At 66.5% G+C, this 137,103-nt stretch overlaps 4 protein-coding genes across 9 annotated transcripts in view; 1 reads left to right on the top strand and 3 right to left on the bottom strand.

The window, feature by feature from the left end:
• The window catches only part of SKI (SKI proto-oncogene), a 51,211-nt gene extending 22,688 nt beyond the window's left edge, over nucleotides 1–28,523 (bottom strand). The window contains exon 1 of the mRNA XM_008151711.3: nucleotides 27,294–28,523. Coding sequence (XP_008149933.1) covers nucleotides 27,294–28,262 — 969 coding nt within the window. The 5' untranslated portion in view covers nucleotides 28,263–28,523. The remainder of the gene's footprint in view (nucleotides 1–27,293) is intronic.
• An 18,976-nt stretch (nucleotides 28,524–47,499) lies between these two features.
• Nucleotides 47,500–50,624, top strand: FAAP20 (FA core complex associated protein 20). 2 transcript variants are annotated; one of them, XM_054720729.1, is made up of 4 exons: nucleotides 47,500–47,591; nucleotides 47,858–47,942; nucleotides 48,085–48,374; nucleotides 50,266–50,624. In XM_054720729.1, exons 1-4 carry the CDS (start codon nucleotides 47,530–47,532, stop codon nucleotides 50,336–50,338), a joined length of 510 nt encoding a protein of 169 aa, XP_054576704.1. In that variant the 5' UTR covers nucleotides 47,500–47,529; the 3' UTR covers nucleotides 50,339–50,624. The 2 variants fall into 2 exon arrangements, with proteins under 2 accessions (XP_054576704.1, XP_054576703.1); XM_054720728.1 differs by having other exon boundaries at nucleotides 47,858–48,002.
• A 1,438-nt stretch (nucleotides 50,625–52,062) lies between these two features.
• PRKCZ (protein kinase C zeta) lies at nucleotides 52,063–113,418 on the bottom strand. 5 transcript variants are annotated; one of them, XM_054720979.1, is made up of 18 exons: nucleotides 113,158–113,418; nucleotides 109,050–109,171; nucleotides 108,067–108,156; nucleotides 106,090–106,140; nucleotides 77,075–77,160; nucleotides 74,311–74,442; nucleotides 72,511–72,592; nucleotides 71,198–71,250; nucleotides 67,117–67,305; nucleotides 62,932–63,029; nucleotides 57,937–58,023; nucleotides 55,716–55,851; nucleotides 55,452–55,539; nucleotides 54,210–54,329; nucleotides 53,674–53,753; nucleotides 53,354–53,443; nucleotides 52,677–52,792; nucleotides 52,063–52,438 (listed from the first exon to the last, which is right to left on the bottom strand). In XM_054720979.1, exons 1-18 carry the CDS (start codon nucleotides 113,226–113,228, stop codon nucleotides 52,351–52,353), a joined length of 1,779 nt encoding a protein of 592 aa, XP_054576954.1. In that variant the 5' UTR covers nucleotides 113,229–113,418; the 3' UTR covers nucleotides 52,063–52,350. The 5 variants fall into 5 exon arrangements, with proteins under 5 accessions (XP_054576954.1, XP_054576955.1, XP_054576956.1 ...); XM_054720980.1 differs by lacking the exons at nucleotides 106,090–106,140; nucleotides 108,067–108,156; nucleotides 109,050–109,171; nucleotides 113,158–113,418 and adding an exon at nucleotides 102,995–103,053; XM_054720981.1 differs by lacking the exons at nucleotides 74,311–74,442; nucleotides 77,075–77,160; nucleotides 106,090–106,140; ... (1 more) ...; nucleotides 109,050–109,171; nucleotides 113,158–113,418 and adding an exon at nucleotides 73,175–73,323.
• Nucleotides 113,419–123,467: 10,049 nt separating this feature from the next.
• On the bottom strand, nucleotides 123,468–134,334 carry GABRD (gamma-aminobutyric acid type A receptor subunit delta). The gene is made up of 9 exons (XM_054721082.1): nucleotides 134,267–134,334; nucleotides 128,754–128,866; nucleotides 128,379–128,446; nucleotides 128,072–128,292; nucleotides 126,113–126,195; nucleotides 125,606–125,743; nucleotides 124,809–124,964; nucleotides 124,448–124,659; nucleotides 123,468–124,151 (listed from the first exon to the last, which is right to left on the bottom strand). The coding sequence occupies exons 1-9, from the start codon at nucleotides 134,332–134,334 to the stop codon at nucleotides 123,876–123,878; spliced, it is 1,335 nt and encodes a 444-aa protein (XP_054577057.1). The 3' UTR covers nucleotides 123,468–123,875.
• Between the last annotated feature and the right edge of the window lie 2,769 nt (nucleotides 134,335–137,103).

Below are 137,103 nucleotides of genomic sequence, written 5' to 3'. Positions count from 1 at the left end.
AGCAAGGGACCGTCCAGAGACCCTCACGCTCTCGTCAGCCACGGCGTCACCGGACCCACGCGGCCCCGGCTGGGGGGCAGGCGGGAGGGGCTCCTGTGAACTTGTCTGTCCGTCCGAGGCCCGTCCCCAGGCCGGCCCGCTCTGTCCGCCCGAAGATTCCCAACAATGGGCCAGCCCTGCTCAGCCACCGGGCGTCTAGGGACCCCGAGGAAAGAAAGCGGCTCGGCCCCACCCCCGCTCCCTTTGGAGATGGGCAGGCTGAACTTTTCACCCCCCGCACAGACACCGGGGAGAAGGGCCACAAAGGTGTCTGCGGGGGGGGGGGGGGGGCGCCACCATCTGCACTCCGCTCCCCCCATCCCCCTCGCGATGTGGATTGCCCGTTTTACAATCGCCAGATGGCGGCCAGGGCCTGCAGGCCTCATCACCCACTGTGACCGCCTGACCCCTCGTAAACGGGACAGAGCCCCGGACCTGTGGCCGCACCCCTGCGCCCGGGAGGGGCTGTGCCGGTCACCAGGCAGCGGCCAGCGGCCCCCAGATCTGCCCGAGTGGGAACTAAAAGGAACCAGAACCCGCTGGACGGGCACCGGGGGCAAAAGAGACGCCAGCCCAGCAAGTGCCACCCTGCCGGCGGCCCCGCCAGGCTCCGCAGCGAGAGCACGCCTGGCGCGGCGGCCACAGGCCCAGGCGCGGCCTCCGCGGGAGGGGGGGGGGGGACGCAGGTGGGCCTGTGCACGGGCACTGAGCACACCGATTCCCACCCCGCCCCGAGGTCGCTGTTCCGCCAGCCAGCGAGGAGGACGGCCCCCAGGCTGCCCCCCACCCGCTGGTTCCCCTCGGCAGAGTGACCCCCGCCCCCGCCAGCCTCCCTGCAGGGTGAGGGACAAGCTGCCAGGCTGCACAGCCGGGTCTCGGCCTTCCTGGTGCCGGGGCCGCCGGCCGCCTGGAGAACCACGGGCCGGGGCCAGGCATGTTCAGAAGCAGAGGCTGTGCCCCCACCTGGTGCCGGACGCCCAGGCCTCTCGTGTCCCCGAAACATGCCCAGGAGGGGGGCAGAGCCGTGGAGAGCCGCCGGGCACGCCCTTCTGCCCGGCACCCGCTTCTCGTGCCCGCGCCGAGCAGGCGAGACGGAGCACAGCGCTGACCTGGGCTGAAAGCCGACCCAGGTGTCTCCGGAGCACACAGCCCTGCCCGTGGGCCTGGCCACACCCCCCGCGGGGACCAGCCTCGCCTACCTCAGCCCACAGGGGCCGCGACGCAACGGGGCGTCGATGTGACCGCACCAGGGGAGGCGGCGGCCGGCCATGCCTGTAGCTCGGCTGTCCGGCAGGGTCCCCAGCGAGCCGCGCCGCGCCTCTCCCTGGAGGGAGTCCCGCAGACGGAAACAGCCGGTCGGGCCCGGCCAATTCTCGGGGGCACTGCGACCCCCGCCCCCGCCCCCACCGCGGCCGCAGCTGTCTGCACTGTCCACACCTGCGGGCGCCCCCAAGAGCACGCGGACGCCACGCCGAGCTCCCTGCAGCTGTCAGTCTGAATAGTCAAAATCACGGCACTTTGTTCACCATCAGTTCTCATTGAAACGGAAAAGGCGGTAATGAAGATGTGAACAAAGCGCATCTAACGCAGCCAAAATCACCGCAGAAAGGAAACCGTATCCGCTCACACGGACACACCAGTCAGCACAATTCAGCAGCTTCCGGAACCTTCCACCTCGGAGCTGGATTCGCTCACCTTCCTCCCCAAGTCACGCTCACCACGAGGACCTGCCACTCAAAGGCGGTTATTTCTGCGAGCGGTGGCGCTGGGTCCCCGAGCCGCTCGGCGCTGCGCTCGCCGGCCGCCTCCAGCTGTCTGTGTCGCGAGCTGACAGCGGGTCTCTTCTTTCTCTCTCGTATGAAGGGGGCGCCGATTAGAGAAGCTCAGAGTCAACTCTGCGGGGCAGCAGCCACACTGCGCCGGGCCGCCCGCAGCCAGGACGGTGTCACGGGGCCACGTGCGCCCCGGGGACGCCTCACGGCACCGACACGCGGCCACTGGACACGCGGCCACTGTGGACGATGATCCCAAGAGACAGGCCACCACGGGGCCTCCGACCACCCTGCCCGCTGCCCTGAGTGCCGTGCCTCAGCCCAGGGAGGGGCCCCGGGGAAGAGGGTGCGGCTGGGTCCGCGGGACGCGTGGCGGAGGGGGCGCCAGGCCTGAGCACAGGTCTGCGGCAGCGCCAGGAAACTGGTCGAGGCAGGAAGCCCCTCAGGAGGAGGGGAGGAACGGCCTGGGGCTCGCACCCAGCGGCGTGGCCCGTTCCCCTCCATCCCGCTCCCACCGGCAATCCGGAAACCTCCGACTCACGGGTGCCGGCCCCGCAGGAGGCTTCGCCAGTAAAAGCGCACCACTGGCCCAGGAGGAGCCTGCGCGGGGGCCCCCAAAAGCACAAAACCTGAGAGGACTGGCCGTCTCCATGGGCTCCCTGCGCCCTGGGACAGAGTGTGGGGAGGCCACGGGGCCACGGAGACACCGGCACCTGCGCAGGCAACCCTCAGCGTCCGCGGCCGCAGAAGCAGGAAGTGTGACGCGACGAGGAGACCCATCGGTCCTCGGGGGCACCAGGGACGGGTGGACAGGTGAGTCCCCGGAGGACACACGCCGTCAGCAGAGCTGTGCTCCACGCGCTCACAAAGTTAGACACACGGACGACACGCAGCGTCCCGTCAGACCGGGATGAAGCCGCTCTGGGCGGGCGGCAGGCGGGCGGAGGCGGGACGCGGGGCGCGAGCACAGACGCGGAGGCCAGCTGATGGAGCAGCGAGAAAGGAGTCCCGGGTGAGACCAGCACCCGGGCCGGGCTGCTCAGCACGGCCTGTAGACGGGCAGCTGAAGGGACCAGAGCAGGTGTGGGAGCAGGAGGAGTGGAAACACAGTGGCCAAAAGACTTGCAAAAAAAAATTTAAGAAAACCTATAGCCCTGGCCGGTCTGGCTGTGCACCGAAGGTTGCGGGTTCAATTCCTGGCCTTGGTTGGGGCGTGTGTGGGAGGCAATCGATCGATGTTTCTCTCTCACTTTCCTTCCCTCCCTCCCTCCCTCGCTCCCTCCCACTCTCTCTAAACAAAAACAAAAATTAAAAAAATAACGTTTCCTGTCCTCCCTTCTCTGGAAAGGTGTTTGCTGTGGGGGAGGGGCCCAGGCCGCCGTGTGCTCTCTGGAAGGCCGGCCTTTCTGCGCTCAGGCCGCGGGGGGGGCGGGGGGGGGGGGGGGTCGTGGCTCTGTGACAGTTGTTGGGCCCCACGGCGAGGCACTTTGCCGTCGTGTTTAGGTGACATGTGTTTGTGGTTTATAGCTTTTCCTTTTTTTTTTATTTTGTTAATCCTCACCCTAGGATATTTTTTCCGTTGATTTTTTTGAGAGAGAGAGTGAAAGGGAGGGGGAGAGACAGAGAGCAAGAGAAACATCCATGTGAGAAAGTCACATGGATCAGTTGCCTCCTGCACATGCCCCAACCAGGGCCGGGGTTCGAACCTGCAACCAAGGTCCGTGCCCTTGACCAGAATGGGACCCAGAACTCTTCAATCCGCAGGCGGACACTCTAACCGCTGAGCCACACCGGCCAAGCAATAAAGACACTTTAGACACACAAAAGCCGTCCCCAGCAGACCCCTGCGCTCAAGAAACCGGGGCAGAAGGAACCCCATAAAGAAGGCTGTCTGTCTGTCTGTCTGTCTACAGGAAAGAAGCAGGGCCAGAAATGGTAGCTACAACGTAACCACGTCAAGTCTGTTCTCGTTATCTAAGCGCCTTGGAGAAGCAAGCGTTTAGGCGTAAACAACAAGGCTGTATCTGTGGCTCATGACCCTGACCCTGACCCTGACCCGTGACGGTCTCTGACGGTCCAGTGGGAGCAGGGGGCGAGCAGCGGGAGGAAGGCCTTTTCACAGCCGATCGCTGAAGGTGGACGGTGGGAAGTGAAAAGGTGGACACCCAGAGCCCAGAGGAACCCTAATAACGACAAGAATGAGCACAGCCAACCCGAAGATATAACCCTATCTAATAAAAGAATAATATGCAAATTAACCACCACCACTATACCCACAAGCCACACCCACCAGCCAATCAGGAGCGAGTATACAAATTAACCCAACCAAGATGGCTGTGGCCACGGAGCGAACAAGAGGCTTGGGTTTCCCCGGCGATGGAGGAAGCCAAACTTCCTGGCCAGCCCAGACCTCCGCTCAAGGCTACAAAGTTTCAATTATAGGAGATAAATAAATCCCAACAAAAATGGTGGCAGCCATGGAGCTGGAGAGAGCAGGAGGCTTGAGTTGCCCCCGGCGATGGAGGAAGCCAAGCTTCCTCCACTCAAGGTTACAAAGTTTCAATTGTAGAAAATAAATAAATCCCAGATACCAGGGCCTCTGCTTGGGTCACCAGGGGGCGTGGCCAGCCTGCAAACCACCACAGGCCCCGGGCCCAGGCCACCCCACGCCCCAAGGGAACCCCCACCCTGATCCGGGACACCCTGCAGGGCAAACCAGCTGGCCCCCACCCGTGCACCAAGCCTCTATCCTATCTAATAAAAGAGTAATATGCAGATTGACCATCACTCCAGCACACAAGATGGCTGAGCCATTCCTTGGACTGTAGACACCTTATCTCCTTATCTCCTCTAAGACTGTCCCCTTCTTTGAACAAGAAATTTTCTCCTTTCTCAGGCTCACGGGTACTCTCGCCTCCGGGTTTACAACTTTAGTCTTCTTGCAAAGCTCCTCTATGACACGACATGGAGAAGGGACCCATCACTGTGCCTTTAGATCCCAAGTCCAACAGAGGATGCCTGCGCCCTCTCGCAATCCGGGACCCCTCGGGGGATGTCAAAGACCCTGCCCCCACGTGGACACAAGATGGCGCCACAAGATGGCCAGCAGGGGAGGGCAGCTGGGAGGGACCAGGCCTGCAAGGGAGGGCAGTTGTGGGCAATCAGGCCAGCAGGGGAGGGATCAGGCCAATTGGGGGGGATCCAGGCCAGCAAGGGAGGGCAGTTGGGGGCGATCAAGTCTGCAGGGGAGGGCAGTTAGGGGTGACCAGGCCTGCAGCGGAGGGAAGTTGGGGGCGATCAAGTCTGCAGGGGAGGGCAGTTGGGGGTGACCAGGCCTGCAGCGGAGGGCAGTTGGGGGCGATCAAGTCTGCAGGGGAGGGCAGTTAGGGGTGACCAGGCCAGCAGAGGAAGGAAGTTGGGGGTGACCAGGCCTGCAGGGGAGGGCAGTTGGGGGCGATCAAGTCTGCAGGGGAGGGCAGTTGGGGGTGACCAGGCCAGCAGAGGAGGGAAGTTGGGGGCAATCAGGCTGGCAGGGGAGCAGTTAGGCATCAATCAGGCTGGCAGCGGAGTGGTTAGGGGGTGATCAGGCTGGCAGACAGAAGCGGTTAGGGGCAATCAGGGAGGCAGGCAGGCGAGCAGTTGGGAGCCAGCAGTCCTGGATTGTGAAAGGGATGTCCGACTGCCCATTTAGGCCCGATAGGATCAGTCGGACATCCCTCGAGGGGTCCCAGATTGGAGAGGGTGCAGGCTGGGCTGAGGGACACACACCCCTCATGCATGAATTTCGTGCCCTGGGCCTCTAGTCCTATATAATAAAAGCCTAACATGCTAAGTGTCTGGTCATTCAGTCAGTTGTTTAACCAATCAAAACGTAATATGCTAAGGCCGCTCAACTGCATGCTATGACATGCACTGACCACCAGGGGGTAGACACTCTGACCGGTAGGTTACCTTGCTGCTGGGGTCCAGCCAATCGGGACTGAGTGAGATGGGCTGGACACGCCCTCGAGCCCTCCCGCGGTCCCAATCGTGGTCCCAATCGTGCACAGGGGGGTCCCTTGGCCTGGCCTGCGCCCTCTCGCAATCCGGGACCCCTCAGGGGATGTCGGAGAGCCGGTTTCAGCCCGACGGCGGAACGACTGGTCGCTATGATGTGCACTGACCACCAGGGGGCAAACGCTCAATGCAGGAGCTGCCTCCTGGTGGTCAGTGCACTCCCACTGAGCGGGGGAGCGCCGCTCAGCCAGAAGCCGGGCTCACGGCTGGTGGGCTCAGCGGCTGTGGCGGGAGCTTCTCCCACCTCGGTGGCAGCGCTAAGGATGTCTGACTGACGGCTTAGGCTCCCTCCCCACAGGGAGCAGGCCTAAGCCATCAGTCAGACATCCCCCAAGGGCTCCCGGACTGCGAGAGGGCGCAGGCTGGGCTGAGGGATCCCCCCCGCCCCCCGAGTGCACGAATTTCGTGCACTGGGCCTCTAGTGGAATCATAAAAGGCACCTGGTTACCCCGAGGAAAGCAGAAAAGCACTAAACAGGAAACAAACAAACAAAAAAAAACCAGCAAAAACCCCTGCAAGATGAAAGATTCAAACCAAATCTCAACAGTCACATTAAACGCTCATGGTGGCAACACCAATGAAAGGGCAGAGGTGACCAGACGGCAGGGAGCCGCAGCCCATGTGACTGAGCAAGGACGCGGACGGCGAGGGAGAGAGACGGCAGCTGTCAGCTAGGCGCGTAAGGCCGTGCGTTTCAGAGCAAAGAGCATGAATCGGGGACGAGGGAGACTTCAGAATCAATAAAAAGGTCAAGGAATAAACACACACACACAAACACCCCCAAAAACACAAACACTGACGCCCCAATGACAAAGCTGCGACACACGTGGAGCAGGACAGAAACAGCACCCCTCGGACCCACACCTGCAACAAAGCCCCGCGCCGTAGAGCAGGAAACGGAGAGCCGGGGAGACCCGGCTCTGAGCAACGCCATCGCCGGCCTGACGTGACCACCGCCAACACAGGTGCCCCCAGGACAGGCCTCCCCAGGAGGACGGCCGTGTGGGCGGAAACACGCCTCCGCACGTTCAAAAGGCGACGGGAAGGCACGGCTGACCCCCGAGCAGTGTCGGGGTCAGGGGCGCGACCCCAGGCGCAGCGAAAATCCGTGTATAACTTCTGACTCCCCCAAAACTGCTGGCCACCTCCTGTGGACCGGAAGCCTTACCGACGACACGGTCAGTGCACACCGGCACGTGTGTGCGTTACAGTCTGTGTTCTGACAATAAGTCAGCCGGGAAAAGACCACGTTAGCCATTCGGGAAACCAGGAGAGAAAACACACCTGCCGTGTTTACTGAAGACACCGCAGACGCGGACCCGTGCCCGCAAACCTCTGCTGTCCAGGGGAGGTGCATCGCCCTCGCAGGTTCGGCTCAGTGGTTAGAGCGTCCGCCCAACGGCTGAAGGGTCCAGGTTTGGTTCCAGTTAAGGGCAGGTACCTCGGCTGCAGGCACGTGCAGGAGGCAGCCAATCAACGTGTCTCTCTCACATCGATGTTCTTCTCTCTCCCTCCCCTCCCTTTCACTCGCTTAAAAAAAAAAAATCGATGAAAAATAAATATCCTTGGATGAGGATTAACAAAAATAAGCAAGTAAATAAAAGGATCTGCTGAGTTCTGAACTGAATGAAAATAGAAACAACCGATCAGAATTTGTGGGGTGTCCCTAAAGAACAGTCTCAAATACGTGGCAAAGTCAACAGTAAGCCACGTCAAGGAGGATATAATGACCGAAACACACGTCTACGAAACAGGAAACAGAAAAGTAACGGGAAAGAAAAGTCAATGAAACCCAAACTGGTTCCCCGAGAAGATGAGGAACACTGATGAACCTCCGCCCAGGCGGATCGCGGAAGGAGGGTGCCCGGCATCGGGTGTGAGCTGGTTCCCGCGGTCCTGCGGGGATCGCGAGGGGACACGGTGAACACACTCGAGGACACGGATGAACCAGGAATCACTTGTGAAAACGCTCCATCGAGAGCAGAAACCAACCCTGGGCTGCCCGTGGAGTTCGGAACAATCCCCCGTGAAGCCCCCAGACCCAATGGGCTTCGCGCTCCCACGTCTTTCCAAAGGAACAGTGAGAGGAGGGGGACACTTCCCAAACAGTCTATGACTCCAACGTGACGCCGATGCCGAAACCAGACAAAGACATCACAAGAGCAAAAGACAGAACGGAAAAAACCACAGACCAAGATCCCTCACGAGTATCAACGCAAAACGACACATTTCAGCCAGTCCAACTCAGCACCGTTCCGACAGGTAACCAACGCCCGATGCCAGGAACGGAAGGCGAGTCAGCCGATGCAACGCCACGTTAACCAGCTAAAGAAGGAGCGACACTCACATAACCGCAGACGCAGCATCTGACAAAACCCAACACGGCTGGTTCCTGGTCAGAGCCACGGGGGACGGGGCGGCGGGGCGCCCTCTCTGACTGCCGCGCCTCCCCCACCAGGGCCCGCAGCTCCTGTCAGTAGGGCCCTGCCCTGCCCTCAGCTCCTGTCAATACGGCCCGGCCCTCAGCAAGCGGACACAAGGCGTCCAGCCTGGACCGGGAGAAGCACGCTGTCCCCGTTCGCAGATGACATCACCTCCCGCGCAGAAGAGCGGGGCACGTCTACAAAAAGCCACCGGAACTGGTAAGTGAGCGGCAAGATTTCAGATGCAAGATCAATCCACAGAAATCAGTCGTACCGGCGACTTTTAATCAGGGACTTAAAATTTAAAAACAAAAACTGCGCTACTGATAATGACACCAAAAAAGAAAAAGAAGAACCTTTTTCTTTAAGAGAACGGACAGGCCGTCTGGTGTTGCTCAGTGGGTAGAGTGTCGGCCCACGAGACAAAGGGTCGGGGTGGATTCCTGGGCTGCAGATTCAATACCCGGCCCCCATCGGGGTGTGTGCAGGGGGCCTCTCTCACATCAATGTCCTCCGGTGCGGACAACACAGCAGTGACCCGCGCTCACTCTGTGGTGCCGGTTGCATCAGTTACGCTTCTGAAAACAACAGCAACTCCACTTGGACCCCGTGTTCCCGGACTCGTTTTTTCTGTGGCTTTAAACCACGTCCACAGCTCAACAACACGGGTCAACCAGCAGCCTGAGGCCAGACCTCCCAGGTCATCCCACACACTCCTTCCCTCCCAAACACACACGCAGTGGCCGCTCCCCCGCCAAGGGCCGCGCACAGCCTCCCTGGCTCTGTGGGCCCCGGGCTCTCGCGCCTCAAGCCGGCCACTGTCTCCACTGTCTCGCTGAAGCAGCCACAGGCCATGTGAACAAACGGAGGGCCGGGAGCCAATAAAACTTTATTTACACAAACAGGTGGGGGCTGGCTGTGGCCGGGGGCTGCAGGTGAGAGTGGCATCTGCTCCCATCAGCAGCAGCAGCACCTGGGAAGTTATTCGAAACGCAAACTCTCAGGACCCACCTCAGGCCCAGGGATCCGCAACTCTGGGGACAGGACCCCGAAGCCAGCCGTCCAGGACTTCTCAGCTCAAGTTTAAGAACCACTGGTCTCGAGAAGCCGGCCAGAGGGACGGGCTGACCCAGAGCCGAGGATGAGCAGAGCTGAGCAAGCGTTTCTCAGGCAGCGCTGGGCCTCGGCGGCCGTGGGGAAGCACACGTGTGCTGGCTGGGAACACGCACGGGAAACGCAGGAGGCGGAGGAAGGAAGGGGGACGCCGCGGACACCCTCGCGGGGAAGGGCCGCCGCTGGCCCATTCCACTCCCCGCGGCAGCTCCCAGCCCATCTGAGACGCAGCCTGCCGCCGCGCCCGCTGCTCCGTGACCGCACTCCGCGGCGGAACGAGGACCTGAGTCACGCTTCGGGGTGAGTCAGCCTGAGAGCGCGGGGCCTGAGTCAGGCGGGCGTTGGCCGAGACCACATTCTGCCGTGGGCACCGCAGGTGAGACCTTCGAGGACGGCGAGTCCCGTGTGCACACGCATGTGCACACACGTTGGCGTGGATGAACCCTGCTCACCCGAGGACTCTCTGGCTAAGGTCACCCATAGCCGCACGGCCGTGCTTTCTTTTTTAACCTGTTTTAACGCTCCCCTGAGGGCTCGCTCGGTGATTTTAGAGCGAGGGGAGAGAGAGAAACATCGATCGGTGGACTTCCATACACGCCCTGACCGGGAATCACCGCCACCTTTCGGCACAGGGACGCCGACCCGACCCACAGAGCCGCGCGGCCAGGGCCCTGGTTTCTCCTAAAGCCGCGCCGCGTGCCCTTCCTTCTTCAACGTGAAAACGTGACGAGTCCAGACGCAGCGGGAGAGGTAACGGCGTCGAGGGGAGAGCAGGACCGCTCCAACCCCGTCCTCCTCTCCGATATCACCACACCCTGCTCTGCAGCGACCAAGGGGCCTGCGCACCCGAGGGCGGGAGGCGGCCGGCCCGCAGCGGAGAGGACGCCCAGGGGTGACGCACAAAAGCCCGGGCGCCGGCCACCAGCCCCCCAGGAGGCGGGGACGTGTCCAGGGAGCACGCCTGCGGAGGGACAGAGCTGTGCCCACCTGCCCTGCTGTCCACGCAGCCCACGCTGTCCACGCTGCCGCAGCCTCGACGGGACCAGACAGTCCAGTCACCAGCTCGGGAAGCTGCCCCACAAAAGCCACGTCCTAACAGACCCAAGAGCTTGGGGAACCAAAAGAAGCCGCCGCCAAAGCAGCACCGTTAACACCGAGGACGGACGGTGAGGAGACGGTGGAGGGGACAGAGCAGGCGTGCACGTTCACAAAAGAAACCAGGGCAACAGGGCGCGTGACGTAAAGATAACACCACAGCCCGGCCGGAGGCTCAGTGGTTAGAGCCCTGATCCGCGCACCAAAGGGAGGCAGCCATCCCATCGGTTTCTCTCTCCCCCCCCTCCCTCTCTATATCAATACACACATCCTCAGGCAAGGATTTAAAAACAACAACACTGGGGGGGCAGTGAGGGGGGCAAGCAGGAAGTGAGGTCAGAACTGCAGGGCCCCAGGGGAACAGGCAGGAAGTGAGGTCAGAACTGCAGGGCCCAGGGGAACAGGCAGGAAGTGAGGTCAGAACCCCTATGCCAATCAGGTGAACACAGCCCCTCGGTCACAATCATCGGCCGAAGGACGCTTTGTCAAAGCCTGAGGCCGGACGTGAGCGCCTGGACAGGCGGCAGGCACGGCCCACAGGAAGCGGCGGCTCAGGGGACACCACCCTGGGCCCTGCAGGCGGTCGGTGGGTGTGCCCACGGCAGCCGCCGGAAGCACCGTCCGTCCCGTCTCCTCCTGACCCTGCGTCTCTCGCCCTGGGCAGCGGCGCGCGGCCGGTCAGGGTGAACGGTCACGTGCGGGGGCGGGCCTTGTGCAGGGGCTGGGAGAATGCGGGTTCGCTGTCTGCAGAGCGGGCCTCTCCCTCCCAGGGGGCCGGCCGGGCCAGTGAACGAAGGGCCGGTCACACCAAGTACAAACGCCGCTACGGGGACCAGGCCCTGGGGCTGGGGCGCCCCTGGCCCGTGACACCCACTCGTGTGAAGACAGAGGCTGGGGTTGGAGATGGTCCCAGGAGGCCCCCGGACGTGCCCTAGGCCCAGAGCACGTGGCCACGGCGTGCGGCTCCGCGGCCCTCTGCAGCCAGCCCGCTGAGGGCTCGTCTTCGGCTTCCTGTGCGGGGCCCTCTATGGTCAGCAGCTCCCGCGCACAGAGCCATCAGCAGCACAAAGCATCACGCCCCAGGGGCCCCGCATAGAGTGGGGGGTGAGGGGGGACCCAGGGCCAGGCTGCTCCCTGGAGGCCCAGCACAGGCCCGGGAACCGGGGCGGCCGCCCACGGCCACAGGGCACCTGTCGGGAGCCTGCTCACCCGCAGGCCCAGAGGCCCTTCAGCCGGTCGGGCACGCCCCCGCCCTCGCCCTGAACAGCAGCCGCCCTCCGGAACACGCTCCTGGCACCTGCGCGCAGACAGGCTCCGGGCAGAGGCCACGGACAGCGCGCGTGGGAGGCCTCCGGAGCCTGGAGCCCGAGGAGGACGGCTCGGCTCCTATGAACGACCCGTGACAAGGAACACGGAGCCGAGTTCACCGGCAGAAAACACCGCCATCAGCGGCCGCGCCTGCCGTGCCCCTCCCCCAATCCGAGAGAGAAGGTCGCCACGTCGAGGGCTGGGGGTCAACCAGCCGGGTGACCTTGTTCCCTGACAGGGACAGCTCAGAACGGTGGGCCTCACGCTGCCATGAGGTAAGGGCGGGGGGGGGGGGGGGGTCTCGGGGAAAAGATATCAGAGACCGAGCCCCAGCAGGCGGCCAAAAGGGCAATTTCGGCATCAAAATGACGAGCGGAACGGCCGGCCTGGGTCAGAGCCACGTGAACACGGGCAGACGGACACGAGCCCCGAGGCCTCTAAATGGGTCAGCAGGATCTCGAGGGACACCGAACCCCTGGGAGAAAGTTCACGGGGGACAGGATGCCAACAGGGTCCAAAGTCCCCCCACGGGTTACTTATTAACCAGGGAGGGAAAGGCAGACCCGCCCAGGGTCACCCACCTCGGGGGAGGGGCGGCTCTGAGCCTCCCGCCCGGAGCGCCGGGGAGAAGGGGTGGTGGCGCCGCTGGGCCCCCCACATGCACCCCTGCATCCCACCAGGGGACGCGCCAGGCACCCCAACCGGAGGCACAATCCACAGGACAGCCCCGCACTGGGAACGCACTAGCGCCACAAGGCGGTGAGGGACCGGGAGAAGGCGCGTCCCGCTGGGTCCTGGCAGAAAGACGGCCGCGAAGGGTCCGGTGGGGCAGCGGGCAAGTGGGCCCGGGCTCGGGGGCCCCAGGCGTCACCCTGACGTGGCCTCGCAGCTTCACCAGAGGGGGAGACGGTTCTGAATAAAAGGCTGAGCCCAGCCCGGCCGGTGTGGCTCAGCAGCTGAGCATCGACCTGTGAACCAGGAGGTCGTGGCTCGATTCCCGTTCAGGGCACATGCCCAGGTTTCAGGCTCGATCCCTAGTGGGGGGCGTGCAGGAGGCAGCCAATCAATGATTCTCTCTCATCCTTGATGTTTCTTTTATTAAAAAAACACATTTTTGTGGATTTCAGAGAGGAAGCGAGAGGGAGAGAGAGAGAAACATCAATGATGAGAGAGAATCACTGATAGGCTCCCTCCTGCATGCCTCCCACTAGGGATCGAGCCCGCAACCTAGGCATGTGCCCTGGACTGGAATTGAACCCGGGACCCTTCAGTCCGCAGGCCAACGCTCTAGCCACGGAGCCAAACCGGCCAGGGCTCATCACCGACGTTTCTCTCTCTCTCTGCTTCTCTCCCTTCCTCTCTGAAGTCAGTAAAAATATATTAAAAACAAAACAAAACAAAAAAACCCGCTGAGCAAGGAGGAGAGGTGGCAGGTTTATGACACGGTGTCTGCCCTCCAGCGGGGGCGGCCGTCCCCCCACACCGTGGACACCTGGGAGCATGAGCTCCCCCGATCTGAGCCACGTGGAGACCCTCTGGACCGCAGGCCGCCCGAGGCCCCTGGCGTGAAACAGCGAGTCACCGGCCCCTCAATGCCACACGCCTGGGCTGTGACAAACCCTGGGACCAGCCAGAGCCGAGGCCACTGCGACGAGCAGGAGCCATGGCCCGAGGTCCTGACCACCAGGGGCAGGAGGAGCGGGTCCAGCCTTGGTCTGGCCGGGGCCCGTGCCGGTCGGGGGTCGGGTCCACGAGCCGTGCCCTGGCCCTCCTTGCCCCAAACCTCCGCTAGCGCCCACCAACGGCGGGACAGGAAACCGAGCCTCGACACTGGTTTTCTAAGCGCGGCCTTTTCCCCGTTTTCTGTAAAGCCTCACCTTCCCCCGATAAGAACTGCCCTGGACTCAGCCTCCCCGTCAGGTCAGGCCGGGGCCGAGGAGCCCACTGCTGCTGGCTCCTTTACAGAAACCTCTGCCTGAAGAACGGCTGAGCGCCGACGGCCTCGCTCCGAAACCGACGCCAGCTCCCTCGCCACAGCATCGCCTGAAGGCCGCACTCGCAGAGAAGGGCTCCCTCAGCACCGGCTCACGGCCACCGCTGTCTGCACCCCGTGGGCGAGGCGGGGGCTGTGGGGGCCCGCCCACAACCAGACCGCACGCGGAGGCTCCGGTCAGATGCACCCCCAAACGCCCCACTGCGGACGCCGTGCGGGGAAGCTGGCCAGGACCCTGGGGTGTTCCCGATCGGGGGTGGCCCGTGTGGGCACGCCGGCAGTGGGCAGCACGGGCCTCAGTCTACGAACGCGCCCGCTGCCCGCGCATCCTTGTGCTCCACTCACAGCACCTGCTGGCGTCCATCCGCCGGCCCGGCGGGCTGTGGGGGGCGCCGTGCCAGCCCCGTATGCCCACACGGCCCCGGCGGGCTCCTGTCCGAGGACCGGCTTCGCTGAGAGAGAGGACTGCGCAGCTGGGAGCCTCGACGCTGCCGCATCCTCACCCTCGTCAGTCCTCGCCATCCACGTGCAGGGTGGGCACCCCAACCCCCCTCCTCACAGACGGGGAAACCAAGGCGGGGACGTGACGTAACCCAACACCCGAGAGAGGAAGTGGCGGAGCCCGGATCCGGGCCCTGGGAGTCCACGCCCTAACCACTAGACAGTGCTGCCTCTCAAACTTCTAGAAACTTCTCCTTGGCTCGAAACACCAAACATTACACCACCTACTGCTTGCACAGAGGAGATGGGGAAGGAAGCAGCGGCAGGCAGAGCTGGAGAAAGTGATTTCTGCTCGGGGCAGGGGAAGCGGGCGGCCTGAGGGCACTGCCTCTCAGCCTGGCCTCCCTTCAGCCTCCAGCAGTGGCCTCACCCCCACCCAGCAGGTGGGGCCCCACCAGTTTTGCAAAACAAAAATCCAGGCTCCTCCTTCCAGGAGCCACTGGGGAGGGGGTGCCGCCCTCACACCCCCCCCCGCCCCGCCCCTCGTCGGCAGCGAAGACAAAGCGGGACAGAGAGCCAGGAGGCCGCCCGCCGGCTGAGGTCCAGGCTTGCTCAGACTCAGGCGGCCAAGATGGGGCGTTTGGAAACCAAGGAACGGAAATGGCTGCCACGGCTGAGTCATCAGTTCCATCAGAGCCGCCCGGGGAGGGGGCCACAGGCAGTTGTGGGCACCGCCCGTCCTGGCCAAGGCGGCTGTCCAGGCCCCAGTGCCGAGAGGCAGTGGCCATGCCCTTCGGGGCTCGGGGGAAGGGGCTGGCTTTCTCCTGAGCTTCACGGCCCAGCCACGTGCCCAGGCTCGCCTCCCCGCGAGGCGCCGGAGCGCACAGCCTCAGCCAGGCCACCTGTCACCACGGCCCGACTCGAGCAAACGGAGGCCGAGGACAGGCCTGGCCCTGAGCCCCGCGAGGCCGTGCGCCGTGGCGTCCGGAGGCAGGAGAGCTGGAAAAGCGGCCGGTGGTCCCCCGCGCTCCCCAAGCTCCCGTCGTTCCCAGAGCCACACCGGACACGGGCTGCGGCCCACCGTGCACGCCCCCGCCGCCCGCGTCCTGCCGCCAGGAGCAGCCTGGCCTCTCTCCTCCCCGGGACGCTCAGGGTCAGGCTGTCCGGGGCAGCGGTGGCCGTCGCCGGCTCTGGGTCTGACGCGCTTGGTTCGCGATTAAAAAGGAAGGAGCACAGCCTCTGGGGTGAGAAGCACCCGTCCCAGGGCGCCCACCCTCCTCTCGCTCTTTTTAAAGAACTTCTCCCCCGGCCGGCGCGGCTCCGTGGTTGAGCGTCGACCTGGGAACCAGGAGGTCACGGTCTGCTTCTCGGTCAGAGCACATGACCAGGTTGCGGGCTCGACCCCCAGTGTGGGGCGTGCAGGAGGCAGCCGGTCCATGATTCTCTCTCGTCATTGATGTTTCTCTCTTTTCCTCTCTGACATCAGCGAAGATATATTTCTTTAAGTTAGATAAATTAAAAAATAACTTCCTCCAGAAACGGGCAGGACAGAGACGTAAGAGGGGAAAGGAAGGTGCGTGAGGGCTCCCAGGACCTCCTCCGGAGCCTCGGGCCCTCCTGCTGCCCGGCCCCCATCCCTGGGCCACGGCACACGTGGACACACGTGCGCGCGCACGCACACACACAAGCATGCACACACTGGGCTCTCACACAGGCCTCCCGGATCAGAGGCGTCATCAGCCCCACGAGTCCCATGGTCCCTGCCAATCCTCTCTGGCGGCCAGCCGCCGGGCACACAGTAGGGCTCCACCACGGAAGGCGGCCAGCGGCCGGGCACACAGTAGGGCTCCACCACGGAAGGCGGCCAGCGGCTGGGCACACAGTAGGGCTCCACCACGGAAGGCGGCCAGCGGCTGGGCACACAGTAGGGCTCCACCACGGAAGGCGGCCAGCGGCCGGGCACACAGTAGGGCTCCACCACGGAGGGCGGCCAGCGGCCGGGCACACAGTAGGGCTCCATCACGGAGGACTTCTGCACTCGGGCCGGCCTGCTGCCACACTCCCACCGGGAGGCCCCAGGCCCCAGCAGCCCGGGCAGCAGGTCACTGCACCTCTAACAGCAGGGCCTGCGCACATGGGTTCCCTCCTAAAAAGGCGGGTACCCAGCTCAGAGCTGCTCTTGCCTCCAACGCCCCACAGCCTGGCTTCGCGACAGACGACGGCTAAGCCATGACACGCGCAGCACACGGAACATCAGCCAGCCACACGCGACGGGACTCACACCCACCATGCAGAGAGCACACACAGCCCAACGCAAAACAGAGCCGAGAGCTCAAGCAGGCATCGCTCCAAAGGCCGCACGCGGTCGGTGAGCGCACGGCAGGACGCGCACCATCGCGGACCACAGGCAGGCGCAGCTCAAGCCGCAGCGAGGCCCTGGCGGGGGCTCAGGTGCTTAGAGCGTTGTCCCAATGGGCCAAGGGTTCGATCCCGGCTCAGGGCACAGACAAGAAGCAACCAACGAAGATCAATAAGCGGAACAAGCCCATTTATCTCTCTCCCCTTTTCTCTTTCTCTCCTTCTCTCTCTCTCTCTAAACCAATAAATAAAAATTTTAAAACAACAACAACAGTGAGACACCAGCTCACAGCCACTAGGATGCCCACCATCAAAAACACACAAAACAGCAGGCGCTAGGGAGACACGGAGAACGCAGAGCCTGTGGCCGGCTGTGCAGGCGTGACGAAGAACGGCGTGGCGGCTCCTCAAAAACTGAACACAGAATCCCCACCGAACCCGCCACTCCACGCCTGCACCCAACGCTCACAGCAGCGCTGCTCACAAGAGTCGAACATGGAAACAGCCGTGTCCACCGATGGACGAACGGACACACGGACACACACACACACACACACACACACACACACACACGAACACCAGGAGACTCTGGCGTTACCACGCGGCTGGGCCTCGGGCACACCGTGCTCCGTGACGTAAGCCTGACTCAGAAGGACAGAGGCCGTGTGATCCCGCTCCCAGGAGGCCCTGGAGGAGTCAGGTCCAGGGACAGAGCGTAGACGGAGGTGCAGGGGCCGGGGGAGGTGGGGTGAGTGTGACGGGGACAGAGGTCCCTGGGGGGCAATGGAGACGGTGGAGGCTTCGGCGCAGGACACGCGGTGCTTTCTGGTGGCAGGAGCGAAGGTGGTGAGGGCAGGGAAACGGGCCGCTTCCCGGCAACCCTCTCGGCCTGTAGACTGGGCCGCGTTTAGAGAAAAAGCCGGTAACACGTAAAATCAAGAGCCGTCCGAAGGCCCCGAGAGAATGAGGGCAATGAGTGCACACAGCGGCGTGCGATGGTCCCAGGACTGAGCACCTGAGACTCACGGGTCCTTGACCAGCGTCACCCACCACAGTGACAGAGAGAGAAACCCGCAGGCACCCACGTGATGCCAGAGGAACACTCACACCTGCACGTCTGTGTAAGGCGAGGTCACGCCCACCCCGTCTTCCCCGGGGAGTGCCCCCACCCCGTGTACCCGCGTGGGGGAGACGTCCTGTAGCAACACCTGAGCCACAGGGGGACGCCAGCCGGGGCCCCCAATTCAGAACCAGCCAGGGGACCCGCCATCTTTCTCCCCTGCCCCAGACACCAGTGCTCACACGTGCCTCCACGGGAGACAGGACGGGCCGCTGTGTGAGGCCGGCACACTGGAGCCAGAGCCCCCGGAGAGCCGGGCACCGGCGCACACGGCAGACCAGGCCTCGGGTCCACCCTGGGGCACGGCCCAGACACGGGGACCAGGAGGGTCCCCAGGGAGCGACGGGCGAGGACGGGCCCAGCGCGCTGACCGTCTGCGCCGTCACGTGCCGCCGGCTGGGGCGTCTGCAGGCAACCCTACAGGGACAAAGCCAGCACCCTCCGTGCTCAGCGAGGCCGACCACGCTGCGGGGCACGTGCCCACACAGACGTGCCCACCCAAGTGCACACGCAGCCCCCACGCGCCGTTTCTGAGATGCCGGATCCAAACACGGCCCGGGCACTACAGAGCCCGCCGGCTCTGCTGGGCACGCCAACGGCCCCGCAGTCCTGGTCCCCACAATCCCGCGTGTGAAACAGACACTGAGACGTTCCAACGTGAAGTAACGTGATGTCTGGGGTTGGCGTTAGACAACATCCGTCTCCTCACAAAAGAGGGAAGCGTTAGACGCCGTCACCACTGAGCTGGGCGCGGGCCATCAACCAGGCTCTGCCCGGTGCGGCATGGAGTGACCTCCACGGCACGACAGGACACGACACTGTGTGTCCACGGGCACGTCACGAGGCCACTGCAGGGCGCCCCTCGCTGGTCCCGCCAGGGTGGGTGCAGGGCACGCAGGCCGCGAGCGGCGGAGTGACACCGGGACCGGGGTCGGCGAGGCCCTGCCCGCCGGCCCACAGCTCCCTGCGCCACCATTTCCTTGGAGGCTGAGCAGCCCGGCAGAGGCCCAGGCCCGTGGGCCCACCGCCAGCGCCCGCCACCCCTTCCCCAGCCCCCAGGGTCCCCTGCCTCCCTCCCACCTGCTGACACCAGCAGGACCCCAGACGCTGGGACCCCGGGGACGGCAGCCGTGGGGGCTCCCTGCGGCCCGGCTCGCCCTCAGCCTCCAGGGCTCACAGAGGGAAGTGAGAGGCCTGGTCACGAGAGCCCAACCCGGCACAGGACACAACTCGGACGCCAACGTGTCCGAGGAAACACCACAGCTGGCAGCTCGAGGGGCATCCAGCTCCGACGGGCAACGAGGTCGGCACGAACGACCCGAGGGGCCCCCAACACCAGTCGGCCGACAGCGGCCGCGGGGAAATCAGAGCGGCTCCCCGCCGCCCTCCTGAGCCCACGCCCCGCACACGCGCTCCGGCTGCGGGAGCATCAAGGTCCGGAAGTCGCCGGGCCGGCAGCAGCCGGGACCAGGCGGGCACTCAGGGGCCCAGGAGCCAGGCCCACAGGTCAGGGCCCTCGCTGCGCAGCTCCCGGCGCTGGGCTCGGGGCCACTGCTCCTCGATGGTCCCACCGGTCAAGCCCCTTCGGGCCTCCGTGGCGGGCCTCCTGGCTCACCTCCCAGCCGGCTCTCCCTCCTCCTCCAGCGCCTCGCCCGCCGCCTCGGGTAAGCGGCCGCCCCCTCGTGGAGCCGGGCACGCGGAGGCAGCCGCGGCTCACCTCGTTATCACAGTTTACGGACCTTCGGAAACTGAGACAAAACCGAGGAGGGTCAGGCAGGCTGGGCGACACTTCCTGGGCACGAGGATGTTAAAAAAAATCACAGTTTTGATAGTTCTGCAAAAAACTTAGCAAATTTACAACAAAACTGTCAAGTAATTAAGGCAAGGCACTTCACACATGAACTTAAACTGCTAATTAAAATCCCCTCGCTTAATTGACTACATTTGCATATCATTCAACTTGGGAGCATAATTTTTTTAATGGTTTGGGCAAATCAGTTGTAACCTCAGGGAGTGGGCAGCAGCAGGGAGGGCCAGGTGAGTCTGGGGCGTCAGGGGCGTGACCCCAGGCAGGGGGTCCCCCACCCGGTGGGCCGGAGACCCCACTGTGGTGCAGTGTGATGACGGTACCTCCCTGCCACCCAGCACGCCTGCCTCCACCCGCCAGCGGGTCCCAGAACCAGCTGGGACAGGCACCCTCCTCCTCCAGGGAGCGGGTCCCCCGCCTCCCCGGGCGCGGCCTGCTGCCCGCCTGCCATGGCTGCTCTGCGTGCAGGCCGAGCGCCAGCCCTGCCGCTGGAGAGACCCACTCACCCTCCAGTGGCGACGGGTCACAGTGCAGGTGGCCACGCTGGCCTTCCACCAACAAGCCCTAGCCCAGCCCGGCAGAGCCCGGCTCGCTCCTCAGGAAGGGCCCCGCCAGCACTCAGGCCCAGGAGCCCCGGCTGCTCGGACCCGGCCCGCCCGTGCCAACGTTCCAGGCGGGGCTTCCACTGGTTCTCAGCACAGCACCCACCGCGCTGCCACCCACGGCCCAGGGGACTGGCATTTCCCCACGGAGAGCCACACGCGCCCCAGCTCCGCACAGACCGAGACGGGAAAGCAAGGACCCACGGGTGGGGGAGGAGGCGGCCTGGCACCAGCCCCCCGTCACCCGCAGGCCCGGGCTGGGATGGGGACAGCGCCACGGCGACGGCAGACAGGCTGGGCCCAGCAGGAGGAGCTGGCACGCTCCCCGGGGAGATGGTGGCGCCAGCCCCCGACTAGAGGTTCACCCAGGCACCGTGGTCGTGTGGGGGGGTCCCTGGTGCCTGTCAGAGCCCGGGGGGGGGGGGCCGCACCCATCCCCAGGACATGGGCGGTACGAGACTGGGGCCGTTCCTGACCCAGGGTCACTGCACGTGAGGCGAGACCGGGCCTCAGCCTCCGGAAATGCGCTCCTTCCCCCAGCGAGCGGCTCTCAGAACGCGTGGCAGGGAGAGGCCTGGGGGAGCCCCCGCCCAGCTGGGAAAAGTGGGGGACCAGAGACCATCGCTCCCCGGACACCACGTCACACCCAGCGGCCGACAGCTCCTGCTGGGCAGAAGAGCGATGAGGGCACGCGGACGACCCGCACCCAGTGAGGGTCCCCAACATGCGTGTCCCCCCCACTTGACTGCTTCTGGCACATCAGCCCGGTTCCTTGGTGCCTCCCACACACGGGGTCTCACCCTGGGGCTGGGGGTGCACAGCTCAGCTGCCATCGGTGACTCACCCCCTCACACGTGGGTTCAGACCAGCTGCACCTCGCCCACCCTCGGGGCAGAATGAGCCCACCAGGTGCCCGCTGCGCCGCCCCTGCCTGTGCCCCGAGCGACCTCCCTCCGCTGCTGCCCTGCCCGCCACCCCATTTCTCTGCAGCAAGCAGGAAGCCTACTTCCAACAGAAAATGTTCCTTCCCAAAGACCCAGCCAGCGTCCCGGGGGAAGCCGAGCCAGCGCGGGCACCTCGCAGGCTGGCCGGGCAGGGCCACGGCGGGGGCGCCGTGCCTCAGCGGGCAGCGGGCAGCAGGCGGGTGTCAGGTGCCCCGTCGGCGGGGCCCCGGGCTCCTCCAGGTGCCCCACACAGACAGACCTGAGCGAGCCACCTTCTCCAAAACTCAAACAGGGCAGGACAAGCCACCTGCCAAACCCCCACTGCACCCCGAGAAAGGCTCTCCGCCCCACCCCTCCCCTCTCCAGCCGTCGAGAGCAGAGCTGCTAACAGACCCCAACGACTTCATGCCTCCGTGAGCCCCTCGATGGGTGTTTATCCGGGGCCCGGAACTAGGGGCCCGGCTGTGACCGAGCCCCCACAACAGCCACGGCGCACCATCAGAGAACCAGTCACACCGCGACTGCCTGCACGCCTATCGACGACTCCAAACTCGAGCAGTGACGGGTTCGTGAATCTTCACGTCACACAGTAACACAGGGAAGACGCAAATGGCCCGCGCCGAGTCTGGGTCTCTCCCGGCTCGGGCCAAGATGACCCCTCCCCTCAAAACGCCCACTCACGGGCCCTGGATGCCCAGCAAGGGGGCTCCCTCCGCCCAGCAGGGGCCCCATCCCTCCGGTTCCCGCCACTTCCTGTAACATTCGTGCCAGAGTCTGGGCCCCTCATTTTGGTTTTTCTGTTGTTAATCCTCGCTGAGGGCGTTTTCCCACTGGTTTTTACAGAGAGTGGGAGACGGAGGGAGAGACAGGAACGTCGCCGTGAGAGACACGGGCTGGCTGCCTCACGCCAGAGCTGCCACGGAGGTCCGCGCCTCTGACCGGAATCAAACCCGGGACCCTTCCGTGCTCACACGGACGCTCTATCCACCGAGCCAAACCGGCCAGGGCTGGGCCCTTCATTCCAGCCAGTAAGCAGACACATGTGGGGGTGACGCCCAGCGCTGGGGGACCCCAGAACCTCACTTGGCCCCTCCTCGCCGGGGTCCCCGCAACGCCGCCTGAGAGACAGCCAGCCTGGCGCTCCTGGAGAGCCCCATCTTCCTGGAGAGCCCCGTCCTCCTTCCTCAGCGGCCCCACTCCCCGCCCACCCGGGCCGCCAGGTGCTTCCTGAGCAGACGTCACCTGAACGAGCCCCGCCGGGTCTACCTGGGGCCCCGCCCCCCAAGTTCAGGCGGGAGGCTGGGGGGGCCGGGGCCACCCCGTTCCCACGAACAGCCGGCCAGACACACACCCCCACACGCTCCCGAGCAACGACTTCCTGTTCCCTCGTTGAGTCTGGCCCGCCCCCCGCGTCTGAGCCGGTTCATAAGCACAAGGCGTGCCCATCCACCATCTCACTGCCCGGCCGCCATCCCAACGTGCCGCCCGCCGCGGGCCTGGTGGCTGCCAGCAGGAGGGGACGGCCTCAGGAAGGAGGGACCGGTCTCCTCCTCCAGCTCTCACTGATCTTAAGGAAATAATCCGGCCTCTGTATTTCGACTCAAAACAAAGAAACTTTTAAAAAACGTTTCAGTTGAGACTTGCATAATTCCTCCAGCGAGAAGCCCTCCCTCGCTTTCGCAATCCTTAGAAAGAGCCACATTATTGCTGCTTGTGTAACAGTCTCCGGGCCGCAGTCGCCGCCGCCGCCGCTGGCACAGACGCCTCCCGCGGACGCCCTGGTGCGGCCCGGAAGCGCCTGGTGGCTGGTGTAGGGCTGGGGTCACGCTTCCTCCCCGCCCGTCCCGTCTGCCTCAGCCGACACCCAGCACCGACGGCCCAGCCCACGCCCGGCGAGGCAGCGACCCTCCTCTCAACACCCCGCTCATGGGGGCCCGAGGGCGGCAGGGACAGAGGCGAGGGCCACTCCGTGACCTGCTGCCCCCGAGCGAGATGCCCACATCAGGGAAACCCCAGAAGGCAAGGGGCCCGGCCCAGCTGCAAAGGAGGTGCTGGACCCGGGAGATGGGCCGTTCCTGGAGAACCACCGGGACGGGGCTGCTCGGGGCAGACAGACGGCCAATGACAGGGTGCGGGGCAGACCAGCCGCTGTTCCCTGTTGGAGAAGACACCCCGCAACCTTTACCCTCATGTCCAGACTGACGCACAGACCCATCCTTCTGCATGGGGGTTGGGGGGGCGCCAGGAGCCTCCCCTCAAAGCATCACACGCGATGGCACCCCCTCCTTCTCAGCCAACGGTCTGGAACCAGGAAATCACAGAACCCCACAAAAACAGCAAACCAAGGGAACACGGACAGCGGACCGCGAGATCCCTGCCAGTCCCGGCGGCCGGGGGGTTCCGGGAGGGGGCGCTGGCCGGAGCGGCTCCACCTGATGGGACCCCCTTCCCGTGGGAATTCCAGCTCAGAGGCCCCCAGGCCCCAGCGCACCCCCTGCTCCACCTCAGAGCCGCAGTCACCTCCCAACAGGGATCCCGAGACGCCAGGCTGCTCAAGGCCGCCGGCCGCCAGGTCTCTGCCTGAGGGAGCGCCAGGGAAACGCGGTCACGGCGCAGGGAGAACAGCGTCCACTCGAACAGACCGTCCAGCCGCGGGCGCTCCCGCCACAACCCGTGGGCCAGTGGGCCGGCCGGCCGAACACGCGTCAGCCACACGCCAGGGCCACCCCGCAGGGAAGAGCCCTCCTGGAACCCGGTGTCGGGCAGAGGGGCAGCGCTTCCGAGGAGCCCTGCTGGGGCCCCAGGGACGCACGCAGCGCACCGCCCTGGCGTCCCCCGAAGGGGCAGCACCTGGTCCCCGGCAGGAGGGGCAGCGGCTCCCCACACCCAAGCGCCAGCGTCTCCTCTACGACGGCACCTGTGCCGCTAAGACCGGCCCGACGTGGCCCCGACGCCACTGGACAAGCCCGGGGAGGCAGAGCCCCTGGGCCGAGCGGGGGGCCGAGCGGGGGGCCGAGCGGCGGGCCCTCAGCTCTGTGCCGTGTTCCCAGCAGCAAAACGACCCGTCTCCGCCCCGGGGACACCGACACCTCCACACCGTGTGACACGTGAGGAAACTGAGGCTACACAACGCGCTCAAGGTCACACGGCCAGCGAGGGCCCGTGCGGTTCCCACCCAGCTACGCGCTGTGGACGCCCCGGACAGCAGGCGGGGGCGACGGCCCAGGGCCCTCTCTCTGGGACCCGTTACAGCAGAGGCGTCACCCAGGAAGCCGCCAGCCTGCCCGCGGTGCCGCCCTCGCAGGGTTTCCAGGTCCGGAGCTGGCACCCGCCCCACGCCCGGTGCCACCCGGGCAACCACAGGAACCACCAGCCCCCACGGCTGGGCCGCAGGCGACGGGCGAGCGCAGGCGACGGGGCCTGGGAACCCAGGAAGGTCCCCAGCCCCTCCCACCGCCCATGGGTGTCCGTCTGGCAGACCCGGCGACACCTCGCCGCCAACACCCGGGACACACTTGCTCCTCGCAGAACCCCCCGCCCCAGGGGAGCCCCGTCCCCCCCAGAGAGCCCCGTCTTTGTTGCCTCCTGTCCTCATCCTCGGCACGTCAGAAACATACAACGAGCTACAAAGGAAGCGAAGGAATCAAAACGCGGCCTGTGCACGCCGGTCCAGCGGCGAGGGGGAGGAGCGAGCGGAGCCGGGAGGGTCCGCCCAGGCGGCTGCTTCCAGAGCAAACAGTCTGGGCAGCTGTGGGTCCCCACCCTGAGGCCGAGACCCTCCCCTCACGTGGTGCCTCTGGCATGTGGACACGGCTGTGCTGGGAAGACTTAAAGGGGCCCACACACCCCAGGACTCCAGCGGTGCCATCAGGGCCAAGGCAGCAGGGCACGGGGGCAAGGGGGCAGGAGGAGCCCAGAGGCGGGTGAGGGGTGGTTGTGGGGGGCAGCAGGAGGGCAGGCAGGAGCCCCTGGAGGTGCAGCCGGCAGAGACGGGGGACAGACGGCCAGACCTCGGGCCCAGGCCACTGAGGACAGGGCTGGGCTGCCACGGAGGCCTGGAGGCCGACCGCGTGGGAAGTTCTTAGATCCGTCCACGCGGTTTCTGAGCGGCTGTGGGGGGGCCACTGAGGCAGAAGGGGCAGCGCTGACCATCTGCCGAGATGGCCAGAGTGGAAGTGTGCTCCGACCACTGGTCTGTGGCTCCTCTCCCGCAGCCGCGCCTTCCCTGAGCCTAAGGCCGCGGGCACCAGGCCGGCCGCGGCTGTGACAGAGGCAACCCCAGGACGGCGGGAGACCGCAAACACACACATGACCCAGATTCGGACACAAACACAGATGCAGACACGCCCGGCCAGACAACACCCTCTGCTGTCCACTCTGAAGGTGAGGGACCTGCCGTGGCCTCGCCCGCCCGCCCCAGGCGGCCAGAACCCACCCGTCCTGCACACGGGCCCCTCAGGCCACGCTGGCTGTCCAGGGTGCAGCCACCCCAAACTGGAAAGGCTCCCAGTTCCAGGGAGGGCCCACATGCCTCCCAGAGCCAAGTCCGTCTCAAACGAAGGGCCCTGCGGCAGCCGTCCCACCAGCACCCCCAGCGCACGCCCGCTGCCCCGTGGCGAACCCGCAGTCTGCAAACAGCTGCCACCTGGGCACTGGTCTACAAGGGCAGAAACGCCGCTGCACGCGCACGCGCACACACACACACACACACACACACACACACAGGCGAGCACACGCACGCACACACACACACACAGGCGAGCACACACACGGGCGAGCACACACACGCACACACACAGGCGAGCACACACACGCACACACACGCACACACACAGGCGAGCACACACACGCACACACACACGCACACACACAGGCGAGCACACGCACGCGCGCGCACACACACAGGCGAGCACACACACGCACAGGCGAGCACACACACACACACACACAGGCGAGCACACACACGCACAGGCAAGCACATGCGCACACAGGCAAGCACACGCACACACAGGCTAGCACACACACATGCGAGCACACGCGCACGCACACACACACGCGGCGGCCCCCTCTAAGCACAGGCGACAGGCCCTCATTTTCCCCAGCCCCTCCTCCGCTCCCCAAGACTGACACTCCGCTGGAGGGGCGCCCAGAGAAAATCGGGCGGGAGCCTCTATTCACAGATTCAGAAAAAGAAGTTTGATGCAATAGCTGAATTAATTAGGCCTCCAAGAATAGCTGCGCCAGGGCAGCATTCTGTGCGCGGTTTAATAAGCCTGGAAATGTAAAAGCAAAGTTGCAGATTCGTGGGGAGGGGGCCGAGGCCGAGAGAAGTCGGTGAGGACCTCGGTGACGGCGTTCCGTGCCCAGCGGTCCCGGGAGGGGCCAGACCACCTATGTCCCCGGCCAGGCACACAACAGCGCCGGCCTGGCCTCCCTGCCCTCGGTGCCCTCCAGCGTTGGAGGCAGAGGGAGAGGGACGTGGGCGCCTCCCAAACAAACTGCAAGCCACAGGCCACTCGAGCTCCCGGCCCTGGGTGCCCGCTGCTGAGCCCGCACCCTCACACGGACTCAGGGTTCCCTCCCTGGAAGGCCCAGGGAGACAGAGCTGGAGTCCCCAAGTCTCGGCCCCCTGCCAGGGCGCCAGGACACGGGCTCTGTCTTTTAGTGTTTCCCGGGACTTCCAGGCACGCACAGAAAGGCTCTGCCGGGCCAAGTCCCGTCTGCGGGGACTGCGGGCAGGCACCCCTCCGACTGCGAGCCTGGGAGCTACGTGGTGATGGCAGTGCCCTTTGCCCCCACCTGGTCTGGACACTTCCTGAGGTACCCAGAGGAAGGCAGGCCTTGGCTACGGCTCCAGCCTGGGCCCAGCCCAGGTCTAACTTCCCAGGACTCTGGGCAGGAGCGTCCCGAGGCCCGAGGCCTGCCCTTCCCGGCCCTTCTGGGCAACTGCCGGGCCAGAGGGCTTCTCCACCCACCCGGCCGGGCCCTCCATGCCAGGCCGCTGGCTAGTCCTAGGGGGCCGGCCTCCCCGGCCACAGGACCCTCCCGGGGACTCCAAAGCTAACCTGACTCTCCTTCAAACAAAGCAAAACCCTGAGCCGTGGGGGAGGCAGCGCACAGGTCTCAGCCTGCAGAGACAGGGCCCCTGCCCGACGAGGCCCCCACCCTCTCCCCAGCCCCGCCCCTCCCGCTCCCTCCCCCGAGGCCGGCGGGGACACTCACCAGGGGCACCCTCCGCTTGTACTTGTTGCCGTAGTCGAACTTCTCCTTCACGTCGTCCAGGCAGCGGCCCAGGCGGGCCTGCTCCTCCTTGCCCGTGTAGTCCTGGCTCAGCAAGATGTAGGCCCGCCAGTTGGCGGAGTCGAAGCCCCAGTGGCAGGTCCGGTTCTCCAGGGCCTTGTGCGAGTGCACCACGAACTTGTGCGGCGGGTACATGAGGCGGCAGTCGAGGCACTGGATGCAGGCGGCGCTCGGGCTGCTGTAGAGCTCGGGCACCAGCAGCCCCTTGCACTTGCCGAAGCACTCGTGGTACACGCGCACGCTGCGCTCGCGCAGCTCCAGGCCCAGCGCCAGGCTGGCGGCCAGCTCCTTCTTGCAGGGCGGCGGGTAGGCGCCTCCGTAGAGCAGCGCGTTGCACAGGCGCTCCGCGTCCGTCTTGGTGATGAGCCCGCACGAGGGCGCCGAGAAGGGCAGGATGCCCATGACTTTGAGGATCTCCAGCTGGTCGGCCGTGCAGCGCGAGCAGTAGATGTGCAGCTCGTCGCACACCGAGTTGATCTGCTGCAGCGAGAAGTCACGCAGCACCGAGTTGAGGATCTGCGGCAGGCACAGGCGCTTCTCGCCGCCCACCACGAAGCACGAGATGGTCTCGCCCTCCAGGACGGTCTCGCAGCGCTCGGTGGAGCGGTCGGACGGCATGAAGAAGGGCCCGGGCAGCACGGGCGGCGGCGGCTGGATGGCGGGCAGGTGCAGCACGGGCGGCGGCTCGGCGGCGGCGGGGACCGGCGCGGCCACCGCGGCCGCGCCCGCTTCCTTGGCGCTCTCCTTCTTGTAGGCCTCCTGCGCCCAGCGCGCCGAGAAGGCTGCCGGGCCGCCCAGCGAGCTCATGGAGCTCAGGTGGAACTGCTCCAGCGTCTTCTGCAGCCCCGGGTGCGGCTGGAAGCCGCCGCGGCCGCCCGCCGCCGCCTCCATGGTGCGCTCCGGCTCCACGGGCCGCTCCCGATCCCGGGCGCCGGGGCCCCCGCGGCCCCCGCCGCCGCCCCGCGCGCCCCGGCGGCGGCCCCGGCCCCGGCCCCGGCCACCCCCCGCCGCCGGCTCCCGGACGATCACGGCCGCGGCCTCGGCCTCGCCCGGGGGCGCGAAGGGGAAGGCGGGCGGGGCGAAGGGGTCCCGCCGCTGGAGCCCGCCGCCGCCCGGGCCCGGCGCCACATCCACGCGCCCCGCGCCGCGCCCGCCGCCTGGGCCCCCCGCGCGCCCCCCGCGCGCCCCCCGGGCCCTAGGCGCGGGGCATGCCCCTGCGCGCGCCGCCAACGCCAACGCCAACGCTCGCGGGCCCGGGGCACGCGGGGGGCGCGCGGGCAGGTGCCGGCGCCGCGAGGCGCGAATCGCCGCGGTGGCCGAGGCCGAGGGGCCCGGGAGGAGCGGGGGCGCGGGCGCGGGGCCCGCCGGGCCGTCCTCGCGCGGCGCGCCGCCGCCGCCGCCCCGCTCCTCCCACCGCGCGGCGCCCGCCCGGCTCGTCCCGGCGGCGCTGGCCGGCCGCGTCGCGCCCGCCGCCGGCCGCCCCGGCCCGGCCCTGCCCGCGCCCACCCCGCCGCCCGCGCCGGCTCCGCGGCCCGCCCGTCCGCCCCCCGCGAGCGCGGCTTCCGGGGCGGCGGAGCGCCTGTGAGGCGGCCCTCAAAGCACGGCGGCGGCGGCGGCGGCGGCGGCGCGGGGATCGGCGTACATCCTCCCGGCGGCTCGCTCCGGCTCGGACTGAGCGCCCGGCGTTGAGCTCACGCCGCCGCCCCGCCCCGCGCCCCGCCCCGCGCCGCGCCGCCGCCCCGCCCCGCGCGCCGTCTGGGCCGCGCGTCCGCCTCAGCCGAGCGCCGGCCAGGAATGCGACCGCCCCACGGCCGGCTCTTCCAGGAACGCGCGCTCCCCCGCCCGCGCCGGGGCCGCTCGGCCGCGCTCGGGCCTGTCCGCCCGACACTCGGCCCCGTCCGCCCGGGACTCGGCCCTGCTCGGCCCCGCCCACCTGGGACTCGGCCCCGCTCGGCTCCTGTAGGCCCCGCCCACCTGGGACTCGGCCCCGCTCGGCTCCTGTAGGCCCCGCCCACCTGGGACTCGGCCCCGCTTGGCCCCGCCCTCCGGAAGGCCGCTCGGCGGGGGCGGCGGCGGCGCCGGGGGCCCCCTTTCCGGCCGAGGCCGCTTCCTGCGCGGCTGGGAGGGCTCCGGTCCCGCCGCCGACGCCGGGGCCCAGAAACCCACATGCGGCCCCGCCACAACCGCAAACCAGCGGGGAAGCGGGCGGGACGGGACCGCGCCGCGACCCCTTCCATGACGGGGTTGCAACACCGCACAACCCAGCTCCCCACTCACGACGGGGACGCCGCGAACACGGCCCGGGGTCCCCCACACGACGGGACCCCACGCAGTGGGACCCAAGGTCCGACCTAGGACAAGGACGCCACGGAACAATAAGGGTCACTAACACGTTAGGGTAGAAACACCCCGAGACCCCAGGCAGGAGACGCATCATTCAACACGTCCCAGGACCCCCCTCTGGCCAGTGCCGCATACACCCCCACCCCCGGGGATGTGCCCGAGCAGCACCCACCACCTCATGACCCTGCACCCTGGTCGCCCCCACGGCCAGCAGGACCGCCAGCCAGCAGCTTGGGCTCCCAGCTGTCCCCGCGCAGGACAGCGGGCTCAGGGGCAGGGGCTGTGCCTGGGATGGATGGCCCTGCACCCAGGGGGCTGTGCCCTGTGCTGGCCAGGCTGCGGCCAGGGCCAGGCCTAGGGTGGGTCCTCGGGAATGGGGACCCTGTGGGCCCCTTACCCTGCAGCCTCCCAGGCCAGAGAGCCACATCTGCAGTCCCCCCCGATGTGGCCCGTCCCCCACACTGGCTGTGTCCTGGGGCAGACAAAGCACCTGATGGCAGAGGACTAGGGAGCGGAACTTGGACAGGCGGGCGGGGTGGCCCCCAGAGGAGGCCTGGGGGTGGGGACTTGAAGTCGGGAGCAGTCCTGTCTGTTTTCAACCTGAGGGAGGATGGTAGCACCTTTTTCTCCACACCAGTGAGGGCACCCACACCAGCCTGGGCGTTGAGGGGCCTGGGACCACACCCACTTCAGCTTGGGTGGCCTTCAGCGTGTCACCTGCTGCTCCTACCTCCCCAGTGGAGGCTGGCACTGACCTCAAACCAGTGCTGCTGGGGGCAGCGCCGGCCCAGGGCGCTGGCCGGGCATCTCTGCAGACCTTGAGGTGCAGGCAGGTTTCTGGAGAGGCAGGTAGCTCGGGTGGGCGGGCAGGTGACCACACACCTTCCTGGCTGCAGACCCAGGCAGGCGCCCGGGGAGGAGCTGGGGTCTGAGGTTCAGGGTTTAGGGCTCCATGTTTGAAAACCAGACTGCTCCCCACCGTGGACGTGAGCCCCTCCCCACCCCCACCCCCACCCCCAGAAAAACCTGTGCCCTGGGGATGACCCATCCTGTCCTCACTCCCTTGACTTCTCTGGGTGCAAATATGAGATTAGGAAAGGAGCATTTAAAACCCAAGAGGCCCGGCCGTCGGGGCTCAGCGGTTGAGCATCGACCTACAAACCAGGAGGTCACGGGTTCGATTCCCGGTCAGGGCACATGCCCGGGTTGCGGGCTCCATCCCCAGCGGGGGGCGTGCAGGAGGCAGCCGATCCATGATTCTCTCTCATCATCGATGTTTCTCCCTCTCCCTCTCCCTTCCTCTCTGACATCAATAAAGACGTATTTTTTAAAAAGACATTGTCTTAAAACTTTGAATCTGAATAAATGTTCTCGGGTAACATGATCTTAACAGCTTAGAAAAGACCTTTGTCTTTGGTTCTACCACAGGCAACCTCAGCGCGAAGACGGTGCCGAGGGTTGACTTGTGAGGCCATCCCAGCAGAGCAGCCGGGGCGGGGCCGGGGGGGGGGGGGCAGGCCCGGCACGTGTGTGTGCAGCCTGGCAGCCTCCTGCCCGGGGAGCTGGGTCCTGGGCACAGCGGGGGGCACAGCCCCCGGAGCAGGGAGAGAGCAGCAGGGGGCACAGCTCCGGTGAGGAGCGTCGGTGCCTCGCGGCCGAGGTGGGCGTTCGCACCCGGGGACCCTGTGGGACCCTGTGGTTCGGGCTGGAATTCGCCATGAACGCGCCTCAGTGTTTGTGAGCAAGTGGAGCAGCGGCAGGTGAGGACGTGCGTGCAGACCTCCGCTTCGTCGGTAGCTGAGTCCAGAGAGGGGCCCGAGCGGCGGCTCCCCGCACCCCGCGGTCAGCCCACCGAGAACCGCGTCTCGGTTTCTACGTTCCATCCTCCGCTGGAAGGAACCAGGCTCGGCTGGTTGGGGCCTCGTCCCGCACACCGAGAGGTTTCGGGTTCGATTCCCAGTCAGGGCACATACGTAGGCTGTGGGACCCCCGGTTGGGGCAGGTGCAGGAGGCAACCGATCGATGCTTTTCTCTCTCTCTCCCTTCCTCTCTCTCTTTCAAATCAGTTTTTTTAAAAAAAAAACAACATACCCTCGGGTGAGGATTAAAAAGTAAATAAAAAAAGAGAGGAACCAGAGTGCTTTAGAGAATGGCGGGCCCCGGGGCCAGGAGGGACCGAGGGCTCACAGCAGGGCCGGCAGGTCAGAGGACACGGAGCCCCCCGCCCCGCCCCCGGGCCCCAGGGGAAATCAAAGAACATTGAACATAACCAGAGAATAAAACAGGAAACCACAAGCCCATGCATAGGTGAATATTTATTAAAATAAGTGTATTCAGCCCCAGCCGGTGTGGCTCAGTGGACAGAGCGTCGGCCTGAGGACTGAAGGGTCCCGGGTTCGATTCCGGCCAAGGGCACATGCCCAGGTTGCGGGCTCGATCCCCAGTAGGGGGCGTGCAGGAGGCAGCCGATCCACGATTCTCTCTCATCATTGATCTTTCTCTCTCTCCCTCTCCCTTCCTCTCGGAGATCAATAAAGAAATATAAACATAAAGTGAAGTGGATGTGTTCCCACGCTGAGGGTTTGGTGCGGGATGGGCTCTTGCAGAGTTCAAAGGTGCTCCCGCAAGGCTCCCGTTCGTCGCAGGGGAGGAAGCGCGGGCACCCAGGGGAGACACAGGCCGGGCCACCGTCACGGGGCCATCGGGTGGGTGCCCCCGGCCTCCGGGTCAACCTCGGTCCCGCCCCCCACGTCATGGCCACCACACTCCTGCCAGGGAGGACACCTCAGACGCCCACACGGGAAGGGGGGGGCTTTGTCCGGGACGGGCCGGAACCTGTGTCAGGCCGGCAGTCAGGGAAAGGCCGCGGAATGTTCTGGACCCGTGGGGACTGAACAGGCGGGAAGGCCCGGCACCAGGTGCGGCCCCGGGATCGCCTCACTCCCGAGGGCGTTAACGGGACCCCCAGGAAGCCTCGGTGTGGTCGGGGACCCAGCCCGGGACGGGGTGCGCGGCGCCCTCGTCTGGGGTGCAGGACCCCGTGCCGCCGCCACCCGTCAGGCGCTGTTCCTGCGGCTTTTCTGGAAGCTGGAAACTGGGAAGGTAGGAAACACGCCTTTTTAAAAATACATTTTTATTGATTTGAGAGAGGAAGGGAGAGGAAGAGAGAGAGAAGCATCAGTGGTGAGAGAGACCATTGGCTGGCTGCCTCCTGCACGCCCTGACTGGGGATCGAACCCAGGACCCTCAGTCCGCAGGCCGGCGCTCTCTCCACTGAGCCACCCCAGCCAGGGCAGACCCCAGCTCTCAGGCCGGTGTGGGGGTGTGGGCGGCCTCACTGAGCAGCCCAGCAGGGGCTCCAGCAGTCCTACCCTCGGGCCCTCGGGCGAGGCCTGAGCGGAGCGGACGGACACAGGGACACGTGGAGCCGCGCCCCCCCCCACCCCCCTCCCGTGACTCCAACTCCAACGCCCTCGGGAGGATCTGCCCTGCCCAGCCATCGCCAGGCGCCCAGAGCACACGGCCCTCTGCACCCCTCTGCACCCCTCTGCATCCCTCTGCACCCCCTCTGCACCCCTCTGCACCCCCTCTGCACCCCTCTGCACCCCCTCTGCACCGCCAGGGAAGACACGCGCAAGGGAGCTCCGAGGTGCGGGAGGCAGGAGGGCACTGGAGCCCCAGGTGAGCGGGGGAGGGAGCAGCAGCCACTGGGTGGGACTGGGCGGTGCAGGGCTTCCAGCTTCCGTCACAACAACCCGAGCTGGGAAGGGGCTGTGGGTCTAGGAAGGGGTCGGAGGGGACATGGAGACAGCGCTCGGCCTGGAGGTGGAGCTGGGGAGCAGCCAGCCAGGCCAGGGCAGAGGTCAGGGTGACCGGAAGACAGGATGCCGATGCCTTCACCAGGTCAAAGCGTCAGGGGAGCCTGAGAGACGGGGAGGGACAGCCACAGGCACAGGGAGAAGCCGCGGCCAGAAACTGCAGCCAGCAAACAACTCCAGGGAACTAAAGTGCACCGTGCTGACGCAGCTGGAGCCGGGCACGCCCCGAGGATGCAGTGCCTCCCCTGGAGAGGGGGCGGAGAGAGCAGGGTGGGGGTGGGGGTGCTGGGGAGAGCCCAGGCAGCTCGCCGTGTCAGGAACTGTCCTCCCGGGGAAAGCAGCGAGAACACACCTGGAAATGGGAGGAGAATCAGACAGGAAGCAGCAGACAGCCCGGCCGAGGGGCTCAGTGGTTGAGCATCGACCTATGAACCACGAGGTCAGGGTTCAATTCCCGGTCAGGGCACAGGCCCGGGTTAAGGGCTTGATCCCCAGTGTGGGGCGTGCAGGAGGCAGCCAATCCATGATTCTCTCGCATCATTGATGTTTCTATCTCTCCCTCTCCCTTCCTCTCTGAAATCAATAAAAGATAGATATAGATGATATAGATATAGATATAGATATAGATATAGATATAGATATGGATATAGATATAGATATAGATATGGATATGGATATGGATATGGATGTGGATATAGGTATGGAGATGGAGATGGAGATGGAGGTGGAGGTGGAGGTGGAGATGGAGAAGGAGATGGAGATGGAGATGGAGAAGGAGAAGGAGATGGAGATGGAGATGGAGGAGGAGATGGAGATGGAGATGAGATGGAGATGGAGATGGTGATGGAGGAGGAGATGGAGATGGAGATGGAGGTGGAGATGGTGATGGAGGAGGAGATGGAGATGGAGATGGTGATGGAGATGGAGATGGTGATGGAGGAGGAGATGGAGATGGAGGAAGAGATGGAGATGGAGATGGAGATGGAGATGGAGGAGGAGATGGAGATGGAGATGGAGATGGAGGAGGAGATGGAGATGGAGATGGAGATGGAGGAGGAGATGAGATGGGTCAAAGCAGCAGCTGAAAGAATCGAGGGCTGCTGCCAGGGCGCCGGGCCAGCACCAGGAGGGCGTGGGGACCTCTGCAGACTTGGCACGAGGATGCCGCCCTCTGGGTTCTCTCCGGGATTCTTTTCTTCCTAATCTGTGTATCTTTCTTGGGTAAGAATTCAAACAAACAAACCAGTGCTCTAAACTAAAAATAAATAACAAGCGAAAACAAACTGACATTCCCACCGCCAAGCGCCCAAATCCGGGACGTTCCGGAACACTCTGCACCAGTCGTCGGCGGAGGAAGGGGTCAGAGTGGGACCCACAGCGTTTAAAGCGACGATGACAGGACACTGGCGACCGGCCGCCGCCGCCGCCGCCGCGGCACTTAGGTTTCCCGGTTTCTCCAGCCTGGAGGTCCCGTGTCGGGAAACACGGAAGCAGGGTCTGCCCGCCGAGTGAGGGAGCTACAGAGGTTTTTGTTGTTAATCTCCCCCGAGGAGATTTTTCCATTGACTTTTAGAGAGTGGAAGGGAGTGAGGGAGAGAGAGAGACATCGGTAAGAGAGACACGGCGATTGGCTGGCCCCCGCACTGGGATCCAGCCTGCCACGGGGTGCGTGCCCTTGACAGGAAATGAACCGGGACCCTCCGGTCCACGGGCCGACGCTCTATCCACGACGCTCGCTCTAACCGGCGCGAGCAGAGACTTGCACTTCTTTGCGCTGACCTGCGCTCTCCAGTCCCAGAAAAGCTGCTCTCAGCTTTGTTGATCTTCACTGTTGTTTCTTCTGGACCCTTCCGGCCGGGAGGGACCCTCCCTCCCTCCCTCCCTCCTGGAACCGTCTGTGGGGTCAGCCGCCTGGACCCTACGAGGGCTAATGTCCCACAGGCGGAGGGTGTGAGTGGGCCTCCCCTGGAGGGGGTCGGGGGCTGGGGCCTGAGCGGGGTCACACGTGGGTCCCAGCATCCAGCACGAAGCCCAGACCTGTGTCGTGGGGTCGAGAAAGGCGATGCCGGGAGTCCCGCTAGTCTCACCCTGGAGAGCGGGAGCCGGCCTCGCAGTGGGGTGCCTGCCTGGGCTGTGCCTTTAGGTCCCTCCCTCTCCCACTGCGGACAGCACCCCACAGCCCGCCCCTGCCCGCCGCTGCCCTTGGCTTCCGGGAGGTGGGAGGAGGAGAAGCGGGCCCGGTTCCGTGCCAGCCCCGGGCTCCGTGGCACTGCCAACCTGACGGCCCGGCCTCGGCTGCGGACGCCGCCGGACGGGGCAACGCCAGGGCCGGGCAGCCTCTCGGGCCCGGGCAGGCACTGGGCTGCCCTGGGGGGATGGCTTGGCCACACCCGGGATGGAGGGGCCTGGCCCAGGCCCCAGGCCAGGGGCTGGGGGGCGGGCGGCTCTGGTGCCCCTTCCCCGGGGAGAGCCCTGCGGCGGCAGCAGGAACCGGGAGGCGCACGGAGGCCTCGCCTGCCTGGGGCTCCGGCCCGGGGGCTGCTGGCCTGGCTCTGGGGACGTGTCCTCGGCCGGGGGTCACTGCAGCCAGGCCTGGCCTGGAGGAGCCTGAGAGCCTGCCCCGGCCCCGGCCCCGCCTCCACCCGCAGGCCCCTGGCCCCTGGAGCGTCCCGTGCCGCTCGGAATGTGCACCTCGCTGGCCGTGCTGCCCGGGGCCCCGGCCACACCTGGCCGATCAAAGGCTGGCCGCCCCCGCCTGTGCCCTGTGGCCCTGGGCCAGAGCCCCTCCTCGGGGAACGCGGGGTCCGAGGGGGAGGGGGCCGTCCCCTGGCCCCACAGTCACTGCTGAGTGCCGCCAGGGGCACGGGGCACGACGGGGCAGGAGGGCGGGTCCTCGCGCAGTGTTGCACCCGCACCTTCCCGCCTTGGCCCCGGCCCGAGCGCCGCCGTGACCAGTCGCCCGGGCCAGGTCAGATGGGAGCAGGCCCACAGGCTCTGAGCCCTCAGGCGTCTGCCCTCCAGGCACCAGGGGTGGCACCATCCCAGACTCACAGCCGGGCCTGCCAGGCTCGGGGCGGCCCGTTCACACGTGCAAGGGCACGGGAACCAGGTGAGGCAGCCATGCGGGGGGAGGGGGGGGAGGCGCCACAGGAGGGCTCTGGGGGTGGGCGGGGACCAGGAGGTGCTCTGAGAACCCACCCCAGGGACCCCAGAGCCCCTCCACCCACCTTACCCCCCAGCAGCCAGTGAGGCCGGAGGTCCGCCTCCAGTTCTATGCAGGACTCGCCCCTCCCGCCCCAGCCCCGCCCTGGCTGCCCACTCCCCCAGGAGGCCCCCTCCCCACGGCACTGCCCACCGTCTGGGAGCAGGGCTGCCCCTCGCTGCACGCCCAGCACCATCTGGGGCGCCTATGCCCTGGCCCAGGCCCCCGCACCGTTGTCCCTCTGCACTCACTGCCCTTCCCTGTCCGGGGCCCTGGAGTGAGGGGGCGGGGCCTGACAAGGGTCTGAGGAGAGGAGGCTGGGGCCCCAGGCCATCCTCCAACAGGAGGCAGGTACTCCACGCTGCGGGGCTGGGGGCAGGCGCCCGTGCGGCCGAGGGGCTCTGCTCTCAGCCCCTCAGCCCCAGGAGCTGCCTGCAGCCCCACTGCGTCCCCCCTGCAGCCCCTTCCCCTCCTGGGACAGGGCGGCTGGGCTGGCCTCGGGGTCGGGGCCTGTCACAGGGGAGGTGGGGGACCCCACAGCCCAGAGGGAGGAGGCTTGCATGGCTGGGGGCGGCATCTGGCAGGAGGGGAGGAAGGAGAGGCCACCCCAGAGCAGCAGAGCACCCCCCCCCTCCGCTGAGGCGGGAGCAGCGAGCAGAGGGCAGCTGACCCCTCCCCCCGAGGCTCCGAGCTGCTCCCAGAGGGTCCCGGGGGCGTCGCAGGGCCGGGGTTCTGACACCGAGGTCCTGCCAGCATCTGGCTGGCCCAGGGGGCGGGACGACAAGGGGGTTCTGGCCACGCCCTGCACCCAGCAGCCCCTCCGCCCCACAGGCCCCGGCCCCTCTCAGTTCCCCGGCAGGCCCCTCCGCCCTCCTGCCGTCATTCCTGGCAGGCGCGGCAGTGAGCTCACTCGTTACATAAGGCGTGTGAGCTGTTCCCCGCACGCGGCTCCATTTCCCCTCTCCCCATCCGAGCACCAGCCACCGAAACCCAGGGGGCGCCCCCAGCCCCACCCAGGCCCCTCCTCCAGCACCCCGAGGACCAGGGCTTCTGCAGGAGACGAGACGCGGTTCCTTCCAGGCACCCTAGGAAGTGGGCACCCCGGGGCCAGCACCCCAGGCCCCGTGGGCGGGTGTTGCTGACACACTGTCCGGGGTGAGGTGCTCTGGTCTTGGGGTGGGGGGCTCCCCCGGTGGCAGCCCCACCTGGTGCCCTTGGCGGGGACGGGCGCTCTCGGGCGGGGCAGCACCCAGATTTCAGTTTGGTCAGAACAGAGGACCCAGCGAAGTGCCACCTGGGGGCGCAGCCCTCCTCGAAGCTGCAGGGGGACCCCAGGACTGGGCATCAGGGGAGAGGGGTCCAGGGACCTCCTGTGGCCTGGAGCCAAGGGTGACCCGGAGGGCACGGTGGACACGAGGGTCGTACAGGCCGAGGGCCGGGCACCCGAAGGGCCTGAGAGGAGCCGCAGGCGCCTCCTCGCCCGGAGGGACCGTCCCTGGGGGCCACGGGGCTGGAGCCGGGAACAGCGTGGCACCGAGCGGAGGCTGGAGGCCTGTCCACGGCCTGGCGGGGCTGGTGGCCCCGCTTCCTCTTTCCACGGAGAATTGGGGGGAAGGGGGGGCCTGCACGGACCTCTCCCAGCCCCGCCCATCGGAAGCCCTTGTGCTCTGGACTTGCAGTCGGCCCCTGTCCCTGCGGGAGCCGGCCGCACCGCCACACCCTGCTGCTCGGGGACAAAGCTCCGGCAGGGACGGGACCTCGCGCCCGCCAGCGTGCGCCCGCAGAGCCAGCACCCCAGGCCCCGCCAGGAGCAGGCCCAGCTTTCCTTTCTTTACAGACTCCAGTTCTTGGAACTTACACCCTCTTGGGTTTGCTATTTTTACCCACCCTGAGCCTTCCGGTCTCCATGGCGACGCCTCCAAACAGCAGATTCCAGGCAGCAGTGACGTCACCTTTCCCTTTCCTGCCGCTCAGGCCTGGAGGCACCGCTGAGCCGCGCGAGGGCTGCAGGCCGCCCGGGCTCTGCTCACACCCCCGCCCCAGCTCCCCAAGTCAGACCCCGGGTCTGCGGGCCCCGCTGGCCTCTCTCCTGCTGGCCCGGCGCTGGGCCTCGGGCGGCGTCCCTCTCTGTGCCCCCGAGAGGCTGTGCTGGGGCCCCGGGCAGAGGGCACGGGCCCAGGAGCTGCCTCCCCTCCATCCCCATCCCGCCATCGGCCGCCCTGTGGGAGCTGCCGCAGGCCCTGGGGCGGGAGGGGGGGGCGGGGGCGGGGGAGAGCCGGGAGGCCGGGCAGGGGCCTTGCTGGCCCGGGAAGCCCCTGTGGCATCCATCGGAGCCGGGGCGGCCCCAGCAGCTGGCAGAGGTGGCGAGTGCACCAGGAGGCCTGTGGCCTGGTCTGCCCCGCGCCCGCCAGAGTGCCCGTGGCAGCTGGCCCCTTGTGGAGGCTGCTGGACGCCCGGGCCAGGGCTGCTGCCCTCCTGCTGGCTGGTGGCCACGTCCAGGCTGCTGCAGGCCGCCCCCCCCATCCCTCCGTCCCCCTCAGCAGCTGGAGGAGGGGCCCGGCTCTTGGTCATCGGGCTGAGTCTCTGGCTGGGCCGCCCTCTACACTGCTGCCCGGCAGCACCGCCCTGAGCTCTGCCTGCAGCCTACGCCAGGGACGGGACCCTCAGGGCTGGGGGCCCCCTCTGACCCGAAGGGGGTGCGGGCGGGGGCTGCCTGCACCCTGGTCCCCCCTCCTGGAGAAGCACCCCACCCCGGGTGCCTGCTTGGCTGTGGCCTGGGACGGGAGCAGGAATGGCGGGGAAGCCCTGCAGAGCCTCGCCGAGGGCACTTGGGGAGCTGCACCCCCTCCCCAGCGCCCCCCCCCCCCAGAAGCGCCCTCCCTCGTGGCCCTGAGTCCCCAGCTTGTGCAGGCCTGCACCTGCCTGTGGGGGGCTGGGGTCCGTCCCTGAGCAGGGCCTGCTCCTCCCGTCACCCCACACGACTAAATAACCTCCAGCCCCCCCGCCCCTTGGCCTGGACACAGGCGTGGTGGGGTAGGAATGAGGGGAACAGGGGGGCTGCGGGCTTTGTGGGGGGCTGGAGCCCCCGGCACAGGCCGCACGAGGGCAGGGCCGCCCTCCGTTCGATGGCGTCCGGCTGCAGCCTCGGCTCGAGAGGCGGTTTCGAGGCCGCATTCCTGCCTTCCCGCTGGGTCTCGGGTACGAAGTCCCAACTCGCCTCCCTGGACGGGGCAGGCGCACCGCAGGTCCGGGCACGAGGCAGGCAGGTGGGCGGCCCGGCCCGAACCCCACACAGACGCGCGCGCACGGGAAGGCGCACGGGAGCACGGCGCTGGGGAGGTGGGCCTTTCCGCCCGCCCCGCGGAGCCGCCCTGTCCCTGGCTGAGTGCCGGCCGGTGCCAGGAGGGGCCCTGGGAGAGGCCCCGGCCCGGTGGGCGAAGACCCTGCTGCTGGCCCAGGTGCCCGCCATGGGGGCTCTAAGGGCGGTGGGCACGGCCTGTTCAGTTAAGCACCTACTTCAGCCCGGCCCGTGTGGCTCAGAGGTTGAGTGTCGACCTATGAACCAGGAGGTCACAGTTCAATTCCCGGTCAGGGCACGTGCCCAGGTTGCGGGCTCGGTCCCCATTGTGGGGCGTGCAGGAGGCAGCTGGTCAATGATTCACTCTCATCATTGATGTTTCTATCTCTCCCTCTCCCTTCCTCTCTGAAGTCAATAAAAATGTATTCTGTGTATAAAAAAGCACCTACTTCAACAGGCTCCATCTGGGCAGAAGGCAGGAGGGCAGACAAGGGCTCTGGGGTCTATGGGACAGGGGTCAGGGGCTGTGGGACAGGGAGGGGCGGCAGGGAGGACAGGGGGCCTGGCCCCTCACCGTTACCCACAGGCAGCCCCGCCCGCTCTCTGTGGCCTCTGTCCCCGCCCTCCTCACTGGGGGGACATGGGGGGGCGTGTCAGGCCCAGGCTCCTGCCCCTGCCCTTCCTCCAGACACTTAGGCCCCCACAGGAGGCCCTGGTCTGAGCTCAGGCCGTGGCGTGCCCTGCCCAGGCGGGGCCTGGCCTGCAGGGCTGTGCGGGGGGGTGGGGGGGCCCAGGCCAGGCGGAGGAGTTGATCGAGCGGCAGGCGCCCCGTCCCTCAGGGCTCGCGGGGACCTGCTCTCAGGAAGAACAGGCGGGTGCGGCAGGCGGGGAGCCGGGTCCAGGGGCTCCTGGGAGGAGAGGGGGAGAGGTGGGCGTCCTGGCAGCAGGGCCCCCACAGAGGGGGAGGGCAGGGTCACGAGAGGCGGGTAGCAGGAGGGGAGCAGGGACAGGAACCCCTGTTCACCCCCAGGGGTCAGGGGCTGAGGTCGCTGCTCTGACCCCGGAGGCCCCCCAGCCACGGGCCATGCTGGCTGCTAGGTGGCCGCTGCCCGGGCCGTGGGCAGTGCCCGAGGGTGGAGGGAGGTGCGACCCGCAGCCGGGCCCCCACTTTCCTGCTGGGAAAACTGAGGCCAAAGGAGGACGCGATTGGAACCAGATGAGGCTGTTTTGCTGGACACTTTGTTCCCGGCCCCGCCCCAGCCTGGCTCAGGGCGAGAGGGACCCCGAGGGGAGGCCCTCGCCCAGCTCCAGCCCCTCTCTGTCCCAGCAGCCCCTCCCTGCTGCCCAGGGTCCTGCCCACTCGGGCCGCAGTGCAGGGGTTAAGTAAATAGGCCACTTCGAAGGCGGGACCCGGGGCTGGCGGGACCTGGGCGCAGGCCGAGGGCTGCCGCCGACCACCCGGCCCGTACCCAGCGCCCCACAGACCCACGGGGAGGGTGGACGGTCTGTGGAGGGCGCTGGGTGGAGGCCAAGGCCAGCGCCCTCCGCAGACCGTCCACCTCAGGCCGCGCTCCCGCGGGCTCTGGCCCCGAGAGTAATGTTGAACTTGGACGGGCTGGCAGACAACTGCAGGGCTGGAGCGAACAACAGGTTTGGATTGCAGTCTGCCTGCCAGGAAGGGGAGAGGGGAGGGGAGGGAGAGAGGGCAGAGTGGGGGGAAGAGAGAGCAGGCGGGAGGCGGGAGGCGGCGGGGACCAGCCACTCCAGGGGCCACTGGGCCTGGACCCCTCACAGGCCTCAGGACCGCCCCCAGCAGGCGCTTGGCGGCCGAATGGCTGAGGTGCACCTGGGGATGTGGCTGAGCCCTACAGCCTCAGTTTCCCCTTTGGGAGAGCGCTGGGCTCCTGCTCTGGGGCAGGGACACAGGACATGTACACATGCACACACAGTTCACATGAACACACCCATGTGCACATACACCACACACACAATACATGAGCATGTATGTACACACACCACACGTTCACACACCACATGTATGCACACAATACATGAGCACACACAAACACACATCACATGCACACACATCACATGTACACACCCATGTGCACACACATCGCATGTACATGTGCACACACACAGAGAACATAGAACGCACAGTGTGAGCAGAATGGCCGCCGGGAGCTCTGAGGCTTCGACCCCGGGCTGGAAACGCCGGAAGCGGGAGCAGAGCGGAGGCTCCTGTGTGGGTCGGGGTAGGGCGGGCAGGACTGCCCCCAGGCTGCCCCCAGTGCGCCCTCCTCGGAGGGTCTGCACCCCACGCCCCCAGGGCATCGTCTGCCCGTCAGCCCAGGTCCATCCCCGTTTCCAAAGGCCTTGGAGTTCCCCCTGCGGGCACCCTGCCTGCACCCACACGCCCTGGGCACCTGGGGGTGAGTGGGCCCCAGGCTGTGGTCCTCAGAGAGGCGCCGTGACCCCGGGGCCGCGGGGCCGCAGGGCCGGCCTGGGGTCTGCACACTTGGCGGGGCCCTTCCCTGCGCCCTGCGGCCGGACGCCTCCTCGCGCATCGCGGGGAAGACGAGCTGCTATTTGGGAGCCCTGACCACCCGGCTCCACTGGGCGGCGGAAGTTTGGGCTGCTGGTCAGTGCGGCTCCTCTGGGGTCCCCCACGGCCACGGGTGCACAGGCCAGTGATGCTGGCAGGACGGGCACCAGACCCGGACCCGGCTGCGGGCCTGGGCGGCTGGCCATGCGGGCCCATCGGGCTGGGACAGGGCTGTCCATCGGTCCCGGGAGCAGCCGGGGGCAGCTGGGCACCGGGGAGGGAAGAGCAGGCCTCACCCTCTGCCCAGACTCGGGCTGGGTCTCCCAGGCGCTCTGTGTGCCCAGCACGTCCCTCACTCCCTGACCCTGACCCTGACCCTGACCCTGACCCCCACACAAGGTCACTTGGGCACAGAGTCAGCAAGGTCGTGGCTCAGGCCGCTCAGCCCAGGGACCCGGTTCAAGCCCCAGCCCGGTGCTCGCTGTCACATGGCCTACGGCACAGGGACAATGGGGGGCCCAGCCTCAGGGCCCATCTGTCCGTGGGGGGAGGAGGGAGGAGCACCCCCTATCACGGGGCTGGTGCAGGCTGGTGCCTGGGGAGTGAGTGCAGAGGGCCAGTCCCCCCCCCCCCCCCCCCAGGCACCTGGGTGCCTCCGGGGCAGGATGGGGGAACAGAGGGGCCCAGCAGCTCACTCGCTCTGGCCCTGATGCAACCTCATGTCTGCATCCCAGTTTGGTTCTGACAAATGGGGGACCTGCACACCTGGCCCCCACCCCCCCGCCTCCACCCCTGGCAGAGCCTGGGGGCACCATCAGCCTGAGCCGGGCGTGAAGGGCTGCTCAGGCCTCAGCCACCTGCTGTCGCTCCCTGGAGGGCGGGCAGCCAGGCCAGGCTTCCCCGGAGGGAAGGAGGTGCTGGGCCGACCCCACGCAGGACCGCCCAGGCCGTGGCCGCCTGCCCAGCTCTGTGGGAGGGGCTTCGGCCACAGAGAAGCCGGGGTCCTGCGGGGGAAGGAGATGGTGGGAGAGGGGCGGCGGGCTGTTCCAGGGCCTGGCCGGCCGCTGGTGGGCCCTCCCAGCTCCAACGGGGCCCAATGCCATGGGGGGGCGGGAAGCACTGTCCTGGGGTGGCAGCCGGGGAGGTGCCCATGGCCGTGCTGGGCTGTGCTCCAGCGAAGGACCCACAACAGCCCAGGGCCCCCCCTCCCCTCCCCGCTCCACCCCCTCCCTCACCTCCGGGGTTCTCCCACTTCCTGTTACCCTCCCGGGCCTGCCTCTCGGAGGGGCCAGGTGGCCCAAAGGTGGAAGGTGCCACAGGGCTTTGAGGGGAGAGGCCAGCCCTGCCCCGGGCTGTGACCCCGCCAGCCGCCCCCCCTTCTGCCTGCATCCAATGAGGCCTGCGGGGCAGCTGAGGGGCTGGGGGGCGGGCAGAGGAGCCGGTTGGGGGTGGGAGAAGTGGGGACCTCCCGGGAGTGACCAGGTCACTGTGAATGCCGGGAGGGTCACCATCCAGGAGGCAGGGGGTGGCAGGACAGGGGCTTGGAAATGAGGTCCCTGTCTCTCTCACCCCCCAAGCTGCCCCTTGCCTCTGGGGCTCCTGGGGCGGGGGCTGGAGGCTGTGCCAGGCCTCGGCTTTGGCCTGCGGACCTTGGCAGTCCCGGCCGTCGACGCCCGCCCTCTGTCGGGTGAGGAGCCCTGGTGCCCGGGTTCCTCCCTGGTGGGTGGTCCCTGCGTACCAGCTGTGCCCTCCGAGCCGCCATGTTTCCCAGGCAACTGGTTCGATCCAGCTTGTCTGCCTGGTGCTCACACAGCCACGAGTGCCACCTCCTGGCTCCGGGGGGGGGGGGGGCCGCCTGCTTGGCACACACAGGCGGGCAGGTGTGGCTGAGCAGCAGGAGGCCGGGCTCGGGAGGAGGCCGCCCAGCCCGCGGGCACAGACCGGCGCCCGGGGTGGCTGCTGCGCCGTCCCGACAGCTCTGAGCCGAGAGCACGTGCCCGCTGGCCGCCAGTTTCACTGGGAAATTGAAAGGAATGGAACCGTGACCTCCTGGTTCAGAGGTCGACGCTCAGCCCCTGAGCCACGCCGGCCAGGCTGAAGTGGGGCTTGGACAAGCCCAGCTGACTCTGGCCGGGCCCTGGGGGCATCAGAGGCAGGCCTGCCCTCCCCTCCCCCACGCCCCCCCAGGGGGAGCCAGGGGACCACCCCCAGCCCTGGTCCTGGGCAGTGGAGGAGCCGGGGAGGGAGAGGGCCCTGACCACTGGCTGCTGACATCACCCTGACTCTGGACCGGTCCCTCGGAGGGGAGGGGGTCTGGCTCACCAGCCACCAGGTCTCCACGTGGGCGAGGCCAGAGCACACGGTGAGGGCCCAGCGCCGGGCGCTCCGGGTCCGCAAGGCCCGGCCCGACACCCCTGGCCCCTGGACCACTTCCTGCTCAAAGGGGAGGTGCCTCCGGCAAACAGAAATGTTCTCTGTAAACGTGAGTTCGGCTCCGGAAAACTTGTGCCGGCCAGTCCCCTGGCTCGGCCTGTCACCGTGACGGGTGGCTCAGAACACAGGAGCCTTTTAATCAAATTCAACTTTTAAACTTTCTCCAGCCCGGCCACGGCCACGGCATCTCCCGGGGACACGGGGATCCGAGGATAGGACGAGGGGGGCTGTCAGGGGGCACATGCTCCTGTCCCACCTCCTGAAGGTCCCTGTGGGGCCTGGGGGTTGGGGGGGGGGGGTGGCAGCTGTCGGAAAGCAGAGCGAGGGGACGGGGGCTTCCTGACGGCCGCACCTGCTGTGCCGGCTCCGGGTGGACCAGCTCCCGGCGGAAGTGCCCCCGGCCCCGGGCTGCGGGTCTCCGTGGGGAAGGGGGGAGCTAATCCTCAGCAGCCGGATGAAACCAGAGAGGAGAAGCCCAGGCTGACGTTCACGCGCGCCAGGCCCTCGGGCCTCTGTGCCGCCAGCGCAGGCCTGGCCTGGGGTCTGGGCCCCTCCTCTGGCATCCAGGGAGGACCGGGTGCCGCTTCTGTGTGAAAGGCTGGAGCGAGGCCCTGACGGCCCCTGGGGCCTGCACTGCCTGGGCACCCGCCCGCCTCCCGGCCCAGCGCCCTGGAACCAGCTGAGGCCGCTCCCTGCTCCTGTCCCACTCGGTCCCTCGGGGGACAGGCCTGTGAGGTCCGTAGGGGAAGGGGCCAGAGTGGCCGGGACGCGGAGGACCTGGCTCCTCACCGGGTGTCCCCGCAGCCTCCCAGCCCGGGCGCCGGGCACACACTGGTCACCACACTGGCCGCCCCCGGGCGGCTGGCAGGGCCGTGCTCTGCCTCAGGGAGGCCTGGCGCCGCCTCCTGGACGTCCCCGCGCTGGCGTGCGGCGTGTGGTGACACTTCCAGGACCGGCTCTGAAGCCAGGGCAGCTGGGACCTGGGCAGGGAACCCCGGGCACAGCTGTCGGGGAGTCCTCCGTTGGCTGGCACCTGCCATGGCCGGAGCGGGGAGCCCCCTCGCCGTCCAGGGGCCTGAGCCAGAGCTCCTGCCACAGCCGACCCACTCACTGAGGGGCTGTCCGCCCGCCGCTGGGAGGCTCTGGGGGTGAGGACCCCGCCTGTGTTCCCGGGGTCCAGACCCGTCCCTGGCGCAGGCAGGTGCTCAGAGCTGCGCGGAGGCCGACCTGTCAGAGGAGGAGGACCGTGCACTTGAGTGGCCTGCACTTTGGGCCTGGGCCTGGGCCGGGGGAGGCCAGACCTGGGGCTTGGAGGGGTTGGTGCCGTGGAGAGGGGCTGAGGTGGCTGGGACAGCGCCCTGGGAGCCCCTGCAGAAGTCGGTGCAGAGCAGAGCCCCATGGCTGGGGAGACAGACACGGCTGAGTCCCAGCCCCCGAGTGACAGCTGCTGTGTCCACATAGAGCAGCCGCCCGCCCCCCCCCCCCTCCCCCTGCACACCCTCCGGGTCATCCAGGGCGGCCTCAGGCCCACAGGCAGGGCTCTGGGCTCTGCAAGCTCGGGAGTGGCAGAGGCTGCCTGGGCCTCTGCTGCCACCAAGTGGCCATCCAGCGGTGGCTGGCGATGGGCCCGCCAGGAATGAGGGGAGCCCCTCCCAGGCCCTCCCCCAGGCCCCCCAGGCCCTCCCCCAGGACCCCCGACCAGGCCCAGGCCCTGGGCTGTGTCACCTCACCCCGGTGACGGTCCTGGGAAGGCCAGCGGGGTCTACAGAGCTGGGAACTGAGGCTTGGTTGTGGGGGGCGGGGGGGCGGGGTTGACTGGAGGGGATGGGGTGCAGACCCAGCGTGACCGCCTGCCCACTTCCTCCTCCTCCCAGGCCTCGCTGACCCCAGCTCCCGCCCGCACCCCTTCCTCGGCGGAATAACGGTTCCTGGGGGCGAGTTCGCCTCCCCCTGAGCCCGCTCTCCGGCCTCAGTCTCCCTAAAGGTTGGAGTCGGGACCCCTCTGCTCTGACAGGGTCACGGAGGCCAGGGCGCCTCATGGCCAGAGGGCAGGCCGAGGGGTCCCCCAGGAGACGCGATCCAGCGCGCAGGCGGGGAAGGTCGGGTCAGGCTGGGGCGGGAGTTGGGGTCCCCTGCGCTCGTCCTGCAGGGGTCCGAGCGGAGCTCCATAGCCAGGTCCAGCCCGGCCCGACAGGGATGCCCGGCGGGGGCGGGGCCAGTGTCAGGGCCAGGGGCGGGGCCAGGACGGAGGCGGGACCAGGACCGGGGGCGGGGCCAGTGTCCGGGGTGGGACTAACACGGGGCGGGGCTAACGTTGGGGGCGGGGCCAGTGTCCAGGACGGAGGCGGGACCAGGGCCGGGGTGGGACTAACACGGGGCGGGGCCAGCGTCCGGGGCGGGGCTAACGTTGGGGGCGGGGCCAGTGTCCAGGACGGAGGCGGGACCAGGGCCGAGGGCGGGGCCAGTGTCCGGGGCGGGGTCCACCGGCATTTCCGCCGGACGCGCGAGCTCTGGGGACGATGGAGGCGCCGCGGAGGCCTCGGCTTCGGCTGAGCCGCCGGAGGCTGCCCTCCGGGGGCGGGTGAGGCCGGGGCCTGGGCCTCAGGGGGGACAGGTGGGCAGTGGGGAGCAGCCGGGTGGGCGGCCCATGTCCCCCTGGCCGAGCCGTGGCCAGTGTCACTCCCCCACGTGCTTCCCGGGGCCCGCCCCTCCCCGCGCCCCTCTCCGCGCCCCCTCCGCGCCCCGGCCGGCGCCTCCTGCTGCCCCCCAACCCTGCGCCCCGCGCTGACCGCCCCCCGCTGGGTCCCCCCTCAGCTGACACTCGACCCCCCACCCGGTGCGGCCCAGGCCCCCGAGGCCCCGCCCCCGGTCCCCCCAGGACAGCGACGGCGCCGGCGAGCGCGCGCGGCTGTGGGCCGAGCTGCTGCGCACGGTGAGCGCGGACCTGGGTGTGGACGGCGAGCTGCCGCCGCTGCCCGCCTTTCCCGCCGAGGTGCGAGCGCCGGACCCACGGGGTGACGGAGGCGGGAGGGGGGGGCTCCGGGAGGAACGCCGCTGACGACCCCGGTCCGCAGGAGCCCAGGCTGGACCCCGCGCGCGCCGCGCCCCCCGAGGTGTTCACCGTGGGATCCGAGACCTTCTCCTGGACGCCCTTCCCGCCGGCCCCGCGGGGGGCAGAGGGCCCCGGCTGCTCCTACCGGGTGCTCCGCGGGGCCGGCGGGCGCCCGGGGTCCCCCGCCCCGTCCCTGCCAGGATGCCCCCCGCCGGAGCCCCGCGAGGCGCCCCCGGTCCCGGAGCGGCCGGCGGGGGGTGGGGCGCAGACTCTGCAGAGCTGCCCCATGTGCCAGGCCGACTTCGCACCCGGGTGAGTGCCCCGGCCCTGGCCTCTCCTCCGCCCACCGGGGACCCCAGCCATGCTTAGGCCAAGAGGTGCCCGAGCTGGGCTTTAGACTTTCAAAGTAACTTATTTTGTAAAAGAAATGTATTTTCATTGATTTCAGAAAGGAAGAGGGGGGGGGGGAGAGAAACATCAATGATGAGAGAATCAAGGGTCGGCTGCCTCCTGCAGGCCCCACACTGGGGATCGAGCCCACAACCCGGGCACCTGCCCTTGACCGGAATCGAACCTGGGACCCTTCAGTCCACAGGCGAATGCTTTATCCACGGAACCAAACGGGGGTCCGGCTGTTTTGTTCCATTTTAAAAATCCAACATATATTGTTACTCCGTATTCTAAGAGGGAGGTGGAATCCAGCTTTGCTAAGTTACACCGCCCGGCTTGGGGGCCGGGTGCCACACAGCAGGGGACACAGCGGTGGGTGTCATGGGTCCTGATGGGAGAGGACCCTGGGGAGGGTCCCGGTCGGGTGCAGGGCGTGGACGGCGGGTTCTGAACTGGACCTGCTCCCGACGGTGTGGCCTCGTCCCTGCACGTCCAGAAGCTGAAGAAGCGAAGGGAGTGGGTTCCAGACTCAGCAGCTGGGGCCCAGGCAGGACCCCCAGCCAGCGATCCCCACACAGGACAGACCTGCACAGGACGCTCTTCAGACACGATTTTTCTTTCCTTTTCTACGCTGAAGGTTTTTTTAAAATTGATTTTTAGAGAGAGAGAGAGAGAGAGGGAGAGGGAGGAGAAACATCCACGTGAAAGTGAAACAGATCAGCTGCCTGCTGCGCTCTCCCTACTGGGGACCTTGGGGGTCGAGCCTGGAGCCCGGGCTTGTGCCCTGACCGGGAATTAAACCAGCAAAACCCTGGATGATGCCCAACCAGCCGAGCCACCCTGGCCAGGGCGGACACGGTTTCTCACTCAGAGATGAAGCCCCGGCAAAGTCAGAATCGAGGCTCCTCTCGCCGGACATTTTACTGGAACCAAATCTTTGAGAGCCTGGTGTTGGGGGGAGCCGAGATGGCACCCCTTCAGCCTCCCCTGCCCAGGTCCAGGCAGCACCCAGACAGCGTGGAGTAGGAGACGAGAGGACTGGTGTGGGCGAGGCGGCGGCTGTCCTGGGCGGGGGGTGGGGGATGTGCCGTCCTTCCTGTGGGGCTGTGTCCCTGCCCCTCGTGTTACGGCAAAAGGCCGTCCTCGGCAGCTGCTGCAACTCTGGCTCAGCGATGGCCCGTCCTGGCCGGGAACGTGCCAGTTGACGGTTGTGGTCCTGGCAGTGCCTTGGCCAGGAGGCCCCTGCGGGCAGGGAGAGGGCGTCTGGGCGGGCAGCAGACCTCCTCCCTGGCGTGGCCACGGGTGTCCTCGGGCCTGCAAGGCTCCCGTGTCTCTCCGGTGTCTCCTCGCCCCTCAGTGGGCCCGAGGTGGGCTCTGCCGCTGCTGGAGACCCAGCCGGACGGGGGAGCTGTCGGCCTCCTTCCTGCGTTACCTTCGCGGGCAGATCGGCTCTCGGCTCGGCTTCCGGCAGCTGAGCAGGTGCCAGTTCCCCAGAGGCTTAGGGGGCCCCAGTCTCGGACGCAGGAGCCTGAGAATGCATGTGCCACTGGGTCTCCCGATGTCGCCTGTCCAGGGCGCACTCAGAGCCTCTGACCCGAGAACAGGACGTGGAGAGGACTTTCCTGGTCTGAACGACCCTCCCCCCAGACCTCCGCTCGCTTCTGACCAGCCAGGGAGGACCCCCCCCCCCCACCCCCCGTTTCTCCGTCGGCGTGAAGAGCGGGCGGGTTTGCGCAGTGGCGGCCCGGGACAGACGCCTCCCGTGCCGCAGCGCCTCCCCTCCCGTGAGTGACCGCCCGCCTTCTCCTTACAGGCTGGCCCAGCTGGACATCGACAGCCACCTCGCCCAGTGCCTGGCGGACAGCACAGAGGACGTGGAGTGGTGAGTGCCCGCATGTCGCCTGCCAGGACCACTGCCCTGCACAGCCCGAGAGAAAACCGAAGCTACACATCAAAACATGCCACTGTGGCCTGGCCGGCGTGGCTCAGTGGTTGAGCATCGACCTGTGAACCAGGAGGTCACGGTTCGATTCCCAGGTCAGGGCACAGGCCCAGGTTGTGGGCTCCATCCCCAGTGTGGGGCGTGCAGGAGGCAGCTGATCAGTGATTCTCATCATTGATGTGTCTACCTCTTCCTTCCTCTCTGAAATCAATTAAAATATATTTTTAAAAAACACACAAAAACCTCTGCTTCCTGGAAACACTTACTTTTAGAGAGAAGAACAACAGTAAGCGCTTTCATGAAGGTCTTTAATGATGTGTAGGGACAGCGGCCATGGCTGTGGTGGGTGAGTGTCCGCCACAGGACAGCGGGGGCCCCGGCCCCTCTAGCTGCACAAAACCACAGGACGTGGCGAGGAGCCACTGGCCGACGTCAGGACGCGACTCCAAACCTCAGGCCAGCGCGCCCTCCACCTGCTTTACTTTATGAAGCAACGGCTGCGTGTACCCTCCACGGAGCGCAGCGCTGCCCACACGCTCTGTGCACGGCCGCCAACCCGGCCGCCGGAGCGAACCAACCCTGAGGCGGTGCCTCACGCGGACACATCCGGGCCCGGTGCCGCCGTCACTGTGCCCAGCGCAGCGCGGAGGAGAGGGGCTCCCCTCCCAGGCCACCGGCCCTCGCCAGTCCCGACTGGCCGCTCAGCTCCGATCCAGCTCTGCCGCTGGACACCCGCCAGGACGCCCGTGAGGCCGAGCCGGTCTAGCGCTCTGCCCGTGCTCCCGGTCTTGGTCCTGGTCGGGTTTCCTGGTGACACTGGGTCTGGCGGACACAGTCTCCACGATGCGTGACGGCTGCGGGGCGGGCCCGAGACCCCGGGGTGGGGACGGGCGGGGAGCCTCGCGTTCCTGCCCCGGTTGCCCCGAGCGTGAGTGCCGGGCGTGGGCTGCGCGAGTGCAGCTGAGCTGACCGGCTCCAGGGCAGCTGCTTGGTCATCTCCTGCCCCAATCGCCGGCCCCGCCCCACGGAGGCGCAGAGGGGCCTGGGGTGCGGCCGTGCTCACACTGGGGGACGCGGTGCCCAGCTAACGTGCTAGGACTTAAAAACCCACAAGGTGCACCCGTTTCTAGAAAACCTTCGGTTTGGCCTTCCCGAGGCCCCTTTCCCCGAGGAGGAGGGTGGCTGGGAGCCGGCCCTGCTGGTGCGCAGGGAGCCTGCGGGTTCCGGGTTCTATGCCTCGGCCCGTCACACACGCATCTTAAACGTCCTGATTCTGAGCATCACCGGAACCGACAAAAACGTTCCCCCAACCCAACACGTGACACAGACATCAGGGAGGCACTGCGCAGTGTTTGCAGAAATATATTTTGAGCAGATTTAGTTTTCAGTTTCCTTGTCTATTTTGGTCTATTGCTGCTCCGGTGAGCAACCGTTAGCATCTCTACCGGCCCGGCTGGCGGGACCGCGGCGCCGGCGGGGGAGGGGTGACGTCAGCGCCAGACCCCACGGCCACTCACCTGCTCGGTAGGAAAATACTTGTTAAATATTAACAACAGGAACTTACCGGGACTTAGAAAACCTTCCGCACAAAGTTCTCCGCCGCGGGCGCCTGGACTCCCGTCCCGCCCACGCGCAGGCGCTCCGGCCGGAAAGAAGGCAGCCGGGGCGTCTGACCATCGCACGTTTATTCCTCGGGACATGACAGGTGGGTCCCCGGCGGCGGCCGGGCGGTGTCTGGAAAGTGTGCACCTTCGGAATCGAGGGCCCGTGTCTCCCTCGGACGCGGTCCCCGCGGGCCTCCGCGCCGCGGGCACAAGAAGCAAGTTCCCCGGCGCGGGCCGGGCTGCGGCCTGTTCCGCCCGAGGCGCCGGGTGCGGTCCGGCGGCGTCCTCCCGGCACGCATGCGCGGCGGCCAGGGCGCGGGTCATTCACAGGCGTGTCCACGGCCCGGACGCCTCACACGGACTCCTCGGTGGAGAGCAGCAGCGGGTTGATGTACTCGAACCCCTCGAACTCGGACTGGTCGATCCTCTTGATGACGTCCCTGCGGGCACGGGCGGAGGCGCGGCTGCCGGGGTGCCCTCCGCCCCGCCCCCACGCAGGACAGAGGTCCCCGCAGCCCCACCCCACACCCCACGCAGGACAGAGGTCCCCGCGGCCCCGCCCCACGCCCCACGCAGGACAGAGGTCCCCGCGGCCCCACCCCACGCAGGACAGAGGTCCCCGCGGCCCCGCCCCACGCCCCACGCAGGACAGAGGTCCCCGCGCCCGCCCGGGCTCACTCGTCGTCGGGCGTCAGCTGCACGGGCTCGCTGGTGAACTGCGTGTCGAAGTTGTCCAGGCCGTAGTCGTCCGTGATCTGCGGCTGGAAGGGCGGCAGCGCCTGCTTCTTCTCCAGCTGGGGACACCGAGGTCACGTCAGGGTCCCCGTCCTCGGCGGCTCCACAGCGTTCCCACGTGCCCGAGACCCGAGGGCCCGGAGCGCAGCGAGAACGCGGAGCCAGCAGACGCCCACCCGCTGGCACCTCGGGAGGGAAGCGGCCCAGACCCCTCACGCGGGGCTCTCTTCACACCCAGTTCGAGCTGGAGTTCGACATCCGCCTCATTGATTTATTTTCCTCCCAAACGTCACTTTAAAGGCCCTATTTCAGCAACTCTGCAACCGCGGGTGTCTTTTCCCACAAATCGGGTTCCTTTCTCCTTTAACACCAGGAACCACGGCTGAACTCAGGCGGCTTGAGTTCCTTTAGGAAACACCTTCCCCTGGGCCGCCCGGACCCGGGGCCCCGCAGACTCACCAAGGGGGTGGTCGCAGGCCAGACCCCCCAGGGGCCTATCGGGTCCCCCCTCTCCCTGTCTGTCACATGTGGGCTCCAGGTCACCCCAGCCCGGCCCAGGGCAGCACCCACCACGCTCAGGCCCACAGAGGGGAGGGGACCCCAATGCTGTGGCGCATTACCAGGTCCCAGTCGATGCTGCGGAAGAAGGCGTGAGACTTGATGTCGGAAAATCCAGTCTGTGGCCGGCAGCCGAGCCTCTCTTTGGGGTCCTAAGGGTCAGAGTTCAAATGAGGACCGGTCAGCACCCGCTCTTGGCCAGCGGCGCGGCCCGCCTTCAGCAAACTGCCAGCGCCGCCGGCCTCCTCGCTGGGTCTCCGGTGTGATCCCCGCGGTCTGTCTTGTGGGTGTGGTCAGAGTCGCCGGCTCCCTCCCACCCGGCGAGGCCCCAGAGCCCGGGAGTGACCGGGCGGTGGTGGAGCCTCGGCCCCGAAGGGCGTACCTTGTTCAAGAAGCCCTTCAGGACGTGGGAGGCCTTGACGGAGAGGAACCGGGGGATGCGGATGGGCTTCTCCAGGATCACTGCGAAGGGGTCAGGGTGAGCGGCCGCGTCCCCGCCAGCCCCCCGTCTGCTGTGCGCAGTGAGGGAGCCCCGGGCAGGGCCCCGGGACCTTCCCACAGCCCAGCGGGGTCTGCCACCCGGTGGGTCCCCGTGGCGGAAGGTGCTCATCCCGGATGAACCACGGTGCCCCAGGCCCTTCCGCACTCGGCCGCCAGAGGGCGCCACAGGGCCCAGGGTCGGGGCCCAGGGGCAGGGGCCCTGGATGGCAGGGAGCCCTAGGGTGGCTGGAGGGGCATGGCCTGGCTGAGCACCCCCTCCCCCAGCCCAGGCCTCCAGGGAGCGTGTGGCCAGGCAGGAGGGAGCCTGTGCCAAGTCAGGTGACAGGAGGGCCGTGGGCCCCGCCCCCCGCGGGTCTGAGAACAGGCACGCACGGTTCCAGGTGGGGACCAGCCTGGGGCCCCCCAGCCCCGCCTCACCCTGGAACAGGTAGTCCTCGGTGTTCATGTCGGGGTTGTCGGTGATGATGTCGAAGGGGGAGCGCCCGGCCATCATCTCGAACATCAGGACGCCCAGCGCCCACCAGTCCACGCTGAACCCTGCGGCAGCACAGGCCCGTCAGCGTCGGGGGCGGCGTCCCCGACCTCCCCGTCCGCGTCCTGGGGCCGGTCTCTCGTGCTCGCAGGGCTGCTCACCTCGAGGCAGGGACCCCGACCTGGCTCTGCCCTGAGTCTGGGCTGCCACCCGCCTTGCAATCCGCGTTGCACCTCCAACTGCGTGCACGTGCACACACACACACACACACTCACTCATGCCACATACCCCACTCCCCCACCCCCACGCCACACACACCTCCCCTCACACCACACACTCATACCACACCACACCCCTCCGCCTCCACACACATACACACCACATGCCACACACACCTCCCCCCACACACACACACACAAACACACACCCACACACACACACCAAGCTGAGCCGATGGTGGGACGGCCGTGCTTTCTGTTCCTGCTCTTGTTTGCGCGGCCCCTTCTCTGACACCTGCCCACAGGTTCCCACGCTCCCTGTTTGGGCTCATGGCCGAGCACAGCTGACCTGCGGGAACGCCTGGGGGCAGGGAGCCCACTGCAGGGGTGGGGGTCTCTCTGGAGCCAGCGACCTGCCCTCCTCTGGCTGTGAGTCAGGGTCTTGGTCCCCAGGGCCGCCCACCCTGCCTACCCCCTTCCAACAACCAAGAAACGGCTTAGAAACACGTGCGTCTGGGAGACACTTCGTGGAAAATGCGGCCCAGGCCCCGCCATCTCCCGTCTGCTCCCCGAGGGGCACGGGGGGAGCGGGCCGTGTGCTCAGGCAGGGCTCTGAGCCGAGCCGAGGTGAGGGCAGGTACCCGCTGTCTCGGGGTGTGGTCTGTCCTGGCTCTGCGCCCTCTCCCTCCTCCCGGCCCTCAGGCTCCTCGTGTTAAGAGGCCTCCTGCCCAGGGCCCTCCTCCGGGGACACTGGGGCGAACACCTGAGACCACCGATGGGGCCGAGGGGCTCACACAGGCAGAGGCCAGAGGGCGGCCGGGGGGAGGGCGTGGATTTCAGGTGTGACCTGTCAGTGAGCCTCTTCTCGCCACTGGGCCAAGCCCCTCCCTCCCTCCTCTCTGCCCGTGACCATGTCCCCAAGACAGGAGCTCCTGGAGACCCCCCCCCCCACCCCGCAGCTGCGCTCACCGTACTCCTCTCCGCGCAGGATCTCCGGGGCGATGTAGTTGGGGGTCCCGCAGAACGTGCTCGTCGTGTCTCCGGGGCCCAGGCCTTCCTGTGGGGACAGCGGTGTCACCAGGAGGGAGGACGGCCTCCGACGGGCCCTGCCGGGCCGTGAGCGTGAGCCGTTGAGAGAACCCTCGGGACCAGGCGGGCGGGGCGGGGGCAGGACGGCGCGGGGCGGGACCAGGCGGGCGGGGCGGGACCAGGCGGGCGGGGCGGGGCGCTCGCCTTGCACATGCCGTAGTCCGTCAGCTTGATGTGGCCGTCGGCGTCCAGGAGGACGTTGTCCAGCTTCAGGTCCCGGTAGATGATGCCCCGCTCGTGCAGGAAGTTGAGGGCGATGCAGATCTCCGCGGCGTAGAACCTGGCGGGGACACGCCGGGTCAGCAGGAGCCCGCAGGGGCCGGGGCGAGGCCCGGGCACACGGCACGAGCGGGGTGGGGGAGCCGCTCTCGCATCGGCTGACAGTGCTCAGGGCCCCCAGGACTGGAAAAGATGCTCAACATCCTAGTTGCCAGGGAAACGCACATCAAAACAATTCCTCCCGCACCCCCACCCCCACCCTCGCCAGGGGGTGGGCACCGCAGACAAACTAGCACCAAAAGCAAAACCAGTGTCGCCCAGGACGGGGAGCGGTGGGTCTGGGCTCTGGGGGTGGGTCCGGGCTGGGGAGGGGGGATGGGGACGTGGAGGGGCAGCTGCAGGGAAGGCAGCGTGGAGGGGCCGGAGGAACTGAAAACAGAACGCCCACACACTCCAGCACCCACGTCTGGGGTGCAGGCAAAGAGCTGAAGAGGGCCTCGAACAGATCCCCGCCCCTCGTCCCTCCACTCGCCAAGAGGGGGCGACAGCCAGGTCCAGATGGACAGACGGGCAGACAACACGTGGCCCACCCCCCACAGGGAGATTGCCTTCAACAGGAGGAGCTGCCGGCCAGCGAGGCTCAGGGGCTGAGCATCCACCTGTGAACCAGGAGGTCACGCACAGGCCCCGGCTGCAGGCGCGACCCCCAGGAGGGGGCGTGCAGGAGGCAGCCAATAGCCTATCCATGACCGCTCTCATGATTGATGTATTTCTCTCTCTCTCTCTCTCTCTCTCTCTCTCTCTCTCTCTCTCCCCTCCTTCCTCTCTGAAGTTAATAAACCTATTTTTTTTTTAAAAAGCCCGACTCAGAAGGACAGAGGCTGTGACTCCGCTCCCAGGGGCCTGGAGGAGTCAGGTCCAGGGACAGAGTAGACGGTGGTGCAGGGGAGGGGGAAGGGGTAGGAGTGAGTGTTTAATGGGGACAGAGAGTTAGTGGGAAGATGGAAAGTTCCAGAAAGGATGGAGGTGCCGGCTGCAGAGCAGCGTGAAAGGCTTGATGTCCCTGAGCTGTGCACGCGGAAATGGTGAACCAGGGAATCTTCACGTCCTTTGTATTTCACAGAATTGGGGAAGGGGAGTGTGGGGAGTGTGCGATTTTTGATTTATTAACTGCCTCTCCCCAAAGGCTCTCAGTGACTCAGAACGGCGTGGAGCGTCGTCCAGTGAGGAAACGAGGGACGGGAAAGCGGTGAAAACAGGAAAGCGAGGGTGTGGACCAGAGGCCGCGCCGCGGGGAAGTGGGCCTCGCGGAGAGGAAGGGGTGAGCGTCCTGCCCTTCCCGCTGGTTAGAGAGAACAGTGACCCCTGTCTGAGCCCCGACCCCTGTCTGTGCCCCCATCCCATCTGTCTGTGCCCCCATCCCTGTCTGTGCCCCCATCCCTGTCTGTGCCCCTATTCCTGTCTGTGCCCCGATCCTCTGTCTGTGCCCCCATCCCTCTGTCTGTGCCCCGATCCTCTGTGCCCCAATCCCTGTCTGAGCCCCGACCCCTGTCTGTGCCCCATCCCTCTGTCTGTGCCCGATCCCTCTGTCTGTGCCCCGATCCTCTGTCTGTGCCCCGCAAACCCGGCTGTGCGTGCTGTGAACAGCCGGGAAGCCGGCCCCGGCCCGGGAGCTCAGGCAGAACCTGCCCCGCTTGGGGAACGAAGCCCGCAGCACATGCCCGGAACCCGCTTCCCTGCAGGCTCGGGCACCTGCCACACGCGGGGGAGCAGGCACACGCCCCTGCCCCCTGCCCCACCCACCTGGCAGCCCTGGCCCCGCCCACCTGCCCCTGGCTCCTCCCACCTGACAGCCTCGGCCCCGCCCACCTGACAGCCCTGGCCCCACCCACCTGGCCCCCTGGGCCCTCCCACCTGGCAGCCCCTGGCCCCTCCCACCTGGCAGCCCTGGCCCCGCCCACCTGACAGCCCCCGGCCCCACCCACCTGGCAGCCCTGGTCCCTCCCACCTGACAGCCTCGGCCCCGCCCACCTGACAGCCCTGGCCCCACCCACCTGGCCCCCTGGGCCCTCCCACCTGGCAGCCCTGGCCCCGCCCACCTGACAGCTCTGGCCCCGCCCACCTGACAGCCCCCGGCCCCGCCCACCTGGCGTGCTCCTCCGGAAGCTTGCGCTGCCTCTGCATGTGGAACATGAGGTCCCCGCCGTTGACGTACTCGATGACCAGGAACAGCCTGCAGGAGGGAGGGCGCCGGCTGAGACCACCCGCCGGGTGCCCTCGGGGGTGGTTCCAGGCCGCGGTGGCCGGTCCCTGAGCTGCTCCTGGGTCGGGGGGGGGGGGGGGGAAGCAGCCCCAACCGGAGAGGCCACGGGGCCGCCAGGGGCCCTGCTGTCGCCCATTCTAACCCCCCTTCTCACCCTCACTCGTGGGCTTTAGAACCCGGGCGGGGGACACCCTGTCAGGAGAGGACCCCACGGGAGCCTGGCCGAGGCCCGAGCACACACAGCACGAACTGGGGGGCTGCTCTCGCACCGCACGTCCCCGTGTCCCCCCCGCCCCCCCTCCCCGCTGACAGCGCACGGGCCACAGGACCCGGAAAGACCTCAGCATCCCCGTTGTCAGGGAAACGCAGATCTGGGTCACCGAAAAGGGTCGTGAGCTGCTGCCCGCGGGCCGCTCAGGCTGGTGCTGACAGCAGCTCTCGCTCTCCCAGTGGAGCGAGGTCTGCCTCAGGGGAAAAGGTAAAAATAAGATGGGGCCGCGGCCAGAGCCCGCAGGGGAGCGAGGCCTGGACACACGGGTCCAGCTCCCCGCGTCGGAGGAAAGGCCACGAGAGGATGGCCGCGAGCACGGGCAGGGGAGGGGCGACGAGGCCGCGAAGGCCCGTCTGAGTGCGACGGGCTCTGGCGAGGGGACGGTGGGCGGCGGCGGGGCGAGGGCGGCGCCGTCCGGAGAGGGTGGAGGCCCGAAGGGGAGGCTGCAGGCGCAGGATCAAGGGGAGGAAGGAGCGGGTGGGCCTTGGGCGGAGCCCGGTCCCTGTGCCCAGGCTGAGCCCAGTGCAAGGACCGGAGCAGCAGGCCTGGGGTCGGGGGTCAGTGGGCCGCGGTGACTCTGGGGAGCGGTCGAGGGGCCGCTGGGGTCAGGCCCAAGCTGCGGGGTCCTGGGCGTCACAGAACCGAGACCGGATCGTGTCGTCAGATGCGCTCGTGTCTCCAGCCATTTTTTTCCGGGTGAGCTAAGCTCTTTATCAAACGGAATCAGGTCCCATTTTAACAATTAAATTCCCACACGATTTTCCAGAAACACCCTGCTGGGGGCAGCTCTCGGATTTGTAGGTCGCGGCTCCGGGGGGCGTCAGGGAGGGAGAGGCCCTTGTGGGGTCACAGGGCACTTTGGTGTTTCTTCCGTCCCCGCCTCCGGAGGGCGGGCTCCGAACGAGAGGCAGCTAACTGCTCAGGCCGGGAAGTGGGAACTGCAGGGAGGATGCCAGGTGGGAGGGGGCGTGGGGGGGCTGCCGCCACAGGGACCCCGTGTCCCGGGACCTGCAAACCCGCACATCCCCATCAGCATGCCCGATTCCCCTCCGTTCCGGCGAGACAGGTTGGTTCCAAAGCCCATGAGGGGAAATAAACGCAAACACACAAGCAAAACCGAAGCAGCACACGGGCCGCGGCGCGGCTACACGGGGAACCGGGGAGCGCACACGGAGGTCTCCTCTGGGCACGGGGCTGCGTGTTAGAGCGTGTAGGTGTCCTGTGGTGTTTTTCACGCTGTTATTTCATGTGGTTCCTGACGTTCTTTAAAGCAGTTTCAGGTCGGTCCTGACAAAGGAGCCCCGGGCGTCGTCCGGGCCCAGGCCTGGCCCGAGGGAGGCGCTGTCCGGGGAGGGACCGGCCCGGCAGGGGTCCGGCTGGACGAGGAGGCGGCACCGTGGCCTCAGCGCCACGTGTCGTCCAGGTCGGGCCGGGGACGTGAGGCACCACGTCACCACCGCCTTGCGGGGCTCGCCACCCCCACCCCCCCCCCCGCCCGGCTCCTCCGCCCCCGGTGACAGGCCCCCAACGCGTCCGTCCCCAAGCCGCCTCCGGTCCAGGCACAAAGAACCAATCAGTCCCCTCGTGGTGTGTGTGGGTGGGTGGGGTCCCCCAGCAACAGGACTCGGTCCCAGGCTCCAGGCACAGAGGCCGCGCCCCGAGGGCCCCTCCCTGTCCAGGGCACTGGGGTGATGCCCAGGGGCCGCCAGTCTGCACTCGACACAGAAATGAACCCCAGAACATCTCCAGTGCCCGGCCGAGCCGCAGTCACCCCAAGAAGGCGGGTGTCTCCCGCCAGCCTGAGGGGTCCGGGTCCGGACGCCGGGCTGTTTCCCCTCGTCCGGCCCAGATGACAGCGAGCACCCCGGCCTCGGAGCCGTCACCAGGTGTCAGAGAACAGGCTGAGGAGCCGGTGCCGCCCGCCCGCCACCTGTCACTCACGCTGCTCTGTTCTGGGTTAAACTGACAGTAACGGGCGCACCGCGTCGGCAGGGGCGGTGACTCACGCGCCCACGGAGGACGCACCGGCTGTCAGTCACGGGCGACTGCGCCCAGGTCACGGCCTTTCGCCGTCCCTGCTCGCAGCCCCCGCCCCCGCCAGCGCCTCCTCCTATCACCACACCTGCTGACGGCCGGCCGGCCTGCTCTGGCACAGCAGCTCCCTGCTGCTACCCGTCCCCCACCCCGCCCCGCAGGTGGCTGACCTCTCCCCCGAGCCTCCCCCCCACATCTCCCCCCCACCCCCGCCAACTCCCCGGGCGGGCACTCAGGCACCAGGTCCCTCGTGTCCAGCGAAGGGAAGCCTCGGTGCCGTTTACAGAGACCGAGCAGCGCGGGGCCCAGTGTCCCCGACACGGAGTGAGGGGCGCCCTCGTTTGTCAGGAGCAAAACCCATCCCGACTCCGAGGTTAAACAGCAGAAGCTGCAGCAACCGGGTCTCCGTGGTGCCCTGTGCCCTGTGGTCTGTGCCCTGAACCCTGTGCCCTGTGCCCTGTGCCCTGAGCCCTGTGCCCTGTGCCCTGAGCCCTGGGGCCTGTGCCCTGAGCCCTGTGCCCTGAGGCCTGAGCCCTGAGCCCTGGGGCCTGTGCCCTGAGCCCTGGGGCCTGTGCCCTGAGCCCTGTGCCCTGGGGCCTGTGCCCTGAGCCCTGTGCCCTGGGGCCTGTGCCCTGAGCCCTGTGGCCTGTGCCCTGGGGCCTGTGCCCTGAGCCCTGGGGCCTGTGCCCTGAGCCCTGGGGCCTGTGCCCTGTGCCCTGTGCCCTGGGGCCTGTGCCCTGAGCCCTGGGGCCTGTGCCCTGAACCCTGTGCCCTGGGGCCTGTGCCCTGAGCCCTGGGCCCTGTGCCCTGTGCCCTGTGGCCTGGGGCCTGGGCAGGTGCGGAACCGCAGTCCAATGCGCAGGGGGTGGGGTTGCTAAAAACGTGACTTTAGCCACAGCCTTTGGGTCGTTTCCGGAAACAGCTGAGCCGGAGGCAGTTTCCCTCTGGGCCGCTGGTCCTGACCACCTGCTGCTGTCCGGGGGCGTGGCTGACGGTGCCGGTGTGGGGTGTGCTTCCCGGAGCGCCGAGTTCACTTGGCACTGAAACCCCCTGTGCCCGGAGCCATCGGTACCCGCGGTGACACCCGGCAGGTGACCTTACCCACGGCCGGAGGCAGGCATCCCTGCTGTCCCTGTTCCCAGAGGAAGCTGGGCCGAGGGAGGGGACCAGGGCGAGGCGGCACGGGCGGGGAGGAGGGGCGGGAAGTGGAGCCGGTGCCGCCCCAGAGCCTCTGCTGGGCTGATGGTGTCTGCAGGGGACGGAGGCGCTGCCCGCACAGCCGGGGGATGTGGTTCCCGGAAAACCCTTCCCGGCCGTTTCTAGGCGCTTTTCCCCGTGTGCAGCCACGTCCCAGCCCAAAGCCAGGCCGGCCGGTAGACACGCCGGTGCAGCCTGTCGGGCGGAGGGACCCGCTCCCCCTCCCAGCAAACCCGCCAGCCCAGACGCGAGCAGGACTGAGCTCTGCTTGGAGCTGTGACGTCGCCCTCGCCCCTCCTAACAGGTGAGTCACAAATCCGACAGGTGCTCACCTCACCTCTGTGCCAGGAACTGACTGCACCTTGGACACCACGGCCTCTGGCACGAGACCTGCCTCTGCGGGCGCACATCGCACAGCCTGGTCCCCGTGACACAGCCCGGAGACGCCACGTCCCGGAGACACCGTGTCCCGGAGAGGCCGCGCGTGCACACAGCTACCCCTGGGCGGGCCGCTGTGGCTGCCGAGCGCTGTGAGGACCAGCTCGGAAGAGAAGGGGAGTGGCCCCGTCTTCCTGGGGCCACAGGAACACCCGACGGAGGAAGCCGCCAAAGCTCTGCCCGCCCTGCCCGCCGCACGGGGACGCCCCTGGCGCCGGCTCCCGGGCCTGAGCGCGAGGCTCTGTGCTCAGCGGTGAGGGAAGCGAGGCTGGGACATTCGCCCCTCGGACCTCCACGCCTACAAGTTCACGGAGTGCAATTCACCCAACACCAAGCCGGTGCTTTTCTGGACTCCAGTGAGGGGGGGCGCTCCCTCCCTGGGCCCATCCCTAACCCAGGAGGCTGCGGTCGGCGCTGAATGGAGGCCGGGAGACAGTGCGTGTGCCACTGAGAAGGCCCGCCTGTCACTTCCCGGCGAGCCCAGGACGAGAGGAGGCGAGCGAAGGACGGGCTACCGGTCAGGCAGCCGCCGAGTCGGACAGAGCAGGCGCCGGGCGGTCACAGCGACGGGTCCGCACGCCCAGACAGAGCAGAAGCCGTTCAGAACGTAACGGGAGCCCGGAGCCCGGAGCCCGTGGCGGGTTCGGGCAGGAGAGGGGGAAGCGGAGACATTCAGGAGGTGGAACCTGCGATCCGATCCGGGGAGCGGCAGCCAGGGGCTCTGTGCTCACGGGAACGGAGTACTTGGGTCCGGATGATGACATTCACTCACCGTGACAGCAGCCAATGAGAACAAAGCTCGCAGGCAAACCCAACCCCCGCACTCAGCCCCGGGAGAAGCCTGCGGCTCACACGGGCTCACACGGCTCACACGGGCTCACACGGGCTCACACGGCTCACACGGGCTCACACGAAGCAGCGGGCCCAGCCCGCCCTACCTGCTGGTCGTCTGGAAGCAGGAGTGCAGGCCGACCAGGAAGGGGTTGCTGGACGCCTGCTCGAACACGTGCTTCTCCGTCTGCACCCAGTCGATGTCCTGGAACAGAAGCCAGGGGTCAGGGGGCTCCTGTCCGCCCGCAGGCAGCCCGGGGGACGGATGCCGTGTCTCCCCTCGTGGGAGACAACGCAGAGAAAGAGAGAAAGAAACACCCATTTAGAGAGAGATCAGCACCATCACCATCTCCAGCCCCATCCCCACCCTCCCCACATCATCACTTCACCATCATCACCGTCACCGTCACCCATTACTGCCATCGCCACCTCTACCACCATCACCATCATCACCACCATCACCATCACCGTCACCTATTACTACCATCGCCACCTCTACCACCATCACCATCTCCAGCCCCATTCCCACCCTCCCCACATCATCACTTCACCATCATCACCGTCACCGTCACCCATTACCGCCATCGCCACCTCTACCACCATCACCATCTCCAGTCCCATCACCGCCTTCCCCACATCATCACTTCACCATCATCACCGTCACCCATTACCGCCAACGCCACCTCTACCACCATCACCATCACCATCACCATCATCACCACCACCATCACCGTCACTGTCACCCATCACCACCTCTACCACCATCACCATCTCCAGTCCCATCAGCACCTTCCCCACATCATCACTTCACCATCATCACCGTCACCCATTACCGCCAACCCCACCTCTACCACCATCACCGTCACCATCATCACCATCACCATCATCATCACCATCTCCACTGTCATCACTACCATCACCATCATCACCATCACCTCATCTCCATTCATCACCGCCTCCACCAGGGGCAGCATCATTCTCCATCATCTATCACAACTGTCATTTATCACCGTTCCTACCACTGTCCCAGCTGTGTGTGGCCTTGGCCACAGGCTCTCTGTGCTCCCGTGGCAGCCTTGGGAGGCGGGTATCACCGCCCGCTTAGGGCACAAGGAAACGGGTGGAGGGTTACGCAGATTTCCAGAGTCCCACGCCCATCCCCCAGCACTGCCCTGCCCCCAGGGCCGCCGCTCCCGGTCCCTGCTGGAACCTGGGGGAAGCCCCTCTTCCCTCCACCAGCAGGAGACCCCTGGGTGGAATGGCTCCAACCCCATCCGTCCGTGCAGAGGTCCCTGCTCCTCCTGTCCTGAGCTCCAGACTTGCTCATCAGTGGCTGCTGGGCAACTCTACACGGCCTCCCCGCTGCAAGCCAGGCCTCCACAGAGCACGGGACCAGCCCCGCCATCTGCTCGCCAAAGGCAGCCGGTCACCCAGGCGCTCAGGCAGAGCATCCTGCTGGTCGCCGAGCCGCCTCCTCCCTCCCAGGTGGAGATCAGCCCAGGTTCTTCCGCCCGACTGCCCGGCCTCCCTCCTGCCAGCACGCCTCCCTCCTGCCCACTGGCCTCCCTCCTGCCCGCTGGCCTCCCTCCTGCCCGCACGCCTCCCTCCTGCCCGCACGCCTCCCTCCTGCCCGCTGGCCTCCCTCCTGCCCGCACACCTCCCTCCTGCCCGCACGCCTCCCTCCTGCCCGCTGGCCTCCCTCCTGCCCGCACGCCTCCCTCCTGCCCGCACGCCTCCCTCCTGCCCGCACGCCTCCCTCCTGCCCGCTGGCCTCCCTCCTGCCCGCTGGCCTCCCTCCTGCCCGCTGGCCTCCCTCCTGCCCACACGCCTCCCTCCTGCCCGCTGGCCTCCCTCCTGCCCGCATGCCTCCCTCCTGCCCGCTGGCCTCCCTCCTGCCCGCTGGCCTCCCTCCTGCCTACACGCCTCCCTACTGCCCGCTGGCCTCCCTCCTGCCCGCACGCCTCCCTCCTGCCCACTGGCCTCCCTCCTGCCCGCACGCCTCCCTCCTGCCCGCTGGCCTCCCTCCTGCCCGCACACCTCCCTCCTGCCCGCTGGCCTCCCTCCTGCCTGCACGCCTCCCTCCTGCCCACTGGCCTCCCTCCTGCCTGCACGCCTCCCTCCTGCCCGCTGGCCTCCCTCCTGCCCGCACGCCTCCCTCCTGCCCGCACGCCTCCCTCCTGCCCGCTGGCCTGTATTCAGTCCCAGGGATTAGCGTGGGAACATCTCTTTGGGGGCCATTAACCAGCCCGCTGCTCTCGGGGCCCCTCTAGCCTTCTGTCCAGGCCCAGGCTCATGGCCACCGGACACCACCGTCTCACACACACACACACACACACACACACACACACACACACACGGGAACACACTCACTCCCACACGCCAACTCCGGAGTCCCTCCCACTCTTCTCGAGGGACCCCCTGAGGGCCCCCTCCGCCTCTGGGCCCACAGCGGGCGACGCAGAGGCTGAGCCCGGACACCGAGGCGCCTCGTCCCTACAAACCGCCTCGCGGTTCCGTCCATTCCCGCGGGCCGCTGGGCCGGGAGGCCTGCAACACCCGGCGCTCAGGGCGGACACGCCCTCACGTGTGAGCTCAGCGCTGGGGCGGACACGCCCTCACGTGTGAGCGCAGCGCTGGGGCGGACACACCCTCACGTGTGAGCACAGCGCTTGGTACAGACACGCCCTCACGTGTGAGCGCAGCGCTCGGGGGCGGACACGCCCTCACGTGTGAGCGCAGCGCTGGGGCGGACACGCCCTCACGTGTGGGCGCAGCGCTGGGGGCGGACACGCCCTCACGTGTGGGCGCAGCGCTGGGGCGGACACGCCCTCACGTGTGAGCGCAGCGCTCGGGGCGGACACGCCCTCACGTGTGGGCGCAGCGCTCGGTGCAGACACGCCCTCACGTGTGAGCGCAGGGCTGGGCGGACACGCTCTCACGTGTGAGCGCAGGGCTGGGGCGGACACGCCCTCACGTGTGAGCGCAGGGCTGGGCGGACACGCCCTCACGTGTGAGCGCAGGGCTGGGGCGGACACGCCCTCACGTGTGAGCGCAGCGCTGGGGCGGAGGGCAGCTGGGCAGCCTGTGCCCGGCCCAGATGCACCCTGCGGGGCGGGGGGGACGGGTGTGAGCACTCAGGCCCGGCCCCAGCTCTGCCCTCACGCGTGAGCCGGGCGGGGGCTGTGTCCCGGCCGCAGCAACAGGTCACGGCCCCGGACATGGGTCTTTTCTCTGCGTTTAGACACAGAACCTGCATCGGGTGCAGGAGAAAAACACCCCAAGAGCATGAAGCCAACCAGCCCAGCAACGAGGCTCAGTGTCTCTAGTCACTATGGCAACGCAGCCACGACCACCGTAAGAGGCCACGTCACACCCACCAGGACAGAGCCAACCAACCCAGAACCAGGTCCTGGGAGGGGCTGGGAGCGGGCCCTGCAGGCGGCCGCGGGAGCGTGAGGGAGCAGCGGCGGGAGGACGGGCCGCGGCTCCTCAGACAGGTAAGCGCGGACTCTCCTGCGACCCAGCAATCCCACTCCCGGCAAAGACCCCGAGGACTGAGAGCCGAGGCCCTAACAGATCGCTCTGCGCGTGCGTCCACGCAGCTCTCCTCACGGCAGCCGGGGGGCGTCAACCAGGGCCCAGGCACAGCGGACTGGACAACCCGGAGCCACCCCCACGCCGGAACGTTCCTCGGCCGGGAAAAGGGGGGAGCTCAGGCACAGGCACCCGGGAGGAGCCTGGAGCAGGAGAGAGGCCAGACACAACGGCCCCGCGTGTGACCTGTGTACACGCAGCGCCTCGAACAGCGAACCAGACGGAGCAGATGGGCCGGGGCCGGGCGGGGGCCGCGAGGGAGGCTAACGGGCGGGGTCTCCTTGTCGGAGGAAATGTCCTGGCTCCGGGGAGAGGTGATGGGGGCGCCACATTACAACACTGGGGGTGGGGAGTGCACTTCAGGGTGGTTACATGGCAGTTACATGTGTGTTTCACTTCGATTAGAAGAATAAAGCCCAGAAGCCAGAACTGACGTTCACACAATAAACGGTGCCGTGCACTCCTCTGGCGCCCCCGTGGCTCTCCCACATGTGGTGCCCCCGTGGCTCTCCCTCCTCTGGCGCCCCCGTGGCTCTCCCTCCTGTGGTGCCCCGTGGCACTCCCTCCTGTGGTGCCCCATGGCTCTCCCTCCTGTGGCTCTCCCTCCCAGGATGCCACCTCCCATGAGACTCCATGGCTCTCTCCCGTGGCATCTCCTCCCGTGGCACCTCCTCCCGTGGCACCCGCAGCCGGCTCACCTCGTCGTCATGCACCAGCTCCTTCTTCACCACCTTCATGGCGTAGATCTGGTCGTTCTTCTTCAGCCGCACCAGGAGCACCTTGGCGTAGCTCCCGCGCCCGATGACCCTGATGAGGTCGAAGTCCTGCAGCCCCAGCCCCTGAGAAATCTTGATGCCGTCCATCCCGTCGATGACCGGCTTGAGGTCCTGAGCGGGGGGACGGCGGAGAGGAAAGGGATTCAGGGAAGCACGGGGCATCCCTGCCAACCTCAACCCAGGCCTGCGCCGACCCTCCCGCCACCCCACTCGGGAGAGGAGCCCAGAACGACGGGCGATGCAGCTCTCGGCGGAAGGAGCTCGAAACCCCAAAGCTCTTCATTTCCTCAGACCGCGGCCCGGCCCCGCCGCCGGCGGCCCGTGAGGGATCCGGGATGCGGGGGGCAGCCTCGCGGGGACTGAGGAGGTGACCGCAGGCTCTCGGGGCCCAGGGCATCAGGGCTGCGGCCTGGAGCTGCCTGGCCCTCCCCGGCCATCACCAGCCTCGTCTCCAAAGCGAGCATCGCTGGGACGCGTGACACGAGGGAAGGGCGACCACTGCCTCCCGCACGCCCCACCTCTGCCCAGGACCCTGGGGGGGGGGGGCGGGCCAAGGAGGTAAGTGGCTCTGACTCGCGCGCACGGGTCACAGGCAGGAGGCTGACCGGGACATCTGGGGGGCACTTGGGAAGGGGCCGGGGCGGCTCCCCAAGGCTTGTGGACAGAGGTGGCACCGGCTGTGTGGCCAGTTGCCCTGCTCACGAGGGCACCTCCACGGGGCCCATCGCCAGTGCTGCCCGGAGGCCACGCGGACCTCAGGCCGAGCCGGGAGGAACAGGAAGGGCAGCAGCGGGTCTGCCGGGTCAGGACCCTCTCGGCCTGGGGACCACGGACGACCTGGTTTATAAAAAGGTCCGTCCTGGACCAGAGCTCCCAAAGCCCCAGAACTTCCCAAGTGCCAGAGGCCTTTTGTGATGCTAACGAAGCGACTCCGGAGAGCCCCTCAGTCACCTGGGAGGGGCGGTTGCCAGGGAAACCAACGCGGAGAGACTGAGGCTGGGAGGTGGGAGGGTGGGAACTCTCAGTCCCACAGGGAGGGGCGGGACTGAGCTCGATCCTGCCCGTGTAAAGAAGCCCCATAAAACCCCAAGGCCGGCCTGAGAGGGCGCCCTTTTACAGTGAGCCTGCGACCTACAACCCTGGGAGCGGCTCTGAGCCTGGGAGCCGCTCTGACAGGCGGCTGCCCTGTGACCTGCACAGGAGGCAGGCGGTCTCCTGGCCCGAATCCTCCCCCGTGGGGCCGAGCCGGCTCCCGGCAGATGTGCCAGAACTGGGTTAGACGGTAGGACGCCCGTCAGGGTCCAACGAGAACGAGAACGGCTCGGCGGTGAGGGAAACACACGACCGGAAGACAAAGGTGCGTCATCTGACGAAATAAACGATTTCACAAAAATGACGGCTCAGAAGCCAGCCCGGCCTGGTCTGCCATCGGGGTGAAGAGGGTGCTGGGTGCTGGTGCCAGGACCCGACCCCACAGAGCCTTCGGGACCGCAGCCTCAGGGAGTCACACAGGACGCGCCCCAAGCGAGCCCGGCCGGCGGGGCTCAGGGCTGAGCGTCGGCCTGTGAACCAGGAGGTCACGGTAGATTCCCGGTCGGGGCGCAGGCCCGGGATGCGGACTTTATCCCGTGTGGGGCTGCAGGAGGCAGCTGACCCATGATTCTCTCTCTCCCTCCCTCTCCCTTCCTCTCTGACATCGATAAACATACATTAACAAAAAGAAAAAGACCCAGCTCTGATGCGGCAGCCTGCGCTGCCAGAGCCATGTCCTGGGTGGCCCCTCCTCGCCCCCCCTCGCCGCCCCGTCTCCCCCCCCCCCCCGGCCCCTCACAGAGCGGCCTTCACATGGCACACAGGTCCCCGAAGACAGAGGGCCCCCGTGCCCTGTGAGAGGTGCCCGAGGACGCCCAGGCCTCATGGCTTCACGAGGCACCCATCTCTGAGATGGGAACGCCCGTCACAGGAAAGCTGAGGGTCTGAGCCCTGGAGTGAGAGCCACGTCACTAACAAACTCGTGGGCATCTCAGTCCACGTGTGGCCCTGGGCCCGACACGGCCAGCCCTGCAGAGGCCAGGAGACAATACGAAGGCTCCTGAGCCCCCCCGACCCCGCCAGCCTGCCCCGAGCCGGCGCCCACCGTGATGGCCTGAGCCCCTGGACTGACGTGGGAACAGCCACGCCAACTCCGGTGCCTCGGAAGCTCCCGGAGGGCCAGCACGGAGCTGTTTCCTCACAGACAGTGCGATCGTTATCCATCCCTGACAGCAGAGCCTGGGCCAGAGGTCTCCGAGCCAGGGTAGGCCGCCTGGGCTCCCACAGCCTCAGCCAATGACAGCTCGCACCGCTCTGCCCGGGAGGGGGTCGTGTTCTCACCGGGAGGAGGGGGTTACGTTCTCACCGGGAGGGGGTCGTGTTCTCACCGGGAGGGGGTCGTGTTCTCACCGGGAGGGGGTTACGTTCTCACCGGGAGGAGGGGGTTACGTTCTCACCGGGAGGAGGGGGTCGTGTTCTCACCGGGAGGAGGGGGTCGTGTTCTCACCGGGAGGGGGGGGTTGTGTTCTCACCGGGAGGGGGTTGGGTTCTCACCGGGAGGAGGGGGTTACGTTCTCACCGGGAGGAGGGGGTTACGTTCTCACCGGGAGGAGGGGGTCGTGTTCTCACCGGGACGGGGTTGTATTCTCACCGGGAGGAGGGGGTTGGGTTCTCACCGGGAGGGGGTTGTGTTCTCACCGGGAGGAGGGGGTTACGTTCTCACCGGGAGGGGGTCGTGTTCTCACCGGGAGGGGGTTACGTTCTCACCGGGAGGAGGGGGTCGTGTTCTCACCGGGAGGGGGTCATGTTCTCACCGGGAGGAGGGGGTTGTGTTCTCACCGGGAGGAGGGGGTCGTGTTCTCACCGGGAGGAGGGGGTCGTGTTCTCACCGGGAGGGGGTTACGTTCTCACCGGGAGGAGGGGGTCGTGTTCTCACCGGGACGGGGTTGTGTTCTCACCGGGAGGAGGGGGTTGGGTTCTCACCGGGAGGGGGTTGGGTTCTCACCGGGAGGAGGGGGTTACGTTCTCACCGGGAGGAGGGGGTTACGTTCTCACCGGGAGGAGGGGGTCGTGTTCTCACCGGGACGGGGTTGTATTCTCACCGGGAGGAGGGGGTTGGGTTCTCACCGGGAGGGGGTTGGGTTCTCACCGGGAGGAGGGGGTTACGTTCTCACCGGGAGGGGGTCGTGTTCTCACCGGGAGGGGGTTACGTTCTCACCGGGAGGAGGGGGTCGTGTTCTCACCGGGAGGGGGTCGTGTTCTCACCGGGAGGAGGGGGTTGTGTTCTCACCGGGAGGAGGGGGTCGTGTTCTCACCGGGAGGAGGGGGTCGTGTTCTCACCGGGAGGGGGTTACGTTCTCACCGGGAGGAGGGGGTCGTGTTCTCACCGGGACGGGGTTGTGTTCTCACCCGGAGGAGGGGGTTGGGTTCTCACCGGGAGGGGGTTGGGTTCTCACCGGGAGGAGGGGGTTACGTTCTCACCGGGAGGAGGGGGTTACGTTCTCACCGGGAGGAGAGGGTTGTGTTCTCACCGGGAGGAGGGGGTTGGGTTCTCACCGGGAGGGGGTTACGTTCTGCACCGGGAGGGGGTTGTGTTCTCACCGGGAGGGGGTTACGTTCTCACCGGGAGGGGGTTACGTTCTCACCGGGAGGGGTTAGACACTGAGCATGGCACCTGCACTCTGAGGTTCAGCCACGGCTCACGCTGCCACGTTCACCTGCTAGTACTCTGTCCATCTAGCCACTCAGGGCCGCCTCTGCGCTAAATACAAATATTCTAAACCTCACCGACCTCTGCCCCCATGCTGCAGGGTCTCTCCTGCATGCCCTCAATCCCACGCCCTCCTTCGAGCCACAGCCCCGCACGTGTCCACAGCCCCGCACGTGTCCAGTTCACGGGAAGATTCCTCCGCTGCCCCAGGAAGGAGCCACTGGACCGACAGACATGGACTTCTGGGCGCCCCGCACTCACCTCAGAATCATCTTTGATGCTGTCACGTTTCCGGGAGGAGGAGAGGTAAGGAACTAGGGAGAGAAAGGAGCAAGGACGTCACAGGTGTCGTCAGGAGGACGCCCCGACACCAGGACCAGGCGAGCGGCGCTCGGGGCCGACGCCTGCAGCAGCCACGCCCGGCTCCACCAGGCTGAGGAAAAGGCGGCCTCCCGGGCCCGCGCAGCCTGTGAAACGAGTCGTGTGAGATGCTGGTGTCCACCTGCCAGGCTTTGTTCTTACAGTGGACAGATGGACAGATGGACGATGGACGGACGGGGGGGGTGGCAGGTGGATGGGGAGATGAGGAGACGATGAAAGAGTGGTTGGTGGATGGTGGATAGAAGAAGGTGGATGGGTGGGTATGTGGGTGGATGGATAGATGGGTGGATGGTGGATGGATAGGTAGATGGATGAGTGAATAATGGATAGGTGGGTGGATGGTGGGTGGTAGATAATGGATGGTGGATGAGTGGGTGGATGGATGGGTGGTGGGTGGATGGGTGGGTGGGTGGATGGGTGGGTGGGTGGATGGATAGATGGTGGATGGTGGATGGATAGATGGGTGGATGGTGGATGGATAGGTAGATGGATGAGTGAATAATGGAGAGGTGGGTGGATGGGTGGGTGGATGGATGGGTGGTGGGTGGATGGGTGGGTGGATGGATAGATGGTGGATGGTGGATGGATAGATGGGTGGATGGTGGATGGATAGGTAGATGGATGAGTGAATAATGGAGAGGTGGGTGGATGGTGGGTGAGTGAATGACGCGGATGCTGGGTGATGGACGGGTAGGCGGGTGGGTGGATGCTGGGTGATGGGTGATGGTGGGTCACTGCTGTTAGGCGTCTTCTCTGTGGGAGGTGCTGTGCTAAGAGCCTGGTCTCATTTCAGCCCGAAGGGCTCCTGGGATGGAGGAGCCTGTCCCCACCAACAGAAAACCCTACAAAACCCCGGGAACGGCAACGCACGCCGAGCGCCCAGGCTGCCCAGCAGGCCTCCCCCCGGGGCCAGCTCCGCAGCAGCCGAGTGGGGGGGCTGGCGCGGTGTCTGCCCTACCGAGCGCCTTGCAGACGCCCCTGTAGGCGCAGAGGGGAGACCAGCCCCGGGCTCCCACGGCAGCAACTCGGGGAGACGTGGGGCCCAGGGAAGGCCCTGGAGAGCGCCTCTCGGCCCCACGACGGCGGCCGCCCCGCTGACCTGGTCCCTTGGAGGGCAGACGGGGTCGTAGGGGAGGCCAGCGGGCACCCAGGGTGGGCAGAGCCCGCGCCCCCGGGGAAGGAAGTGCCCTTACTGCCATCAGTCTCCTCGGGAGCGAGGTCCGCGTCGTCGTCCTTGTCATCTACCGGAGGCTCCTGGGACGGCATGACGGGATCCTGCGGGGACGGGTTAGGGCGCGGGCGTTAGGGTGCAGGAGCCGGAGCTCCGAGAGGCGAGACTGCAAAGCTCCTATCAAAGCAGACACGCTGACCGGCCGGCCGGCTCAGTGGATAGAGCGTCGGCCTGCGGACTAAAGGGTCCCGGGTTCGATTCCGGTCAAGGGCATGTACCTTGGTTGCGGGCACATCCCCAGTGGGGGGTGTGCAGGAGGCAGCTGATTGATGTTTCTCTCTCATCGATGTTTCTAACTCTCTGTCCCTCTCCCTTCCTCTCTGTAAAAAAAAAACAATAAAAATTTTTAAAAAAAGCAGACGTGCTGGCCGGCCGGCTGGCTCCGTGGTGAGCGTCGGCGATGAACCAGCAGGTCACGGACTGATTCCGGGCGAGGGCGCAGGCCCGGCTTCGGAGCTCGATCCCCGTGGGGTGTGCAGGAGGCAGCCCATCGATGGTTCTCTCACTGTTGTTGTTTCCGTCCCTCTCGCCCTCTCCCTTCCTCTCTCTGAAACCGACGAGAAACATTTAAAAGTAAAACACACCCGTCGTCCCACGTGTCCTCACACACACCCTGCAGCTGCTACCTTGTCGCACGGCAGTGACCTGCGGTGCCACCGGCGGGGGTGCCCGCGCCGCGCCCCGGGCAGGTGCTGTGTGCAGCGGGCACCGTCCCCCGAGGCTCGGCCACCGCCCCAGCCCGCACTGCGGCTTCTGCGCATGGCAGCGGCCAGGCAGGCTCGGAGCCCACGTCCCGCTCACGGGGTTCCACTCGCCGAGTCATAATGGAGGCAGCTCCCCGCTGGCGGTCACCTGGGCGCCCGCGTGGGTTCCCTCGGCCTGGGGACTGGCTAGTCTTTGGGGCTGAACTCATCTCTGAGGGAACGTGGGCCTGGGGACCCCCTAGGACAGGGGTGGGAACGTCCAGCCGCGGGCCAGGTCACGGGTCTGGCCCCCCAGGGCGTGAGGGTGAGGTAATCCACTGTGTGACCAACAGGACAGGCTCGTTCTGAGCTGTGCCGCTGTGCGGCCCGAGGATGACGTCATAAATACCGACGGCCCGGGTCCCAGGGAACGTGGAACCGAGCGCCCGTCTGTGCGGGGACCCCGCGCCCGTGCTCCGTCCTTCCGCCCACATGGCGACAGGAGCCAACTGCGCCCGCGGCCGCGGCCGCGGAGGCCGATGCTCAGGAGGAAGTGCCAGCAGCGCCCCGGGGGCCGGGCACAGCGGGCGAGCCCTGACTTTCCTGGCAGCACGGCGTTCACGCCCACAGCTCCCCCCGTCCCAGCCCCGAGCCGCAGAGGGCACCGGGCCCCCCAAGGGCACTGGGGCTCTCAGGGCTCGGGAAGAGGGGTCCTGTCCCCAATTGATTGCCGGGGCCTGCGCCCCCTCTCATGTCCTCCATGGCAGGGTCAAGGGGTGAGCAGGAAGGGGCAGGGACGGGGAGGGGAGACAGGGAGGGTGGGGAGGGGGCAGGGACGGGGCAGGGACAGGGAGGGCAGGGCGGGGGAGGGGGCAGGGACAGGACAGGGATAGGCAGGGAGGGGTGGGGAGGGGGCAGGGACGGGGCAGGGACAAGGAGGGCTGGGCGGGGGAGGGGGTAGGGACGGGCAGGGACAGGGCAGGGAGGGGTGGGGAGGGGGCAGGGACAGGGCAGGGCCGGCAGGGGGGGGGAGGGGGCAGGGACGGGCAGGGACAGGGCAGGCCGGCAGGCCCACTCACCATATGCCTTTGGCAGGTCAGCGGGACGAGCACGTGGCAGCGCTTATGGACCAGCAGTTTGCAGTTGACGCACCGGTAGCCCTGCCTGGCCAGGCCCCATATCCTCTCGCTGCACTGGCCGCAGTACGCTCTCTGCGGGCGGACAACGCGGTCAGACGGGGCCCAGGGCCCCCCAAAGGCCCTCGTGGATTCTCTCCGAAGATGGCGGGCGTGGAGCTGGGCACCGGGCCCAGCCTGGGCTCCAGAGCCCCCCCAGGTCCATCCAAGTGGGGGGACCTGTGGCCCCGAGGAGGGGGGGGCCTGCTCTGTGTGAGGGGCGACGGGAGGCCTGCTGGGAGGGGTGACGAGCAGGGAGGAGGGGCTGGGTGCTGAGCGGCGTGGGCACCCGGCTGGGGGGCGTGGGGAAGCCCCGACCCTCATCCACACATCCCACCCACGTGAGAAGGCGGAGGAACGGTCCGCCCGGTGCCGTGACCGCCGCGGGCCACAGGCCATCATCCCGGCGTTGTCTTCAGGTTTTTCCATTTTAAATGCCCCTGTTCTTCGTGGTCCTAACCCGTGGTCGGCAAACCGCGGCTCCTGAGCCACATGCGGCTCTTTGGCCCCTTGAGTGCGGCTCGGCGTTAGAACCACTTCTTCAAAATAGACTCGCCCAGGCCGAAAACCGACTTCTGCGCCTGGGCCACGGAGTTTCCATCGCACGTGGTATTTTGTGGAAGAGCCGCGCTCAAGGGGCCAAAGAGCCGCATGTGGCTCGTGAGCCGCGGTTTGCCGACCGCGTCCTAACGATTGGACCCTTGTTCACTGACCCTGAGTGGGAGCTGTTCCCACGTGTGAGGACAGAGCTGGTCTCAGCTCAGGCCCGTCTCCCAGCTGGAACTTTCCAGCTGTGACTCGTTTCCAGGTTTCGGTTCGTTGTCGTTTCACACACATTCCTCTCTGCTGAGGGTCCAAGTAAAAGGGGTGCACCTGTACCCACAGCCTGGCCGGAGCTCAATAAGAAAAATGGTCAAACCCTACACCACCAGGTCGGGGGCGGGGCCCAGCAAGCCGCCCCAGGGCCAGCCCTCTCGGACGGACAGACGGACGCGCCCACTCCGGGCCAGTGGCACCGAGCCCCCCTAACAGGCGGGGACGGGGCACACGGCACTCAGCACTCGGGGGGACTGCAGGGGCCCGCCAAGTCCCGGCTCCCCATGTGACTCGGGGGCGGGGCCCAGGAGGGGCGGGGCCTGTACCCTGAACCAGGAAAAGGGGTTTTCCTCTTACAGCCTGGCCCGCCTGGCGCCTCGAGGGGCAGTGGCCTCGTCTGGACAAGGCGTCCCACAGGAGCCGCGGGGGGAGGGGGGGCCGGTGCTCCAGAACCCCTCCCCTGACAGCCTGAGGGACCAACATCTGAGCCAAGACAGACAGTGAGGGGGGCCTGGCTCTGAGGACCTGGGGGGGCGGGGGGCGGCCAGGCAGAGGCTCAGCACCTGCAAAGGCCACAGGTGGGCACGCCGGGCTGTACTGAGCTCAGTGGTGTCGTCCCCCCGCCTCCCCCCCCCCCCCCCCCGTCCATGGCCACCGGCCCCTCCGTGTGAGGCCTCACTTGGAGCATCTTCTAGGGGCAGTTAGTTAAGTTCAAGGAGGCCGGCTGGCTGTGGGTCTAGTCACGCCTGGGTCCCAGCGGCGCGGACGTGGCACAGGGGAGACAGCAGGGGGAGGCGGGGGGGGGGGGGGGGGTGGAGCTGCGGCCCAGGAACAGTGGCACCACAGTTAGAACGCTGGAAGGCCCTGGCCGGTGTGGCTCAGTGGGTAGAGCATCGGCCTGCGGACTGAAGGGTCCCGGGTTCGAATCCGGTCAAGGGCACATGCCAGGTTGCGTGTGGGCTTGATCCCCAGTAGGGGGCGTGCAGGAGGCAGCCGATCCATGATTCTCTCTCATTGATGTTTCTGTCTCTCTCTCCCTCTCCTCTCCGAAATCGATAAAAAAATAAATGAGCAGGAAGAACAGCCCCTGGAGACGAAGGGAGCCCTGCCCACACCACGGTGGACGCCCGGCCTGTTTTAAGCCTCGGGTTTGGGGTGCTGTTCCAGCAGCCCCGCGGGCCCCTCGGGCACCCCCTCCCGCCGTGAAATGGACGGGCACGGCCATGTGGGCCGTAGTTTCCAGAGGATCTAGAGGATCACGGAGAGACAGGGACACGGGCTAAAGGGCCCTTCACAGCGGGCAGGGCAGGGGCCGCGTGGGGAGGCCAAGGTCACAAGACCCTTCCTGCCGGGACACGCCGTGCAGTCACCACGCATCCCGTGGGTCCGTCCAACCCACATCCCCCCTCTGCACACAGCCGGCCGGACCGCAGAGCCACAGGCCCCGGCATGAACAGCACAACCAGGCGGCCGAGGGGCGAGACAGACTGTGTCACCCCAGCACCCCCGGGAAGACCTGACATGGACTCAACACGGCTCACTCGGCACAGAGCACTCAGCACTCAGCACCCAGCACAGAGCACTCGGCACTCAGCACCCAGCACAGAGCACTCGGCACTCAGCACAGAGCACTCAGCACTCAGCACCCAGCACAGAGCACTCAGCACCCAGCACTCAGCACAGAGCACTCAGCACTCAGCACAGAGCACTCAGCACAGAGCACTCGGCACTCGGCACCCAGCACAGAGCACTCAGCACCCAGCACAGAGCACTCAGCACTCAGCACTCAGCACAGAGCACTCGGCACAGAGCACACGACAGCCAGAGCCCACATCCCGGGGGCAGCGCTCACCCTGTTAAAGCGCTTGGCTTGGAAGAGGTGGCCGTTGGCGCGGTACAGCTTCCTCCATCTTCGGGCTCCGCGGCGGTAGATGGATTCTGAAAGGACACGGGGGCTGTGAGCGCACAGGCCCCGCTCCAGCTCCAAGCCGGTGCCTGCGCGACAGGCTGCTCCTGTCGGGCGGCCAGGGCCTGGGAGACAGGCGCGACAGCAACCGGCTCCCTCCCGCCCGCCCGCCCCTCCTCACAGGGCCCCTCCTCACGGGGCCCCTCCTCACGGGGCCCCTCCTCACGGGGCCCCTCCTCACGTGGCCCCTCCTCACGGGGCCCCTCCTCACGTGGTCTCTCCTCACTGGTCCAGTCACGGCCCCGGGGGGAGGACAGACGGGGCCCAGGCAGCAGCCCGATGCCACAGGGCAGGCCACCGCCAGGGTCAGGCGTTAGGACCCTCTGAGACGGCCGTGTCCTCCCGCCGTCCTGTGCACCCCTTCGCTCCGGCATGGACACCAGGCTCCTTGCACCCGGGACCGACAAGACTCAGACTCGAGCTCAGGTGACATTGATGCCTCCCGCCCGCCCAGGGGCTGTTGCTGCCACGCGGTCCAGCAAGCCTGACCACAGCGCCCACCAGCCCGGCCCAGCCCTCCCCCTCCCCCCCAGATTCAAGCCCCCAAGGGTCCCCAGCTCAGCGAACCCAGGGGCAGGGGAAGCAAAAAAGATCCCGTCATCAAACGCCACTTTGACGACACGCATGCGACCCAGTCCTGGAAGGTGAGTGGCGAGCCCTCTCCCGGAACCGCGGGGCCGTGCTGGGACCCGGTTCTGGTCCCAGAGCGCAAGCCGCTTCGCCCCAGCCCCTCTGACACGGGCGTGAGGAGCCACGCCTTCAGGGCCGCAGCTCGGAGCTCACAGCCCCGCAGGGAGGCCTCGGTGGAGACGGGGACGGGATGTTTTTAAAATAAGCAAGTGATGGCTCGGGCGGGAATTGCCGGGATCTGGTCACGGGGAGCACAAACCTGCTTCTCCCCTTTCACGGGGAACTGGTCAGAGCCACGGGCGGGTTCCTGGGGGACAGGAGCCACAGCCAAGGTGGGGCCGCGTGGCCTGGCCCTCCCTCAAGGGCTCCACGCCCAGGGGAGACCAGGGCCGGCTGGGGGCCGAGCCAGCACCTCCCTCCCCACCACGTGGGGCTCACACCTCGGGCTCGGCCTGGGGTCCCCTCGTCCACGTGCCCCCCATCAGCCTGCCCCCCGTCTGCCTGCCCCCAAGCCCCCAGGGCCTCTGCCCAGACGACAGGTGCACCCCTGGCTTGTTCTGGGGGAACCCGGCCCATGGCAGGTCCCTGCTAACGTCCACAGGCGTGACTGTCCGTGTGGCATTCACACCCCTGACCGTCCCCCCCCAGAGCGAGGGAGCAGGGTGCAGGGCCCGAGGCAGGCATGGCGGAGGGGCTGAGCAGGTCAGAGGGCGCACCAGCCCCACGGCGCCGGCTCTTCCCTCCGCCCGGCGCACTGGACAGGTCAGTCTGAACGCACCCCCGGGTGCCCTCCAAGCTGCTTAAAGCCGCGGAACAGAAACCGAGCCGTCCTGGCAGAGGCCGAGGGCCCCGGGGAGCCACACAGGCGGGCCAAGCGAGGGGGCGGGGCAGGAGCGGAACACGTGACAGAGTCCTCAGTGAGAGTCCTGGGTCCCCGATCGATTCATACGGGGGAGCCCTGAGCGATGGGGAAGCCCTGAGTGGGTGGCGGCTCTGAGCGCGGCCTCTAAGGGAAGCCGCCCGGGGGAGGTCACCAGGACGCCTGTGATGGGACACGTGTCCTCGTAGGAACAGGAGAGCCTGAGCCGGGCTCTCCTGAGCTCAGTGGATAGAGCGTCGTCGGCCTGCGGACTAAAGGGTCCCGGGTTCGATTGCAGTCAAGGGCAGGTACCTCGGCTGCAGGCTCCTCCCCAGCCTGGGCCCTGGTCGGGCACATGCAGGAGGCAACCCATCGATGTGTCTCTCTCACGTTGATGTTTCTCTGGGTCTTTCCCTCTCTCCCTCTCTCTCCCACGCTCCCTAAAAATCAATGAAAACATCCTCAGGTGAGAATTAACCAAAAAAACAGAGAGAGAGAGAGAGTCACAGCCCTGCTCCTGGGAAGTGACCGCCACGTGAGAAAAGAGGGAAGGACAGCGTCCAGGAGAAGGAACGCGTGTGGGCGCTGGCGAGGGCGGGCGCCCAGGATCCGCGGCCGTGCGCTGTGGGCCCAGCCACGTCCACCGTCTCACTGGACTCTTCTCCCAGGAGGAGACGCCGTGGGAAACGGGCCGCAGACACGCGGGTGAAAGGAATGGCCTCCGGGCACGGGACATCGGGACAGCCGCTCAGGCGCCCGGGAGGCAGCCCGGCCACTCCCTGTGCACGGCCAGGGCACCGGCCCCGCGGGGCTCTGGTGCCGCCGTGGGGAGGCGCAGCCGGCGAGGCGCGGGGCTCCGGGCAGCTGTGGCGCTGGCTCCCCTCTCAGCCTCCGCTCCGCGGCCCTCATGGCTATAATTAGGACGCTGCGGGGAATTTTAACCAGCCGTCTCCATGGCAACCTGGCGTCTTGACGGCGCTGACAAGGCAAAGAAAATACATCAAAAAACTGAACGGAGAGCAACAGGCAGCGAACACCCCCAGGTCTGGGGTCGCACGTGGCCGTGCCGTCCGAGCGCGGTGGGAGGTCGCACGTGGCCGTGCCGTCCGAGCGCGGTGGGAGGCAGTCGAGGCCTCCTTGTTCCCTGAAAATGGACAGCCGCCGGGTGACACGCCTGGGACGCCCGGGGACGCGGCAAGGGGACAGCGCCGAGCACGGCCACGGGGCGGCAGGGAGCCTCGGACCACAGGCGGGAGGGGTGCAGCCACACGGGCCGGCCACGCCTCCAGGCCAGCTCCCTCCTGGGGAGCGACTCCATGAACTCTGCGCCCAGGAGGGCGGGGCCGGCGTCTCCCCAGGGCGAGGTGCCACCTCAGCTCATTCTAGACAAATGTTTGATCAAAAATGGCAATCGCTGCCGTGGCCCGTGTGGCTCAGTGGATAGAGCATCGGCCTGCGGACTGAAGGGTCCCGGGTTCAATTCTGATCAAGGGCACATGCCCGGGTCACGGGCTCCCTCCCCAGTGGGGGGTGTGCAGGAGGCAGCCGGTCCATGATTCTCTCTCATCATCGATGTTCCTCTCTCTCTCCCTCTCCTTTCCTCTCTCTCTAGAATCAATAAAAACATAGTTTAAAAAAGAAAAGCAGATTAGACTAATAAGAGAGGGTGGCAGGAGCAAGGCCCCAGACTGAGGCAGGAAGGAAAACGCGGGAAAGCGCGAAGGATCCACGTGGTTCGGGGAGACGTGGACTCAGGCTGGGGGACAGGAGCGCGGACGGGGCGTATCCGAAAAGACGCCGAGGGGCCTCTACAAAAGCGACGCAGACCTTGTGCCCCAGACCCAAAGGCTGGCCCGGCCCGAGTGCAGACAGCTCAGGGCCCCCGCCCCCGAGGCTGCGGGCAGCCCGAGGAGAGGGGCATCGCCTGCGCGGGACGGCGCCGTGTCGGGGCGACGCCTCAGAAACACAAACCCAGGAGAGCGGACCACAGGCGCCCGCCGGCAGCGCCACGCCCGGCGTCACCGATGCCACGCCCGGCGGAGACCGTGCCTCGCCGGCGAAGGCCAAAGGAAGACGTTTCGCAGAAACCGAACCAGCTCCCGCCGGCAGAGCGGCGCGGGAAGACACGGCAGGCGTGTTTCGCAGGAGGGCACGGCCGAGGCCACCGGGCAGGAAGCAGCGCGCTCACGGAGCGTGAATCTGAACGGGTGCCCCTCCCGGGTATTAACGGCGATGACGGCGATGACGGCGCGGTTTAAGGTACACGTGGACTCTGCACACGTACAGTAACAGCAGCATAAAAACTGATGGGGGATAAAGACAGGGGAGTCAGGTGACCAGGTTCAGCCTCAGTGGGAATCAGCAGAGGTGATCCTTGAAGGCCCGTTCCAAGAATCAAGAACGGGTCTCATAATTTCTCAGAAAGCCAGACTGTTTTAAATACACACAGAGTGGCCAGATGATGATGGTCTCTGAACGCATACTAATCTGGCCAGTCAGTGTGTATCCTATAGAATAAAAGGCTAATATGCAAATTGTCCCCTCGACCAGGAGTTCGACCAGCAGGCAGGCCGGCCAACCGCCCATGTCCCCTCCCCCTGGCCAGGCTGGCCGGACCCCACCCATGCACAATTTCATGCACTGGGCCTCTAATGAATGTATGTATGTATGTATGTATATATATATATATATATATATATATACACACACACACACACATACACACACACACACACACACACACACACACACTGAGTAGCCAGATTATTATGCATTCAGAGATTATAATAATCTGGCCACTCAGTGTGTGTATATATATATGTATTTTTTTAAAGCTAGTAAGAGGGAGGGAACAGAATAACAGCACTGGATTAAAACCAAACGAAGGACTGGAAGGCCGATTACAAAACAGAGACGACGGACACACTTTACGCTGCCAACAGTCACTGAGGTGCGACCCTCCGTGTGAGCGGAGTGCGGGCTGCCGTTAACAGACCTGACTGCCGCCTCGGTCCGATCAGAACAACTGACTTCCGCTTCTAACAGCCACTTCCAGGGCAAGATCCAGGGAAGCTGAGAGGAAACGGATGGAAACACATACGCCTCATGAACACAAGCGCCCCCCAGCTGGTGTCATATTAACATCAGACCGAGGAGAAGTACGCGCTGGTCACGTTTTTCACGTTAAGGAGCAAGATTTCGTGACGATACAAGTGTCCATTCGAAAGAAAGGCAGAATGATCCTAAATCGGTAGCACCTGATATTAATATAAAAAGCAGAAAACATGAAAAAAACTAATAAAGTTAACAGAAGACACATCCCCAGCAGTAATTTAATATCTATACGTATCAAAAATGTTTAAGGACAATAAAGAAATGAACTGTTAATAAATATGATTTAGCCCTGGCCGGTGTGGCTCAGTGGATAGAGTGTCGGCCTGTGGACCGAAGGGTCCCAGGTTCGATTCCGACCAAGAGCACAGGCCCGGGTTGTGGGCTCGATCCCCAGTGGGGGACGTGCAGGAGGCAGCCGATCCATGATTCTCTCTCATCACTGATGTTTCTATCTCTCCCTCTCCCTTCCTCTCTGAAATCAATAAAAATATGTTTTAAAAAATAAGTAAGTAAATACGATTTAGACTTTTAAAAAATCCTTAAAGCCCGGACGGCGGGGCTCAGGGGTTGAGCATCGACCTAGGAACCAGGAGGTCAGGGTTCGATTCCCGGTCGGAGCACATGCCCGGATTGCGGGCTCCATCCCCGGTGTGGGGCGTGCAGGAGGCAGGCGCTCAGTGGTTCTCTCTCATCGCTGATGTTTCTCTCTCTCCCCCTCTCCCTGCCTCTCTGACATCGGTAGAAACTTACTTAAAAAAAGAAAGAAGCAAGAAACACAACGGGGGAAGAGCTTACAGTGCGGGATGCTCACCATGACGACCAGGCTGAGCTGTCACTCGTGTTGCCGCCAAGCCCAGCGGACAGAGGCCCAGAGACGCCCCGGGTCGCCCACTGTGGGAAGGAGGCTGTCCTGGGTCCCGGGTGCTCCCCACGGCCACAGGCCTCGCCCGCCTCCCACCTCGCAGCGGCTGACGGCCCGTCCAGGGCTGGGAGCAGCGCCCGGTTCGGGGAAATCCCTGCACGGGGAGAAGCGCACCACCCGTCGGATTTCCCGCTCGTCACGCTCGTCGTGCGTGAGAAGCTAGCCGCGGGGTGAGGGAGGACATGGGACCCGCACGGGACTCACTCCTGGAACTCACGCACAGAGCCCCCGCAAGCCAGTCAGAGCAGCGAGCAGCCATTAAACTGCTTTTATTTTTTATTTATTGTTTTAATATGTTTTACTGATTTTTTACAGAGAGGAGGGAGAGGGAGAGAGTTAGAAACATCCATGAGAGAGAAACATGGATCAGCTGCCTCCTGCACACGCCCCACTGGGGATGTGCCTGCAACCAAGGTACATGCCCTTGACCGGAATCGAACCCGGGACCCTTTAGTCCGCAGGCCGACGCTCTATCCACTGAGCCACACCGGTCAGGGCTAACCTGCTTTTAAAGACGGGCTGGTTTGAAACCGGGCCAGAGACCCGGCCAGCACGCCACAGAAGCGGGCGCCACGGGCCGTCGGCGTGAGCAAGGCACACGGAGGCCACGACCCGACACGCCTGCTCTGCGGGAACCAGGAGGAGCTTCCGGCCGTAAAAGAGGGGGAGCTCTGGCCCAGGGAGGGGCCCGGAGAGCATCGCGGAGCGACATCAGTCCGTCAGAGGAGGACACGCATCACGTGACCTCACTCACATGTGGCCTCTGAGGAACAAAACGAACGGGTGAACGGGGTGGATCCGGAGCCGCGGAGCAGGGAGCAGAGGGCGGGGCCTCGGAGGGAAGGCGGGGAGGCTGGGTGGGAGGGAGGGGATCAAAGACCTTGTGTGCATGGCCCACGGGCACAGACACACCGTGGGGTGGTGAGGGCCTGGGGGGGGCGCTGGAGGGGGTCCATGGGGAACAGGGGGACACATGTAATACTTTAAAAAATATATATTTTTATTGATTCCAGAGAGGAAGGGAGAGGAAGAGAGAGACAGAAACACCCATGAGAGAGAATCCTGGATCGGCTGCCTCGTGCACGCCCCCCCCCCCCCCCCCCCCCCCCCCCCCCCCCCCCCCCCCCCCGGCACGTGACAACTCGCCTACCAGCTCTGCAGGACGCTCGCCCGGCCGTTCTGACTTCTCCCCGAACGCTGACCAGGACGGACCAGGACTGAGCGGTGGGACAGCGGGCGGCGCCGTGGCTGAGCGTCGACACAAACCGGGAGGCCCGCGCCTGGACACCGTCATCTCCCGCCCTCAAAGGTGCGGGTCCTTCTCCGTCTCAACACCGTGACCTTGACCTCCGCCCTCGGCCGCACCACAGACCTACCGCCCCTCGAACCTCCCCCTGCAAGAACCGGCCTCACTTCATGTCCACGCCCACCGCCCTCTGCCCCCGCCAGGAGCGAGCTGGCGGCACTCTCAGGCCCACTGCCTGCTGGGAACGCCCTCGCCTCCGGCACCACCAGGGAGGGCCCTGTTGCCGAGGAAACGGGGCCGCGGACCTCGGCGCCCCTCAGAGGGAGACTCTCCCACCCGATGGGATGGGGCTCGGCTCCCCGGGGAGGAAGCGTCCTGTCCTCGCCCCACGCGGGTCTTCTCCGCTTGGGAACCTCCCGAGGGACAGGGGCCGGGCAGGAGGCAGGACCTGTGCCCAATGCGTGGGAACCCCGAGAGGAGAAACCAGGTTTGGGGAAAGGGTCTGGCCCCCGGGTCAGGAACCAGAGAGGGTCCGGCAAGCGTGGGCCACGGCGAGTGAAGGGGGCAGGGCTGACGGGGTGTCCCAGCATCCTCCTGGTGGCGACCTGCCTGACAGAGGGACGAGGAGCCGGCCCTCAGAGCAGGCCTGAAACCGGGGGACAAGGGGGGGCAGCCCTCTCCTGCCTCGTCCAGCCCTGACTCAGGGGTCACACCCCATCTCCCCGAACCCCTCATCGCCGCCTCTGCCCCCAAAACCCAGATTCTCTGCAGACCCTGGCGGCACCGGCTCCCCAAGCCCTCCCTCACCTCGTCTCCCCTGCCCTTGCTCCCCGGCTCTCATCCCCACCCCCCTGCTTGGCTGTCGTGTGGTCCTGGCCCAGGGGATCCCCAAAATACTTCATCTTTTTTCCCACCGCACCCACTGTTATGGGCTGACCGTGAGTCGCCCCTATCCAGGCTGAAGCCCGACCCCCAAGTGTGATGGGTTAGGAAGGGGGGCTTTGGAGGTGACGGGGGTGAGGGGTCCCACGGGGCCCGCATGGCTCAGTGGCCTCCGAAGAGAGAACACAGAACAGGGCCTGACACCAGGAGGAGGCCTCGCAGACCCGCCCTGATCTCCAACCCCCCCACCACCCCCCCACCGCCGCCAGGACCATGAGAAATAGCGGGGGGGTGGGGGGTGGGGGAAGGGGGTGCTATGGCAGCTGAGCCCCTGGAGGAGACAGCTTCCTCCCCCTCCCCCGCCCGCGGGCTCTGCGGGTGATGGTCTGAGGCCGGGCGGGTGACCACGGGCATCGAGGGCCTGGTGAGACCCCGGGGCCAGCGCAGAGACCCTGCCCCCCCCCAGGTGTGACCCAGCGGCAGCGGGACCCCCAGGAGGCCCTGACCGAGACGGAGGAGGGAGCCGTGGGGATGGAGAGCAGGTGGGCGGCTGGCAGGGGGCACGGGGCGAGGAGGGGGGACCAGAAGGGCAGCAGCAGGAGATCCCCGTGCGGACCGACCTGCCACCCCTCGACCCGTCACCCCCGGAATGAAGGGACACGGACGACTGGGCGCGATGGCGTCGCGGACGCTGCTCCGTTCGCAGCGGAGCCACGGGAGCTGGGCCACCGTTCTGCTCCCGCTGAGGGCAGGCACAGCCTCGCTCCAACGGCCTCCAGAGCAAACTTTGTTTAAAAAAAGACAGACAGTCGGGGAACCGGGATACTCGCTACCCGCGTGCGGCTTTGAAAATGCCAGGGGGCGGGGCATCGGTACCACTGGCCACAACAAGAAACGCCAACAAGTGAAAGAAGGGGTTTGGGGGAGACCGTGCTATTAGGGACGCTCGTCTCCTAGAACCTTTGCTGAAACACGGATGAGGCGCTGTCGGGGACCTGGGGTGCAGGCTGGCCAGAACGTGAGGCTGGAGCTGGGTCAGGGTGCCTGAGGCTGCAGGAGGCCGGGGTCCCGGTGAGGACCGGCGGGGCCAACACAGAGCTACGCCCGCCCCCACCGACAGGAGCGGCCTCTGTCTGCGCCAAAGGAAACGGGGAACCGAGGGAAGCCACGCGGTGCCGGACTCCTGGTCAGCTCTGTGCTCCCAAAGCCCGCTGGATCCTGAGCCCCCAAGTATCGGAGCCACAGAGCGAGGGTCAGTGGGTAGGAAAACACACGCACGCACGCACGCACACGCACACGCACACGCACATGCAACCACACGTGCACGCACAGCAGCAGTCCCGGGGGCTGGCTGAGGCGCAGGCGGCGTCCCTGTGACGCTCTCCCTCCCCGGCCCTGTCCTGGGGATGACGGACACGCAGGGGGCATCGTGGCCACGGCTGGGCCAAGAGCAGCCGGGAGCAGGGAGGGGCTCACGCTCCACAGCGGCACCGCGGCCCCTGGCTTCACGGGAAGGGGACGCGGCGCGAGGGACCGGAAGCCTGTTCCTGGGCCCACAGCTGGAGCCGACCAGGCCAAGTCCCCTGAAGCTGCCAGGCCCAGCGGGCGACGAGCATCCGAGGCCCCCCCCCCCCCGCCCTCCCTGTGGGCTCGGGACAGGGTCCACGGAGCGGAGGGGGAGGGGTCCACGGCCCGGGCACCAGGGGCCCCCGGCCTCCCCCGGGGAGACTCGGCCAGGCGTGTGCTCCTCAGGTTTCTGTTTCTTGTTAAATCCTCACCCCAGGGCACGTTTTTACTGGTTTTAGGGGAGAGAAAGGGGGGGGGGACAGCGACGTGAGAGAGGAACACCCGTCGGTCGCCTCCCACACGCGCCCCGAACGGGACTGAACCCCAAGCCCTCCGGTGTACGGACGACGCTCCCCCGCACTGAGCCGCCTGCACAGCGCGCTGGATTTCTTAAATCAGGTTTGAGGTTCAAAGCAGCGTCAGTGATTAAGCACAAAAAGGGGCGTTTCTCTGACGTGCACCCTTTGGAAGGTTTAAGAATCTCCTGGGGGGCAGCCCCCGTTGTCACAGCAAATCCAGACTCGGTTTCCCCGGGGCGAGGGGGACGTCGAGGTCGGGGAGGACGGAGTCCCCCTGCCGGGGCGGGCAGGCCTCATCCTCGTCTCCGGAGGGAGTCCAGCTGACAAACCGCCAAGCTCTCCATCACCACGTCCTCCTGCGGGGGGGGGGGGGGGGGGGGCGACAGGAGCCGCACTGGGAGGGGCTGTCCTCGGAGAGGACAGGAGGCAGAGCCAGGAGCAACCCGGACCCTGAGGCCCCGAGGGAAGGGGCAGCCGGCCGGGCTGGGGGCAGGGACAGAGGGAGCCGGGCGGCGGGCGGGCGGGGGGCCAGTGCCACGTGAAGGACCCACGGCCTCCGTGCAGCCCCTGCTGCCGGTCCCTGGTGAGCGTGTTCTTCACGTGGCAGATTCTGAAACAATTTTAGCCAAACCACCTCTGGGACCGCAGAGTAAAACTGAAGCAGCCACAGACGGAGTTGGGCAGCGAAGCGTCCGCTGTGCGTGGAAACCCTGTTTGGAAATAGTTCCGCTCCTCGCGTAACAGACACGGACAATGACCTCTAGCTCACGGGACAGGAGACAGGCCGCCCCGGGCTTCCGTGTCCCTGAATGAGCACAGAACACACAGCTACGGCCCGGCCCCGGGCGGCCCCCGGCCTCTAACCAGCCCCCGGCCCACCCCAGGGCCTGGCACGGCTGCGCCCACACCTGGAGGACCCCAACCGCGCCTTCCTCAGCCAGGCACCCCGTCCTCCCAGCTCCACCTCGCAGGTCACCCCTCGGGCCCGCCTTGAACCGCGGCGCCAGCCACTGACATTAATTGCGACCTGGAACTTTAAATTGCCTGTCTGTGCGCGTCTGCGCCCTCGGCGGCCGCCCAGCCCGGCACCGGGACCGCCACGGTGGGCGTGGAAGGAGGGGGTGAGTGGAGGAGGGTGGCAGGGCCTTGGAGGGAAACTCCCGATGCCAGGCTGAGACCAACCCCCGTGAATAACAGCTCTGCCGCCAGGCTGCCCGTGGGCGCGGGAGGGCGGCTGCCGTCCTGAGGGGAGATGGCGAGCTTCCAGGTGACCCCGAGTTGCGTGGCTCCAGGACCGACGTCTCCCAGCGAGCCCGCCCGGAGCCCAAATCACAGCCCAGATGAGGGTGGTGTGTCGTGAGGGTCAAGCAGACGCCTGTGGTTCGGGCGCGAGTGAGCGGCTGTTGGCCCGGCGTCCCCGGGAGGTGGGGTTCGGCTGGGGAGGCTCCGAGTGGAAAAACCTGATCCACAGTCAACTGGACGGAGGCTCCCGGGCCGGAGCGGCTGTCAGAGCTGAGCCCCCATCGCGCCCAGCACAGCCCTTCAGCTCCCAGGAAGGGCAGCCGCAGCGTGGCTCCTACAGGCCGAGCACCACCTCCCGGGGCCGGCACACCTGCCCCCGTGCACACCTGCCCGCCGTGCACACCTGCCCCCGTGCACACCTGCCCCCGTGCACACCTGCCCCCGTGCACACCTGCCCTCCGTGCACACCTGCCCTTCATGCACACCTGCTCTCTATGCACACCTGTCCCGCCGTGCACACCTGCCCTCTGTGCACACCTGCCCTCTGTGCACACCTGCTCTCTATGCACACCTGTCCTGCCATGCACACATCCCCTCCGTGCACACCTGCCCTCCATGCACACCTGCTCTCTATGCACACCTGCCCCCGTGCACACCTGCCCTCCGTGCACACCTGCTCTCTATGCACACCTGCCCTTCATGCACACCTGCTCTCCATGCACACCTGTCCTCCATAAACACCTGCCCTCCGTGCACACCTATCCTGCTATGCACACCTGCCCTCTGTGCACACCTGCCCTCTGTGCACACCTGCCCCCGTGCACACATCCCCTCTGTGCACACCTGCCCTCCATGCACACCTGCCCTCCGTGCACACCTGCCCTCTGTGCACACCTGCCCCCGTGCACACCTGCCCTCTGTGCACACCTGCCCTCTGTGCACACCTGCCCTCTGTGCACACCTGCCCTCTATGCACACCTGCCCTCTGTGCACACCTGCCCTCTGTGCACACCTGTCCTGCCGTGCACACCTGTCCGCTGTGCACACCTGTCCTGCTTTGTACACAGAGCCAGGCCCATGGGGCACAAATTTTCTCAGACCACCAGCTCCTGATGGGGGGCGGGGGGCAGCCTGTGCCGCTGGCTCTGCCATCTCCCCAAAGTCCACCTCACCGTCCCCCTAGACCGGGTGTATCCCAATCCCCCCCAGGTCTGGGACACCACGGTCCCCACACACAAGTCAGGGAGGGCCCAGGGCCGGGGGAGGCCTGGACGTCCGCGTGGAGAGCGGGACTTTGGTCAGCTGGACGAGCAGGACCCACTGACGCCAGGAGGCAGAGCCCCGCCTGCTCCCCGGCCTGCTCCTCCTTGGAGCACAAGGCGCTGTCCCTCTGTCAGCCTGGCACTCGGTGACGTGAAAGGACAGCTCGGCACAGCACTGCCAGCCCCACCCCGGGCACCAGCTCAGACCAGCTCGGCACGGAGGGCAGCTCTCCCCCCGGCGCTGCAGAGCACAGCCCACGCGCAGGGAGGCTCCCGGCACCGAGGCTCCGGGGAGGAGAAACCAAGATGGCGGCATAGGTTAAACACCTAACCTGCAGCCGGGCACAACAATTTCAAAAATACAACTAGAGGTCAGAACGGACATCGTCCAGAACCGAGGCTCCGGGGAGCCCCCACACAAGCCTGTCTGTGTGCAGGCCCCGGCCCCCAGGGCAGAGCGGGAGCGAGGTCAGAGTGGACCCCTCCCTTACACACACACACACACACACACACACACACACACACACCCCATCTCTGCTGGAGGAAAAGCCAGGGTCGGGAAAGCAAACCTGGCCTCCGCGTGGGAGCCACCTCCCCAGGCCTCACGGCCCACGCACCCCGGACACCAGGCCGCAGGTACCCGTCCTTCAGGCTCAGAGGTAAAAGCTCCCTTCGCACACACAGACCCGCTAAGGCCCGAGTGAATCGTGCCCTTTCTGTTCGCTTCCGGGAACAGGTGAGCTCAGGAAGTTACACCCGGCATCACCCACAGCCTCTGACCCGCCGTCTCTTTTACAGCCCGAAGCTCAGCCCCAGCGGGCGTGGCTCAGGGGATAGAACGCCGGCCCGTGGACGAAGGGTCCCGGGTTTGATTCTGTTCAAGGGTTCGTACCTCGGCTGCAGGCTCGATCCCCGGCCCTGGTCAGGGCTCATGTGGGAGGCAGGCAGTCGATGTGTCTCTCACATCAATGTTTCTCTCTCTCTCTCTTCTCTCTCTCTCTCTCTCTCTCTCCCTCTCCCCTCCCTTCCACTCTCTGAAAAGCAACAAAAGCCAAAACCAGTTTGGCTCAATGGATAGAGCGTCGGCCTGCGGACTGCAAGGTCCCGGGTTCGATTCCGGTCAAGGGCATGTACCTTGGTTGCGGGCACATCCCCGGTAGGGGGTGTGCAGGAGGCAGCTGATTGATGTTTCTCTCTCATCGATGTTTCTAACTGTCTATCCCTCTCCCTTCCTCTCTGTAAAAAAATCAATAAAATATATTAAAAAAATATATATATATATATCCTCAGTTGAGGATTAACAACAACAAAAACCCACGTACAGAAAATGTGGCCTTTTGCACACGGGGTCTCCCTCAGCCTCAGAGGAGGGAATGCTGACCCCTGCCCTGTGGCTGGGCCTCGGGACGTCGCGCTCCCTGACGTGACGTAATCCAGACTCAGAAGGACAGAGGCTGTGACTCCGCTCCCGGGGGCCCTGGAGTCAGGTCCAGAGACAGAGTAGCCGGTGGGGCAGGGCTGGGGAGGCGGGGCGAGTGTGATGGGGACAGAGTTTCCATTTGGGAAGATGGAAAGTTCTGGACACTGGGCCCCGGAGCACAGCGCTCTGGCCACACCCCCGGGGTCAGCGGGTCCTCCCAGGTCACGCACACCCACCCACCATCAATGCTGAGCGGAGGTGGGCTCAGGGTTCGTGTGGCGCCATGTCCCAGCGGACAAGGACCCCACCTCCCGTGACGGCATTTAAATGATGAAGTGTGAGTATTTCTAGTCTTGGACGGGGTGTTGTTTTGGGGTTCGGCCCCAGGAAGGCAACGGGGCCAGGCCCCCCCTCCCCCGGGGGCAGGCTGTGTGCAGTGGGGCTGGGCCTGGTAACACAGCACGGAATCGAGGAGACACACTGCCCCAGGCCGGGGAGAGGTCGGGGACCCGGGGACACGCTGCCCCAGGCCGGGGAGAGGTCAGGGACCCGGGGACACGCTGCCCCAGGCCGGGGAGAGGTCAGGGACCCGGGGACACGCTCCCCAGGCCGGGGAGAGGTCAGGGACCCGGGGACACGCTCCCCCGGGCCGGGGAGAGGTCAGGGACCCGGGGACACGCTCCCCCAGGCCGGGGAGAGGTCAGGGGACCCGGGGACACGCTCCCCCAGGGCCGGGGAGAGGTCAGGGACCCGGGGACACGCTCCCCCAGGCCGGGGAGAGGTCAGCGACCCGGGGACACGCTCCCCTGGTCGGGGAGAGGTCAGGGACCCGGGGACACGCTCCCCAGGCCGGGGAGAGGTCAGGGACCCGGGGACACGCTCCCCAGGCCGGGGAGAGGTCAGGGACCCGGGGACACGCTGCCCCAGGCCGGGGAGAGGTCAGGGACCCGGGGACACGCTCCCCAGGCCGGGGAGAGGTCGGGGACCCGGGGACACGCTGCCCCAGGCTGGGGAGAGGTCAGGGACCCGGGGAGAGGTCAGGGACCCGGGGACACGCTGCCCCAGGCCGGGGAGAGGTCAGGGACCCGGGGACACGCTCCCCCAGGCCGGGGAGAGGTCAGGGACCCGGGGACACGCTCCCCCAGGCCGGGGAGAGGTCGGGGACCCGCAGACATGCTGGCAGGCCCAGGAGCGACCAGCGAGGTCCCGGACCACCTCCCAGGGCAGACCCCGGGCGACGCGCTGACGGGAGGAACCGTGTCTGACCTGGTGTCAAGCTGTTAGCTTTTCCTTCGTGTTAAGAAGCACACGAGGCCACAGGCGACGCAGAACCGCCCGCTCTCCCGGGAGCACCCAGGGGAGTCCTCTCTTCCTAAGTTCACTGCACGTCCCGGCTTCCTGTCGGCACCTTTACACCCAGAGACGCTGCCTCCAACACGCAGAGCAGAGGCCTTCCTCCCGCAGCTGCCTGCACCCGCACCGACGCCGCGAGGCTGCAGCCCAGAGGCTCCGGGCGGCCCGGTGGGCGGCGCATGTGACCCCCGGGCTGGCTCGGGCCTCCGCGTCCTGACCCAGGTGGCAGCGGGACACCACGGGCGGCCAGGCTGCGGCCGCCCTCCCTGACCGTCCCACCGGGACCTTGGGAGGCACCTGGTGTGAGGCCCATCGCTGTCGGGAAGGGCCGTCCGCCCTGAAGGTCGTGCAGTAAATGCCCCGGACACGCCCCAGGTCAGAGTGGATGGGCCACCCTCAGAGGCCACACTCGGGGTCCCCCAGCCTGGGAGCCGAGAGAGAATGAGTGAGGGGGAGCCTTCATGTAGGGGTGGCACCCCCAAGCAGAGCCTCCAGGGAAGGAGGGAGAGGAAAGACGAGGCCATGGGGAGGGGCTGTCCCCGCAGAGGCAGGGCTAGGGCGTGGGGGCTGCTGACAGAGAGGGCGGGATGCGTGGCAGAGGGGCAGGGATGGAGGTGACTGAGGGTGTGACCCCTCCCCCGGCTGTGGTCCCTGGGGGCTGTTTACAGGCTCCTTCAGCCTGCAGGGGCAGGGTCACCAGGCCAGGGAGGCGGAGCCCTGTTAGGGAGGCGGGGCCTGGGGCAGGGTCACCAGGCCAGGGAGGCGGGGCCTGGGGCAGGGAGGCGGGGCCTGGGGCAGGGTCACCAGGCCAGGGAGGCGGAGCCTGGGCAGGGAGGTGGGGCCTGAGGTAGGGAGGCGGGGCCTGGGGCAGGGTCACCAGGCCAGGGAGGCGGGGCCTGGGGCAGGGTCACCAGGCCAGGGAGGCGGAGCCCTGTTAGGGAGGCGGAGCCTGGGGCAGGGAGGCGGGGCCTGGGGCAGCTTGTCTGAGGTCGCATTGCTGAGGTGGGAGGTAGGGGAGCCACCGAAAGGGAAGGGGCCTTGGGGTCTGAGGCAGGGCCCACGTCCCCACCACCACCCCCAGGGCGCGGCGAGAAAGCCGCTATTCACAGGGCCCGTGCTGGTCGGAACAAAGGCCCCTTCAAGCCCCGTGCCCAGGCAGCCGCCACGTGCCAGCCGCCAGGCAGCCCTCACACCTGTGCCAGCCCGAGGCGGGCTCTGCCAGCCTCCACGACGCAGACCCGCTCCCTCAGCAGGTCGCTCCCAGCGTCGCCCCCACCACAGGCGGCCGAACCTCCCTCCCCGAAGGCCGGTCTCAGAGCGAAAAGCACCGCTCACTCGGGTTTTCTTTCCGCGTAACCTTCCCGGTGACGCACACGCGTGGCTCCGAGACCTGGCTGTGTCCCTTCGCTGACGTGACACCACGCCGTGCTGGACGCTGGGGTGAGACCCGAACAGCTTCTGCAGAAACCAGGGCTGCGCGAGGGGCCCTTGAGCAGAGGTCACGGAGAGCGGCGGCCGCAGGCATCACCGCCCTCGGGGCGCCGTCCACGGGGCTGGCGAGACGGCCCAGGCGTGCGGAGCCCTCCCCGCTGCGGCCGGGCCGAAGCCTTAACTGTCGCCTGCCTCCCGTCTTACAGAGACGCGTGCGCCCTCCCGGACCCAGGGCCACGTCCAGCACGGAGCCCCCACCACAGAGCTCCTGCCCAGCCACCACCTTCTCACACCGCGATCCTCTGCAGCTTCCGTTCCGATACACAAACGCTTACCACGCGCGACACCGGCCGCGGGGCTCAGCACTGACAGGCCGTGCGCAGAGTCCTCTGTGATGTTCACACGACGACGAAACCGCCTCACGACAAACTTCTCCAGATGCACCTGGGTAAGCGGGCTGACTGTCACTCCCGAGCCTTCCTGGGCGGCTAAGGTGCTTTGTCTGACAGTCACCAATCACCTCCCTCCCCGGCGTGAAGGAGAACGGTATTTTGAATAAAAACCATCGTTAATATGCCCTGGTCAGGTGGCTCAGTTGGTCAGAGGGTCACCCCGAGGCCCCAAGGTTGCGGGTTCCATCCCCGGTCAGGGCACATCCGAGAATCAACCAGGGATGCGTAGTAAGTGGAACAACCACCGATGTTTCTCTCTCTCTCTCTCCTCTCTCTCTCTCTCTCAAAAGCGATAAATAAAAACACGTAACGTCCTGAGCTCCGTGAGACCCGCGGTGCTTGTGGGCGCGACTCTGTAGCTGGGCCCCAGGCAGCCGGTCCTCCCGTGTGACGATGGCGCTTCACGCGTTCCCACAGAAATAGCAAGTCGTCATACATGTCACGTGTCTAAAAACCAGAGTGGGAAAGGAGACAACGCATTTGCGTGGCGTGTGCCTATGACGAGGACCTCGGCAGCAAGCATGACGGCCGCCTGGGAGCACGCGTGAGAGGAGTCACCGCACGGGAAACCGGGCATGTCCTCAGCCCTCCGGGACGTAGGGAACGGACGGCGATGCTTCCCCCACTTGAAGAACCATCCCAAAACACACGTGACGGGACGATAACCACGTGTGACGGGACGATAGCCGTGTGCGAGCTGGAAACAAAGGAAGGGTGTTCTAAGCGGCGGAAAAGGCGACACCGTGACAACCACCGGGAAGACTGAGGCCAGGACCCTGGAGGTTCTCTGCAGCCAACGCCGCGGCCCGGGGCTCGCCGCTGGAAGACGCTGGCGAGAAGGCGTCATCGGTCACGGAACCGACCTGAGCGCACGCGGGGCGAGCCGAGGAGCAGGATCCTCCCACGTCGCCATGTTGGAGTCACGGAAATGTCTCACGCAGCCCACACGCAAAACACAACTGAAAGGGCGGAGACAACACCCTGAGACCGAGCGCAGCGGAACAGATAAACCCAGTGAACCCCGAGGGCGGCGCCCACCGTCCCCACCCACCTGCGCAGACGCAGTCAGGACCACGGAAGAGGGAGACCCCGCCGGCCTGCCCGCCTGGCCGGTGGGAGTGACAGCCCTGGACAGGCAGGCGGGCCGAGCAGCCGGTGCCCGGAGGGGCGGGAGGAGGCGGAGCTGAGGGTCTGGCTGGGTCCCCAGGACCCTGGTTTCCAAGTGCCCTTCTCCCCCGAGGAGGCTGGCGCCTGGGCGATCCCGCCCGGAGGGGCCCGAGGGCACGCACGGTCCTGGAGTCACTGAGCCAGACGCGGGTCCTCGGACAGGAGGAGAATCAGCACAAGCACGTGGGTGGGTCCCCAGAGGGCGCAGCACGGAGCCGCTGACCGAGGCCCGCCTGCCACGGGGGAGGACGTGAGCCTCGAATCGGCGAGAGCGATGGCGTGAGCGAGCAGCTCGGACCCTCGGGCCACACCGGCGCGTGCGTTACACACAGAGGGGCGGGCACCCTTCTTCCCGGCAGACGCCAACGAACCCTGGTAAGGGGGTGACTGGCACAGCAGAGATCGGGGTCTGGCCCAACCCTCAGGTGCAGACCCACCAGGAGGGGGTGCGGGGCCGCGATGGCCCCCGGCCTCGCCCCGTCCTGCGGTCAGAGCGCCGTCTCTGGCCGGCACGGCTGCGAGCCGCTCCAAGCAACAAAGCATTCTGAAGAGACAGTGGACAAAGGCCAGTGGCACAGGGGTCCGGCCCGCCGCCGAGGCAGGACCGGGGGCCCTGATGGTCTGAGGACACGCCGTGCCACGTGCGAGCACGTATGCACTCGGAGTCCCCACGCCCGGGCTCCCTGTGTGAGCGTCATGGCTCAGTGGGCGAGGCTAACGTGCCCGCAGCCACGAAACCCACGCGTCCGCGAGGCCTCGGCGCAACTCCGCGTCCTCGTCTTCCCTTCACAGGCGCGCACGAAACACCGAAACGCCACCGGGACAGTTTGGTTAAAACAAGCGCCCCCCGAGGGAAGCCCGGCTGACGACACCAGGACCCAGGGCGAACCGGCATGGCGGCGGACCCGGCCCTCCGACTGCTCACCGTGAGTCCATTAAACACAACGCGCCGCGTGCCGCCGAAGCGCCCCCCACGCGATGGGGGCCGACCTCCCCGCCCGGGTCCCCACCCGAGTCCCTGTGAGCCTCGGCCCTGGAGCTCAGGCCCAGGTGACTGGGGCCTCAGGGCGCCGGAGCCGGCAGAGTGACTCGGGGACCCCAGGACGGCACAGGGTGGACCCCGGTCACCAGGAGGGGCGTGTCAGAGGCATCGAGGGGCCACCTGCCTGCTGGAGAGATCACAGTCAAATCCGAGGCAGGACTTCCAGAAAACTCTAAGAAAGGAAAGCAGGACCTGCGAGCGCGCAGCGACGGAGCAGGAAACGGGGAGCTGACCCCGCGGGCGGCAGGAAGGGGGAGCCGAGCGGCCACGTCGCGGGCTGAGGGGACCATGTACCCCCAAATGGGAAGGTCTGGAAACAGCGGCCTGAACGTGGTGTTCAGAAACCTGGAAACCAACCAAGAACCTGGACGTGATCCCGGGGGGCTGTGGGGGGATGGCAGGGACACCCGTTCTCGTTAAACCACTCGGGGCTATGGAACGCCCCAAAAGGTAAACACACCAAACTCAAAATTACATTCAAAATATGAGAACAACGTACCGTGCAAACTCCACACACCAGCATCTAGCGTTATCAGCCGTTTCCTGACCAGGACAGCTGCCCGGCCTCTCACGCTCACCTGAGCACATCCGACCCCCGACAGCCCACTGCACAGATGAGCAAACAGAGGCTCACCTGCCACATCCGACCCCCGACAGCCCATTGCACAGATGAGCAAACAGAGGCTCACCTGCCACATCCGACCTCCGACAGCCCACTGCACAGATGAGCAAACAGAGGCTCACCTGCCACATCCGACCTCCGACAGCCCATTGCACAGATGAGCAAACAGAGGCTCACCTGCCACATCCGACCCCCGACAGCCCATTGCACAGATGAGCAAACAGAGGCTCACCTGCCACATCCGACCTCCGACAGCCCATTGCACAGATGAGCAAACAGAGGCTCATCTGCCACATCCGACCTCCGACAGCCCATTGCACAGATGAGCAAACAGAGGCTCACCTGCCACATCCAACCTCCGACAGCCCATTGCACAGATGAGCAAACAGAGGCAGGGGGCAAGGGGCTATCAGAGCCGTGGCCGGGCAAGGGGTGGGTACTGCCTACTCTCAGGCGAGGCCTTCATCGGGCGAACCCAGGCTGGCTCCATCCTGCTGCAAATCAAACCTTCTTAAACTTCCCACGGAAGAGACATTTTAAAAAGCAAACTTGAAAAAGACCAGACCCATTCAAGCCACCAAATGAGACAGTAAAACGCGAAACCCGGCCTCCGCCACCCACTGGCTTTCCGAGTACAGAGTATGCCTCTTCATTTACTTACTTATTTTTACTTTAATCCTCACCCAGGGATTGACTGACTTGAGAGAGAGAGAGACATCGATGGGCAGCCACCACCCCTCTCCCCGCTCATGTGCCCTGACCGGGAACAGAACCTGCACCCCGTGGAGCTCGGGACAAGGGTACCACCTCTCTTCGCCCCATAAACGAACGAGGAATAAAATGAGGTGAACCGGCCTCCACGTCGGTCACCTTGGACACAAGTGCCACGGCAGGACGTGTGCTAATGGGGCACCCCCCCCCCCGCCGGCTCCCAACGTCCGGTGGGGAAATGACAGACCCCCGGCTCCCCGTTCGGCCGCCTGGGAGGGTCGCGATGGGGCTGGACCAGCCGGGAGGCGGAAGGGAATCCAGCCATTAGGAGGTGCCCCGCTCAACGTACTTAGGAAAGTGCTAGAAACAAACGCTGTGTCCACGGACAAATGCCCCGTGGGTGTCGCCACGGCCTCATCGCCAAGAACACGGTTCGAGGAGCGCGGCTTTGGCTGCCCTCCCGTCAAGCAGCGTCGTCCAGGCCCTGGGCGGGGCGGCGGGAACGGCACGTGCCAAGGCCCTGGGGCGGCGGGGACGAGGCAGGCGGCGCAGACCCGCGGGCCGGGCTGACACGTCCTTCCCCACGAGGCACAGAGAGGGGAGTTCTCTGTCCCCTGGACGCAAACCTCCGACGGGGAAGGAAGGTTTCTCCCCGCCGGGCCGGGCCGGGCGTGGCCCACCCCAGAGCAGCCCCGCCCTCGGAGTCCCCGCTCTAGGTCAGTGAAGGAGACAACGCTACCTGAGTCTCCGATGCTCAGCAGAGGTCGGAGGTCAGGGCCTGACTCCAGACACCGATGACCTGAGACCGGAGACCGGGCCTCCTGACGGCGAGGCCTCCCCGGGCTCGGCTCCGCCCAGGGGACCAGGACGGCCCAGCCGACGGGACCCAGCCTCACCGCCACCCCGAGAGGGAGCTCGTGGGACGGGCGTCTCCGCTGGGGTCCCCCCCAGGCGGCAGGGTGGCCAGGGTGGCATCCACTGGGCATCCCTGTCGGGGGTCTCAGCTGCTCCGTGGGACCGCCCGGCGAAGAGGGGGCCTACGACACAGGCAGCCGGTGGCCGGGGGAGCCGGGGGGGGGGGAGCCGGAGGGGGAGCCGCGGGGGGGGGGGGAGCCGGAGGGGGAGCCGGGCAAACACACGACTCCTTACGTAACGGCCGGCAGCTCCGCGCTCGGTGGCGGTGCCTGGCTGGTGCTGGCGGCTGACAGGGCTACGGTGAACCACACGGGTCCGACGCGGACACGGTGCAGGGGACGGGCAGCCACAGCCAGAGCCCCTCGGCCGGCATCAGTGAGAGGGGGCGTCTCTTTCCGGACGGGGTGCTGCTCCAGCCTGTCCCCCGTTCACGGCTCTGACGAGACCCAGTCGGGGCCCTGCTCTGGGTCCCACTCTGGGTCCCCCTGTCCTGGCCTCAGTCCCCACTGTCCTGCTCTGGGTCCCCCCATGACCCACTCTGGGTCCTCTGTCTCCCTCTGGGTCCCCCTGTCCCAGCATGGGTCCCTCATCCTGCTATGGGTCCCCTGTCTTGACCTGGGTCCCCCATCCTCCTCTGGGTCCCCCATCCCACTCGGGGTCCCCCATCCCACTCGGGGTCCCCCAGGCAGCACATCTGTGCTCGGAGGGCTCCTGTCAGCCGTGCACAGCCAGCGTGTGGTCACCAGGAGAAGGAGGCCGAGACGTCCCCGTCGCCCCGAGGAAACCATGACACAGCTAATCTCGGCCCCACACACACGTGCGAGGCCCCCGCTCCCTGCCCGGCGGCCCCCACAGCCTGCGGTCCACAATCCAAGGCCCCAACAGCAGCAGCCACCCCACGACCCGAGGTCTGCGAGCTGGCCCTTCAGTGCTGGGGGAGGGGCGCCCCTGCTCCGAGGGTACCCCGCGCCCCTGCACCCCCAGGCTCCCTAGCACCAGGCACACAAGGGGTGCCCCACCCCAGCCCACTCGCCAGGCCCCCCGGCCCCCGCCAGCCTGGGGGGGAGGGGGCTGCCTGCCGCCGTTTGTTTCCACAGAAACACCCTGTAAAATGGACGTCAGAAAAGCATCCCAGCCCCCTCCCCCCGCGGTGCCCTCGCGCGGCCGTCTACCTCCGACCATCTCAGAGAGGGGGAGCAGGGGCCGCGGGCATCACCATCACCCGCCGAGGAACGAGGACCCGCCGAGCCGAGCCGCCAGCAAGCCGGCGCACGTCAACACTGGCCACGCGCTGTCGTCAGTGCCAACCGGAGCCAGGACCGCGGCGGCGGGAGCGGGAGGCGGTGGGAGCGGGAGCCGCGGCGGGCGGGCGGGGAGCAGGTGCCTCCTCACTGCTCCTCGCTCCTGCTGCAGCCGGGACGGCCGCCCGCAGCTCCGCGGGCGAGGAGCCAGCCACGCAGACGCCCTCGCCCACCACGGACAGCGGGGCCGCCACCCCGCGGCTCAGGTGAAGATGCGGTTATTCCCGGAGCCGCAGCCGCGGACAGGCCCCCGCACGGACCCCGCTGGGGGACACACGGCCGCCGCCGCAGCCCCTGCATCGGCCGCGCTCGCCGGCTCCTCCGTCAGCCTCGCAAACAAGGGCCTCGCTCTCCCCCCCACGCCCGCCTGGCGCTGCGTCTGTGCCAGGAACATCTGTGCAGCCGGGAGGCCGGAACCCGCTCTCCCGCGAGCACACGGCCTGCGCGGGCCGGGCTGCAGGGCAGCGATGCTCAGTACTCACCCGTCCTCCGCCTCCTCCTCCGCCTCCGCCTCCGCCTCCCCCGGCACGGACGCCTTTATGCTCCGCGGGGCACGAAGGCAGGCATCTTCCTGCCCTTTCACGCGGGGCTGCCTGTCCCCTCGGCCCCACAGCAGGCGGGCGGCTCCCGCGGGGAAGGCTATGAGAAGCAGGCCGGGCGGCGGCCCCCGCCTCACATCCCTGCCTCCGCGTGTCTCCAGGCCCGGGTGGTACCCGGCTCCCCTGGGAAGCTGGAGCCGGCAGCCGAGGCACCAACGAAAACACGGCCTGGATATCAGGAGCTGACGTCACATGGACACAGCATCTCCGCATCGAGGCGTCCTGTCCCCGTCCCCGAGCGGGCAGCGGGCAGCGGGCGGCGGGCAGCGGGCGGCGGGCGGCGGGCGGCGGGCAGCGGGCGGCGGGCAGCGGGCAGCGGGCAGCGGGGGGGATGGAGCCCAGCCGGCTGGGGCCTCCGGCCAGGATGCAGGGACACGGCGGCCACCCCAGTGCGAGTGACCTCTGACCTACATCCAGAGGCTGAGAACAGACCCAACAAGGATGCTTGAGGGGCTGAGCCGGGTACCCCAGCCGGGGGGCAGGGGAGGGGCTGAGGGGGTACCCTGGCCAGGGGATGGGGGACAGGGGAGGGGCTGAGCGGGTACCTGGCCGGGGAACGAGGGGAGGGGGCAGAAGCCATGGGTCCGGTCAAACGTCCCAACCCGGCCAGGTGGCCCTCTGGGGCTTCTGCTGCTCTGGGGGGGGGGGTGGGTAGGGGCACCGGGAAGGGCAGTGCCCCCACGTGAGGAGGTGAGAACGGGTGTGGGGCTGCGGTCACACCCCCGCCAGCCTGGGGTGGGAGGACCCTGGCCCCACGCAGGACCTCACAGGCCGCCTGTCGGCCGAGAAGTGCCCGGAGCAGACCCTCAGCCTCACGGGCACCCTGCGTGTCCCCCGAGCCCAGGTCCCTCCAAATGCAGGCGTCGCCCTGGGGACGTGGGAAGTGACGGCCCTTCCACGCCCACGGGTGACACACACCAGCTGCCCGGGGCAGAGGCCTGGGGGCCCCCCCGCTGAACCCCCTCCCCTCGGTGAGGAGCGGGCGTCAGGCTCCGGCCTGAGCTCTGGGCTCACACGCCCGCTCCCCAGCCGCTCCCGTGCGGCCTCCTCACCACGGACACTGTGAGCGACCTGAGGCACCTCCAGGGGGCCCCGCGCGTCTGTCACCCGAAACGCAGGGCGACCAGGGCTTCCCAGCCCGCCAGCCGCTCCCGTCGGCTGAATAAAATCAAACGGCAACATTCAAAGACCCGTGAAAACTACACGGAACACACATGCCGGGCGTAGACCGGGCGTGGCTCAGGGGCTGAGCATCGACCTACGAACCGGGAGGTCAGGGTTCGATCCCCGGTCAGGGGCACAGGCCCGGGTTGCGGGCTGGATCCCCAGTGGGGGGCGTGCAGGAGGCAGTCGATCCCTGTTCTCTCTCGCCACTGACGTCTCTCTCTCCCTCTCCCTTCCTCTCTGGAATCAATAAAAATATGTATTTAAAAAAAAACAAAGTTCTGGACCCCGCGTTTAAAGAACACAAACCCTCCTCCGACGTCTCCGACGCCGAGGAGAGAGCACGGTAACTCGCCGGGAGGCCGGCGCGATCCCGGCACCCAACCCGACGGGAACACGAGGGAGACCAGCCTCGCAGAACCAGCCGCATGCGAGGGGGTCCCACGCTGACCGCGGGGGCGACTCCCGAAAGGCGGCCCAACGCACGAGTGGCAGACGTGACGTTCCACGCTCACGGGCACAGGAAACACCACGCGATCGTCAACCGACGTGAAACGGCGCCGACAACGGTGCGATCCTTTCGCGGTAAAAACACCACCCAACAAACTAGAGGCGGGAGGTGCCGCGTGCGTTTCCCCTCACGTGACCCCGCGGCTCCATCCTGACGTGGCCTCCCCGAGGCAGCATCCCATCCCCCAAGGTCAGACGCCAGCCCCGGGCGCCCTGTGCTCCGACCCTCCAGCCGTCCGTCAGAGGTCCCCCCAGCCCCCTCCAGGCTCCAACCTTCCGCTCGCAGGACCCGGGGGAACGTTCTGTGGACGGGACACGTGTGTCACAGCGGACGCAGCTCTGTTAGAAGGACGCCCGCGAGAGGTGGCGCCCGGGGCCCGGCGTGGGGAAAGGGCGCAGGGCTCCCGTGTCCGCCCGGGCCCCGCTCACCGTCTCCACTGCTCGCCACCCGGGACGACGGAGTAAACCGCTGGTCACTGGAGGTCACCCCTCTCCCGGCCCCTCTCCCCTCAGGCGAGGGAAGGGACTGAGAGCCAGGAGTGGTGAGCAGCCACCCTGAGGCCATCCAGACAGACAGACAGACAGACACTCAGGAAATTCCCAGGAGGACAAAATTGTTGTTTTGTTTGTTAGCCCTCACCCGAGGCTCTTTCTCCATTGACTTTCAGAGAGAGTGGGAGCTGAGGGAGAGGCAGAGAGAAACATGGAAGTGAGGACGGGCTGCCTCCTGCACATGCCTCGGCCAGGGCGCGGCCGGGGAGGAGCCTGCACCCCGAGGCCCGAGCCCTTGACCAGAATCAAACCCGGGACCCTTCGTCCACAGGCTGATGCTCTACCCACTGAGCCACACCGGCCAGGGCTCTTTTTTGTTGTAATTGATTTCAGAGAGGAAGGGAGAGGGAGAGGGAAACATCAGTGATGAGAGAGAATCACTGACTGGCCGCCTCCTGCACGCCCCCTACTGGGGATCGAGCCTGCAACCGGGCATGTGCCCCTGACCGGGATTTGAACTGTGACCTCCTGATTCCTAGGTCGACGCTCGGCCACGGAGCCACGTGGGCCGGCAGCAGGTTTACGATGCCACCGAAGGGAAGTACCTCCCTGTGACGACAGCTGCGTGTGGATAACCCGCAGCACACACATCGACGGCAAAGGGTCCGCCTCCTCCTCTCGGATCACGGACGAGAGGAAGGGCCCGCGCTCACCCCTCCCCTCAGCACGCCCTGGGCACGCCAGCCAGAGCAGCCGGACAAGAACACACACAAAGGGGTCGAGGCTGGAAAAGAATAATCAACACAGGAAACTCTATGATGTCACACAGAAACGCTATCAGAACTCAAACAAGTTCAGCAAGAAACGGGAGGATACAGAGTCAACAAGAGCCAATTACACTTCTATACCCAGCAGCGAACCTCCCAGAGGAAGTCAGTCAGCCGGTGCCATTTACAGAGGAGAAAAGAGTAAGGTGCTTAAAGATAAGCCTGACGAGGAGACGGAAGACTTGTACAAGGAGCCCTGGCCGGCGTGGCTCCGTGGTCACGGCGTCAGCCTGCGGACTGAAAGGTCGAGGGTTCAATTCCGGTCAAGGGCACGCACCTCGGCTGCAGGCTAGAAACCCGCCGGGCTGTGGTGTGTGCAGGAGGCAACCAACCGATGTCTCTCTCTGTCTCTCCCCCGCCCTTCCATTCTCTCTCAAACAATCAGAGGGTGCCCTGGCCGGCTTGGCTCAGTGGATAGAGCGTCAGCCTGCGGACTCAGGGGTCCCGGGTTCGATTACGGTCGGGGGCATGTGCCTTGGTTGCAGGCACATGCCCGGTGGGGAGTGTGCGGGAGGCAGCTGATCCGTGTTTCTCTCTCATCGATGTTTCTGGCTCTCTATTCCTCTCCCTTCCTCTCTGTAGAAAGTCAATAAAATATATATATATTTTTTAAATCAGAGGAAAAAATGTCCTCAGGGAGGTTAACAAAAATTTTAAAAATTGCAAAATGGGGACAGTACACACACACACACACACACACACATATACACACACATATACACATACACATATACACACACACACACACACACACACACACACATATACACACACATATACACACACATACATACACACACGAAAACTTGTGCAATTAAAACCACAGAAACAGAACTAAAAGACACAAATAAGTCAAAAGACAGTCTATTCCCACCTCAAGCAAATACAGACTAAACGCCATCAGTACCCAGATCCCACGGATTTTTTTGCAGAAACTGAAAAACTCTCCTACAATGCACACGGAACCTCACGGGGCCCCGAGCAGCCAACCCATCTTGAATAAGAACAAGAAACCTAGAGGCCACACGCCCTGCTTTACAACCGGCGGCAAAGCCACGGCGTGGCACCAGCGTGCTGCTGCGGACGGACGGACGGACAGGGGCCGGTGGGACAGACGGAGCCCAGAAATCAGCCTCACACCTGTGGTCCCAGGGTTCCCAACCAGGGGCCACGGCCGCGGCGGGAGAGGACAGTGTCCTCCACGGATGGCGCTGGGAGGACGGCGGCCACGCCGCAGGAGGAGGTGGGACCGCCGCGCACCGCACACAGACGTAACTCGACAAGCATCAAAGCCACAAATCAGAACCCCAGCGAGACACCCCTCACACCCCTCAGGGTGACTATCAAACAAAACAGGAAGTGCTGACAGGACACGAAGGAATTGTCACCCGCGGGCAAGCGGAGCGGCCGCTGTGGAAGACGGTGTGGTGATTCCTCAAAAAATCACTCACAGCCCTGGCGTGGCCGGCGTGGCCCGGGGGCTGCACGGCATCACACACCAACAAGGTGAGGGTCCGACCCCGGGCAGGTGCCTACGGGATGCAACAGATCCACGTTTCTCTCTCACATGGATGTTTCTCTCTCCCCCCCCCCCCTTCCTCTCGCTCTAAAAACACCAACAAGCATGTTCTCGGGTGAGGATGAAAAGAACAAACTGTAAAACGGATTCAGTTCGCGTTGAACAGGACGCGTGGGAAATGCTTTGCTGACAATGAAGACCGGCCACGCTGGGCAACACGGTCCTCCCAGCCAGACGTGCCCAGGTGCCACGTGTCCACCCCGGCCGCACTGTCAGCCCACCCCGCCCGCCCGCCCGGCGAGGGCCTCCTGGCCCAGGGACCCTCACACGCACCCTCGGCGTCGGGTGGAGCTGCCCGAGGCTGCGAGAACTGACCAGGAACGTGGGTGTCGTGGCCATCAGGCGGCCAGACCGGGGCTGTCCTCACGGTCCAAGATCAGCATTAAAATCAAGTGAAATATGAAAATATTTAAAGAGTAAAATACTGACTGGAGAGACGCCAACCTCCAAACAGCAGGAGCCCGTGAGGTGGGCTCTGCCCGTCCTGACCGGCGAGACGAGGCCGACCTGCTCCTCGTGGCTGTCGGCCGGTGACGCCAGCGCCGGAGCGGGGATCGTGCCCAGGGAGACACCGGCCCTCAGCGCCCTCGGCCCCGGCGCCCGCGGCCCCCAGCACGGGCGGGGCGTCCCGAAGCCTCAGCCGCCCGTAAGCATCCCGAGAGCGAGGCTCACACGTCTCCAATTCCCCCACAGCCCACAGCGCCGTGGTCACTGCCCGGCCGTCACCCACTTCTGCCTCTGGCAGCGGCCGCGTCCTCAGCGCCCCTGACGCCCACGTCCCAGCCCAGCAGAGGCTGAGCCAACACCACGGCTCTTCCCTGCCTGAGGCCGGAGCGCCTGGGCCCGGGGAGCCCCCTGGACGGCCCGCCTGGCTGGGCCGCTGCCGGAAGGTGCCTCCCTCGCCCCGGCCGCCCCAACCTCCAAATCTCCAGCCGCACCCCCCCCCCCCCCACCTCGGTCTCCCAGGGATGGCCAGGCTGCCGCTGCCGCCTGCCAGGCGGGTGCGCCAGCTCCGAGACGGGGCCGCCTCCCTCCCCTCTGTCCGCCTGGCCCCTTCCCTCCCGGGGAAGATCAGGGCGCTCCCAGGACTGGCGGTACCTCCCCAAGGGCCACGCTCACGCACGGGACAGACGCACAGACAGCAGGGACACCAGCCAGGGAAAACCGTTAGTCGTCACGGGGTGAACGGGCCTAGGCCACAGGCCACCGAATGCCACCTGCCCTCTCGGGCAAACACGTCAAAGCTCAGCCCGCGGCCCCGACAGAGTCAGAGGACGCGGCGGGCAGTACTCACTGTCTTCTCCGGGGCACGGCATGCCGGGCTGCTCGGGGGTGCTCGGGAACACTGCACGGGGAGGGAGGGGGGAGAGAGAGAGTTAGCACCGAGTGTCTGTCACCAGGTACAGTCTCAGGGGAAGGCGGCAGGTCGGGCGGACACACACGTGCACAGAGCCTGCGGGCCGAAGACCACCTGCTTCTGGGAGATGCTCAGGAAGGCCAGGAGCCCTGGCTGGTGTGGCTCAGTGGATAGAGCGCCGGCCTGAGGACTGAAGGGTCCCTGGTTCGATTCCTGGTCAGGGCACAGCCCGGGTGGCGGGCTCAATCCCCAGTGTGAGGCATGCAGGAGGCAGCCGATCAATGATTCTCTCATCACTGATGTTTCTCTCTCTCTCCCTCTCCCTCCCACTCTGAAATCAGTAAAAAATACATTTTAAAAAAAAAAGGCAAAGACTGGGAACCACGCACATGTGTCCACCCCAGGCCCTCCTTCAGGACCCCGAAGGCAGGGCGGCCAGGGCGGCACCAAGTTAGTGTGGAGAGGCGGGGCCCACAGTCCCCCTCGAGGTCCAGTCTGAAGGCTCACTACACTCCGTGTCTCTGGACTCAGCTCCCCACTAAATACCGTCACACGAACCCGGGCCTTCCCGGTAAATTACTAAAACAGAAGCTTAGAAATTACCGGAACCAAGCTAAAACAACCTTCCTCTTAACTGGAAAACAGGGAATTTTATTTTTATTTTTTAACATATTTTTTTATTGATTTTTTACAGACAGGAAGGGAGAGGGATAGAGAGTCGGAAACATCGATGGGAGAGAAACATTGATCAGCTGCCTCCTGCACACCCCCTACTGGGGATGCGCCCGCAACCAGGGTACATGCCCTTGACCGGAATTGAACCCGGGACCTTTCAGTCCGCAGGCCGACGCTCTATCCACTGAGCCACACCGGCCAGGGCAACAGGGAATTCTTCAACGCCACAGCTGTGCATGCTGCCGGCTCGTGAATGTGCTCACACCGCAATAATAAAGGGACCAGGGGAACGTGGGTATCTAAACCACGTCTGTAGAAAGAGCTACCAAAATAGGGTATTTTAACCAACGAGTCGCCCAGCGTTAGGGAAAGTGACCAGCGGACAGGAAACCGTGACCAGTTTCACGCTCCTGCCCACCACGTGCCGGTCGGCCACGGCGGCGGAGCCTCCAAGTGGGCCCCAGACACCCCACGGAACCTGAAAATGTGACACGCCCCAATTTAAAATGAAAACCAACCTTTTAGGTATATATGTTTTTTATTGATTTCAGAGAGGGAGGGAGAGAGATACAAACATCCACGATGAGAGAGAATCATTGCTCAGCTGCCTCCTGCACGCCCCATGCTGGGGATCGAGCCTGCAGCCCAGGCCTGTGTCCTGACCCGGAATCGAACCCGTGACCTCATAGGTCGATGCTCAACCACTGAGCACGCCAGCCGGGCAAAAGCCCCATGTGAAGACTCTGCTGGGATGACAGGGTATTTCCATTTACACCCGGCGCGGAGTGTAGCCGGCGGAGGGAAGGGAGCCTGGGAAGCCACAGGGCGGTCTGTGCGTCCCTGAGTGGTGCTGGGGCCGTCCCCTGCTCTGCCCGCCCGCCGGGCACCCAGACCCTCGAGCTCGGGGAGACCTGGAGGCAGCTGGGCGAGCTGGGCTGACACTCGGGGATGCCCGTCCCCGGGACCCAGCAGGACCCAGGCGTCTGCCCCCGGAGCAGACGGCTTCCGGACCGCACCGCTCACAGCCACTTCGCTCGGGTTAATGACACGTCAGAGAAAAGGAAGTCCGAGGTGCCTACGTTCGACATCCTCAAACTCCTGGTGCCCGAGGACGTTAAACCGTGACCCTCCCCGTGGCTCCCAGGCCCCCGGGTGGTCTGGCAAAGATGCAAGGATGGGCCCCTGGAGAGCCCTGCCCCCCCCACCCGGAGCCCCCGCGCCCGCCGCGCCCGCACTCACCGTGAATGATAAGCCCGTCGCTCCTGCGCTGACAGGACAGACGGACGGCCTCCTCCAGCTCCATCTGGGAGGACACAGTGCAGGGGTCCCCTGGGCAGCAAGACACACGACTGAGGCCACCACAGGCCTGAGGCCAAGGGGTCCCCACGACGGCGGGCGCTCCCCCAGAGCGGAGGGAGCCAGGGCCCTCAGAACCAGGCCACGCCCAGCCCCGGGCGGCCACAGCCCCGGGCGGCCACAGCCCCGGGCCAGAACGCTCCTCTTAGGTCAGTCCCAGCCCGAAGGGAAGGCGGGAAGGCACTGGCCCTCCATCGCTGGACAGGGAGCAGACGGCCTAGAACCAGCGACCCCGTGCCCTTTCCAAGGGGGAGGGGCCCCCTGCGCCCCGACTACCAGCGGCCAGTCCCCCTCATCCCGTCATCCCGGGGGGAGGTCTCCTGGGCTGTCTCCCACCCCTCAGCTTTGTGTCCGAGTGAGGGAGAGAGGGAGGTAGGGAGCCAGAGAGAGAGAGAGAGAGAGAGAGAGAGAGAGAGGAGAGAGACAGAGAGAGAGAGAGAGACAGAGACAGAGAGAGAGACAGAGAGACAGAGAGAGACAGTGAGAAAGACAGAGAGACAGAGAGAGACAGAGAGAGAGAGAGAGAGGGAGACAGAGAGAGAGAGACAGAGAGACAGAGAGAGACAGTGAGAAGAGAGAGCGCAGAATGAGAGGGGTCCTCCCTGCCCTTCCAAACCGCCCGCATGAGAACGGGGGGCGGGGGGGGGGGCAGTGGGTAAGGAGGGTCCGGAGGAGCCCACGGTGGGGCCGAGCCCCTGCCGTCCTCCCTGGGGGTGTCTCACCTGCCCACCCCACCCACTTGCCCTTCTGAAGGCGGCCAACCTCCACCCAGGCCAGACTCCCCCCCCTCCCCCCGCTCCCCCCCCCAGCTGTGACGGTTTTCCACCCCCTGGATGCACAGGTTTAGAGAGGACCCGGGCGGCTACCTTCACTGTCCACCCACTTGAGGGTGAGCGGCTGGCCCTGGGGGAGGCTGCACATGTCCCGCACGTCCGCACACAGCTCCTCGAAGGTGGTGGCGGCGTCCAGGCTGCTGACCAGGATGTCCCTGGGCAAGAGGATGCGGAGGCGTCACGGGGCGGACACGGACATCGAGTCAAAGGCGGGTGACCGATGGACCAGATTACCAAGTCAATGGACTGCCCAGAACCACTGACCACGTGAGTTGCATCAGCACCACCACGGCCCCACACCCCAAGGGAAGAGCTGTCCTGGAGCCTGGGTGTCCCCGAGGGGGAGCCGCGGGGGGAGGGGGGGTAAGCGGCAGCTGAGGCACCAGGTTCCAGTCCTGCCCAAAGTCACGGGGTGGGGATGGAGATGCGGGTGGGGATGGGGTGGGATGCAGGAGGGGTGGGGTGGGATGGAGGTGGGGTGGGGAGGGGTGGGGTTGAGGGAGGCGGACAGAGGCCCTTCAGGTCAAGCCCTTCCGCTTCCTTAAACCGTCCCCCAAACCTGGACAGTGCGGATGCGCGAGCGTGCCCATCCCCATCCGAGGACGGAGGCCCCAGGAGGCAGGGACGGGGAGGGGAGGGGGGTGGACCAGCGCGGTGACCAGGGCCCTGGAGGGACCGTCCGCTCCTCCTGCACAATTATTTTTGAAAAGCCGAGTCACGGAACGCTACGGCCTTTCATCTTTTCCTCCAGAAATGGGGCGCTGACGCAGGGAGGCCGGAGGCGGCTCGGGATTCTGGGTCACCCTCTGAGGGCTGGCCTTCACAGGCGGGGCGCCCCCATCCCCAGACAGAGGAGGGAGAGGGCTGTTCTGCTCCCCCCCCCCCCGCCGCCCCGAGGGAAGGGGAGGGACGGGAGTTTGCTGAAACAGCGGAAGCAGAAGGAAGCTGCAGGGAAGGTCAGCATGCCGCCACCCCGAGAGCAGGGCCTTAAAGCATCTGCCGCCCCCGAGACCTGCCGGGCCCCGAGACCTGCCGGGCCGGAGGAAGCAGGTCTGCGCGGTGCGAGCCCCTGCCTCCGGAATCCCGCCAAACCAGGGTTTGTGAGCCTCTGACCCCGAGGCCGTTAAGTCCAGGGCCACCGGGATCCGGGACCCGGCCGTGGCCGTGGGCAACACCTCGCCGCCCACAGCCGCCCGGGCCCCGCCCACAGGCCTGGCTCACAGGGGTGGCCCCCCGCGGCCCCCCTCCCTCTGGAACTGGCCATCGTCTGCTCAAAGACCCCCAGCACCTGCCCCCAGCACCCCACAACTGACCCAGCCTGTCACCCCCACAGCCTGGGGGGTGGTGCCTCAGCAGATGGGGAACGTTCCCACCCCGCCTACCCCATCCCCCTGGGGTCACCCTCACCCGGTGCCCACACTGCCCGGCACCAGTCACCTGACCCGGCGTCTGCCAGTCCTCCTGCCCCCAGGAACTCCAGAAGTCGGGGTCTGCCACCCCTTTCCCTTTGACCCCCCCTGCATCCTGCCTCCAAGTGGGAGCTCATGTTCACCCCCAGCACCCCAACCATCAGGATGGATCGCCAAGCCCCGCCCCCCGCCCCCATCACCAGCCTGCAGCAAGGCCTGACCTCAGTGCCCTGGGCTGGGCCATCCCACCGCCATCCCCCATGCGGGACCCCTGACCACCAGCCCCAATCTCACCCCAATCCGGGACCAAGCAGCCCCTGAGCAAGACGGAGCCCTGGGCGGGTGGCCGGCGGTCAGCACCCAGGACCTTGCCCCTCCCTGGACCCCCAGTCTCCCGGCCACAGGACTGAGCCCCGAGCTTGGCACACAGAAGGTCCTGGAGCCGGAGCGAGGGAAGAGGGAAGACCCAGCCGTCATGTCCATGATCTTAGAAAAGCAGGCGTCTGAGGCTCTTCTGGGAAGGTGAGGGCCCCTCAAACCTGCCGAGCATCACCCCAAAAATAACCCTGAAAAATGCAGGTTCTGTCAGACCCCCCTCAGACTCCAAGGACCATACACCCTCCAGAGGCCCAGCTGGGCGGGAAGGAGACCCTGATCTCCAGCCTTTGGGGGGCGGGGGGCTGGGGTGCTCAGGGGATGGCAGGGATGACCCGGAGAAGCCATCACCAATGGGGGCGGGGAAGACCCCCCCTTTAAGAACAGGGTCCTCGCCCAGCCAGCGTGGCTCAGGGGTTGAGTGTCACCTACGAGCTAGGAGGTCGCGGTTCGATTCCGCTCAGAGCACATGCCCGGGTTTCGGGCTCAAGCAGGGGGCAGCCATCAGTGATTTTCATCAGTGATGTTTCTCTCTCCCTCCCTCTCCCTTCCTCTCTGAAATCAATAAAAATATATATTTTTAAAAATAGTGTCTTCCATGTGTCTGACCCTCAGCCCCTGATGCACAAAAACGGCTTCTCATCCACACACAGAATGTCACCTGGACGGGGGCGGGGAGGGGTCAGGGGGAGTGGGCGCTGATCTTGGTGGGACCTTTCCAGACCAGCGTCACTGCCCAACTCTGAGGACCGGGTCCCCCAGCTCAGTCCCCGGGGAGAGGCAGGGCCAATAGGAAAGGCAGGCAGGGAATGGGGGGGGGGGAGCTGGGCCTGGGCAGAAAGAGGGGTGCGGGAGAGAGAGGAGGAGGAGGAGGAGGAGGAGGAGGGAAAGAGGGAGGGAGAGGGGAAGGGGGAGGGAGCAGAGGTCGGGAAGGGAAGGAAGAGGAAAGAGTGTGGGGCGTGGCCTCATCCGCTGGGGAAACCAGACTCAACAGGTCACATTACTCCTGGTAACCAAAGCTCCCTCCAGGGGCAGAGCGTGGAGGGAATGGGGTGGCCGGGGCGCCCAGAACCCCCCTGCGTCTGCGGAACTTCCCCCAGACCAGCTCCCACCCCCACGCCCGAGCTCGGCGCCCCGAGGTGCCTACAGGAGCCCGGGGGCCGGAGGGTCAATTCCTCCCCACCCACCCACCCCAGGCGCTCTGGGCGCGCACGGCCTCTCCGGAAGGATCCTCTCCGATGTGTCCAAGTCCCTGGTGACTGGACTGGAGGTTCCACGTCCACCCATCGGCCAGCCAAGATGCTCTGGCTCTTGGCGGATCCAAGACCCCAACAGCCTCCATCTCAGCCCACCCTCCCAGGCCAGAAGCGGGACCCCGACTGCTCAGGGGCGCGGGCCAGCGGGCCAGGCTTCCCCGGAAACCCGCCTTCCCTCCGGGCGGCCACCAACGCCGCCGCCGCCCACCTCACCCGGCCGAGGGGCGCTCAGGAGGTCCAGGGCCCAACGCCGCTCCTCGGGCCTCAGGACGCGCCCGGGGTGGCCCTCGGGCAGACCCCGTGGGATGGAAGGCCGCTCTGGCGAGACGGCCCGGCTCACCGCAGGGTCGGCGCCTCGCTACACGGGGCAGCGGGTGCGGCGGCACCAGGTGCGACTCCGGGACCCCAACGCCGGCGGAAGGACGCAGCAGCGGAGGCACCGCGCGGGGGGCGGCGGCGGGGTCCCGGGCTCGGGGCTTCCCCGCCGCCAAGTGTCCAGCGCCCCCGCCACTGACGCCTGGGAGGCGGCCGCTCGCCCCATTTCGTGGCGAGGCAGGTCGAGGCCAGGGCGCCGAGCGCGCCGCAAGGCTGCTCAGGCCCCGAAAGGTCCGGCCCCAGGGGAACCGCGCCCCTCCCTCCAGGCGCCCCTCCCTCCAGGCGCCCGCCACCCGCGCACCACGAGCGGCGCACCGCCCGGCCTCCGCCCGGTCCTTCAACTTTCCCTGAACCGAGACCGGTGCCGGGTTCAGCGGGGACGTTCCGGAAACCCCGGTTCGCAAAAGGCTGCCCGCAGTTCTCACAGTCGGACAGAAAGTTTGGCCTCTGCAGGTTTGTGACCTTAAGGTTCCAGCGAACTTTCCAGAGAAAATGTCACCACGGGGCCCAGGGCCGAGGGGCGCGCCGCGGCGTCCCCCCCGCAAGTCCGCGCGCAGGAAACGCTCGCGGGGCGGGGGGACGCCGTGGCCGCCGCTCGGCGCCGGTGCGTCAGGACCTCCCGGGTCGCCCTGGGCCCGCAGGGGCCGCGCCGTCCCCTCCCTCCCGCCCTCGGCGCCCTCAGCAGCGGCGCCCCGGCCCGCGCGGTGCCCCCGGCCCGCCGCTCACCCGCTGTAGTGCGCCTTGAGGCGGACGCGGCCGCCGCTCCCGTCCATCTTGGGGCCCGTCCTGCTGGGCATGGCGCTCCGGCCGCCGTCAGCGCCGCGCCCCGGGCGCTCGAGCCATGGCGGGCCCCCCGCAGCCGGGCGCCAGGTGGGGCCGGCGGGGAACGCGGAAGGGCGCACGGCGCGGGGTCCGAGGGGCGTCGGTCGGGGCGACTCGGCGGAACTTGGGCGGCGTGCGGAGGGCGGGCGCGCGGGACTGGGCGGCGGGCGGGGCGCGGACTCCGGCTGGAGGCCCGCGGGGCGGGGGGGCCCGAACATGGCCGACCAGCCGGCGGCCAATCGGCGGGGCGGGCGGTCCCGGGCGGGGGCGGTGGCACCTGCGGCCAATGAGGGCGAGGCGGGGCCGCCACCTGGGCCAATCCCCGGGGGACCCCGCGGCCGCGGCCCAATGGCGCGGCGCGGGGACGCTACCTGTCGGGCGGGGCGGGGCGGGGCGGGGCCCACCTGCGGCCAATGGAAGCGCGCGCGTCCCGGCTCTGCCCGGCAACCTTCCGCGCCGCTGGCCGCGCGGGGGACCCGTCCGCGCAGTGCGCCCCTAGGCCCGCGGTCCCCGGGAGGGGTCCCCGCGCCCCGGTGCCCCCGGGACTTGGAAATGCCGCCCTCGCGCCCGGGTCCGCTGAAGCGAGACTCCAGCCGTCGGTGCCAACAGGACCCCGGCGGTTCCAGGGCGAGCGCGGATAGAGGGGACCGCGGGGAGGGGGGGGGTCGCTAGTGACCTGCGTGGGGAGTCGGGGGGCAGAGAGAGGAACCTCGGCCTCCCCGGAGGAGCAGTGCGGACCGGAGCTCGGACCCCCGAACCCCAGTGCGCTCCGACAGCGGTCTCCCGTCGGGGCAGCTTACAGGTGAGGAGACGGAAGCTGCGAGGAGCAGAGGCCCCGGCGGAGAGGTCCGGCTCCGCGGCCGCCCTCCTCCCCCGCGGATCCACGAAGCTTCGCCGGGGCGGCTCGCCCACTCGCTGGCCGGCTCCGCCGCTCCCGGGACTAGGAGGCCGTTTGCCCCGGTTGCCCCTGACCTTCCTTTTGAATCCACAACGGCCCTCTCGGCACTGGATCTGGACAGTCGCCTTTGAACACGACCCACGCGCCCCCGCGCCCCCTCCAGGGCCCTGCATCCTAGGCCCCCTCCCCTTAAACATGGGGTTGGGGTTCCCGCCTCTTCCTGTTACGTTAGCAAGACCTCCCCTGGGCCCCAGGTCTGCAGCCCCCGCTGCCATCCCCGCCAAATGCGCCCTCCCCCAGGCCAGGCCAGCCATGCTGCCTCGCTCCCGCCCCCACCCACTCCCTGCCAAGCCTTCACCGCCCTCGCCTGGACACTCCTCACCTGGACACGCCTCACCTGGACACTCTTCACCTGGACACTCCTCACCTGGACACTCTTCACCTGGACACGCCTCACCTGGACTCTCACGCTTTCATTCCACAGATGCTTCCTGCCACCTCCGTGTGCCAGGCGCTGGAGGGGAACCTCATGGCAGTCCCTGTGGTCACAGAACCCGTGTTCTCTGGAGGCAGCTGCAGAGAAACCTGCTGAGAACCCGCCGCTCACCTGCTTAGTGCTGGGAGCGCTCCCTTTTGAAAAAAACACCCCGCACCCCTCCACCCCCTGCACCCCTCCACCCGCTGCGGGTCCCTGGCTCCTCTCACTGCAGAACCCCTGCGGGGGGGGGGGGGGCACATTCCTCACCTCACTGCACTCCCACTTTCCCCAGCCCGGCCCCCACCCCCAGGACGCCTGTGTGTTACATAAAAGGTCGCCCCGGCCCTGGCCATAGTTCAGCGGGTCAGAGCGCCCTCCCCCACTCACCAAGGTTGTGGGTCCGATCTCCAGTCAGGGTGCATACACGAAGCCACCAATGGACGCATGTGTAAGGGGAATAACAAGTCGACATTTCTCTCTCTCCTTTCCTCTCTCTAAAATCAGTTTTTTTTTTAATTAAATGCAGCCCTGGCTGGTGTGGCTCAGTGGATAGAGCGTCGGCCTGGGGACTGAAGGGTCCTGGGTTCAGTTCCAGTCGAGGGCACAGGCCCAGGTTGCAGGCTCGATTCCCCACTGGGGGGCGTGCAGGAGGCAGCCAATCAATGATTCTCTCTCATCATTGGTGTTTCTATCTCTCTCTCCCTCTCCCTTTCTCTCTGAAAGCAATAAAAATATTTTTTTAAAAATAAAAATACAATAAATTAAATGTGATGATCAATCCTTAGACTTTTTCTTTTAATATATTTTTATTGATTTTTTACAGAGAGGAAGGGAGAGGGATAGAGAGTTAGAAACATCGATGAGAGAGAAACATTGATCAGCTGCCTCCTGTACACCCTCTACTGGGGATGTGCCCACAACCAAGGTACATGCCCTTGACCGGAATCGAACCTGGGACCCTTCAGTCCGCAGGCCGACGCTCTATCCACTGAGCCAAACCGGTCAGGGCATAGGGTCAGGGCATAGACTTTTTCTTAGTTGACCTTTGCCGGGTCCCTTAGGAATGTCTCGCCCTAGCTTGCCCCTCCCCCCTCCCCGCTGCCCCCCACGCCTGCTGCTTCCTCCCCTCAGGCTTTGGCCCCCAGTGCCCTCCGACTCCCCTGAGCCTGACCCCCACCACACACCCCTCTCATCTCCCCCCTCTGCCATGCTCTCCTCCGTAGTCATAGAGGGACACAGGGTCCCCTGTGCCAACCCCACCCTGCCCGGGGCCTCAGCGTGAAGACCTGGGTGGCCCCTTTGCCTCCTCCCTCTGACACCTCACGCCTGCAAGTCTGGACCGTTCCGCCCTCAACATGTTTCCGATTCCTGGCCCGTCCTGAACCTCCGTGGCGACCACCTGGTCCAGGCCCCGCCCTCTGCTCCGGGCCTTGTGCAGCAGCCTCCAACTTCCTTAGACACCAGTCCGTCTGTCCGTCTGTGCAACAAGCCTCCATGATTTGGGGGACCCATTGGGGCCTCAAGGGCAGAGGGTGTGGTCCTGACACAGGTGTGCCCATCCAGGTCGCTGTGTCCACCGCCTGCTCGGCACTCCGGTGACCAGGGGGGGCAGTGGTTCCCAAATTTTCCGCTCACCGATCCCTCCAGGCATGGTGAGGGTCGGCCCGGTCAGCCTGGGTCTCCACTGTGCCCCATGTCTCCGGCACCTGGCACTGTGGAATGAATGAGTGGATGAGTGGGTGGATGAATGAATGAATGAGTGGGTGGATGAATGAGTGGGTGGATGAATGAGTGGGTGGATGGGTAGGGGAAGTGCTGGGGCAGGCCAGCCTGCTAGGACCCCAGGCCCCGTTTTAGGGGTCCCTAGGCAGGTTTCGCCTCTCCTCCTCCTGCATTCCGAGGCAGAAAGACTCAGTGTGGAGACTCCCAGAGCCTCTGGTGGGCGGAGCCGGGAGGAACGCTTGGACCGAAGCTCGGCCAGGACAGGCCACCGCTGAGGGTGGGTCCTTTCTCCTCGGGCAGTTTCTGTTTGCCCAAATTTTCCACAACCTCACCCACTTCCATGGCCACCAACACCTATTCTTTCCACATGAAAAAGACAAAGGCGTGTTGTGTGGTTTTAACGGGTTATAACGTGAAGCCGCGAACACCCGGGAGGGTGCGGGCAGAGATGAGCCCTCGCCGCCTGACCTGCCTTCTCCCTGACGCACGCCAGGAGGCCACCAGCCTCCCGTCCCCGGTCCCCGCCGTCCCCAGGACTGGAGGGCGGTGCAGGGTGGTGGCTTTCCCGCCAGGTGTGGGCCGAGGGGTGGAGGAGTGTGGCCAGGCCGGCAGAGGGCAGAGTGGGGCCACAGGGTCTCCTGCCGAGGTCCCTCCCCCACCAACCCCCAACCCCGGCTGCACCCTCTGATTTTCTTAGATAAACATTCTTTTTTTTTTTTAATGTATTTTATTAATTTTTTTACAGAGGAAGGGAGAGGGATAGAGAGTTAGAAACATCAATGAGAGAGAAACATTGATCAGCTGCCTCCTGCCCACTCCCCACTGGGGATGTGCCCGCAACCAAGGTACATGCCCTTGACCGGAATCGAACCTGGGACCCTTGAGTCCGCAGGCCAACGCTCTATCCACTGAGCCAAACCAGTTAGGGCATCAATAAACATTCTTTTTTTTAAATATATTTTATTGATTTTTTACAGAGAGGAAGGGAGAGGGAGAGAGAGTTAGAAACATCGATGAGAGAGAAACATCGATCAGCTGCCTCCTGCACGCCTCCTACTGGGGATGTGCCCGCAACCAAGGTACATGCCCTTGACTGGAATCGAACCCGGGACCTTTCAGTCCACAGGCCGACGCTCTATCCACTGAGCCAAACCGGTCAGGGCAATAAACATTCTTAATGATGATACTTTCCTGCTGGCGGGGGAGGGGAAAAGCCAGGCGGAGTGTGTGCTCAGTGAGACTCAGACCAAAGCCTCCTGTGGGTCGCTGTCCCTCCCAGGGGCCCTTCCCAGAACCTCCCTCCCCCCCCCTCCCCCGCCCCGCCATGCCATCCTCATTGCAGCTCACAGATGGCATCCGTGCCCAGGAAGGGCTGACTGTGGGCGTGGCCCTCGTGGAGCCGGGCGTTGGGGTTCTGGTCATCCCGGCGGTGTGAGCTGACCCGGCGGGGTGGCCAGAGCTCAGCGGGTCACAGGAAGAGCCCAGGACATCTGCTCTCAGGTGCCTGGCCCACGCAGCCGTGGGGGGGTGGGCGGCTGAAGCTTGCCTTCCTCGTCACAGATCATGGGATCTGGAGAAACCCACTCACGTGACGACATTCACCGCACTTGTTCACTGATTCATTCAACGGGCGTTCACCGAGGCCGACCCGGGCCCCACGTTGTGCCAGGGCGCAGCGGGGAGCCTGCCAGACGTGGCTGTTCGCTCATGGACCCTGCACCCCCGGTCACACAGCGGTCACACCGACATGGCAGCTGGAGAGTTCAGGTCCGACCGGGCCCCACCAGAGAGGGCGCTGTGGGACCTGAGTATGCGGAGAGGGGAGCTGGAGAGCAGGGCACCCAGGGGCTGGCCTGTGCAAAGGCCCTGTGGCCGCAGGAGGCCGGAGGTCAGCAGGTGAGGCACAGGTGAGGCTGCGAAGTGTTGGATCGGGCCCCGGGGCCCCGTGGGCCTCCTTAAGGAGGGTGGGGAGCCAGGGACATGGCCCTGGAAGTTCTCGCCAAAGGTGGCTCCATCTCCGTCTCGCTGTGCAAGGTCCTGCCCAGGAGAGGGAGGGGGGAGGACTCCGCATCTCTGCGGGCCTCCGGGCCTGGGTGTGGCTCTGTGCGTTTCTCGGTTGTCTGCGTGCGTGTATCTATACAGACGTGTCTGCGTGTGTCTATGTAGACGTGTCTGTAGGCATCCGTGTGCCAGTGACTAATCGGTGCCTCTCAGCTCCAACGTCACCATTGACTCCCGGTGGCTGTGGTGGGCTCCCCCGCAGGGAGGGTCTGTATCCTGCAGGGCTGGTGTTTCATCCCTCACGGTGGTGGGGCCGCTGCTGGCATCTCCTGCTCCAGAGCGCAGTGCTGCGCGTCCCCAGTAGAGGGCGCAGGAGCGACATGCAGGAGGAAGGGACCCCAGTGGTTAGGGGGGGCGGGGGTGCGGGCTGAGGGCATGGCCGGGCTCTGCCTGGTGCCAAGTTCCTGGCTCAGGCCCAACGCCGGCCTGGGGAGGGGCCCTGCCAGCTTACCCCGGGAGGTCCCAGGGGCAGGCATCACCTCGGGGACCTTTGGAACCTCGGGGATGTGGTATTCCCGCCCCATTCTCCGGAGGAGCCTGAGGGTCAGGGATGCCCAGGGCCTCGTCCAGGGTCACAGGGTCGGCAAAGCCAGGGCTGGGACCCCACGGGACAGGCAGCCCCGGCCAGGCCCCTGGGGACAAGCGGCTCATCTCTCCTGCGGACCAGCCCCGGCCGTGACGCTGTCTCCTGGGCCCCGGGAGCAGCTGGGTCAGAGCCCCGGGGAGACGGAGGCACGAGGCGCCGAGAGCTGGGGCCTGGCCCACTTTCCCATCCCCCGGCTGCCTGGGAGTCTATTTAAACCCAAACTGGCCTGGCGTGCGCCTGGGGAGACAGAACCCCAAACCTCAGTCACATGGCAATGCCGTGGCCATTGCACACGCTCCTTTGGGGTGCACACGCTCCTTTGGGGTGCACATGCTCTTTTACGGGTGCACACACTCCTTTGGGGTGCACACACTCCTTTGGGGTGCACACGCTCCTTTGTGGGTGCACACACTCCTTTGGGGTGCACACGCTCCTTTGGGGAGCACACGCTCTTTTGGGGTGCACACACTCCTTTGGGGTGCACACGCTCCTTTGTGGGTGCACGCTCCTTTGGGGTGCACACACTCCTTTGGGGTGCACACACTCCTTTGTGGGTGCACACACTCCTTTGTGGGTGCACACGCTCCTTTGGGGTGCACACGCTCCTTTGGGGTGCACACTCCTTTGGGGTGCACACGCTCCTTTGGGGTGCACACTCCTTTGGGGTGCACACGCTCCTTTGGGGAGCACACGCTCCTTTGGGGTGCACACGCTCCTTTGGGGTGCACACGCTCCTTTGGGGTGCACACGCTCCTTTGGGGTGCACGCTCCTTTGGGGTGCACACGCTCCTTTGGGGTGCACACGCTCCTTTGGGGTGCACACGCTCCTTTGGGGTGCACACTCCTTTGGGGTGCACACGCTCCTTTGGGGTGCACACGCTCCTTTGGGGTGCACATGCTCCTTTGTGGGTGCACGCTCCTTTGCCACATGAAGATGGACAGGGTCACCGTTGACTCGAGGCCTCACGGGAGAGCCAGGCACATCTCCAACTCCAGGCTGAGCCGGGTCTGTCCTCACATGGGGAGTGAGCCTGTGGGTCGGGGCCGCCCAGCCACCCGTGTCCAGGACCCGCCTGAGCCACCACCTCGCTGAGCCCCCCTCCCCCGTCTCCTTTGCCTTCTGCGCAAAGACTGAGACGGTGGCCCCAGGCGGAGTGGCCCAGCGCCCGGCATTGCTCGTAAAGGGCTCCAGGGCCGGGGTGCAGGGCGAGGGGTGAGGAACGCGAGGCCTCCTCCTGTGAGGGCTGCTGGGCGGGGTGTGTAGAAGGGGGGCTGGGGCGCCTTCTAGAAAGGAGGTGACAGAAGGCACCCCGAGACGTAAGGTGCTCCTGTCACTGGGAATCACGCGCCAGCTCTGCGGCTCCATTTTAGGGGAAGAACCAGGAAAACAAACCCGTGTGCTTCCCAGGCCCGCCTGTCGGTGCCGGGCTGCGGGGGGGGGGGGGGGAGGACGGGGGCGCCATGGCCGGCTGCGGGGGGGGGGGGCGCCGTGGCCGGCTGCGGGGGGGGGGCGCCGTGGCCGGCTGCAGAGCAAAGTCCACCGCAGGCTCTGTGTGACCTTTGAGACCTAACGTTGCACACTCACACATGCATGCCTGCACACGTGCACGCACAGACATGCAGGCACACATATGCACACAGGCACATGTGTGTACACAGACACGCACACAGGCACATGTGCACAGAGACACACCAGCACACATGTGCACTCAGCATGTGTGCACACACAGGCACCCGCATATGCACACAGGCACATGTGCACACTCAGGCACACATACCATATGTATATCCATGTGCGCACACATATGCACACAGGCACGTGTGCACACTCAGGCACACATATACAGGCACCCTTGGACAAGGTTAACAGTGTCCCCCAAAATTCATGTTCACCCCGAACCTCAGAACGGGACCTTATTTGGAAATAGGGCCTCTGCCGCTGTAATTAGTTAAAACGAGGTCACACGTGGAGAGGACACGCAGAGGACAAGGCCACGTGACGCCGGAAGCAGAGCCGGGCGATGCACTCCGGGCTGAGGACGCCCCAAAGTGCAGGCCGTGGAGGTGCCGGCGGGGGGCTGGGGCCCGCTCTCCTCAGAAGGAAGCGCCTGCCCACAGCGGGGCGTGGGTTCTGGACTGAGACCTGGGGGAGAACAGACAGCAGCCCCAGGACACTGGCACCCCTCCCCACACACTCCCGCCCACACGGCACCCAGGCCTCCGCTCAGACGCTGTGCGCAGTGCGGGTGCGGGTGGCGTCCGCCTCGCTTGGAGAGGAGGGTCCGGGCTGTCCCTCCTCGGCTCCGGGTGAGAGGGGGAAGCTGGGTGCCGTCCCTGACCCCCGGCCCCTCGGGCTTTGGGGGAAAGCTGTCCCAGGGGAGCATCAAGAGTCTACACTGAGCCCAGCCACGTGGCTCAGTGGTGAGCATCGGCCTATGAACCAGGAGGTCACAGTTCAATTCCCAGTCAGGGCACAGGCCCGGGTTGTGGGCTCCATTCCCAGTAGGGGGCGTGCAGGAGGCAGCCGATCAGTGATTCTCTCCCATCGATGTTTTTATCTCTCCCTCTCCCTTCCTCTCTGAAATCAATAAAAATATATATATTTTAAAAAGAGTACGTTGATCCTGTGCATTCCAGACTCCACCAGGGACACAGACAAGGAAGCCCCGGCCCCTGAAGACCAGCCCTGCTGAAAGGGGGTGCACGGGGAGCCGCCACCTCCCGACCCGCCCAGCCAGCCGTCTTGTGGCTGGAACCGCGAGGCCGCCTCCCTGGCCAGCCCCCTCAGCTGCCAGCCTCCCTCCGCCCGGCCTTCCGTTGGCTCCTGTCACCAGAATAGAACTCTGTTTAAAAGCCTTTTCCCGGCTCTTTTCCCCGCCCGCCCGGTAAACACGCAGCAGAAATAGCAGCCTGCAGGCTGGGGCGGGGGAGGGGGCTGCTGTGGCGGATCGGGCGAAGCTCCCGCCCGGGGGGCCGGGCCGCGTGGGCGCTGGCGGCAGCTCAGAGCGGCTTTAAATAGCTCCTCGTGGGCTTGAGCAGCACAAGGAGGCGGCCCGCGAGCCGGGGCAGGCGGAGGGGCGTGGGGCGGGCAGCGTCCTGGCAGCGGCTCGGGTGGCCGGCCGACCTCTGCACCAGGGGACCCCGCAGCTCGGCGGGCTCTGAACCCACCTCCCTGTCCCCGGAGGCCCTGGCGGACGGCTGGGCCTTAGGCAGGACCTGGGTGCCGGGAGGAGGGAGGGGTCAGCAGTTTTGACGCAGCAGGTATCTTTAGCGAGCCACCCCCGGGGAACTCCCAGGGAGAAGGGGCGCGGTGACCCTGCCCGGCCGGGGTCACCCAGACCAGGGGGCGCTGAGCAGGGGCAGGGAGAGAGGGCTGCTGCTCTTGGGCAGCACTGTCCCCGTCTGTCCGTCTGTCCGTGGAGCTGGCTGGGCTGGGACACCACCCCCTGCGGTCCGGAGGTGGCCGGGAGCCCGGCTGACCCAGATCCAGCTCTGCTGTGCTCGGCCACCTGCTCTCTGCCGGCTCCCAGCTCTGCTCACGCTGCAGCCCGGAGACCTGCTCTCCGCCGTCTCTCCCCCCCCCCTCCCCCCAGCAGGACCTGGGCCCTGGGAGCAGGTGGCGAAGGGGCAGCAGGTGCCAGGACGGATCTTCAGGGGGCGGAGCCTAGAGCTGGGCTGGAGGTGAGGGGTGAGCCCCGCCTGTGGTTTGGGCCGGACAGGGCGGCTCTTTGGGGAGCAGCTGGGCCCTCTGCCTCTGGCTGGAGCGCCTGGACCTCGGCGGCCACCCTGCCTGTGGGTGAGCAACTCCAAGAGCCTCCCTCACGGCCGGGGACACTGGCCCCCTGGGCGGGCTGTGCCAGGGAGGGACGGTGGCCCAGCAAGCACCCCTCGAGGTGGCATGAGGTGGGCTCCCCGGGAGGGGCCCCCTGGGCACAGTAGGACCTGCAGCTGGCGACCCTGCCCACAGAGCCAGCCTCCGCCGCGCAGGAGAGCGGCCCTCACAGCTGCCCTCTGATGGCACTCCGGCTCCCTCCGGCTCGGGAGGCAGCACCGGACATCGGGCCCTCCTTAGAGCTGCCTGCCGGGTCTCCCGTGGCCCGTTGTGCTGAGCTGAGACCTTGTCCCCGCGTCTCCAGAGGCAGGGGAGCTGGGAAGGGGCTGGGGTTTGTGGGGACTGGATGGCCTCTGCCCTCCCATCGCCTCCTCCAGGAAGGCACCGACCGGGCACCACGGCCGTGGGACCAAGACAGGGGAGCCGCTGTGACTCCTGGACCCCCCCCCCCCACCCACAAACTCTGCCCTCCCGCCGATACCCGGACGTGGCCACATGGCTCAGCCTCTGGGACTCGAGCGTCTGTCTTCGAGTCCCTCCGCCCGGTGCCCGCCGAGCCATGGCTGGAGGAGGGCCCTCCGGGCGCCCAGAGAGGCCACTGCCCGCGGCTGGGAGAGAGGCTACGGGCCGGGGGCTTCGCTTTATTTCATGCTGGACCAGAGGCTCACGGCGCCCGCTCCGCCCTCTCGCCAGGCAACGAGCACCCCCACGCCCAGCCGTCTCCACTCCCGGTTCAATCCCCCAGACAGCTCGGGAGTCGGGGGCGAGTCCAGTGCGTGCCCCCCACGGGCCCGGCGCCGCCTGGCTCAGCCTCGGGTCAGGCGGCTCTGCTGTTGGGGACGAGGAGCTGGGCTGGGCGTCTGCAGGCGGGGCGAGTGGGAGGGCCCCAGGGTGGAGTTCCGGGAGGAGAGCCGGGCCAGGGGCTTGGGGGCCGAGGTGTCCCTCCGGTGTCACGTGGCCTGTTGTGGCCTCCACTTTGAAACTCGCAGATCCGAGCCGAGCGAGGGTCCCCGCTCCCCAGAGGCTGTGCGGCGGAGGCCGGGCCTCAGAGGGCGTACGCCGCCCAGTAAACGATATTGACGGCCGCGAAGGCCGCGGGGAACACGGCGCGGGCGTAGATGTCGATGGTGTCCGCGTCGATGGGCTTGAAAAGGGAGCGGAGGCCTCCCTGCTTCTCGGCCGCCCCCACCTCCACCTCCACGGACCGGTAGGAGCCCAGGAGGTTCCCGGGCAGGCGGCCCGGCCGCCGGGACACGGCCAGCTCCTGGGAGACGCCGGCCGCCGAGAGGGAGAACAGCACGATGGCGTGCTTCACGTCCACCTGCCGGGGAGCAGGAGGCAGCTGAGCCGGCGCCCGGCCTGAGATGGCCGAGGTGGCCACGCGGGACCCCACCCTGGCCAGCAGCTCTGTGACCCACAGCATGCGGGAGCATGCGGGAGCGGCGGGAGCAGGTGGCAGGGGGTTGGGCGGCACGGGGGAAACAGAGCTGGCCACCCCAGCGCCTGTGGCTGTGTTTGGAGGGGGTGGGAGCTGTCCTTGGTCCTGAGCTCCAGGGAACCAGCACAGCCCGACCTCACCTCTGCCCTCCGCTCTGTGACCTTGACCTTGGCCCTCACCTCTGCCTTCCGCTCCGTGACCTTGACCTTGGCCTTTTGCTTCCTCCGGTAGTCGGCGTTGAAGTGGGCGAAGGCGTATTCCACCAGCGCGGCGAAGACGAACACGTAGCAGATCCAGAAGTACACGTCCAGCGCCTTGATGGCCGAGGCCCGCGGGAGGGAGGAGCGGGCGCTGACCATCAGGGTGGTCATGGTCAGCACCGTGGTGATGCCTGTGGGAGGCGGGCGGTGAGCCCACTGCCCCGGGGGCGGCGGGCTCAGGGGCGGGTGCAAGGCCTGGGCTCGTGGCTGACGGGGTCCCGGTCCTGCTCCCGGCTCCTGCCCGTCCACCAGCTCCCTGGGAGGGCGGCTGGGCCGGTACCTAGAGACACCCTGGCAGGCACGGCCGCCTGGCTGATCCAGAAGGAGACCCAGGACATGGCGACCAGCAGGACGGAGGGCATGTAGGACTGGATGATGTAGACACCCCGGTTCCTCCGCAGGTGGAAGTACAGGCTGAGCCGAGGGAACTGGCCGGCTGCGATGCGGGGGGGGGAGGGGGGGCGGGGGCGCGTAAGGGGGAGGAGAGGAGGGGGAGGGAAGCCGTCAAGACCCAGCACCATCCTGCCCCTCCCCCTTGCCCCTACCACGGCCCTCGGGCCCCTGTGAGCCTCAGAAGGAAGGGGGACCCTAGCCCCCTGCCTTCGCCACCACCCCCTGCAGCCTGGCCACCCAGAGGGAGGAGCTGGGGGGGGAGATCTCCCCACTGTTCAGCACGGCCCAGAGGGACCTCCTCGCAGAGGGGCCGGCCGCGCCCTGCACGGCTGAGCTCAGGGAAAGAACGGGGCTGGGCTCACAAGCCCCGATGAGCGGGCAGGAGGGGCCGGGACACGAGGCAGCCCCCAAGGCTTGGCCCTGTGCCCCTGCAGTCCTGGGGCTCCGGGGGCACCCTACACCCCTCAGGTGGCCCCCAAACTCAAGGCGCTGCTACCCCGGGAAGTGGCCAAGGACTGAGGAGTAAGACGGAGAAAAGCTGACCCAGGCCCGCCCTGGGCCGCAGCCGGTGCCCGCCAGCGGTCTACCGCTGACCCCCGGGTCCCCGGAGCTGGCGAGGGCCTCAGCCGAATGCCCGGGAAACCCGGAGCCGGGCTCCCAGGGAGAGGCCAGAGGCCACGTTACCCGACTTGAAGTTCATGAGCTCCGTGGTGAAGCGGTAGCTGGTGATGGTGAACTGGGCCAGCTGCAGCTTGTCCAGCCCGTGGATCTGCTCCTGGTTCTCCGACCAGTAGTAGACGATGTCTTCGGCCGAGTAGCCGTCTGCGGGAGAGCCCACGTGGGCAGCGGGGCCCCGGCCCAGCCCCTGCCCGCAGCTGGAGACCCTGCCCACCCAGGGGGGCCTCGGCGGTGGGCGGGGCCCGAGGAGCTGGTGCGAGCGCAGGTCCCCATCCCCAGGCGGCCCAGCCGTGCAGGTCCACGCCTCCCTGGGCTCGGGGCCCGGCTGTGCGGGGCGGGGCACCGACACCCACTTCTGCTCCTGCCCGGGCTTCTGGCTCCCCGGAGGCCCCATCCCCGCCCCTGAGCCGGGCCAGCTGCACAGGGAGGGCCCGGCCAGCCGAGCCCCCTGCCCGCCCACAGCAAGGTCCCCGAGACGCGGGCGCTGCCCGGGAGCCGGAGGCCGGCACTCACAGCTCTCCAGGTGCAGCGTGCACTCCTGCTCGTCCATGGGGTACTTGGCCAGGTCCATGTCGCAGGCCACCGTGGCCGTGATTCTGTGCGGACAACACAGCGGGGAGGTCCCAGGGGGAGGCAGGCCCTGGAGGCCGGCCGCTCCCTGACCCAACGGGCAGAGGCCCTGTGCCCGCCTGAGGGGCCCCTCCCAGGAGCCCCGGCCGCGCCCATGGGCTTGGGTGGCTCCGGGGTGGACAGAGAATGAGTGGGTCTCCCTTCAAGAACGAAGGACGGGCCCTGGCCGGTGTGCTCAGTGGGCAGAGCGTCGGCCCGAGGACGAAAGGGGCCCCAGTTCGATTCCCGGTCGGGGCACATGCCCGGGTTGTGGGCTCGATCCCCAGTGGGGGGCGTGCTGGAGGCAACCGATCAATGATTCTCTCTCATCATTGAAGTTTCAATTTCTCTCTCCCTCTCCCTTCCTCTTTGAAATCAATTAAAAAAAAATTTTTAAAAAAGAATAAGGACTAAATTTCATTCACTTTCTTTGTCCTTCAAAATGCTGTCTGCGGCCCTGACCGGTGTGGCTCAGTGGATAGAGCATTGGCCTGTGGACTGAAAGGTCCCAGGTTCGATTCCGGTCAAGGGCATGTACCTTGGTTGCGGGCACATCCCCAGTAGGAGGGTGTGCAGGAGGCAGCTGATCAATGCTTCTCTCCCATCAATGTTTCTAACTCTCTATCCCTCTCCCTTCCTCTCTGTAAAAAAATCAATAAAATATATTTTAAAAAATTAAATTAAATTAAATTAAAACTCTAATCCAGTGGCTCTCCAACTTAAAAAAAAAAAAAATGCTGTCCGTGGCCCAGCGGCCAAGCGTCCTGGTTTTACAAGAGAATTTTTTTTTTAAATATATTTCTTTATTGATTTCAGAGAGGAAGGGAGAAGGAGAGAGAGATAGAAACATCAATGATGAGAGAGAACCACTGATCGGCTGCCTCCTGCACGCCCCCAACTGGGGATCAAGCCCGCAACCCAGGCATGTGCCCCCGACCGGAATCGAACCTGGGACCCCTCAGTCCGCAGGCCGAGGCTCTATCCACTGAGCCAAGCCGGCCAGGGCTTCCAAGAGAATTTAGATTCCTATGTAAACCTCCTGATTTTCAAAATGTTGGCAACTAATTCCATGTTTAAAAGGCATGTGTCAGAAAACACATGTTCAACGATACGAACACGCATGATCGTAGCAGTGCCGCTCACAGTCGCCAGAAGGTGGGACCCTGGGTGGCGCATCAGCCCGAAGAGGGACGGAGCCGTGACCCATGTTCCGACGTGGATGCGCCTCAGAGACGCCACGTGGACGCGCGAAGCAGTGTGGGGCGCGTCTGTACAAAGTGCGTGCAGAGGGGCAGGTCCCGAGACAGAGGCTGGTGACTCCCGGGGTTCGGGGGGGGCGGGGGGGGCGGGGAGCCACCACGTCATGGGTGCGGGGTCTCCTTTTGGGGGGATGACATGTTCTGGAGCTGGACAGAGGCGATGATTGGACAGTTCGGTGACGGCTGTGTCGCTGAATTGTTTATTTGTTGTTCATCCTCATCTGAGGGTGTTTTCCATGGATGTTCAGAGAGAGGGAGAGACGGGCATGTGCCCCGACCAGGGCCTGGGCCGGGGAGGAGCCTGCAACCGAGGTACCTGCCCTTGACCGGACTCGAACCCGGGACCCTTTGGTCCACAGGCTGATGCTCTATCCACTGAGCCACACCGGCCAGGGCTGAATTGTTCATTTTAAAAGGGTTCATCTTATGCCGTGTGAATTTTCCCCCATTTTTTTAAAAAAAGGCAGCGGCCGTGTTGGCCAGAAGCTGAATCTGTCTGTGCCGCTGGCAATCTCCGCCGTCACGTTTGCTGAGCAGTGGCTGCTGGTCGGAGGGTGTAAAGAGCCCCCCTCACCCCCCCGTGAGCCCGGGTCCCGCGGCTCACCGGATGCTGTACAGGATCACCCCGTCGGGCTGCAGCCGGATGAGCTTGTTCTCCACGGTCACGTCGTGGAACCAGGCGGACTTGGCGTTGACGATGAAGGTGTCGGGGAGCCAGAGCCGGTCCACGAAGCGGCTGTCCAGGCCCAGCGTCTCGTTGGTGTGGTTGTAGGACAGCCGGCCGTCCCGCCAGCTCTGGTGCAGGAACACGGTCATGGTGTACTCCTGGGGCGGGAGGGCCTGCCGTCAGCCGCCGTCCTGGGGCGCCCGTCCAATCCTGGGCGCGGGCGGGCAGAGGCCGGCACACCTACCATGTTCACCTCGGAGATGTGGTCGATGCTGGCGACCTCGATGGCAAGCGCCACGTTCACGGGGGGACCTGCGGGGAGGGAGCAGGCTGAGGCCAGACCCTGCACACGCACATGCACATGCACACACACATGCACGCATACACATGTACATGCGCACACGCACACGCACACGCACGGACCCAGGCCAGGAAAGCCCAGGCAGGCGAGACTGTGACCAGCGGGCTGTAGGAGGAGCCATGTCAGTCCCAGTCTGCAGGGAGGCCTAGGGGATCCACCTTCCCAGCTGTGTCCCTGGGGGCCGGCGCTCACGGTGCGATGCCCCCTCAGGGGAGCCAGGCCAGGCCCGGGGTCACCGGCGCCCCCCCCCCCGCCCACCTCCGATGCAGGGGCGGAAGTTCCGGGCGTAGCCCTCCATCAGGTGGTCCAGGTTGGGCAGCCAGGAGATCTCCAGGTTGGAGCCCACGTAGTCCCCAATGTCATTCATCGCCCTGGAAACGCAAGGCCCGAGGTCGCAGGCGGCGCACCGGGGATGGGCCCGGCCTGCGCTGGGCCGGTGGACACGGAGGGCCACGCTGAGAGCCCGCCGGCCAGGCACCCTGCCGGAGCCGGGGCCCAGGGAGGCGCCGAGCCCGGGGCTGCTCCATTTGTCCCCCGGCCTCTGCTCAGCATCCGCCCCTCCAGCGTGGCCTGGACAGAGGCCGCCAGGGTCAGGCGGAGCCCCAGCCTGGGAGGAGCCCCTGCGCCCTCCACCAAGGGCCCCCAGAGGGCAGCCAGCCCCAAAGCCCCCACATTAGGGCCTCCCATCCGTCAGGCCTCAGGGGACCCCGACAAGGGCCCGTCACACCTCTCGCCCCCGAGGAGGACGCGTCCTGCCGGAGGGACTCAGAGAAAGGACGCAGGACCAGGAGGCTGAGGGCCAGGGAAAGGGAGGGGCGGCTGAGGTCCCCAACCTGCCTCGGGCCAGGCCCAGAGCCCGTGGGGAGGCTGCAGCCGCCTCCTGACCTCTGGCCCCAGAGCCCCCAATTGCCATGTGCTTCTGGAGCTGAGCCGGACCCCAGAGAAGCTGGGGGCCAGCCTCCTGGTTGCAGGGTGATCCCACCGACACCCTGGCAGGCCCCTGTGGGTGCCACACGCCTGGCGGGCACCCTGAGGCCCACACCCGCCAACAGCCGGAAGCACGGAGCTCCCGGCGGCTCCCCCGCCCACCCTCCTTCCGCTCACCCGCCCTGGGGTGAGCAGTGGCCCCAAAACTCATGCCACCCAGACCCCAACGTGGGACTTATTTGGAAGTGGGTCTTCGCACGGTGATTGGCTAAGATGAGGCCGCACTGGCTTGGGGAGAACAGACACGGGGGGAGGCCCCCTGACCTCCCAGGCCCAGCGCAGCCCAGGCCCGAGGCCCGGGAGCTGGGAGGGGCCCCCCGTGGATGCTCCCCGCGGCCTCGGAAGCAAGCAGCCTGCCCACACCTGGACGGCGGACTTGGCCCCCAGAACTGGGGGAGGACCCGGCCCCCAAGTCTGTGGTCGCTCGTTCCAGCCGCCCCTGCACACTCACACCCACATCCAGCCACCGGGGGCCACCGTGGGGGAGGCAGAGCCGGGAATGACGGGGGGCATCCAAGAATGACTCTCCCCCGGCCCGCGTGGCTCAGCGGTTGAGCTTTGACCTATGAACCAGGAGGTCACGGTTCGATTCCCGGTCCGGCCACATGCCCGGGTTTCAGGCTCGAGCCCCAGGCGGGGGCGTGCAGGAGGCAGCCGGTCCATGGCTCCTTTCTCTCTCATCACTGGTGTTTCCCTCTCCCTTCCTCTCTGAAACCTACATGTATATACTTACATGTGTATTTGTATTTATGAACATATATATATACTTATGAATAACCCTCCTGTTAGTCTCTGAATCACTTCTATTCCGACAAGGTCACCTTGGGCCCCAAGGCTGGCCTGTGCCCGTGGGGGAGACATGAGGGACCAAGATCTGGACCCGGGGCCCTGAGACCGGGCTCCCTGTGCCCGGAGGCGGACCCGCCTGCCCAGGGGCCCACGCCGCTCCTATAGGCCGCCCTCCCTTCTGGGTTCCCACCACCCTGCCGGCCACGCCTCCCCTCCCCACAGTGGAGCCCCAGCCCGGCTCCCCCGCATCCTGCTCCCTCAGGGACCGTCTCCTTGTCTTCGGCGGCCGGGCCCCTGGCTCCGGCTCCCCAGTGCCCGTCCCCGCAGCCAAGCTGAGGCCCCGTGGGCGGCCGCCGTGCCCAGCCCCTTGCCCAGCGCCTCACGTGGCCGCTGCAGCCCAGGCCTCTGTGCTCCCCCAGACCAATGCTTCCTCGGAGCCTCTGTCTCCTCCCCTCCCCTTTCCCCGGGGGAGGCGGAGTGGACGGGACCCACGGAGACAGAAGGGGGCCTGGCCCAGCCCGGGGCCACCAGGGGCCTGCGTTTCTGGAGCAGCAGCGGGTGGGGCTGGAGTTCCAGGGCTGAGGGTACAGCCCAGCCTCAGCCTCAGGTGCAGCGCCGGGCCCCGCCCCCTGTGCTGGACGGGGGGGCGGGGGCCAGCACCCCGGGGGCTGCCTGGGCTCGAGAGGCCCCTTGTCTGTTTCACTCGTGGCCTTCTGAGGAAGGCTGACCTTGAACCAGGAGCTTCTTAGCTGATGACACTTGCAGACCCTCAACCTGTGCCCTGGATGGGCCCACCTGGGTGACGGCCCGGCCCAGGATGGGGGGGGGGGGCAGGTGCTTTGTAGCAAAGGATCAAAAGGAATTAGAGACGTCCCGCCCCCGGGAAGCACGGTTTGAAGGGCGATGGAGGCCACGCTGAAGGTCGCTGCAGAGGGATGGGGAAGAGGCGTTATTTTTGGACCAGCCCAGCTGCCACCCAGCGGCAGCGCAGCCGGAACCAGGTCGGCAGGAGACGCCGTCCTTCCAGGCCTCGGGCTGCGGGCCAGGTGACACACTCCTGCCACCCCACCCCACGCCCACCCGGGGCTGAGGGCCAGGCCCCGGTCAGGCCCAGGGGCGGCCCCTCCGTGAGGCTGGCCCGGAAGCGGCCGGACGCCAGGAGATGGCTCAGCCTCCGCGACCTCAGGGGGAAGGGGGCAGGCTCTCCCTGATGTCACTTCCCACCCAGGGAGGCGCTGCTGCCCACCGGCTGTGCAGGGGTGTGGCGGTCCAGACGCCAGGAGGGCACGCTCCGTGCCAGTCCGGGTTCTGGGGGGCAGGAAGGGGGTGGGCGCCACGCAGGGAGCTCAGCGTGGAGGTGACTGTGGTGGCTAACAGCATCTTGGGAGAGAGCTGCTGGCCGTGACGGCCCAGGACCCCACGGGGCCTCGGGGCAGGGTTCCCTCTGGGGAGATGAGCACACGTGCAGGGGCACGGGCCTGGCTCAACCCCCTGGGCGGAGTGGCCACTGTGAAGTGGCGGCAGCCCCCGCGCCCTGGGTGCCTGCAGGCCTCGCCCCCTCCCGTCCCGTCACCGTCCGTGCCCCTGGAGACAGAAGGGGAAGGTGGGTGTACGGAGTGAAGCCGGGGTCCTCCTCTCCCAGGACCCCCCCCCATCGCACACACACAGCCCACGGATCCCTGGCGGCTCTGTTTTTAGAGCAACACCCGCCGCGCTGGCACCGCAGTTACCAAGGCAAAGCGGAGCCGCCAGGAGCGCACGGTGAGCCGGAGGCAGGAGCTGCGGGCGCGGCTTCTCCAGGGAGATGAGGTGCCAGCAGCAGCGAAGACCACCCACGCGGCGCGCAGCTGGTGAGAGCGGTGCCCACGCGGCAGTGGTGGTCGGACTCCGGGGAGGCACGGCTCTGACCGGCCCCCCAACGCTGCAGGCACGTGCTTCTCGCCCCACAGAGCGCCCCCCCCCCACCCCGGCCTGGGCTATGGCCCGGCAGCCTGAACAGGCACCCCCTGTGAGTCCCACTGTACCCCCTGCAGCGGGGGTGAGGACCCGGACCCCGAGGCGCGAGGGGTGCAGTCCTTCTGCTCTCTGGGGCGGAGGGACACGGGAGCTGGTGGAGGGAGGCCGTCTGGAGGTGGCCGCCGAGGCCCGCCAAGCGCAGGCTCCCGTGGGCCGGGCCACGGCCTGGCAGCCTTCCGCACACGCGGGCCCGTCCTCGCCCACACCCGGGGCCAGGCGGGGTCGGAGTTCAGAATGTGTCAGGCTCCAGCGAGGCGGGGGGTGCCCGAGCCCGTGCAGGCCTGGGGGGCTGGAGAGCTTCCCCGCGGGACACGTACAAACGCCCTGAAATCGGGCGGTGACGGCAAACGAACCCCTTGTCCGAGCGAGGCAGGCTTTCCCGCCAGATGAGTCTTGGGGTCACACTTGGGCTGAGATGTTAGGGCTCAGAGAGCCTTGGATTTCAGAGGTCGTGGCCGTGGCCGTGGGCCTGGGTCGCCAGCTGACCGGGGCGTCCGGCACCTGCGGCGACGCCGCCTCCGCCTGCCCCTCCCTGGTCTGGGCAGGAGGGAGGCGGGAGCAGGAAGGTCCACGGGGCTGATGAAGGGCACAGCCCGCCCAGGACGAGAACAACCGCACGTCAGCCCTGCCCGGGACCGGGGCACGCGGCCCGGCACTGCCAGGCCCAGGCCTCCACGCCACCTACAAGGAAGCTCTGACCAAGCCCGCCTCCCCCCCCCCCCCCCCCCTCCCCCAGGACGGGCTGCCCGAGAGCCTGCAGCAACACAGGCTGGCGGTCGGCCGCTCGGCTCTCCATCCTTTGACATCAGTGGGCTGACTGACATCCCAGATACAGGTGGGGGGGTCGTCTGGTTTGTGTGTGTGTGTTTTTGTTGTTGTTGTTAATCCTCCCCTGAGGTATTTTTTCCAGGGATTTTTTTACAAAGAGGGGAAGGGAGGGGGCGAGACAGAGAGAGAAACATCAGTGTGAGAGAGACACATCGATTGGCTGCCTCCCGCAGGCTCCCCGACCAGGGCCGGGCATCGAGCCTGCAACCGAGGTGCGTGCCCTTGAACCTGCAACCGGTCAGCCTTCTGGCCGACGCTCTAACCACTGAGCGACCGGCCACGGGGGCGGGGGGGGGGTCTGTTTTTGCTCGGGTTTCTCTGCAGAGCCCTCTCACCAAGAGTCCCTCCACTCGCATGGGAGGTGGCCAGGCCCCGGCTCAGGCCGCTGGGCGGCTGGTGCCCAATTCACGTCCCCACGGAGGAGAAGAGCGAGCAGGGGCCCTGCTGGTCCCCGGGGGACGGGGGAGGGCAGCCAGCTGGGGAGGGGGCCCCCTTCCTTCTCTGGGGGCGGGCGCTCATCCCCTCCTGACTGTAGGGGCGCCTGGCTGGCTCCCACCTGCACACTCCAGAGCTCAGGGGGCGCCCTTTGAAATGGCCCCGGAGAGGGGACCCCCGCGCCGGCCGCACTCTCACCCCGGAGAGGGGACCCCCGCGCCGGCCGCACTCTCGAGGACCGCCTTCCTGCCGCCCTGACCTGCTCCGGGGCCAGGACCTGGGGGTGGCCCTGCTCACCCGGGGAGGGGGCAGCGGCTCCTGTTCCCGGATCGCTCCTGCCCTCCTGCCCGCAGCTACGCCTGCCGAGCGCGCAGCCCGCGCCTAGAAGGGCACCCTCCGGCCGGGACCCGCCACGCAGGGACCCGCCAAGTGCCGGGCTCCGGGCGGAACTGGGAGCAGCTCCCGCCCGCCTCCCGCCCCGCAGCGCCAGTTCAGCACCCGGACGGCGGACAGCGCCCTGCGCGCGGACCCCGCAGGCGGGAGTCCCGGGGAGGAGGGGGACCGGCACGGGGAGACGGGGCGGGGGGCAGGGAAGACGGGGCGAACTCGGGGTGGGGGGCGGACACGGGGGTGAGGGTGGGACAGGGCGCGAGCGCGGGGGCATGCGGGAGGGCAGACTCCCTCCGGCCGCCCCGGCTCGGCTGCGGCGCGCTCACCTGGTGCCGCGGGGCTGGGGCGCGCAGAGCAGGAGGAGCGGGGGCAGCAGCCAGGCCAGCTCGTCCATGGCCTCGGGGTGCCGGGCGCCGGGGGGCGCGGGGCCGGGGGCCGGCAGGTCGCGGGCGCTCGCGAAGTTGCTTCCCCGGCGGCCGCGGCGGCGCACAGGCGGGCGGAGGCGGGAGGGCGCGCGGCGCGGGGCGGGCGCGAGGGCGGAGGAGCGCAAAGCGGAGCCGCCCCACCTGGCGCCCCGCCCGCTCCGAGTCCGCCGACTCCTCCCCGCGAACCCGCCGCCCCGCAGCCGCGAGCACCGCCCCCCTGGCTCCCCGGACCCGGCCTGGGGTCTGGCTCGGCAGGCCCACCGCTCCGCGCACAGCCCGGGGGAGGCGGCCGCCCGGGCCGGGTCAGGGGCCTCCGGACGGACGGGCGGCGGGACCTGGTCTCCGAGGCGGAGTTGACCAGTTTGCGGGGCTGTTTGTGGGGCTCACGGGCCAGAGGAGCTGGTTGGGGCGGCGCGGGGGCTGGGGTGGGGGTGCCGGCGTCCCTGGGGAGACCCCACCAGCACCCCGTCCAAAACCCTCCACAGTCTGGGCCGAGCGCCGACCTAGGAGCCAGGAGGTCACAGGAGGTCACGGTTGGGTTCCTGGGTTCGATTCCCGCTCAGGGCACATGCGCGGTTGCGGACCTGATCCCCAGTGGGGGCGTGAGGAGGCAGCCGAGGAGTGATTCTCTCTCATCATGGATGTTTCTCTCTCTCTCATCCTCTCCCTTCCTCTGACATCAATAAAAATATATTTTTTAAAAACCTCTCAACACAGCGTCGGAGCGGTACCCCCGGGACGGCTCTGCCCACCCCAGCCGAGCGGCCCGGAGGGGGAGGGGGTGTCGCTGCTCCCCTGGCCAGGCCACAGCCGGGGTGACCTCTCTGCCAGGCGGTCAGGCCCCATCACGCCTGGCCACATCCGGCCGCCCCCTCCAGGAGCCGCGCTGACGGCTGTGCCCCAGACACAGTGGCATCCACCCTCCCCACCCCCCAAAACGCTGAGGAAGCCGGGGCCGGCACATTTCCTATTTTAGTTCCTTTGAACAGAAAATTCTGCAGCAGTTTCCCAAAAAAAGCTGATCCCCAACTTCAGGCCTTTATTCACGTCTGGACGCGGTATCAGCTGCCAACACGGCGCTGCCCGTGGGGACACGAGCACGGGCGGTGGTCCTGGGCGGCCTGTCCCCGCCGGCGCAGGGCGGGTGGAGGGGGCGCGGGCGGGCTGTGCAGCTGGACATTTGCACCCCAACCCTGAGTGCCAGGAACGGAAGGAGGGCTGGTCCCAGCTCTCTCCCCCCGAGCGGGAAACGGGCCCCAAGAACGCCCGCCAGGTCTCAGCGACATGCCCCCCGCGGGGGGTCCTCCCGCCCTTGCTGACCTGGGTCCTTCCGGGCCGGAAGCCCTGGGCTCCAGGTGCCCACGGGCAGCACATCCGAGTGTGTGCCTGCGGCCACGCGGCCTCGTTCCCACGTGTCCATCTGCCTGGCTTTGCTGGGGAGCCGAGGAATTAATTCATGAAAAACAAACAAAACACAGAGCCCAGAGCACGGCCGGCTCCGAGCGAGGGCCGGGAGTGTCCCCGAGGGTCATCGTCCACCCCGCCCGAGACAGGGACCCTGTGCGCCTGCCTCGTCAGGGCGTCGCCTGTGTCCACGCCTCCGGTGTACACTAGGCGATTAATAAATGCAGGAACACACGGGCTCAGAGTCTCCAAAGCCAGCGCAGAGGTGTGTGGACCACGCAGGCACCTCCTCCTGCCTTTCCGTCCTGAGCTTTGGGCCCCGTGCGGACGGTCGGTCTCTGCCCTGGTCCCGGCGTCTCTCAGAGGCTGTCAGCACCGGGACCTTCTCAGTATTTATTTTATTTAGTTGTTTTTTTAAAAATATATTTTATTGATTTTTTACAGAGAGGAAGGGAGAGGGACAGAGAGTTAGAAACATAGATGAGAGAGAAACATCGATCAGCTGCCTCCTGCACACCCCCCACTGGGGATGTGCCCGCAACCAAGGTACATGCCCTTGACCGGAATCGAACCTGGGACCCTTCAGTCCACAGGCCGAAAGAGAGAGAGAGAGATTGATTGGTTGTTTCATTTATTTCTGCATTCTTTGGTTGGTTATTGTATGTGCCCTGACCAGGGATCAAACTCGCAACCTTGGCGCATCGAGGTGACACTCTGATCAACTGAGCTACTCGGCCAGGCCCGGGACCTTCTCGGTACTGAAAGGAGGGGGGCTGTGAGCCCAGCTGCAGGGCCAGGGCGGACACCTGGCATCAAACCGACTCCTCTCCCTCCAGCCTGGAGGCAAACCCCCTTCAAAACCCGAGGAGAGAGAGAGGTCAAGAAGCTACCTGCTGCCCGGCCGGCGTGGCTCAGAGGTGGAGCATCGACCTATGAACCAGGCGGCCACGGTCTGATTCCCGGTCAGGCCACAGGCCCGGGTTGCAGGCTCCATCCCCCGTGTGGGGCGTGCAGGAGGCAGCCGATCCGTGATTCTCTCTCACCATCGATGTCTCTCTCTCTCCCCCTCTCCCTTCCTCCCTGAAATCAATAAAAGCGTATTTTTTAAATAAGAAGCCCCCTGCAGACCACAGACTCGCAGCAGCAGCCTCCCTCCCCGAACACCAGGGGTGCTGGCGACCCCGAAATCCAAAGGCCCCTCTCTTCCCCGGGCGTGCGGGCTGCTCGGGCACCGTGTGGCTCCTGGTCGGCTTCCGTTGGGATCTGGAGAATGGGGTTCTCCTGGTTCCTTCTCCAAGGAGTTCGAGGCGCTTCTGAGCCTCCCTTGTCCCACG

This window comes from Eptesicus fuscus, chromosome 9 (assembly GCF_027574615.1).
Source record: "Eptesicus fuscus isolate TK198812 chromosome 9, DD_ASM_mEF_20220401, whole genome shotgun sequence".
Lineage (NCBI taxonomy): Eukaryota > Metazoa > Chordata > Mammalia > Chiroptera > Vespertilionidae > Eptesicus > Eptesicus fuscus.
Note: the sequence above shows the minus strand (reverse complement) of the source record. Positions and strands in the feature narration are given on the sequence as shown.

What these genes read in the sequence shown, in the direction of transcription:
- PRKCZ (XM_054720979.1), bottom strand. Translation starts at nt 113,228, where the DNA reads ATGCCCAGCAGGACGGGCCCCAAGATGGACGGGAGCGGCGGCCGCGTC. An exon ending in GCAGCATCGACTGGGACCTG is followed by an intron (nt 52,793 to 53,353) that starts GTAATGCGCCAC and finishes CGGTGTCCCCAG; the next exon opens with CTGGAGAAGAAGCAGGCGCT. An exon ending in CAGCTGACGCCCGACGACGA is followed by an intron (nt 52,439 to 52,676) that starts GTGAGCCCGGGC and finishes CCGTGCCCGCAG; the next exon opens with GGACGTCATCAAGAGGATCG.
- FAAP20 (XM_054720728.1), top strand. Translation starts at nt 47,530, where the DNA reads ATGGAGGCGCCGCGGAGGCCTCGGCTTCGGCTGAGCCGCCGGAGGCTG. An exon ending in AGGCTGCCCTCCGGGGGCGG is followed by an intron (nt 47,592 to 47,857) that starts GTGAGGCCGGGG and finishes GGTGCGGCCCAG; the next exon opens with GCCCCCGAGGCCCCGCCCCC. An exon ending in TGCCCGCCTTTCCCGCCGAG is followed by an intron (nt 48,003 to 48,084) that starts GTGCGAGCGCCG and finishes CCCGGTCCGCAG; the next exon opens with GAGCCCAGGCTGGACCCCGC.
- GABRD (XM_054721082.1), bottom strand. Translation starts at nt 134,334, where the DNA reads ATGGACGAGCTGGCCTGGCTGCTGCCCCCGCTCCTCCTGCTCTGCGCG. An exon ending in GCTCATGAACTTCAAGTCGG is followed by an intron (nt 124,965 to 125,605) that starts GTAACGTGGCCT and finishes CCCGCATCGCAG; the next exon opens with CCGGCCAGTTCCCTCGGCTC. An exon ending in TCACGGAGCGGAAGGCAGAG is followed by an intron (nt 124,152 to 124,447) that starts GTGAGGGCCAAG and finishes GCTCCCCGGCAG; the next exon opens with GTGGACGTGAAGCACGCCAT.